This window comes from Sarcophilus harrisii, chromosome 6 (assembly GCF_902635505.1).
Source record: "Sarcophilus harrisii chromosome 6, mSarHar1.11, whole genome shotgun sequence".
Classification (NCBI taxonomy): Eukaryota; Metazoa; Chordata; class Mammalia; order Dasyuromorphia; family Dasyuridae; genus Sarcophilus; species Sarcophilus harrisii.
The window spans coordinates 22,617,947-22,762,125 of record NC_045431.1 but is presented as its reverse complement, the minus strand read 5'-3'; positions in this window follow the sequence as shown (position 1 = coordinate 22,762,125).

Below are 144,179 nucleotides of genomic sequence, written 5' to 3'. Positions count from 1 at the left end.
GATCAAATTTTAGTCCAACATACTTGGTGATATTTATATAACATTTGAAAGCTGGTAACGTCCTTTATTATCTCATTTGATATAAAAACAAACAAACAAATAGAAATTCTCTTGGAAAAAAATTCTTTCTCCCCCACAGACTGGTCCTATTAAATCTATTGAGTCTGGCAACAGGTTTAAGAACATAATTTAAAATATTGTAGTTCTTTTTGAACTTTTCCATAAAAGGATAACACTTCATTCTTCTACCAGTACTACTATCTGCAGTCATTTGTCAGAGGTCACAATGCCATGAAAGATCACTTGTATTTTATTCAGAAGCTTTCTTTTCATACTAAGTAGCTGAATGAGATTAGAGAAGTGACTTTAAGAGTACATTATGGTTTCAGAGCGAAATTGATACTCTTTGACTTATTGTAAATGTAAAAATATTGGCAATTGGAGAAGTCTATTTATTAGGTACACCCTATTTAAAAGCACAAAAGATTACTACATCATACATTATTATTAGTTTCTAAGGTACATTCTTATCTTGAGTATCAACCTTTTTAGAATCTATCCTTTCCATACCTGACAAGGTGATATTTGTAAAATAGAACTCTGACCTTGTCATTTTATTTTTCAGTTAAGAAAAACTACTATGCTTTTATATGGCCTCTTTGGCAAAAACAAAACAAAACAACAAAAAATGGTGTTCAGCATTAAAAATTCTTCCCAGGTTGCCTTCAGCCTTCCATTCTTGGCTTAAGACACATTAATTCCTTTCATACATTGTTAATTCCAGTTCAATTGGCTTACTTTCTATTCTTCAATATAGAACAATCCACCTGTCCTGTCTGGATCTTGACACATACTCCGCCAAATGATTGAAATGCATTACTTTATCACTAGAATTACCAACTCCCTTCAAATCACAGTTTGAGCACTATAGCTGATCTGAGACCTTTCCTGCCTATTTTCAAGCCTTAAAATGTACTTCAATGTCTTTGAATTTATTATATATATATATATATATATATATATATATATATATATATATATAATTTTATATGTGTGTATATATATACACATATAAAATTTTACAATTGTTAAGTGTATAATATGAGAGCACTGGAACTAGTCAGGAATGACATTAATGAAAGTCAGTTTGAATCCTAACTCAAACATTTATTTACTAGCTATATGACCCTAGGGAACTCAATTAATTGCTTTGCTTCAAGTTCTTCATTATTAATGTGTGTGTGTGTGTGTGTGTGTGTGTGTGTGTGTAAAGATGATATGAAGTAATTGTGTGTGTATGTATAAAAGTGTTTTGAAAAATAAAGAGCTGACATTGTAATTATCAACATTATGTATATTTGTCCATAGAATTTCTCTTGCTCCATGAAAGCAGTGATTATTATTATTTTTTTTTTGCCTTTGTATCCTGGTGTTTAAAAGGTGTTTAATAAATGTCATACTGACTGATTAAACTGAAGATTATATACTTATCAAATATAAGCATGACCATTGCTACCATCCTGATGAGTTTTTAGATATTGAAAATCTGGCCGAATCATTCAACCTTCTCTATGGTCCAGAATAGGAAGATAGAATTTCTAGTTGTACATTCTGTATTTCCTCTATCTTCAAAAACCTCTCATTGCCTCTTCCCTTTTACCTTTCTTCAGAGGGAAAAAAGGGTAACATACAATAGAAGCAAAAGTCAGAGGTAGATACAGACTAGCACAGAGTGCAAAAGAGCAGTTTATATGTAATATATGTAAACTCCAGCTTCTCTAAAGATGAAAAGAAAGGTGATTTTTATGGTTTATGTATAGTGTTCCAATTTAAAAATATTTATTTTACAAACAAATACAAAATGAAAAATGAAAAAGAAGAAAAAAGTCACATGCACAGCAAAAGAGCAGGATTCAAAATATAAAATAATAAATTACTATTTCAAGTAAGCCTATATAATAAATATTACATATCATGTTGAAAACTATCCATTTTTTTCTTGGCTTCTTTGTAAGTTTTCTTTTGTTCTCTGCTGTGCAATGTTTAGTTCAATCTTTTCCCCCCTTCCTTCTCCTCTGCTTCCATCAAGAAGACTACAGTTGTGTGGATACACAAACATACATGCACACACACACACACACTCATAATTATACAGTTATTTACACATATACATAAGCGCGCACTATACTTTTTTGTCCTCTGTTTGTCTGAAGGTGAATAATACCATTCTTCATGTCTTTTCCTATTTTTCTAAATGTATCAAATCAACATTTCCTATACCTCAGCAAGCAGCTCCACTATCTTTAGATAATCCGCCAGGTGATGTGGAGAGACCCAGAAAGTGGTGAATGGAAAGGACCAGATAGGCTAACCGCTTTGGGGAGAGGGTTTGCTTGTATCTCTACAGGTGGAGAAGGAATCAGATGGGTGCCAATGAGCCATATCGCTTTGTCCATCGCAGAGAGATGGAGCAGACCCTTGAAACAAGGAGAAGACCCAAGAAATATCGGGTGGTTCTGTTGCTGATTGTGCTCACCGTTGAAAGAGCAGGGCAATTATGGCGTTTGACTCATGGACATCAAAGATTGTTGGACTTCAAAACCCTCAGGAATCATTGGATTCCCTAACACATAAAAAGACTTTTGCAGGACTTCAAAAACCCAGGGGGATCATTGGATTCCCTGACATGTGAAGCAATGGATAATAGATTGCTTTTGGACTATCTCTTGGCTGCTGAAGAAGGTGTATGTGTGACTGTTGTTTACATACCCTCCTTCTAGGACTTCTGGTGATCTTTTCCAACACCATGTTGATTTATATTGTTTGCTATTCTGCTACTCGCGTGTACAATTCATGTTTGTTTCACCACATCGAGCCTGCACTGACTGTGGGAAGAGTCATCCCTAATAGCCTCTGCGTTATTGGTATGTGCTTGTGTAATACCTCCTATGCTGATGGGTTTGTGCATAATAAGACCCTTCAGCCCAGAAACCCGCTAGCAGCCCCCACTTCCCTTTGGTGCTTTTCATCTCCCTTCCTGAGATGTCAGGTAGGGCGTGATCATCTTCTTTTTAGTGCTTTCACCGCCTTTCCTGAGAAGTCAGGGAGGCTGTGATCACCTCATTTTCGGTGCTGTCACCTCCTTCCCTGAGAAGTTAGGGAGGCTGTGATCACCTCCCCTTGGGGGCCCTGACCTCCCTGAGGAGTCAGGGATGGCATGACCACCTGTGTTCTAAAATAAAAGAAAGCAGGAGATGTAATGGGCTGAGGTTTGAGTTGATGCACTGAGGTCCCAAGTACGTGAGGCCAAATAGTAATTGGGCTATACTCTATTAATATACATGATTGAATAAAGAATGGTCCCTGCCCACTCTCTGTGCAAGTCCTGATATGGTGTATAGGAAATGACGATTTTGGTGGGTAGAGGCAGAGAGAGAGACAGGAAGAGAAGCAGGGGCAGATTGGGCCTGGGTTCCATACTCCTAGCTGCTGGTCGTGTGGCTGCTGGTCTAGCTAGCTTCTTGACTCAGCTACACACATTGCTATTGCCCATTCTCTTCCACCTCTGATCCTTCTTCACTGAGGATAAAGACTGACAATTTTCCCCTAACCTGAATTCCTGACTCCGACTGATTTTAAAATACGCGATCTTCACACTCAGCAATATTTTAATTTAATTATTTTAAATAGCCTAAAACAATATTGATAACTACAACTGATATACAGTATAATTTCCCTATTTTTTTCTTTTATTAAATATATTTCAACTTTAACTTTATGTGAGATCAATAATTACTGGTCCTGTTTTCATTTTTTTCCTATTTAAATCTACTCCTGATCATTGGTTATACATATGTATATTTCTTGCTTCCTATAATGGTGGTTCCTCTACTTTACTTTTTTCTTTGCTATTGCTTAATCTACAATTCCCACCTCAACATCCCTCCCTTAACCTTTCCTGCTCAACTTTCCCTTCCCTCTTTATTCCATTCCTGTTAGTCTGCAAACCCTTCTCTACTTCCCTAATTCTATTCTCTTTATTTAGAAAATTTTTATACTTTTCTTTATATAGATATGTATGTATGTATGTATGTATGTATGTCTCTACCTACTTACCTATGTATTGTTCCCTCTATTATCCATTCCTGCTAGGAGTAGGATTCTAGAATTACCAGCCCTCCTCCCTATTCTACTTCCTCTTGTGTGCTTTTTTTCCTCTGGACCCACATTCATATAACATAATTATACTTTTAATTTTTCCTACAGTATGGACATTCACTATTTTTTTGTTTGTTTTCCTCGGCATTATGCTTAACTGTGTTGGATATGGTATTTTGGATTGTAATCCTAGTTCTTTTGCACTTCAGTATATGATGATGTAAAATCTGTGGTCTTTTAATGTGGACACTGCTAGGTTTTGTATGTTTCTAATTGTAACTCCACTGTATTTAAATTAATTTTTTTTTTTAATTTCCTTGTTGCTCCTAATATTTTCCTCTTAATCTGAGGTTTTGAAAGTTGACCACGGTTTTTCCATAGATTATTCTTCTTTAATCTCTTTCAGGTGGTGATCAGTGGATTTCTTCTATTTCTACTTCCCCCTCTTTTCCTAACACTTTAGGACAATTTTCTTCAACTATTTCTTATATTATTGCATCAAAATTCTTATTTTTTTTCTGATAATGGTTTTCAGGTAGTCTGATTATTCTAATGATTTCTCTTTTTGATGAACTCTCCAGAAATTTTTTTTCTAATGAGGTTTCAATTTTTTCATTCATTATATTTTATTGTTTCTTTTTCTGTTATAAAGAGGTCATTTTATTTTTGTTAGATTCTGGATTTTCTTCTCTAGTTTATGTTCATCTGTTTATTTTGTTTTTCTTCAGTATCCTCCTCTGAATGTCATCCTGGATCTTCCCTATTTCCATAGTAACTTCTATGATTGTGTTCATTCTCCTTTCCCTGCTCATATTTTTTCCTCATTCTTGGGGTGGGGACAGACCTTTCTTTAATTCTTTCTAGTTTTGGAATATGGAAAATATAATGGAGGTCATTCTTCAGTTCTCCCTTCTGGTCTGGAACCCCAAACCAAGAATTCTAGCTTCTTGTAAGTGCCTTTAAGCAGCAGTATCTCTCCCACCTACTTCTACACCCCCTATCCTGTGTTGTTCCTTCTTGTCCAGAGCAGTGTCTTGATATCAAAGCAGTGCAACTGGACCTGAAGTTTCTTATCCACAGAAGTTCCCTCAATCTTTCCTTTTGTCTTTCTATAGGGGAAATCTGGAGAGCTCAAAATATTCTGACTTATTATGTCATTTTCCTAAAATTCTGTCCCAGTGTCCTACTTCTAAAGTACAGCTCTGATGAAAAAGGGACATGAACTTTTTCAGCAAAGTCTACACATGGCTTCAACCAAAAGGTGGGACTCTGAACCTTAGACTGTTAGGATTGTGTGAAAGAAAAAAAAAAATAAGATGAAAACAATGATCCCAAGATCAATAATTTGATAAAGGTAAACTTCATAAATCCTTAGGCTTCTGTTCCTGTGATTTCTTAGGCTTTTTCCATGACTATGAAAAAAGCCTACTCATATGTAGTATACTCAATATGTAGTATACACAAACACTGAATGTTTGTGTAGAAGAGGGAAACATTGTTAGATTGAGGGAAATCTTGATATAAAATATAATTGGGATTTATTGTAAAGATTTCTCTGAAATAAAACTTAAAGAAAGTGGAATCAAGTCAAGGATAGATGATGAAACTCTTTGAGCTAGGCTTCTAATATTGTACGTGGTGGAAATAAGCCAAGAAACTTTGATATAGGTAACATCTTGTATTTGCTTTTGTGAGAGACTTCATCATACATTATCAACATGAGTTTTACTCTCCCTTATTGATATGAAGGATCAAAAATGACAATTTTTAAATGATCAAATCTCTGTAAAATGGGAGCTAGAATATGACAATCACAAATATTTTGTGTGTCATAGGACCCAAAATATGACTTGTAAATACTTAGTTCTATAGATGACTATTGGATCAATGATGGATCTATATATCAGAAGAAACCTATACTAATTATGTAACATCTTTTCAATCTTCTTAAAAATACACACTAATTAACTTTTTTTTTTTTTTGATAAAAAAATGTTGGTCAATGTTTTAAAGAGAAGACTATCTACAGATGGATTAGAATAAGCAGTAACAAGAAAAAATAGATCTGTATATTACTTGTTATAAAAATTTATTGCAAAATTTTATACCTTAGTATTTTCCATCAAGTAGTAATTATATATTGATATAAATTACAGATGAATTCAGTGTACAAAGACTATCACCAGTACTATATCTGTTTTGACTGTGGTAGCAGATGTTATATGAAGACAGGTTATTATAAAGCAGTCTATTTTTGAATGCAAATAATTCTAGGGCTCTTATATTCTAATGCTTTATATTCTTCCATAGCTACTTCTATAGAGCTATTCATTTGGATGAATTAAAACATACACACATACACACACATATATATGTGTGTATATACACACATATATATGTGTGTGTGTGTATGTATCTATCTATATGTATGTATGATGGATCATTCTCCATGATACAACCTTAATATTCTTTTTGACCTCAGTAATTCTAAATCTTGTAACTACCAAGAAGTCACTAATTCTATTATATTCAAAAGCTTTATGTGGTTTTTGACATTGTTCTTTTCCCATCCAATATATGCCCAGTGTTGTCTGGCATGCCTCCATATCTGTAAAAATAAAGCAGGATGATGTTATGAAAATATTGCTTGATTTGGAAACAGGAAGATCGAGGTTCAAGACCCAATTCTGACACTTGATAGATGTGTGACCATGGGAAAGCCTTTTAAGCTTTCAGGGTTTCAATCAATTGTCTAAAATGAAAAACTATAAGTTCAACAAAAGTTTTGATTGTCATTTGGTAAGAGAGAGCACTCTTGGCCATGGGGGTGTTTATACTATCAAAACATATGCCAATTGTGTTGTAGCCATCTTTCACATCTATTACTCTTATTACTCCTATATAGTTCAAGTCCTAGGTATCTTCCAGACTAATATAATACCATTGTAATTGATTATTCTCTTTCTAATCTTTACTCCACCCACAGAAAGAGTGAATTAATATTCCTTACATGAAGGTGTGATTACAAAAATCCTTTAGTTGTTTCTTATTTGTAATCAGACAAAATTTAAACTCCTTATTATGGAAGAGATCTCTCCCATTCTGGTGCCACATAACAATCTATGTCATCCATCCCTGGAATGCATTTTCTCCTAATCCCTACCTCTTATTCTTCTTTGTTTCTTTTATGTCTCAGCTAAAGTCTCATGCTATACAGTAAGCTTTTGTTGTTTTGTTTTGTTTTGTTTTGTTTTCTTCCCTGAGGCAACTAGGGTTAAATAACTTGCTGGGGGGTCACACATCTAGGAAGTAAGTGTCTGAGGCCAGATTTGAACCCCAGGTCCTTCTAACCTCAGGGCTGATGCTCTAATCCACTGTGTAATCCACTGCCTCTTACACAACAAGGTTATGAAGAGGGGACCCCGGCCCCCCCGAACTTGGAAAATCCTTGAAGGAGAAAAATCTTCAATTCTGCCTCAATAAGAGACTTTGCCCCATGCCTTTTTTAAAAATGAATTTAAGTTTCAACTGATTGAGAGGGGCAATGATGTGGGTGTGGTCCTTTTAAGAATTGACTTGTTCCTTTCTTTCTGATTCCCAACCCCTCCTAGTTAATGTAATCAAGGACCTTTTGATTCACAAATCCTGGTCCCTTTGAATTCCAATAGAAGTTCTGGACCTTCTGAGCCTCACCTGGAAATGAGCCAACTTGGGGCTACACCCATAGGCCTCTCTAGCAAAATCTCCCATTATAAAAGGGCCAAGCTGGGATCCCCTCTTTGCCAAGGTTCCAAACATGCCAGCCTTATGCCTGGCATGCCAAGACCTTTTGTCCACTGGAACTCTGTGTTCAGTGCCCTTCTTATCTCTATCTTTACCTATTTCCTTAACTATACTTTAACCTTACTTCCAAACCCCATAATAAACCTCTTTTATCAATCTAGCTTTTTAAGCCTATAAATTTATTTATTGGGGACTCTCACGCTGCTATTAGACCTCATATAACTCAGTATCCTTGCCCCAAACCCAAGGGAGTTGAGGGGAGCTCTATTTGACTCCCTGTCCCCCGAACCTGCCATTAGACCTCAATTAAACCCTAATTTCATTTAGGTATCCCATATCTAGACCTCATCAGTTATAGCAGTGTTCTTCAATTTTAATATCTGCCCTTTCAAATTGTCCTCAACATATCATGTATGTATGTATGTATGTATATATATATACACATATACATATGTGTGTAGATACATTAATACTATATGTATATCTATAATATATTTATAAAAACAAATTTTTAATTTCCTTTAAGATTTTGAGGCATAATTCTTTATTTCCTTAACTTTTTTGAGATTACTAATTTAACAAACTATTGGAAGTATTTAAATACTCAAAAATATTTTACAATGATAGTGTTTTAAGGAATAAAATACTGACACTTTCAAAAAAGATTTTCCTGTAAAACACATAGAATTTTTTTTTAATGTACTTTACTTATTTATCTATTTATTTTGCTGAGGCAAATGGGGTTAAGTGACTTGCCCAGGATGACACAGCTAGGAAGTGTTAAGTGTCTGAGGCCAGATTTGAAGCAGGGTCTTCCTGATTTCAAGGCTGGTGCTCTATCCACTGTGCCACCTTAAAAACATATAGAATTATGCAAGACAAAAAGGAGGTAGAAAATTCAAACTTTTTTTTTTTTTTTTTTTTTTTGGAATTTATCTCATGTATTATACTAGTTTTCATAAAATTGTTAGTTATATCTTCCAAGTGTATAATAAGAGGTGACTAAAAACTGTCTTTCTATGCATACTATATAATAGACATAAGAGAAGCAATAACTTAATTCTTCATAAAGTTCTTTGCTTCTCATCAATGATAACAAATCTACCCATGTTTGAAAATGAGGTCCTCATATGTTAAGGACCATGCCTAAGTGTGAAGGGGCAGGTCAGTTCTCCTAAACCCCCCCCACAGTTGTGAATCATAACACATTTGAAGGAACTGTAAATTAGTCTTTATTGATCCAAGTGTTGCTTGTAGATTGGAAATGAAATAAATCAGAGGCAAGAGGAAGAGGAGGGAGGTCAGAGAATGCAACTGCCCCTAGGTGTTGTTGTATTGTTATCATTCTCTCATTCTCTGGCCATGAAAGAGATCAAAAGGAATTTTGAAAACCATGTGAGACAATTGAAGGGAAATTGGAAAAAGAAATGAAAGTTTTCATTTTGGTAGTTTTTTGAAGGAGTAATTGGTAGATTCTTTCAATTTCCTTTTTACACTCCTTAAAATTCTTTAAAAATTTCCTGAAAGATGATGTCTAGGCTCTTTTTTTTTTTTTGATCCTGGCTTTCAGTCAGGCCAATAATTTTAAAAAGATCTCTCCAGATTTTCAATGAGTTGATTTTCTAATCAGATAAATCACATTGCTTTTTTTTATTTTAATTTTAATTAATTAATTTTTAATTAAATTTTAATTTAAATTTTTAATTTAAAAACCAAAAGATTTTGCTGATTGTTTTGACTTTTCCTAAAGATGTTGGCTTCCTTTTCCATTTTCTTTAGTGAGATCTTATACCTTGTTTCCCATTTCAGCCAACTCTATCTTTTAAGGAATGTTTGTGTCTTTACATTTGGCTAATTCTGCTTTATAAAGCATTCTTCTCAAACTTTTATTTATCTTTTATTTATCATTTGGCCTAGTCTATTCTTTAATGTATTATTTTCTTTACTATTTTTGATGTTGCTTTATCAAGATTTTAATTCTTTATCCTGATTTTCTCACATGAAGGGATCCAATGTGCTGGTCAGAAATAGATCCCCAGCAGCCAATAGCAGGTTTCTCCCAGAACATACACATAGCTTCTTTCTCTAAAAACACACAAATTTCAGCAGTCAATAATATAAAGGCAAAAAAGCAATGGAATACTAGACAATTGCATCTTGTCACAAGAGTCAGTGTATTTTAATATATTTAAAAAATTGAGATTATTGTATATTAGAATAAATTATGGGGAAATAGACCTTTCACTGTTAGCATAAGAAATTTGAAATAAAAGGCATGTTATTCTTTACTACCAGTGAAATCATCCATACATTTGTGTTTGAAATTATAACCCAAAGCAAACCATGTTTTGGGCAATTATCCAAGCTATTTGAAAAAAAAAAAAAAAAAAGATACAGCCATTCTAAATAATTCACATTTGTGAACTATCTACTTTTTATATAGCCAAATCTTTACTAACTAGATACCTGAAAAATCTTTTCTACTCTTCAAGCTTTAGAAAAACAATACACCCTGTGTGCTATATATTATGTGCTAGCCAGTGGTTCTCAAAGTCTGGTCCAGAGGATGCTGGGAATCTCTGAAATCCTTTCAGAGAGTCTCCAAATTCATAATTAGTTTTTATTTTTAATGTGATCAATATCTATAACTATAAACCACATAAACAAAAATTCTTTGGACAGATCCTCAATCATTTTTAATAGGATAAAGATATTGAGAACAAAAGTTTGAGGACCACTGTGCTAGGCACTATACTTAAAAGTGTTCTGAAATTTATTTGATTTTTATCCTCACAACAAGAGAGAAATACTGTTATCATTCCCATTTTACACTTGAAGTAATTAAGAAAAACAAAACTTAAGTGACTTGCTCAGAGTCATATAGCTAGTAAATGTCTTAGGCCAGATTTAAACACAATTATTTCTGACTCAGGCCCAGTGTTCTACCAAACTGGGTTTATAAGAAGTTGTTGAAATTACCTGACTAGCTTAATTCCACAGAATATTTATAGTTAGTTTCTCATCAAGAAAAACAACCAATTCATTAAGATAATTTCTTCACATATCACTGGACAATTAGAGATTCATCTTTAATGCCTAAAGTAAATACTGAAGATCTCTGATAGATGAAATCCCTTTAACATGATCTATTTTCATGATGATAGCAAATATTTCTATTGATAAAAAATAAAGATTCCTTGTTGATCTCATAATATTGAAATTTTGTTTTAAATTGATACTAACCTCTAATTTTGAATGAATAATATATGGTGGTTAAAAATAAATACACATGTATGTATGGGTGTGAATATACCTACATACATACAAACATAAAGGAAGGGAGAGACTTTGTATGAAAGAAAGTCTGTGTAAAAAATAAGAATTATCATTTCTCTTCACAATCTGACTGGTTTATATAAAGGATGACTAAGTAGGTAGTCACAAAATGTAGACATTTTTGAGGAAATAGAAATATTCAGTCACATTATATAGCATATATACCGAACCCATCAAGGAAATTCACTTGGGAAGTTAGAAACTTGTCATGTTGCTATCTTCATTCAAAGTTTTCTAGAACTTCTTTGCATAAAATTGCCTCCTCTGACAGTAGATACACTTTTTCAAGAAAATAAAACTATTATTCTCAATTTGATTACTTATCAAATCAGAATTAACTTCTGGTTTTCTATTAAAATCAGCTAAATAAAAATAGAATTTAGATTATTCCTAAAAAAAAAAAAAAAAAAAAAAAAAAAGTTCACGTCCTCTTAAAATCTTAATGATAGATAGAATAAATATAGGTGAAGTTCAGTTCCTTAGCTTCAAATTATAAAGGCAGGATTACATGATTCTGGGGAAAATTGATTGTGACTGGAAGTGGCAGTTGGCATAGCGAAGAGAAGATCCCTGAATGACTAGAGGGGCCTTTTATCCACAGGTTAGTATTTAATGCCACATTTCACTAGAGTTGCTTCCAAAGCTTGCTCTTACCTGATAAGAATAATTATGACTTCTATTATTGAGAAATAAAAAGGAAAAATGCAAGTGTCTATTTAAATGTGAATGAGTAAATGAAGGTATCAGAGGGAGAAAAAGGACTTCTTAAACATTTTTCAATATTTTTTTGCCTGTGGGAAAAAATTAATAATCAGCAACTCATGGAGAAGAGGCATCAAGACAGTGGACAGAGACAGCTTCACTGCTTAAGTCCTACCTGTAACATATGCTACATATAGAGTCCTAGACATTTCTATTATTGAGATTTTTCATTTCTTTGTGCTTTATGTAATTTATACACTAATTTTTAGAATATTTGTTCATCTATACTAGTAGGAGTATCCCATAGGAATTAATTCATTAGAATATGGATCTGAAAAAATGTTTCTTATTTAAAAGAAATTTAGGAGACTAAACCAAACATTATATTAAGATTTACTCCAGAATAAATGAAGAGCCAGAAGGAAAGGAAGACATAGAAAAGAAAATTTGGTAGGGAGAGTGGTGATAGAAACCTAAGAAATAATATCAAGGAAATACAGCAAAGTCCCTTCTAGAAAATAGTTTCAGAAATTAAATCTTAACCTTTTCACAGAAACATGATTTATATACATACATACATATATTATATATATATATATGTGTGTTTATTTTTCCATATATACATATGGAAAAATTATATACATATATATATGAATTTGCTTTCCCCAGTTACATATAGAAACAATTTTCAAAACAAATTTTTTTAAAAATTCTGAATACCAAATTCTCTTCCTTCCTCTCTTCTTACTCTACTCCTTCACAGAGAAATTTCTTTTAGGATACAGATACACCAATGATATTGCTAGGTCAAATGATTAGCATGGTTTTATAGCCTTAAAAGCACAATTCAAAAATGTTCTACAGAATGGTTTATTCAATTTACAACTTCACCAACAGTGCATTAATGTCTCATTTCCCCCCCATCCCCCCAATATCTGAAATTTTCTGTATAAGGTAGTACCTGGGACTTGTTTTAATTTGTATTTCTTTAATCAATACTGAGGGCATTTTTTATATAGCTTTATCTGAATACTGTTCATGTCATTGAATGATTTCTCAACTATTCCGTAGCTCTTATTTATGAATTTGATTCCATTCTATGAGAAATAAGCCCTTTATCAGAAAAAAATGGTGTCATTTTTCACATTTACTATTGCTAACTGTATCCCCACACCACTTACTCTATTCTCTCCTTTCATAGTCTTTCCTCAAAAGTGTTTTGCTTTTGACTACTTGTCCCTTAGTGTATCTTCCCTTCTGTCAGGCCCCTTTCTTTTATTCTCTCAGCCTTCCCCTTTGTTGTAAAATAAGATAAATTTTTATACACAATTGAATATATATGTTAGACAGTCTTTTAACAAATTCTGAAAGTCAGTATTACTCACTTCCTGTTACCTACTTTTTACTTCCTCTCTATTGTAAAACGTTTTTCTTGCCGCTTACATTAGATACTTTATCTCATTCTTCCTCTCTAGTTCCCTTTCTCTAACCACGTTTCTCTTTCACCCCTTATTTATTAATTTATTTGTATCCATCCTTTACATTTACTCATGTCTATGACTTGTCTTTACACTCTTTCTATTTTCCTTGATAATGAGAAAGTTCTTATGAGTTGCAAATATTATCTTCCTAAGTAGGATTCTAAACAGTTTAACTTATTAAATCTCTTATAATTTCCCTTTCCGATTTACCTTTTTATACTTCTCTTGTGTCCTGTCTTTGAAGCAATTTTTTTTATTCATGCATTCATTAAGAATACATGAACATCCTGTTTTTCACTGAATATCCATTTTTTTTTCCTTGAAAATTTCCTGAAAGATAATGCCTAGGCTTTTTTTTTTTTTTTTTTTTTTTTGATCATGGCTTTCAGTCAGGCCCATAATTTTAAAATGATCTCTCCAGATTTTCAATGAGTTGATTTTCTAATCAGATACATCACATTGCTTTTTTTTTTTTTAAATTCTTTTGGTTTTGCTGATTATTTTGACTTTTCCTAAAGATGTTGGCTTCCTTTTCCATTTTCTTTAGTGAGTTCTTATACCTTGTTTCCCATTTCAGCCAACTCTATCTTTTAAGGAATGTTTGTGTCTCTACATTTGGCTAATTCTGCTTTATAAAGCATTCTTCTCAAACTTTTATTTATCTTTTATTTATCATTTGGCCTAGTCTATTCTTTAATGTATTATTTTCTTTACTATTTTTGATGCTGCTTTATCAAGATTTTAATTCTTTATTCTGATTTTCTTGCATCACTCTCATTTCTTTTCCCAATTTCCCTTCAATTGTCTCACGTGGTTTTCAAAATTCTTTTTGATCTCTTTCATGGCCAGAAAACTTTTTTTTTTCTTGGTGGCTTTGGATAAAGGGGTTTTGACTTTGTTATTTGCTTTTGAGGGTATGTTTTGCTTTAACCTGTGACTAGTAAGTTTCTATGGTCAGAATTTATTTTTTCCTACTATCTGCTCATTGTTTCCAGCCTATTACTTGGTTTTTAATTCTTTGTTAAAGTGAAGTTCTTTTTTTCTGAGGTGATTGTGCACTGTCTCAAATTTTGTATTGATTTTTTCAGAGATACTTCTAAGGACCTGTAAGTTTTCATTTCTTCCAAGGTGCTAATATCGAAAGCTAGATTGTTTCCTGTGCTCTTGACTTTCTCGAAGTTGGGGTACTGAATTTGGCTGTAATATTCCTGTGAGTTTTCATTTGAAATTCCTCCTATGAACCAATTTTGATGAAAGTTAGGTTCAACCATTGCCTGATACCCACTTCTTTTTTTCTCTCCATTGTAAATTAAGCACTTTTTTGTGTGCTTCTTTTAAATGAGATAACTTTTTCTATTCTATCATATATTTTTCTCTTCTCTCAGTTGATACCTCATTCTTATTCCTTCAGCCTTTTTTGTTTTTTTATTTTAGTTAATCCCAACATAATAAACTCATACCCATCAACATTTTCTATATAGACTCCTTTAAACATCTTAATAATTAAACATTTCTTAGGGGTTTTATATATATCATCTTGCATATAAGGATGTAAAAGTTTAATTTTATGAGGTCAATATTACTTTTTCCTGTTTACTTGACCATGATTTAAATAAGTCTTGTGTTTAAATGTCAAATATTCTATTCAGTTCTAGTTTCTTAATTAAAAGTGTTTAAAAATCCTTAATTTCATTAAATATTCATTTTTTCTTCATGGATTATAATCAAGATTGGAGTTTATATTGGATGTTAATCCTAGCTTTTTAGTCTTCTGAAATATCATATTCCAAGCCCTTTATTCTTTTGTTGTGGAAGCCCCTAAATCTTATGCAATCCTCTTTGGCATCTATTGTACTTGAATGGTTTTTTCTGGCTGTTTGAAGTGTTTTCCTTTTAATATGGGAGCTCTGCAATTTGGGTATAATATCCCTGGAAGTTGGCATTTTGGAATCAGTTTTGTGAGGTAATTGGTTGTTTCTTAAAATTTCTATTTTACCCTCTGGATTTAGGATATTGGGACAGTTTTGCTTTCATATTTCTTGAATTTTGATAACATGTTTTTTTTTTTAATCATGGCTTTCAAGTAAATATATAATTTTCCTTGAACTGCTATACAAATCAGTTGTTATCTCTAAAAGAAATTATATATATATATATATATATATATTTACTTTTTTTTGAATATTTCTTTTTGATGTCTATTTGAATCATTATCTTCAACTTGCTCAATTCTAATTTTGAAGGAATTATATCCCTCAATGAACTTTTGTCCCATCTTTTTTTCCATTTGGCAAACTATTTTCTAAAGAGATATTTTATATTGGGGCAATTATGTTTTTTGAAGTTTTATTTTCTTCAGCCTTTGTCATACCTCCTTTAAGAAACTATTAACTTTCTTCTCATAATTGTCTTCAATTGCTGTTATTGTTTTTTTTTTTTTAATTTCTCTTTATTGGTCTTAGCTCTTTATTTAAATTATCCAATATTTCTTATTGGGCTTATGTGTGATTTCATCTTTGAGGTTTTGCTATAGTTTTCCTTTTATTCTCTTTTTTTGAGATTGTGTCTTTGTCTTCCCTACATCTTAATAGTTTTTATGACTATTATTTTCCCCCTCTTTTCTCATTTTTTCCTCTATTTCTGATCAATTATTTGGCACCCTTACAGTACATGGGTGGAAAGTTTTTTAAGTTTTTACTACTATTATACAGCTACCTCCAAAACTTATCTTTGTTTCTTTCAGCTGATCTGATCAGAGTGAAAAGAAAGAACAAAGAAAGAAAGAAAAAGGAGGGAGAGAGGGACAGGGAAAGAAGAACCATTCCTTCTCAGGGATTGGGTTCTCCCTTAACTACTGTACCTTAACTGCCGTTTCCTATCTCATTTGAACTGCAGAACACAGGAGGTTGGCCTTCTAAAAGATATGAAAAACATTGCTAATTCTCACCAAAGAAATGCCCAGCCTGCCCTTTAAAGTCAATAAAAATAAACAAAATGTCTGTTATATGCTTCATAACTAGATTATAAGATATGATCAGATTTCTCACTTTAATACCGTATTATTTGCTTAATTATCTATAATTATATTTTGAATTCCCTGGGTTGTTAAAAGGTGAGATGGTTCTTTCTCCTTATAATCAAATAGATCAATAATCTTTGTATAACAGAGACCTCAAGAATCTCACATGGCTTTAATACACATTAGTCTTTCTAGTACAATGTGGCCACTTTAAGGTTATTGATTATGGAACACATGGCTGTGATCTTTGCCCCAGACTATTACATAGCCATTGTCATACCACAGTCTAAAGATAATTCAGTAGTTAAAAAATAATTAGGAAGTGAATTAAAGGAAATAAAAAGGAAGCGAATAAAAAAATGTGTCCAACTCAAATGATTAGTATGTTTTTATTAAATGCTTGTTGCTTGTCAGGCTCTATATTAGACACTGGATATATAAATAAATACAAGGAATAGGAATTATTTCTATTGGGGGACAACATATGTATAAACTTGTACATGGTGCTTTCAAATATGCAAGGCATTTTTTTTTGGAGTGGAGACTATAGTAGAAGGAGAGATTTAAAAAAGGCTTCATGTGGAAAGTAGTATTTAAGTTCAACCTTGAAAGAACCTAGGCATTCTAAGTAAGGGAGGTGACAAAGGTATCTATCCAAGCACAATGAATTAGTGCACATACTGATGGGAGAAGGAACATTACAGGTGAAGAGCAGCAAATGAGTCAGATGATTTGGGCAGTAATTTACAGAAAGGAGATTAATGTATCATAAGAATCAGTTTTCAAAGGACATTATATGTCAAACTGTGGTTGACAAAGTACAGTCCATAAGCTAAATTTGTCCCTCAGCTTGTTTTATATAGCTCTTCATTAAAGATAGTTTTGCATTTATAAATAAAATTGCATCATAATTTAAAATCTAAAGACAAATCATTTCTTAGTTTGAGGGGGCTTGAGTGCTATTTAAAAGTATAGTGCTGATTCCTGCTATAGGTTATAAAGAACTACTTATGTTGATTGAGCAGGGAAATGACATGGTCAGATAAGTGCTTTAGCAAGAGCACTTTGGCATTTAGGAGGAAGATGGATTGAAGAGGAAAGAAACTTCAGCAATGAAAAGAATTAGGATGTTATTGCAACAATCCAGGTTATAGATGCTAACAGTCATGTGAATGGAAAACAAAGGACATAGGAAAGGTTCTGTGAAGCTAGCATGCACAAGACTATGTATTGATTGAATATGTGAGATGAATAAGTGAGGATTTTTTGATTGAAAATTTGTGTTACCCAGCAGAGGATGGAGTTATTTGTAAAAAGTCAGAGGTAGGGAAAAAGGTGACTTCTGAGAAAAAAAATAATGAGTTTTGTTTTGTATGTATTGGGTTTGACATGTCTATGTGATATACAGGTAGAGATGTCCTATAGGCAGTTTGATCATTCAGGTTTATTACTCAGAAGAGAGAATGGGGTTAGTTCCAAGGTAATTGATTCCTGAAGGACTGATGTTATAATCATTTTCATGAACTTCAATTTGATCAATGTGAATGTGTAAAATATCCAAAGGAAGGTGTATTGACAGAGAAAAACATAGAACGATGGGTTGAATATTATAATATGGTCACAAGGAAGGGTTAAGAAGATGCAATCCAACAGTTCCATTCAAGCATTTAGTGATGATTATCAAAAAGACTCTACTATGTGCTATGGCTACAGAGGCAAAAACAAAGAAATAAAATTAAAGAAAACAAATAAAAGGAACAAAAGCACACAAAAACATGTGTCCCTGCTTCGAAGGAAATTACAAACTATTGAGAAAGACAAGTTATTTTTATGATGTTATTGCATTTTTCTTAATCTGTATAAATTATTTGACCTACTGAGATAAAATGATGACAACCATGTAAAACAGTATTCTAACAATTCACTGTTGTTAATAAAATATTCATATTGAACTAAAGTTTTTTTTAACTTAATGCATGATCACAGAAAAAAAAAGAAATTAAAAAAAAGATTTCAAAGTCTTCAAATCTCATATAAAATGGAAATAGAAAATAAGAGTTGAAAGCTGCTCCTATGTCTATAGCACAAATGACATATTAAGAACAAAACAGAGGTGGTTCAAGATACAGTTAAAAAATAAAAGGAAAAGAAAAGAAAAAGAAACCAGCAGACCAGTTGAGAAACATGGTAAATTATAACCAAAATGAGGAAGTGGTGCCAGTTTTATGATTTTGCAGCTAGACTGCCTTTACCTGAAATTGGATTTAGACTATGAAGTTAACTAGAAAATTACAAAAAAATAAAAAGTAAATGGGAGTAGCCATTGACAAAATGAGATAAAATGTCAAACCCTAGAGAAATATGAAACCAAGGAGATCAAACCAGGCTGGCACAAAACGTGACTAGGTGACTTGCTGATGAGTCTAGGGGGTAGCTCTATGGAGATTCTCCAAATACTGACTAAACAAAAGGATATCACATTTGAGAAGCATAAGCCATAGTATGGAATCATAGCTATAATGATTAGGAAGAGACCCATAAGACATCTAGTCCAAGCTTGAAGAATACACTTTCTGATATATCTGACCTTAAGTAATTCAAGATTTCACATGAAGAACTCTAAAGAAGAAATAATGAGTCTCCTCCCCTCCATTTCTGGAGTTATATAGTTATTAGAATTTCTCCTCCTGCCTTTTACTTTAAATCATTCTCTCTCTATGACTCCCCTGCCCCCTTAATGCTTTCAATTCTGTATTCTGGGTCCAAGCAACAGGTTTAATTCTTTAAAACCTTAAAGATTACATTCCATTTTTGTATTTAAAAAGTTCTTCTCTTCTTCAGTATAAATATCCCCAGATTTTATTCAATTGTTATAGGGCCTCTCTCAGCATCTGAGATGCATTTTTATGGATGTTCTCCAGTTCCCTAATTTCTCTCCTAACATATGGTCCTCAGTTAACAAAGTACTCCAGCTGTGATCTGATCAGAATGAAGTAACGTCAAAGATGAAAAGGATCTTGTAGAGAGCATCTATTTCAACCCTTTCACTTTAAAGGTGATGAAGCTGTGGAGGAGACTTTAGGATATTGGCACATAGTCACAGCTAGAAGGTAATAAAGTTGAGATTCAAAACCAGGTTTGTTACTTTCTCAATAAAACCAGATTAGAAACAGTGATTATTGTTGGAGAATAACAGGAGTAGAATATATAAAAGATATGCTTTGTTAAAATGTATGTAGTAAAGAATTTCAGAACTATGAGTTTTTCAGATATCAAAAATTCAAACTGTATTTGCTTCTTAATGAAAATTGTTTTGATAATACAATTGCTTATACATGGCAAACAGTTAATAAGCATAGTTAATGAGAATATCATATCAATGAATATAACCAAGAAAAAATGAAATTATTAAAATCTAGTTTCTTTTTAAGGGGTAGTCAAGGTTAAAATTTTATGTGTGTATACACAACATGCACATGTATATAGATGTGTATATAGGGATGTACATATACATATGTACACATGTATGCATATATACATGCTAATATGAAATTTCAATCAAGTGGAAGAAAATGTTTTTTATGTTTTTATTTCCATGCCAAAATCTGTTTTGGACCAAATAGGAAAGTGACTGAGAGCAACACAGTTAAACCGATGACTTCCAGTGTTGTTTCTAATTGGCTAATTTCATATGTGCAGTTTTACAGCTTTTCTTCTAATTTGAATCATCATGAAGGAAGAAAACAAGACAATTTTTTTCTTGACTGAGAAAAATATCTCTGCCAAATTCTATTATTTTAATTTGGTGAAAGTTCCCATTCTTTATATAAAAATGAGATCATATAACATGTAGTTTTTAAAACTATTACTAGATATAAATTAACTTCTATATGAAAATATATATGGTTAATGTAACAGTAGTGTTTAAGGAACACATTTAACTGATTGAAGCTTAAAAGATTATAGATTACTAATAAGAAGAATGGAGAAAAGGACTACAGTAGAATTATAACAATTCTTGTTTTTTTTTTTTTTTCTTTTTGGTGCTGCAATTGTTCCCATGAGAATTAAATAGTTAGGATAGGGCATATTTGGCGGCATATGACTGAGATGTAAAATCCTATAATAGATTTGGCTAAAACAGTATCATTCATTGGGAGAAATACCTTGAATCAGATTTCTGTGAAAGTTAAAATGATTGACTAAGAACATGGTGACATCATCAAGCAAAGACTTTGATTGGTGAGAAATACTTTAAACAGTTTTAATAAGCAAGGGATGTGAACAGTGAAGAGAAAGGCAATCTAGAAAAGCGAAATATAAAAATCAAAGTTTTAAGTTAACTGTTTTTCCTACCAGTAGACTTCTGAAAAGTTAACCAAAACTTATGTTGATAATAATAATGCAACAAGCTAGATTTTATAGCACTTTTTAGTTTTTCAGAGAGCTTTATAAATTTTTCACTTCCTCTTCATAGCAACCTTGGAGATAGGTACTATTGTTATCACCATCTTACATATGAGGAAAAGAAAGAAAGCAGGAATTATGTGATTTGCAGTGAATCACACAACTAGTAAGAGTCAGAGGAGAGCTTTGAATTCAGTTCTTTCTGAGTGCAGATTCCTCATTTTATCCACTGTGCCACATAGAAAGAATAGAAATGCAGAGCCTTTTACCCTGTGACACCTTCCCAGTATAAGTATTTATGATCAGAGTGAATGGCTCTAAATTATCTTATCTCTTGAGTATGCTGAGAATAAGACAGATTAAAGGTGAATTAGATTACAAATCTTTGTAAATTATAAATCCATATTGATTAGTTTTTTTTTTTTTTTTTAATTCTCAACTTGAGCTATATGTTGCATTTGAAACTATGGTCCATACTTTTCTACTGGATATATATTCTTTCCTCTGTGTTTTCATTCTGAATTAGTGCTCCTTCTACACACCTGAAACACTCATCCTGTTTCTTTTGATGAGTTACATACTATGGTTGATGATGTAACATCAGATCTATTATTTATCTTTTGCTGTGACTTTCTTTCCTGACACTTTTTTCCCCACTTTGTCATCCAATCATCTCCCATGATTTTACTTATCTTCTCTAGGCAGCTTTAACTGTGAAGCTGACTTTTCCTTATCTTAAGCCCCAGTTATAATTTTTCATTTGCTTTTTGGGCGTTTTCATTTGGCCAAACCATTGACACAGATGTATATATCATCTGGCAGGATAGAACCATATAATTTCCAAATATTTGAAATATTTTTAATTAAACATAAAAAATATTACATTCCTTTTTTAAAATTTTGAATTAAAGATTCTCTTCCTCCTTCTGTACCCACATCTAGAGAAGGCAAGCAATTTGACATAGGTTATTCACATGTAATCATGTAAAACATTTCAATAGTCATGTGAAAGAAAACACAAATCCAGCCCCATTACCACCACCTCCAAAAAAAAAAAAAAGAAAGAAAAAGAAATAGTTTGTTTCAATTTTTATCTAGAATTGACCAGTTTTTTTTTTTTTTTTTCTTTGAAGGTAACTAGCATCTTTTCATCACGAGTTCTTTGGAATTGTCTTAGATCATTGTATTGCTGAGAATAGCCAAATCATTCACAGTTGTTCATCATATAATATAGCTGCTATCATGTACAATGTTGTCCTGGGTTCTGCTCAAATAAGAATTTTTTTTTTCCTGAAAACCTTTTGTTGTTTCTTATATCACAATTATACTCCATCATTATCATATACAACATCTTGTTTGACAATTTCCCAATTGATGGGCATCCCCTCAATCCTCAATTATTTACCACAAAAAAAGAATCAGCTATAAATATTTCTTTTTATTTATAGGTCTTTTCTCCCACCCATCTTTTTATATTATCTATTTGGGAAATAAACATAGGAGTAGTATAGGTGGATCACAAGGTATGCACTTTTATAGCCTTCAGAGCTGTTCCAAATAGCTTTACAGAAAGCTTATCACAATTATACTACAAATGCACTAAAGTCTATTTTTAAACATCCCCTATAAGAATTGCCATTTTTTTCTTTTTTTGTCATAGTAGTCAATATGATAGGTATGAAGTAGTAACTCAGAGTTGTTTTAATTTGTCTTACTCTAATTAATAGTCATTTAGAATATTTTCCCTATGATTATAGATCACTTTGATTTTTTCTTCCCAAAACTGCCTGTTCATATCTTTTAAAAATTATCAATTTACATGTCTTGTATTCTTACAAATATGATTTCATTTTCTCTATATTTGAAAAATGTTAATTCTATTAGAGAAAATTGCTTTTAATTGTTCCAGCTTTTCTTCTGATTTTGACTACATTGATTTTATTTGAGCAAAATCATTTTTTAAAGTATCCAAAATTATCCACTTTAAATCTCATAATTCTCTCTATCTCTTGCTTTTCATAAATTATTTTCTTTTCTATAAATTTGACAGGTAAGTTATTTCATACCCTACTAATTTACTTATGATTACTCTTTCTTCACTTTGCTTATTCACCCTGTTTTGGCTTCAATTTTATGGTTGAATTCATCTCACTTCCATTCAAATTATGACTATTAACTCATATATATTCCATCCATTCTCTTTCCCCTCCTTTTGTCCATCTGCCTCTTATCTTAGTGCTTTCTAAAAATGGCTTGCTTTTGACCATTGCCTCTCCAAATCTGCCCTCCTTTCTTTCACCCTCCCTTTCTCTTACTACTCTTCTGTCCTGTGACAGTGAGATTTCTATACACAACTTTATATATATGTTATTCTTTCATTTTCTAAGGACAGTAACTTTAAAGCATTACCCACTGCCCCCCATCTTCTCAATATTAGCAGCTCTTTAATGCCTCTTTTAAGACAAGCTACCTGTTCTACATGTCCCTTTCCCATTATTCCAGTGCATTGCTCTCTCAAACCTTATTTGTACTTTTTAGATATATTCATTACATAGTCATACCCTGTGTCTATGTATATCTCTTCTAACTCACTAATAATGATGAAGTCCTGAGAAGTTACAAGTATCATCCATATAGGAATATTAACTATTTAACCTTATCAGATATATTATGATTTCTCTTTCTTCTTTATCTTTTTTATGTTTCCCTTGGGTCTTATATAAGAAAAACTTTTTTTTTTTTTTTTTGTTTAACACTGCTTTGATATTTTCATTAGGAATACTTTTTTAAATTTCATTATGTATTTGTTTTCCTTTGAAGGGTTATACTCAGTTTATTTGGATAGAAGATTCTTGTTTGCAATTTTACCTCTTGATACCGACCCCCCCCCAAATATTATATTCCAAGTCTGCCAATCCCTTAACATATGAGCTAGTAAAACTTGTATCATACTGATTGTAGCCCCACATTATCTGAATGGTGCCTGCAGTTTTGTCTCTTTTGTCTGGAAATTCTGGAATCTGTATGGATTATTCCTGAGATTTTTTTTTGTTTGTTTCAGTAAGTGATTGGTAGATTCTTTTCATTTCTACTTTTCTCTCTGGTTGTAGGATATCAGGATGATTTTCTTTGATGGTTTCTTAAAATATGCTATGTCTAACTGCCTTCCTGTCTCTGTCTTAGTCTGTCTCTCTATTGCTTTCCCTGTCTCTCTGATTTTTCCAGCCTATTTCTTAACTTTTAACTTTACAGTAAAGTTGGACTCTGCTCCCAGGGTGCAACCACAACTGTCCCAAGCTTTATTTATTTATTCTCTCTTTTTTTTTTTTTTTTTTTTTTTTTTTTTTGTTAAACATGCTCATGCTTTCAGGCCTATTTCTGGGATTTTAAGTTTTCAGTTCTTCCAAGGGAGTATGATCTAAAGAGACACGTGGTTACTGATATGGTGCTTTGCTTTGCTTTGTGAGCCGTTATAAACATTCTATTCCAACCTAGAACTCTGACAAATGTCCTTGGAATGTAAGGGCTATTATCACTTCCATATTATGGACAAATGAGCAAATTGAGGCAAACAGTATCATTACAAGAAAAAAAATAATAAACTTATTAATTTTCCCAAAAGTAGTTTAAATTTCAGATGATTTAAAGATCTAATAAGATTTATGTAGCTGATAGGTGCAGAGCTGGAATTTATATCTAAAATTTACTACTACCAAGATCCTTTTGCTATATTTTTTCTATACCGATACGAATTGTTCCTCATTTTGATTTTGGTAGATGATTTTTTAAATATTCACATGTTTCTGTATTTACTTTTATTTTTAACTTTCCTCCTTATTAAATTTCCTCAATATATCAATGATTACTGCAAAGACCTTTTATCTCAGAAAAGTTATAAGGATAATGGGTTCTGTATACCTTGAGATGAGCTGGATTGAAAATCTCCATAAACACTGCAAATGTGTCTCAGGAAAGAAAAATCTCTCAAAGAATAAATAACTAGTGCTTTCCTACCCCCAGAGAACCTCACCCTAAGGAAAAAAAAAAAGGAATAATATAAAGAAATAAAATACTATGCATTAAACAAATGCTCATTAAGGGCTACAATGTTTCAAGGCATTGTGCTACACTACTGGGGACATAAAGACAAAAATGTAACTATCCCTTCCTTTAAAGATATTACATGCTACTGCTAACTTGATAATGTGTGCTCATTTGAGGGAGGAACACAACTGCAAAATGAAGTGGGTGAAAGCAAGCATTCCAGGGAGTTTTAGTATCTTTCTCTGAAAGAGTTTCACAGATTTCAGTTTCCATCTTTGTGATGCCTGGTGATCATAACCAGTAACAATCCCCAATAATATTAGAAGGCTTTTGTGATGCTGCAAAATTTAAACTAGAAACACTTGCCAGCAAACACCAGATGTACTGTAATCTTTTACTGCTGTCTCATTGCAGTGTTCAAACAGCTTTCCCTCCCCTTCTCTTCTGGCTTGGTGAATCCAATTTCAGATTCTCAGTACATATTTTAGTGTCTTAAAAATCACACAATTACCATGATAAGGATATTTTAGCCAAGCAACAACAAAGAAAGGGGAAAAACAACAACAACTTCATGGCATCAGTTTAATTGCTTCCAAATTCAAAGCACAGTCAGAAATCCTATTTGCATTAAATCTGTTCAACACAATGCTCATGTCTGCCAGCTATCATTAGTTAGTTTTATAAATCAACCAACTCCATAAGGTGTCAGTGTAGAACTAAGACCTCAAAATACTCAGAAAGGAAAAGAAACAATTTTGGAGGAAGGTAGGAGGCAGTATAAATTAAAAATGTCAAATATTCTTAGGATTTCAGGAAATTATTTGTTTAATATCCCTATTTTGAAATCACTATAATTCACCCTATTCTAACTAGTTCTTGATTCAGTTACTACATATGTTAAAACATTTCTTTTATGTTGGATAGTTTTAAAAGATTATATAGATTGAATTATAGAATGAAGTATATTTGCTCATTTATTATCACATTTGTCATCCTTAAAATTCTGAATGAAATATTCCACCAGCAACTTCTGAAAGAGTGTCGAGTCTGAAAGATTTCACTGACATGTAGGGGAAAATGGTCTATATTGATTGAAATGACTATAGCCAAAAAGCAATCTGCCAAAGATACACCATTATCAAAAGGAGACTCCTGCACTTAGTTTAGGATGGTACTGCTAGGCTAGTAGTGAAGTATAATTCTCTCATTTTATTTCATAGCAAAAGATGGCTGCTATCCATGGTACTTTTTTGTCTAATTGAAATCATCCTTTAACTGTCCCTTTCCACACTGGTTGTGAGAGTGATCTATAATGATTTCTATTTTTTACTTTTCTCCACTGATTGTAACACCACTACATTTATCAATGGATTCAATTATCTCCAATGGATTGGAATATAGCTATTTCTTTTCAACCATAAATATTGACAGTGATTAGATAGAGACACTAGCTTCTTCTATGAATTCTCACAGTTTTTCTTTTTTCCCCACAGCCTTTGCAATGACGGTGCCTGAAGGTGGCCCAAATGAACTCACTATACAAATGCTATTCTAAGAATCATGCTGGATTCAAACCTTTGAATTATTTAAGATCAGAGTTAAATTATATTCCGTGTCATTAATATTTATGAATTGTCTGACATATAGAACTTTGTTGTTGAAATTAAATAAGGTATTTATTTATGTACTCTTAAAGAAGCTAACTTAGGTGATAAATCTTACATTTGTAACTGGTCCAATTTAAATAGCTAGCTATTTCAAATAAAAAGCAGCCACAATCTCTAGTTGCCATGCATGATAGATCTGAAATCTGATTCTGTTCTGTGGCCTAGTTTCCAAATATACAAGTTGGTCTTCCTCTGTGTGTGTGTGTGTATGTGTGTGTGTGTGCTTGCGTGTGTATTCTGTGTGCTTATCATATTCTGGCCACCATCCCTAACAAATCCCTAAGAAATGAGAATAATTACTTGAAAAAATGGTTATTTAAAGTAGGACAGAAACTAGCCCATGCTATGACAGAAGTGTGGATTATGCGAGCCTGGGGTATATGGAATGAGAGCATAGCAGTGATACACATAGGACAATTTTGTCTATTGGTGCATTGAAGGAAGGAACAAGTTTGTAAAGTACATTTATACTTCAGGTATATTGATTAGGAAAAGAAAGATAATCCTTATGAAACTCCCATTCCTTGCTTCTTTAGGAGATACAGAAGCTAACAAGGAACAGATCACCATTCCTATGGAAACCTAGAGATGGTGGCTGCAGATGGTCATGATATATTTATTGCCAGGGAAACTTACAAGCCCACAAACAATTATCTTCTTGGGAAGTACACTCCATTCTAATGTTGATGATTGGATACATATCTTTATTTAACTCCCAAGAACTATTTCTCTGATATTTCCAACTGATGTTCACTATTAAAGAATCATTTAAATTGGAAATATTAAAAATAAAAGAGATTATGATAGAGAGTATAGGGAGCCAGACTCAAAAACATGAAAAAATCTGGTAGTTCCTTGATTTAAGTTTTAATTTTGTTATATATTGGTTGGGTTTATGATTTTCAGCAGGTTACAAAATCTCGCTGTTCTAGATATCTGTCTATGATTGTAAATTGCGTGGAGACAAAGATGATTTGCCTTATAAGTGTGAATTTCCTCATATAAGACCTCTTTGTACAAAACAAACTACTGAAATAATCCCAATCTTATTTAAGACAGCTATTATTTTTTACCAAATAAATTTTCTTTCCTCCAAAATTTTCACTTTATAGATACACTTGAGGAAAAAGAATGATAGTTTCCTTTAATAATAATTAAATATTGATAATCAACACTCCTGACATTGTTGGTTGCTTTGAATTTTTCATTATTATTATATTTTTATTAGCTCAATAAAAACAACACAATTTTGTAGAGAGATCTGAAGTTTACATGCTTTCACTGAAAGTTATCTAACTAAGGCTTTCCTATATACAGCTATATAACTAAAATGGAAGTACTACACTTCTGGATGAAGGCAGCCAACATTTCCTCATGGCATGAAAGGCTTCTTTTGATTAATTGCATGGTTGGAATAAGCTAAGAATATCTAAATTGGTATAAATTTTTCCCCTCTATTATAACCTTCCAAAGGGTGAAGGTCATATGCACTTACAATATATGCAATGAATTAACTGAATATCCTTTTAGTTTGGGGATTAGAGATTTTGTTTTGATTTCTTCCATTTTATATATTCTATTGAATTCTAGGTGATGGTGGTGGGATATTTACTGGACTTGGGAGCTTAATCCAAGAAGATGTTAGAGGCAAAATCCCAGGCTGAATGCAGAGCCAATCAGCATAGTGAGGGAGCCCTGAGAATCCAAAGTATTTCAGACAATCAAGGGACCACCTTTGGATGTGGAGATGGTAGGACAGTATTTTATAGGAACTGAGCTATAACTACATTATAAAGTGAAACCACCCTCTTTTACTACAGTATAAAGTAGTAGGTGGTGGGGATTATTTCTCCAGATAGTTGAAGATTTTTTTTTCTTATTAAAGCTTTTGTTATTTTCAAAACACATATATAGATAATTTTCAACAAATCACCCTTGCAAAACCTTGTGTTCCAAATTTTTTCTCTCCCTCCCCCCAGATGGCAAGTCATCCAATATATGTTAAACATGTGCAATTCTTCTATACATCTATCCACAATTGTCATCTTGCACAAGAAAAATCATATCAAAAAGGAAAGAAAATAAGAAAGCAAACAAAATGCAACCAAACTACTACAAAAAAAGTAAAAATACTATGTTGTGATCCATAATTAGTTCCCATAGTCCTCTCTCTGGGAGTAGTTGTGAAAAAATATTCCATGTTCTTACTATATTATGGAAGGATTTATTTTTTTTAATAAAAGCTAATCTGACTGGTAATTGTTTACATGGAACTGGGATGAAAGGGACCCACTACAATTGGAGAACTATCAATAAAGAAGATTAGAGTCAATGTCAGAGGCTAAACATATTCTAAAGCTTAAAATAATAGACACCTCTGAGAAAGAAGTGAATACAGCAATTAACTTTCCGGAAATGGGAGCCAGAATAGTCACTGTTGGGGATAGATACATATGGCATGATGCAGAGTGCCATTTTTGGAGTCAAGAGGACCTGAGCTCAAAGTCAGGCTGAGACACTAGTTATGTGAATCTGGGCAGGATAATCAACCTTGCTTGCCTCTATCTGTAAAATGAACTGGGAGTAGTAACTATCAAACCATTCCAGTATCTTTGCCAAGAAAATTCCAAAGACAATCAAGAAGAGTCATGTGAATAAATGAAAGAGAAAAGAATACCAAAAATAGTCACCATTACACATAAAATGAAAGATTTCAAAAAAGACTTAGTATATCATGTAATTTTTATTGGTTAAAAATTTTGCTTGACTTTAGGATTATAATTCTGTTTCTTAAAGATCCCGATCTCTTGTGAGCAAAAGAGATATTGTCGCTTAGGGTTCCTATTTCCTTTTGACTCAAGGTATTTCACTCTGTCCTTGAAGTATGACTTAAATTTGAATCAGAAATGAATTTGCCAAAGAACTTCTAGTTCTTTATCCAGTGCAAGCACATGGTTTCTTTGTAATATTTTCTTCAAAGTCATCCAAATGATAAATGGTAGAACTGGAATGTACATGGCATCTACTATCTCTTTGTTCTTTTTATCACATTCTATTCATGGGGCAAAAAGGCAAATAGTGAGAACAGAATTCAATCCTAATTCCCACTTTTTAAATACTTTATCATTCTTATTGATTGCATAAGGAATAATAGCAATTCTTGATATGTATGTAGTGCTTTGAAGTTTGCAAAGTACTTCATAAATTATATCCCATTTGATATCCATACTAATCCTGGAAGGTAGGTACTTTTATTATCCCCATTTTACAGATTTGGAAATTAGGAAACAGAGAAATAACAGGCCCAATATTATGTAATCAGGTGTCTGAGACTAGATTTCAATTCAAGTTTCCTATCTCTGGTACTCTATGCACTGTGCCACCTTGCTGCCTCTGTAAATCATATAAACATATTTGCTTTCCTGCTTTTGCTTCAGAATTCCTTTGAAGGACAGGAAGATTCAGATTTTTTTAAAATTCTTTTTGAATTCAATTTTATTTCCCTGAATAAAATATGAGCTTTAGGTTTACAATCTTTATAATCTTCCTATTATTTATATCACAATTAAAATTAAATACTACATAAAGTTGCAGCACAATTTATAGAATGTATTTTACTTTTAATTGTAGAAATAGTTGATAGTCCTTCTAGTGAATGAAGTAGAGTTAATGTTGTTAAAAGGCTGGAAATTGAATTTTATTTTAACCTAATCTATTCTTTGGTAAATTTTGCAGAGGAAAGAGAGAGGCAATCCAAAATAACTTGATAGTGCATCCAATTTTATTATTTTGTGGTTTCTTTGGTTTTCCCCTTGCTTGCTTAAAAGAAACCAGTTCCTCGGGAAAAATTTATTCATTGGTCACATGGTCCATTTTTGCAGAGTCAGGAATGAACATGATTATCTTCCTGTGGGTCACCACATGTTGTATTTGCAGTGATCATTGTTTCCTGTCTAAATGAAATGCCTCAAGGTTACCACAAACTGATCGACATGGCATGCGCCAAATTACCCACTGCAGCCCACCATCTGCCAAACCACAGCTTCGAAGCACTTATGTCACTGCAGAAGATGAGTCCCAAAATTACAACTGCATTAGATAAGACAGACTTAAAAAATCTACTATTCAGGGTTGTTCTTGCTTAATGGAAATGGGAAGTAAATACACATGAAAACAGGTGTGGAAGCTAATGAAATCCTAATAAAAGAAAAGAAGAAATTTAAAGTAAACCTAAATCATTTACTAGATCATGCCATTTCTCTGCTTAAAGATATTCATCGATTTCCTGTTATTTCCTAAATAAAGTATAAATACATTTGCCTAATTTCCAGGTCTTTTCCCAATTTGATATTACCCTTAACAACCTTCTATAGCTTATTTAATGTAATTGATGTGCTAATCAAACTCATCTAACCCCCCCCCCCCGCTCCCATCCTCCCAAATACAGTAAGGCATTCTTCTCCCTTATGCTTTTGCTCACACTGCTTCCTTTGCCTTAAATGCCATCTTTACTTCCCATGTCAAGTGCTTATTTGCTATTTAGCTCCCTAGGAAAACTCACTTAGATGCTACTGTTTACACAGAATCTCTTCTGATCTAACAAGCATGAAATAAAAGCCATCGGAGATCTTAAAGGATTGTATATCTTAGATTGTGAATATAATAATAATTAAATAATGGATATTATCAGTACTTGTACTGGTGTCTTATTCCACTATTAGAGAGGAAGCTTTATGTAGGGAAAGTGTTTCATGTAAACTTTGTATTTTTCTCATTATCTAAGGAAAATTGTTCTTCATTTGGTTGAACAAATGGAGAGGAAAAGGAGAAGAGAAAAAACACTATATAATCCTAATAAAGATCCTTAATTTATCTGTGCCTCAGTTTCTTCATCTATAAGTCCAGAGTATTTGGCTTGGTAATTTTAAAAATTCTTTCAAATTTCAATCTTTTATAATTGCACGCTTGTGCAAGGGTTGAAGTTTAAAATAATTAGGTCATCACAAATTTCAAGGGGAGCAGAAGGGGACACTGAGATAAGGACCACTGAAATGTGTTATTCGTACTTATAGTTATAATTGGACTTCTTAACTAGCTCCTTTGCCCCTCTCCTTTGTCCTCCCTCAGGGGTTATGCTGATTGTGTGCAGAAGAATATTTTGGGTTAATTTTCAGAGCATTGGAATTCGTCTTGTTAAATCCAATAACTCCTTGGATGAGATGGTGCCTAATATAGTTGATTGGATATAAGCTTTCGAAATGAAAAATGAAATGGGCTTGTCAGGAGGGCTTTAAACTTGGTAGGAGAAAAACACTAAAGCAATCCATCACAGATTTTTAAGTCAGAAAATAAACTGAGGAAGAAAATTTTCTGATGTTAAAGATTTATCTAAGTTCAGCAGGTATTCATTAAGCACCTACTGTGTTCCCAGCATTCTGCTAAAGATTGTAATAGAAACAAAAGGAATAAGAAATGTATTTCTTGACCTCAATGGGCTTGCAAACCAGTATGACAAAGCAGGAGATAAATATGAGAGGATCAAATAAAAATATTAGATTACATGTGTCCAAAGCACATAAAACTAATTCAAAGGAAATGAAGATCAATGGGATGTCAGAGGTCTCTTCCAATTTTAAAAGCTTATTCAATCAATTCCATAAATTTTTAACAAGTATGGAGAATAATTAGGGTCTAGGGATCCAAATATCAAGTATACCATGGTTACTTATTTCAAAAAGCTTACAATCCCACGAATGAAGGGGGAAGAGAGAGAACATTAATATAGTACTTGTGTATGTTTTATACCAGTTGTGTATTGGTAGCTGTTGAAATTGTTTCTTCATAATTTTCAGCATAAACATTTAAACATTAGATATAAGCAAACTACAAATCAGGGCTTCATTTATTGCTATGCTGATTGTTATATCTTAAAGTAAGAGAGAAATGTGAATTGTGGACTAAACTTAAACATGTCTCAAGGATATTTTGCTGGTTTTCAGGAGATTATAATCAAAACGATCTATCTTGTGTTTAATAATGTACTGCAGTTTTTCTTTGGCCACAAATTCCTTTCTTCTTCACATATCTGAGAGGTAAACTATCCTTTATTCTTTTAGTTTCCTAACTTTATCTTGGTATAAGGTGTTAGGTGTGGACGAATGCCTCATTTCTGAAATACTAATTTCCAATTTTCCCAGTAGGTTTTGTCAAGTAGTGAGTTCTTATCCCAAAAACTAGGGTATTTGGGTTTGTCAAACACTAGATTACAATATTCATTGACTATTTTGTCCTGTGAACCTAACCTATTATTAACACATCCCTCATTGTTTTCCCTCAGAAGTTGTATATGGGACAGGAAGGATATCAGGACTTTTTAATCTGAAATAGGACTGAAAAAATGGTAGAGAATTCAAGGATGAGGGTGAAAATGAGCATTTAAGTGTCTATCATTTCTCCTTTTTTTAAAATGTGGAGATTTGTTTTTTAACCACACAATACACATATACAGATACAGATAATGCACCAGCCCTGGATTAAGGAGAACCTGTGTTCAAATTTGGTCTCATACCCTTAACACATCCTTAATACTTGCCTCTTGTCAAGTCACTTAATCCCAATTACCTCTCAAAAAATAAAAAAAATAAAAATAAAAATCTTGCAGTTCCTCATGTTCCAAGTTTTTATCCCCTTTCACTCATCCCCTCACCTACATGGCCAATATATGTTAAACATGTTAAAATATATGTTAAATCCAAAATATTTAAACATATTTTCACAATTATCTTGCTGCACAAGAAAAATCAGCTCAAAAAGGAAAAATAAGAAAACAAAATGCAAGCAAACAACAATAAAAAGAATGAAAATACTATGTTGCGATTGACAACCAATTCCCAAAGTCCTCTCTCTGGGTGTAGATGACTCTCTTCATCACAAGATTATCAGAACTGGCATCATTCACCTCCTTTTTGGAAAGAGTCATGTTCATCATAATTGATCATTGTATAATCTTATTGTTGCCATGTACAATGATCTCCTGTTTCTGGTTCTGCTCATTTCACTTAGCATCAGTTCATGTAACTCTCTCCATGGTTTTCTAAAATAATTCTCCTGACCATTTCTTATATAACAATAATATTCCATAGCATTCATATATCATAACATTCAGCTATGTGCCAATTGATAGGCATCCAATCAGTTCCAGTCCCTTGCTACTACAAAAAGGACTGCCACAAACATTTTGGCACATGTGGGTCCTTTTCCTTTGTTTAAAATTTCTTTGGGATACAGGTCCACTGGAAACAATGCTGGATTAAAGGGTATGTACAGGTTCACAGTCCTTTGAGCATAGTCCCAAATTGTTCTCCAGAATGGTTGGATCAGTTCACACCACCACCAACAATGCATTAGTATCTCAGTTTTTTCCATATCCCCTCCAGTACTTGTCATTACCATTTCCTATTATCTTAGCCAATCTGAGAGGTGTGTAGTAGTACCTCAGAATTCTCTTTATTTGCATTTCTCTGATCAATAGTGATGCAGAGCATCTTTTCATATGAACATAAATGGTTTCAATTTCTTCATCTGAAAATTGTCTACTCATGTCCTTCGACCATTGATCTACTGGATAATGCTTTGAATTCTTATAAATATGAGTCAATTCTCTATGTATTTTACAAACGAATCCTTTATCACAACGCTTAAATGTAAAACTTTCCCCCCAGCTTATTGATTTCATTCTAATCTTGTCTGAATCAGTTTTGTTTGTACAAAAAGTTTTTAACTTAACACAATCAAAATTATCTATTTTGTGTTTAATAATATACTGCAATTTTCTTTGGCCACAAATTCCTTCCTTCTTCACTGATCTGAGAGGTAAACTATCCTTTCTTCTTCTAGTTTGCTTATAATATCACTCTTCAGGTCTAAATCATAATCCATTTTAATTTTATCTTGGGATGTTAGGTGTGGACGAATGTCTCATTTCTGAAATATGAATTTCCAATTTTCCCAGTAGTTTTTGTCAAGTAGTGAGTTCTTATCCCCAAACCTGGGTTATTTGGGTTTGTTAAACACTAGATTATAATATTCTGACTATTTTGGCCTGTGAACCTAACCTACTTCACTGGCAGAGTAGACAGTCTTCATCTGAATTCTTCCTTAAGTCCTTCAGGTCAACACCAGATTAAGCCTCTGAGCTAGTTTTGGAGTGACAGAACCCATGAATATTTGGAGTGTAACAAATCACTAGCAGAAAATACTTTGGAAGAACTTAAGAAAACATCTATGTCAGTCAGGCAGAGTGGAAGGCTTACCAAGTGCAGATTCAGCACAAGTAGCTGGAGGCAGGGAGCTAGGGTATTGCTGCATCCCTCCCCAGGGAATTTATTGGGAGGCCCTTAGGCTACTCTGTCCTAGTTACAAGCCAATGGATAAGTAAATTAACTATGAGACATCCAAAGCAAATATAAATGGCAAATAGTTAGTTTCTGACCCCCAAAATGTGGTACCTGATCCACCTACCCAGCACCTTAATCAGCAGCATCTGTTTCAGGGCAATCTAAAGTAGCTGTCACCTCTTTGCTCTAAGAACAGACCTCAATGTATAAAAATGAGCAAAAAAGAAAAAATAACTCTAACATAGAAAGCTTTTATGGAGAAAGAGAAGAACAGACCTCAAACCCTGAGAGTCCTAAAGGCAAATCATCTCCAGATGAAGTCCCAAAGGATGATATGAGTTGTTCCCCATTTCCCAAGGCCTCTTGGAAAATTCAAAAAAGGATTTTAAAAGATAGAAGAAAAAAGGGAAAAGGAAATGATAACTTTGCAACTGGTTTTGGAAAAAGAAAAACAGAAATTATCTGAAGAAAACTCTTTAAAATAGATTGATGAAATAGGAAGAGCATATAACTCCTTACAAAATGTATCTGATGACATTGAAAAAAGCATATAACTCCTTAAAATAAATATGAAAAATAAACCAATTCATTGAAAAACAAACTCTATGAGATGGAAAAAATGCAATGAACAAAACATCTCATTTAAATATTCAATTGGTCAAATACAAAAGGAGATAAAAAGCTAACTGAATAAAATAATTCACTGAAATTAGAATTTAACAAATGGAAATCAATAACTCAATGAGATTTCCAGAATCAAATAAAACAAGAAATGAAAAAAATAGAAGAAAATGTAAAATACCTCATTGGAAAAACAACTGACCTGGAAAAAATCTAGAAGAGACAATCTAAGAATTATTGGATTTCCTAAAAACTATGATGAAGAAAAGAGTCTAGATATCATCTTTCAGCAAATCATCAAGGAAAATTGCCTTGGTAATAGCCGTTGAAAAAATTCACCAATCACCTCCTGAAAGAAACCCCAAAATGAAAACTCAAAGGAACTTTATAGCTAAATTTGTATTTATGAGAATATATAGAGAGTGCTTTTCTTCTAATAGCTTATTGACTTTCTTTATTGCTTTTTTTGGGTTGTGATCATTTCTTTGCTGGGTCTTTGTTCCTTTGCTACAGAACTTTCCAAAATTTCAAAAGATGCCTTGTACTGTACTCTTCTTAGGTACACAGGAAGAGATCAGGGAGAGGGGGAAGGAGCAAATATAAAGAACAAATTAGAAAGAAAATAAACCTCATATATTTAACAAAATCTGTACTTTTAACATTTTAGGATAGACATTCCTGATTCTTAACTGATTACAAGTTTCCTGCTCCTGATCTTAGCGGAAGAAGCAAATCAACCCCCTTTCTAAAAATAATGTTCCCATCAGTCATAAAATATTTAAGTTGTTTGTATTATGAAGTTGAGTGGCTCCTGAATATACCATGTTGCCTTGATCTTGGGACAGCTTGGAAGTTCCTAAAACATGGAATATAGAAGTCCTAAGACTATTCTACCCAAAGCCTCCTAGTGATATTCCCATTTATATCCTTTTTCTTCCTTTCTTTATAGGGGTCAAGTCCAGATATGAAAATGAAAGATGTCCATGAATTTTACTAGTTTGAAAATAACAGTCCCAGCTTCAACATGATAGAATGATGGGTTAACCTTGTTTGTAGGTATCTATCCTAATTCCACTTCCAGTGATGATATCAGCTAATCTAATTTTTTTTTTCCTTTATTCCCCTCTCAACTTCTTTTCCCATTTTCATTAGCAGGTAAATCCTATTATCTGCCCTTTGGGACTTGTCATTACAGGCAGAAGAAAAAAATGAAAGAACAAAAGAAGGAATAAAGGAAGGAAGACAAGAAGAAAGGAAGGAAAAAAGAAAAGAAAGAAAGAAAGAGAAAAAGAAGAAAGAAGGAAAGAAAGAAAGGGGGAATCATTGGTGGAGTCATTGCTTTCAGAGAGAAAATATGATATAATAGAAAATGATACCTCAAAACAGAAAGGAAGACCTGGATTCAACTATTGTTTTCAGCTACAACATAGCAATCTAAAACTATATGAGTTATTGAATAATTTTTAGTCCTTAATACTATAAATGGCAGTTTATTGGTCTACTTCCATCAGTCAAGAGAGATTCTTCATTTGGGTGGTCTCTATATTAATAAAATAATTTGTCCAATCCTTATCTCTATCAATCATAATATTTAATGGTTTTCCCAAATCCTCCAGCAAGTTCCTTTCTTTCCAGTAACAGACCTCATCATTTTTAATTTCTATTTCTGTGTTGTAAATAAGTCCCATATCATGCCTTCTTTAGCCACTAAAACCAGCTGAATAATATCTTAAAAGTGACTCATCTTAAACTGAGACAGTAATATAAAGGTGAAATTGCACTTAATTTGGTTCCAGAAGATCTGAATTCTGATTTTAGCTTTGACATTTACTGTATTTAAAATTTGGACAAATCCCTTAAGCTCACCAGAGTTTCTGATTAATATGAAGTAGCTTCTTTTGAACAAGATAACAAAAAAAAAAAAAACAAACAAGACTAGGGAATAAACAAATTACCAGAGAAAGGCCAATCTTGAAAACCTGGAGGATTTGTGTGTACATATGAGTGGGAGGTATGAGTGGTTTTGCTTTTTTCTGGACTATGAGAAGAGACAAGATGGTATTAAATAACTTCTTAAGGAAGATGTTGTTCTGAGCCTTACACAAAAGGGAAAAGCCAAGGGGAAAATAATCATAGCATTTTTGAGTCAGAAGGAGCCTCTGATAATCAAGTTCAATTTGTGTCTGGACAGCAGTCTCTAATATGTCTCACAAGTAATCACATAACCTCTATTTAGAGATTTACAGTGATAAAGAGCTCACAATCTACTGAGTCAACTCATTCTATTTTTGAACAGTTCTAAATGATAGGAATATTTTTTCTCCTATATCAAATCAAAAATCTTCCACTCAGTAACCTCCACCCTTTTCTCCTTGATATGTTATCTGCAGTCAAGAAGAATGTCTAATCCTTCTATAAGAAAAGACTTCAAATATTTGAAGAAAACTATCATGTAAAAAAAAATAATGGGGTCTCAGACTTAAATGGGACCTCAAAGGCTATCTAGGACAATGGGTATTTTGATTGTTCATCATTTAATCTAATTTAGCTCCCAAGAAGCCATTTTTGTATAATATCCCCAATATGGTCTTGGTTAGGAGTTTGCCGAGTTTGAAACTCAGAGAACATTAAAAGTATAATCTACTGATCAACTATTTTGCTTGGAGATGTAGAGGCAGTATTTAGTATTGTCCTTAGTTCTTATGAAATAATGGGATTATTTACCTTCTTTTTCAGTTTATTTCAAGAGAAAATAGTTAATTATAATGTGATAATTATGATCTCTGTATTTTTAGAAATAACACAGAATGTATTTTTGCCCCTCAAAATTTCATACGTTGGAAATGCATCTAATAAAAGTATATTTATAACTTTGTTCATTTAGATATCATTGTTCCTTATGGTATCTTTTCACCTAGAACTATGTTTTCTCAGAACCTGATAACTATCTTTGACTTGGTGGTAATCTTGGGAACATTACAAATAAAATACCATTTCACAAACACAATTCAGCCTGCTCTTTTCTACTGACTCATTTTTGGAGCTAATTTGAGCTCCATATGCAATATCTGTTCCAGGAAAGTATATTCCCTGCCCCCCGAATCAAAGATTTGGCCTTGCAACTATCTACCTTGGTCTGAACAAAACAAGAGATTTTGATGGTGAGGTTGGAAGGCCAAGAAAATGGAAAAGATAACATGAGAGAATGTTTCCAGTTAACAGTAATTAAAAAACAAAAACAAAAACAAAAACAGAAAAAGCCCCATGATGTGAGTTCTTCACCAGTAGAAGCCAAGAACTTCATTAACCTCTAGACATTACCTGAGAATTGGAGGCTAGAGTCTCTATAATCTGGAGAATCTGTGTTATCAGAAAGCATTCTCTTGTCCAAATTTTCTTTAGATGCCCTCATCCTCTCAGACTTTATGGCATCAAAACCAAATATAGATGATTTTACCTCGCTGCCAAAAACAGCTCCTGTAATTTTTAATAAAATGGTCTTCTTGAACTAATTCCTTCTATCCTTACTAGCACTTTACAGAATATGAAAAGCTGGACAAGTCAGGTAGGTAGTAAATCCACTTGTATTTAGCACCCTTAACATGATTCAACACCATAAAAATGATTTTGCTCCAATCATATGATGGTGTCAGAGCCCTTACCAATCTACTATGCCCATGAGGGGAACAGAGAATATTCGAATGAAACTGCTTGCTGCCCTCAATAGAAAGGGCAGTTAAATGGTGTGAGAATGAGAAATAAATTTCTAAAACAGCATTGCTATGAGCAGTTTAATTTTTTTTCATATAAATGGTTCCTCTTTACTCATATGGAGGGCTCTACCCCAGACACAGATCAGCACTATTAACACCTTGTCCAACATAGTTGCTTTCATGAAAGTCAATCTGAGTCTCAAAAAAACATATTTAGATAGATGTGAACTTGTGTTTTTTTTTCTTTTTTTTTTTTCTGGTTTAAAGAGATCAATTAATGTGGAAGTGCTAAGAAAAATTCTCAGATCTTATTTCAGTTATGCCAAAAAGCTGAAAAGAGCAAAATTTCCCCCTCTTATCTAAGAAGATAAGAATCCTACGAAACAGACAACAATTAAGAGATGAAAGATTGATAATCTAATCATTATACACTGAGAGTAAAGATTGTTTTTGGCACTTAGGATGGCACAGTAGTCCTATCTTGTATCTTTCAGGAATGACATAATATTTTGAGGGAGGAGGTGAGGATGGTGTGTGTGTGTGTGTGTGTGTTTGCATGCTTTTTTGCTCTTTATGTATGTGGTGATGGAAAAGGAGCAATTAGGAAAGGAAACAAAGGAAAGACATTAAGGCAATCTGATTAATTTGATGCTAATGAAGCTAAGGGAGAAAAGAGCATTCAGAAGAGAGTATGGTTAATATTGTCAAACTCATACCATTTAAAAGAAAGTAGACATTGCAGTTCTTGAATTTGTTCCTTGAATTTGTCAGCTTTAAAGATTTTGATGCTTTAGAAAGTTAGGGAGAAGTTAGATTGCAAGAGTTTACAGAAAATGGAAAGTAGAGGCAAGAGGAGAGGAAATGAAACTTATTCCACAGATATCTGGTTCAATGAAAAGTAAGTTTAGATTATAGAGAATTGATTTCACTTTTGGCAGAGGGACAGAGATAACGGTATAAAAGTTTAAAGATTCATAAAAAGGAGAGAATAAATGTAAATTAAATGCCGTGGAGTTCAGAAGTGGGGGATGGCTTCAAGAATACACTTTGAACAATTAGCAATGGAATGGAAGATAGAATGAAGAGAGACATTTTAAAGATGCTATAGTTTAATTGGAAGACAATAAAAAATGCTGAGTCAATCTGCTAGTGGAAGATGTAGTCGATTGAGAGTTTAAGCTAAATGGCAAAATTTTGCTTAGTTTCTGTGGTAACTCATTAAATTTATTTTATTTTTAATGCTTTTTTATATATAAAACATATGCATGGGTAACTTTTCAACACTGACCCTTGCAAAAACCTCTGTTTCAACTGCTCCCCTCCTTCCCTCCACCTTCTCCCCTAGATGTCAGGTAGTCCCATACATGTTAAATATGTTAAAGTATATGGGTAACTCATTTATTGAAGGACGAAATGATAAGATAATTACTAAGTATCTCTAAAGCCACGTTAAAATCTATCGGTATTGTTGTCCAGCAATGTTCAGCACCCCATTGAATGGGTTTAAAGAAAAATAAATAAAATGGAAAAAATCCTCAGGCATGAGACCATAATGAGTACTGTGAAAGATAAAGGAAGTAAGAGACTACTGACAACTAATGAAGACAACACATAACGGTCTGACTGTGGGAACTAGCCTAGAGAGAGAAATAACAGAAATTAAAAGGGCCCATATGGATTAAAATAATAGGGAAAGATACATAAACCAAAAATTACTCATGGACAAAGAACAAGTTATATATATATATATATATATATATATATATATATATATATATATATAATAGAACAGTAAAGCAAAATATAAAGAGAATATAGTAAGAGATAGGAAGTTGGGTTTGTGATCTAGAGTTTCAGTATATTATAACGTAAGTGAATGCTTGAAAATAAGGGAAGAAAATGATAAGAATTGAAGTATAAGTTCATATGTCATATGTAAAACTCCCCAGCAAGAACAGCATTAACAATTTCCATTGATATTTACTGAATTTACATTCAGAAAGACTTAGCTTCCTCAGTCACTTAATACTTATGCTATCTCAATCATATTTACTTGCTCTGTCAATCTCAACCTTCTCATCTGTAATAGGAAACTGATGTCTACCTACTTAGGTTATTTAAGGAGCAAGAGAAATAATATAAATGAAACATTTTCTAAAACGTAAAAAAACATACTATTCTTATAATTATTATTTAATATGGATGTTAGTATTTAAAAAGATATTTTTTTCACACCATAATCCCTTGGAAGTTAAACATAAATGTTAAAGTTATTGAAGATTATTTAAAGAGCACAAAACTAGGAGAGATGACCTAAAGTAAGAAACAAGTTGAGAATGTCTTGAAGGTCAATAGTTTTATTGACAGCAATAAGAAAATCAAGGATGGCATAGAATTATTGCTGAGGGAGGAGGGAACACAGAATCAAGAAAATTTTCTGAATTATTCTCTGTAATCATAGTCCTTCTTTGCTTTTTCCAGTTTTCTCTATGTAGCAGAGTTTCTATCAGAAGGGTTTCAGAATTAAAGACCAAAATAAAGGGGCGGAATTTGATACAGTAAAGATAATACTATTTTAAGGACTTCTTAAATTGGGAGACTACAGTGTCTCTGCAGTAAGCTGCTAAAATGCTCTTAACTATATATTAGAACTACTAATTAATCCTGAAAAAAAAAAGTGTTAGCATGTAATTGCAAAGTTTTAACAACTTAAATGAGATTCTCAGGGAATTTGTGTTAATGGTGAAAATCCCAGGAGATATTTAAAGATATTAACTAATATAGGATATACACAATATAATGTATTTAAGAAATAGCTAATATAGCATATTTAGATATACATCTGTTTCTCCTTTAAAATGGTTTATTTTTGAAAATCTGTATTCTTCAAGGGATGTTAAATGACTGAGTCATAAATAATCACACTTTCCAAAGAATATATTTGAGCTTCATCCAAAGGGTAATCTAGGATTATATTCTATTTGCAAGTAGATTATATTCCATTTAAAAAAAGTAATTATAAATAAATCACATAAGAGATTACCCCCAATATTGTACATTAAAAGAAAAGATGGTTTGATCACATAAAAAATAAGAGAATGCCAGCACATAATAGTTAGGCCATTTGTTGATATTAGGAGAAGCCCTAAAATGGTAAAATTTTGAAAGGATATGAGCAAAAATTTTATAGAAAAGTCAATTATTGATGTGTCAGTTATGATCTACAAAGCTTTGACAGGAATAACCATATACATATATACATGCATGTACTATCTATGGAAAATATATAAATCTATGTTTCAATCATCAATACTATTAAATGGGTTTATTTATAGATTAGGTATTTGAGTATGAGATTCTAGAATATATCTGCTTAAACCATCAATAACACATCTTCATCATCAGAAGATATTTTATTACATAATATTTCAGAATAGAAATCAATGTATTCCTCTTCTGACATTCTTCCCTTCCCTCCATCTTGTCTCATTAATATTCCTCATTAATACCTCCAGATCGATGTTATAAACTGGCTTGGATTTTGGCAGTGTATTCCAGGCTTTAAAAATTATTTCTCAGTTCCTTCAATAAATTTTATTTTTACTTGTGTGTGCTCAAGAATACCAAGAAGGATTTTTATGGGTGTTACTGTCAATAATTTGATGAAAAAAAAATAAAACTAGCAGATAAGAGGAAATTATTCCCAGCATCTGCACATATAGCAGAGGAATATGTTATAAGGTTCTTAATACTATTATGTTTTTCAGTGATAGGAGTGAATGAAAGAATGGACTGAATTTAGAAGCCAGAATATCACAGTGGGAATACATGGAGACCTATGAAATTGGGAAAAGAAAAGTAGATTTGGAAGAACAGACTGAATTCTCAAACCAGGATCTCACACTGGGAAATATATGTTAATAATATAATAAAGTCAATCTTTTACTGACCTCATTAAGCATTTTTTTTTGTGCCTGCAGTGAAAATAACCATAGAGATCACTCTTTTTTGTAAGGTGGTATTATAAAAGAAAAAAATATATATATTTGCAATAGGCCTGAATAATCTTTATAAATAGATGCTGATTAGCTTCTGAATAAAACCATACTATGTCATAGATATCAAAATATATTAGAAGAGATGTTGGGTTTCCCTCATATAAGGTGTTATTTGAAAGCACCTTATCCCAAGTTACCGCAACTTCTGTTCTATAACTTATAGTTTTAGAGATTTGTTAAGAGCACAGCAAGATTTAATGAGGTGCCCAAGGTCACAGAGTTGCTGTGGATCTGAGATACCACTTACATCTAAACTTTTCTTACTCTATGGTTGATCCCTTCATTTCTATGCCCCCCAAAATCCCCTTCTAACTTCTAAAAATTTATTTAAAGAACAGAACAGTCTTAGGAATAATAATTAAAAGAATTAAACTTCTCATTTTTCAGCCACCTAGATCATCACAACCTGAGAGTGATGCCCAATCTGGGAGATTTGGACACATCACTATTTATTCAGCTTCTTGATCTATTTTAGAAATGTTGCTTATAAATAATGAAGGTGAATGTAACACATAATAAAATGTCAATACTAGATTATCAACAGTTTTCTTTTGGAATATTTCTACCTAAACCAGTTTAGTGTAAGACAATTATTACAATGTCATTTAATTATTAAAATTTAAATAAGACTTTAAATAGACCATTTCTCATTAGCTTTATTTTATAAAGAAACTAAGATCATAAGAAGAGAACTAAATTGTTAGAGGCACCTTTATTATTTCATAGGAGAGTTAAGATTAGAATATAGATGTCCTGATTCTCAAATTAGCGGGTTTTCTACTTAGTTTTTGCTTCTTACAAGATACTAGATGTACAATGAGAACAAGTAAGTTCCTCCTTCTTCAATTCAATACATTATTTTTGCAACCTTTTCTATTTGTAAGATACATTGGAAGAGAGCTAGAATGTGAATGTTATAAATACAATTGCCACCATTAAGGACTGACAAAATTTCTGGGAACACATAATATATACAAAACAAAATAAATTAAGAGTATTCCTTTAACTATCAGTTTGGATGAGTGTTAAATGTAAGAGATAAAATACAAAAGGGCACTAATATATGCCCTCAAGGTGCTTACATTTAAGAATTTGAACTAAGATATTATAAATAATAAGATGTTATTTAAAAATCATGTAGGAGTATATTTCAGGCCGAAGAAATAAAAGCTAATGAACAGAACTGGGTACAAATTTTAAAAGTTCAGATCATAGGGAAGAAATGAGAATGGTGTTTTCTTAGAATTTGTAAAGAGAAAACTTATGAAAAGATTAAGTTGGTTTCAGATAATACAATCCAATAATATAATTTAAAAATTAACAGTTTGTTTCTCTAAAATTAACTTTAAAATTAATATTTTAAAAAGATCATCAGATATTATTGCTATTACTGGGTACAACATTCTCCTGGATGTAGTAATATCATTTCATTTTTTTTACACAATAAATGTTATTTGAAGATTTTTGTTGAGGAGAGCAAATTGAATTATGCACAAAATATTATTGTGGTACTATCATAAATAAATACATTCGCCTCCTTCTCCTCTTCTTCTTCCTACTGATCCTTCTACTTCTTTTTTTATTAGTAAAACTATTATTATTACTAAAATAATGATGATGATATTAATAACTAACAATTATATAATGCTTACTATTTGCTAGTATAGCACAGGCATAGAACTAAGTGCTTTACAATTATGATCTTGTTTCAAGAGATCCTCATAACAACCCTGGGAGAGAGCTGTTATTTGAAGTAAGTGGAGATGAGGGGCAGTGAGAACTGCTAGAAGGTCATTTATGTAATCTAGAAGAAATATCTTGTGTACCTGAAATCAGGTACTTGGTTTGAAAATAGAAAGAAAGCAATAGAGGTGTGGGATATTGTGGACACACAATTGTTGGGATTTGGAAACTGATTGGTTATAGGAACTCAAAGAAAGAAACAGAGAAAAATGGAAAGAAAGTAGGAAGTATGGGAAAGAAGACAATTTTTCTTCACAAATTCAATATTTCCTTCTATTTAGTTATGGATAATTTCCTTTTCTCTCTAATACTAATCTCCTTTACAATCCAAAAGAGAGAGAGAGAGAGAGAGAGAGAGAGACAGACAGACAGACAGACAGACACAGAGAGAACAAACTGCATGGGGTGAGAATTAGGGCTACAAACAAGCGCCTTGACTCCACTACAATTCTTTGGAAACTCAAGTAAAAAATCAAATAAAATTCTTTTGAAATTGTGATATTCTTGAAGGGATAATTTCTAAAACCTTAAAACCAAGGAGTGAGGGAATAAAGTACTGGGAAAATGGGAAAGGCAGAGGTGGATTGGTATAAATTATCTGCCACAAAAGAGGCAAGAAAAAAGTTTTTTACAATGTAGGGGAAGAGGAAGAGGGAAGGAGTAGTGAGTGAAACTTATTCTCAATAGAATTGACCCAAAGAGGAAATAACATAGACACTCAATATGATATAGAAATCTATCTTACTCTGCAGGAGAGAAAGGGGGAGAAAGGATAAATGAAGGGAGGAAGAAGATGAAAGAAAGGGGTGGGTGATACAACAGGGCATATTGGGGGAGCATATGGTCAAGCAAAACATTTGAGGAAAGGTAGAATAAAAGGAAAGAGAAAATAGAACAAATAAGAGGAAAATATGGCTAGAAACAGTTATTAAGAAAAGACTTTTTGAACAGTTTTCTCTGATGAAGGCCTTGTTTTTCAAATAGTTAGGGAACTGAGTCAAATTTATTTTATTTATTTTTAAAAAAAGAAGCCATTCCCCAATTAAAAAAAAACATCAAATGATCTATGTGAAAAGAGTTATAAGATCATGCATATCCTTTGACCTATGATACCAGTACTAGGTATGTATCCCAAAAGAGATTATGAAAAGAAAAAAAAAACTGATATATATTAAATGTTTATATTAGTTCTTTTCTCAGGGAAAAGAATTAGAAATTGAGAGGACAGTCATCAATTAGGGAACAGCTGAAGAAATTGTGGTATAGGATTATAAAGGAATATTATTGTTCTATAAGAAATGACAAGCAGGATGCTATCAGAAAAACTTGGGAAGTTTGGCATGTGCTCAAGGAAAGTGAAATGTTTTATGTATATAGTAATGACAAAGTTGTGGGATGATAAGCTGTGTATGACTTTGCTGTCCTCAGCAATACAATGATCCAAGACTACTCTGAAGAACGTATGGTAGAAAATACTATCCATATGCCCATCCATTAATAGTGAATTAATATCGTTAGTAATTTTCTATAGTTTGAGGTTATACAGAAGTCAAGAAAGCAGCTCCTTTATCCTGCAAATATGCATTTTGAAATTTAATGGCTTAGGACAAGAGGAAAACATCTGGTCATGTAGTGAAACAGATTTACATGTGTATCTTCTTGATTTTCTCACAGTTGGGGAATGGCTAAATAATTGTGGAATATGAATCTTATGGAATATTATTGTTCTATAAGAAATAATTAGCACATGGACCTGGCCATCCTCAGCAACGAGATCAACCAAATCATTTTCAATGAAGCAGTAATGAACTGAACCAGCTACACCCAGAGAAAGAACTCTGCGAGATGACTAAAAACCATTACATTGAATTCCCAATCCCTATATTTATGCCCACCTGCATTTTTGATTTCCTTCACAAGCTAATTGTACAATATTTCAGAGTCTGATTCTTTTTGTACAGCAAAATAACGTTTTGGTCCTGTATACTTATTGTGTATCTAATTTATATTTTAATATATTTAACATCTACTGGTCATCCTGCCATCTGGGGGAGGGGGTGGGGGGTAAGAGGTGAAAAATTGGAACAAGAGGTTTGGCAATTGTTAATGCTGTAAAGTTACCCATGCATAACCTGTAAATAAAAGGCTATTAAATAAAAAAAATTAAAATTAAAAAAAAGAAATAATCAGCAGGATGATTTCAGAAAAGTCTGGAGAGACTTATGTGAAATGATGCTAAATGAAGTGAAGAGAACTTTATACACATCAACAAGATATATGATGATGAACTCAGAGAGACTTAGCTCTTTTCAATAGTGAGGTGATTCAGGTCAGTTCCAATAGATTTGTGATGGAGAGATCCATATGCATTCAGAAAGAGGAGTGTTTGGACTGGATATGGATCACAGCACAGAATTATCATCTTTTTTGTTGTTGTTGTTTGCTTTTTTTTTTTCTTTTCTCATTTTTCCCCTTTTTGATCTGATGTTTCCTTTACAGAATGATAAATGTGGAAATATGTATAGATGAATTGTACATGTTTAACAATATTTGATCACTTGCTATCTGGAGAAAGGGCTAGGGGAAGGAAGGGAGAAAAATGGAACACAAAGATTTGCAAGGATAAATGTTGAAAACTATCTTTGCACGTATTTTGAAAATAAAACACTATTATTAAAAATGCTATCCATCCAGAGAAAGAAATGATTGTGACTGAATACAGATTGTAGATTACTTTTAAATTTTTTCCTTTTTTTCTTGAATTTTTTAAATTGTTTTTTTTTTTGGAGGAAGAGGAAGGAGAACTATGTTTTCTTATGCAACTTCAATGGAAATGTTTTACAGAGCTTCACACAGACCTTCTTAATGGGATGTAGGGTAAGGAGGAAGAATCAGAATTTTTAAAACAAATGTAAACAAAGTTATATGTAACTGGGGAAAATAAAAAGATTTAAATCTCTAAGGAAGAAAGGGGAAAGAAGACCTTTTGAAGTCAATGATTCTCCCAGCCCTGGTCTCTAATAGGGGTGGGGGAGGATTTAGAGGCATGAACTACTACAGCCCACAATAAATGTCTTTTCATGTTTCTCTCTGTCTTGTCTCATTACCATCTCCTAGAATGATTTAATATTCTATTGTATTTTTTTCTGTTAGCTAATTAGAGACATGATGACTGCCTTTGGGATAATCAATACTTTCTCTACATAAACCTTGATTCTTTCATTACCTAGTTCAACATCTTGTTGCTCTTTAATTTGACCTAAAACTTAACAAATGATGCTTATTCCAGATCTAATGGCTCTCCTTGAAATTGAACTAATTACTAATAACCCTAAAGTTTCTGTATAATAAATCAGAAAGGTCTTTGTCTGCTCCTTAAGCATCCTCCCACAACCTAGAAAACAAGATTGAGTTTTTTTCCTTCTAGCCAACAGAATGTTTTTCCCCTTTCTAGAATAGTCTTACTAGCTTGTTTGATGACTAAAAGGATACTTTGTTCATTCTACCCTTGCTTTTTCATTAGTTCAGTTGTTCTTTTTACTTAGTTATGAATAGATTTTTTTCCCTCTTCAATGATTATCTCTTCTACAATGATGCCCCCTGACTCTTCTCAGCATCTGAAGCCCACTCTTGCAAATAGGATTTGCTCATTAATATATATTCTACCATACCAGAGATCAAGAAATATCAAACTCAGTGTAAATTGTTTTAGCAATTTGTCATTATCTCAGTGATACAGTTATTATTCAGTGAACCATGGAAATATAGTTCCTTTTTTTTTAAAGTCTTTTAGGTCTTTCCTATTGAGATATATTAGAGTTTTCAAAAAAAGTGCCTATTCATGTTGAATTATAAATCACCATAGATACAAATTACACCACTCTAGTATGTAAAGGAATGTTTTTTTTCCCCTCCATATCAGTAGTAATTTTCTGTAGTTTGAGGTTACACAGAAAGATTGGAAGTCAAGGAAGCAGCTGCTTTCTCCTGCAAATATACATTTTGAAATTTAATGACTTAGGACAAGAGGAAAACATCTGGTCATGTACTGAAATAGATTCACATGTGCATTTTTTTGATTTCCTCAAAGCAGGTGTATAATCTTGAAAATAAAAACAAATATTCTGTAAAACAATAGATCTTGTAGATCTGGACATTTAAAATTAGAAGATCATTCTATTTGAAATTCACTTGGTCCCACAATCAGATAAGTGACAATTTTAATTTGTCCCAAAATTTTAACAAAATTACCATTAAAAGACACTGCCTTTAGGCAGATGTTTTCTTGTCATCTGATGTGTCTGGACCAAGAAACACTAGGAACTCTGGAGACATTAGGGTTAGAATCTTCTACGTACTTATATCTTTTTCTATATGATATGAACTAAAAAAGCACTGGGAAATATTATGGATTTATTATACAATTTATATGTGGATCTGAAGGAATGTTCATTCTGACTTTGGAATTATTATTATTCATATTAATTTGTGGCTTTAGTCAAGAAAAATATTCTCAATGTTAACTAAGGCTATGTTCTAGAAACTAGAGATACAAAAACAAGAATAGAACCTTTCCTCAAAGTACTTAGAATCTACTGCCAAGATATGGCATTTATATGTATAAGTAAATATAAAAATTTGATTAAGAAGAGGATAATAAGAACTAGAGGAATCCAGAAAGTTTCCTTTGGGAAGGTGGAATTTTATTTGAATAATAAAATCAAGGAGTCAATGAGCTTTTAATATTTCTTGACTACATTTGTGGCAGGTAACATCGTAAGAACTGGGGATTCAAAGAAAGGCAAGAACAAAACAAAACAAAAGCAAAACAAACAAATAAAAATCCACTGTTCTCAGAAGTCACAGTCTTAAGAATTTGTTTACCTAAAATAGATTGAGCCAATGACAATATTAGATTTTTCTACCACTAAATAATAAATTTGGTTAGATTTTCTGCTATTGTTTTCCCAAATGAACTCGATTTTTGCTTTCACTTAACTATAAATGATATTTTTACTCATCTGATAATGTCTATAGCTCACTAACTACCACTTAGATGATGGAGATAATGTCCAGTTGATTATATGTTGATCTTTTCTATACAGAAATATGCATTTTAAAGATGACTTCTAGATCCCTAAATTAGTATTGACCCCATATGACAAGTTCTTAGAAATATTTATCCTGTATTTTGTATTATCTTTCAAAATCATTTTTAATCCAGTGTAGTTTTTTCTTATTTTTCTTTATGTCCTAATTGCTCCACACATAGTTAATAAATATATGCCTTTTGAATTATTTTTAATAAAAAATATTATTAATATTATAGTTGTTATTACGCTCAACATTTTGAACCACCTATTTTGTGAAATAACTAAAGCAGATACTGTTCATATAAAGAAGAAATAAGATGTTTTTGTTTACAATAGGCTTAATAAATGATATAAAAGTAAAAGTTAAAGAAGTGTGAACAGAAATCTGTTCAAATGTAGTTGGAGGGATGAGAGAGGAAAGAGGTAATAATTCATAAAGGAATTGGGACATTATGTGTATATTGAAAGCAGTTGGAAATGAGTCAGTGTACATTCCCACTATGGTGAATAATGTGAACAAAGGAATAGAAAAAGAAAGCAATACATTTTTTTCTGGAAATCCATATGAAACATGTTTTGGGTGGTAATTAGTACCAAGATGGTGGTGGAGTTGAATGCTGGCATCAGTAACATGTCATACTGAAGGAAATGAGAGCCCCTGAAGATTTTTGAAAAGAGGAATGGCATGACAGACTGCTGAGTTTGGAACATGATTCTGTAGTAAGGTGAGTGGACTCGGTGAATCTATGTCAGTATGTGAGATCAAAGATTCATGTTTAAGGACAGAATTGAGAAAATCTTTATATGGAAAGGATAACTATTCTATGGCATAAATAACAATAGGGAAACAACAAATTGACTGCAGGGTGAGGTTAGGAATAATGATTTATGAAGAAAGGTGGGTGAGACAGAATATCACAATGATCATCCTGTCTATCCTGCAGGTGGAAAAAAAAAGAAATTGCTCCATTATTCGAATTTGGGAGGAAATATTCCTTTCTATTGGGAGGCGGTGGATCACTTGCAAAATTTCTAAAGCTAATTCACATTGCTGAGGTAGAAAAAAAAAATTGGACACAGTGTATGACCGACTCAAGTCCAAAACTCCTTTTCAACTTGGCACCATTAGAAAGTTAAACAACAATGCAAAATACAAGAATCCTAATACACCCACTCCAGGTACAACAGCCTTCATATGGCAGAGATGCACATCACTGGTTGTTCCTTCTCAGTTGACAGTCTATTGACTACCAGAGAAGCTGCTGGACTGGCTAAGTTTTGAATTAATTTTAAACTCCCTAGAGAGAGAATTTTATGATGTCGATTTAGGTCCATAGAGACCCGATTTTTCCTCATTATCCAAAACAATACTCTTGAGAAACCTTAGGCAGAAAGCACAGAGGGGAAAAGGATATTTGCAACAAATGTGTGAGAATTACCTAGCTTGAGAATGTAGATGTTGGTGATTAGGGCACTTTGGGGCAGCCTAATCTTCCATGAGGGTCAAATGGTGGTATTTTTTCCCCCTCAGGCATAGCACTTGAGCAGCAGAGGAAGACTTTCCATTTTATCCTGCTCATAGTCCATAGAGAACTAAGGTTTTCATTATTCATACTTTAGATCTCTGCAGTCACATAGCTATCACAAGTACCTACTGACAGCTTATCAACTGTTTTCTGTATCCTTCTGCCACTGTAACCAGGATTGTTAAATAGATTACAGAATGATAAGAGACAACCACCTACCAATAATGAATAATGACATAATATTCAAGAAAGTATGGATGTACTTGGCCCTGAACTTTTCTCTCCTACATATTGTTTGCCCTTATGGGGTCAATTTTGAATATATAAAGAGATGCAGATTTAAGTGGAAAAGTTTAAAATGTGAACTATCTACCAGACACAGGATATTGAAGAGAAGCAGCCTAGCCATGTTCCTAAGGAAACTGAAATGGTATTTTTATTCTCTCTCTCTCTCTCTCTCTCTCTCTTTTTTTTTTTTTTTTTCTAATATATACACTTGGTCCAATTTTGAGGCTTGAGACTTTACAGATTTTCCACTTAAGGCAATAAAATACTAGAAAAAATTCATTCTAAAGCAATAACCTTTTATCCATAACAAAAATATCCTCATTATATTATTAGGACTGCCATATGTGTACATATGCCTACTTTAATACAGAAACACATATATAGGTACATACAAACATGTACATAAAACATGACAATTTATGCATCTCTATGTACATGTATATGTGTTCCCTTGTTAGAACTTTCACATGCATATTTATGTGCATATTACCATATATATGTATGTATATAAGTACGTGTAAATACACACATAAACATGAATGAATACATACTTATATATTTGGAAGGAATTTTAGAGGGAATCTCAGTCATTTTGTACCAGTCTCAGAAATTCCTCTATAATCTTTCTCCAAAGTGCACATTCACAATTGCTTTGGAAAGCTCTAAGAAAGGAAAAATTATTAACTTTCTGGGAAACTTATTCTGCTTCTTCAGAGTTCTTTTAGGAAGGCATTATTATATTATTCTTATCCCCTCTCCCCATACTGAAATGTAATTTGCATTTACACAATTTGTAATAATAAAATTACTGATAAAGAATATAAAAGAATCTTAGATACCATCTAGTCCAAATTCATCATTATGCAGATAAGGAAATGGGAAGGGAGGTTAAATGTTTTATCTTATTTATAGCTAGTGTTAGGGGCAGATTTTCTCAGATCTTCTTTCTGTAGAACCACTTCTAATATGTCACTCTAATTATCCCTGATTTTGTCTTCTAGGGCCAAGCATACTTTCTCTTCCATAAAACAAACCTGTTTCTGTAGAGGGATTGATTCTTCATAATAACACACTAAAACAATCATCTCCAAAATGGGAAGCACACATCAGAGCCCTAAATCACAATGGAATCAACTATTCAGAATGGGAAGATTGCTTGCATGATTCTTTCCCTATGAAAGTCAATAATCATATATTGTTTATAATAACTAACCCCTATCCTTCACCCACTTACCCCAATATTCCCCTACTTTCCTTTTTCTACAGCAACATCCGCCATATTTCTGAAGTAGTTGTACAAATTTATGGCCAATTATAACTGAACTGAGACATAGTCATCAATGTAGTAAATATGTAGATACCACTGGAAATATTCACACAGACACACACACACACACACACATACACACACACACACACACACATGCACACACCCTCCTGAGCATTTTCACATTTTGCCCAAACAAATTATCCTCTGAGTGAGGTTTGGAAATATGAATCACTAACAATAACTCCCTCTCTTGCATGAATCATATGCTCCCTCTCTTTTTTTTTTTGGGGGGGGAGATTTAATTCATAGAAAGAAAAGAATGACTTTTAAGGTGTAGGGGAAAAAAAGAGGCATTATAATGTCCCATCCTCAAATTCACCCCTCACTCATAGTTTCCTATTATCATGGAGGGCAATCTTTCCAAACATATACATTTACAACTTAAGCCTCACACTCAAATCCTTACTCTCATTCACATCACAAATCTAAATAGATTATTTTTTTGTTCCTGTATTTTATCTACAATCTGTTTTTTTTTCCTCTTTTTTTTCCCTGTCTTATCTCTGCAATCCTCTCATCTTCCTACTCACTGCATTACTGCTTTAAGATTTCATTAAATCTCACCAGGATTACTACAATGACCTCTCCTTGTAGTGGGGAAATATGTTCTTACTTTAAAACAGCCTGGTTACATAAGGCAAATTAGTTTTCCTACAGGTCTGATTTTACCATGTAAATTCCCCATACCTTAATAAATTGCATGGCTCCATGTCACCTCTAGGAACAAATAGAAACTATTCTGCTTAGTAAACAAAGACCTTTACAGCTTTCCTTCAATTTATCTTTCTATCACTATCATATATTATGCCGTTTCCTGTATTCTACCAAATTGATTTCTTACTTTTCTTCATGCTCATGCCAAAACAGAATATGAAAACTTTAACATGAAATTAAAATATAAAAAGCAGCCATTAAAAAAACCAAGTAAAGAAAAGGGGATAGATTAATTTTTCACATATTCCGCTTAGGTAAAATAAAACAACAATACAATTTTACTTTGGGTGTGGTGAATAATCTCCATGAAGAGACAGATGAATACTGCTGAAGATGTTATTTTCCTTGTCATGTCAGGATTTGTTGTCTGATTGCTTTACTGTGAATCTTTCATTAAAAGGAATCAAAATAAAATCATATGGCTAATGACATTGATTAAACTGATGAAATAATTAACTACTTCAAAACAATTATTATATACAAGTACATCCTATACTGAAGGATCTACAGAATTTCCTAAAAAATTATTAAGGTAATTAATTTGCATTGTTGTAATGAAATATACAGTTTTGTACTTTTAATTTTAAAATGTCGTTTGTCTTATCTTTTATAAGTGTCTATCTTTTTTCATAAGCTGATGGATCTTATCCCTATGAGTTGTTTGACATAGAAATTTATTGTTAAAAATAAACAAAACTTCTTTGACTAATGCATGTTAGAACCTTCTCAGTATTTTTTTTTTCTTATTTTTTTAGATTTAGAGATATGTCAAGACCCTAGGAATTTCAATGATTAGCACAAGGTAACACAGTTAGGGGGTTTTATTTGTTTTGGCTTAACTTGAAACTTAGGTTTCTTGAAATTAAGCTCAATAATTTATTCACAATACTACAATGGCTATATATTTTATAATGTGCATATTATCAGTATAACAATTTATGTACTTATAACCTGTAAATGATTTATATAATAATGTTGAGAATGTGTTTTTTTTGTTTAAAAAAAGTGTTGTTTAGTTCTAACTTTACAAACATGAAACAGATTGCTTGTACTTTCTGATGGGTCTCTTAAGTAAAACTAAAAATTCAGTGATCTTATTTGAAAATGAATGCAATATGTTTTTTTATCTTTAGCACACTCACCTTTTTTTCTTAAAACAGAAATTTATTTTCACTCTTTCAAATCCCTTAAATGAATTAAAAAAATTCAGGATTAAAATTGTTTAGAGACTCTATAGTATATAAAGGGAGGTGGGGAATGAAAGTCTGTACCTCTCCCAACTTACACAGCAAAAACAACAAAAAGAAAACCCAAAGTGTCCCTGTCTCAACAATCCTTTCTTTTTTTGCTTTCCTATTGATACTAGCAATTCTCTCTTTTCCCATCACAAGATTGCAAGGTCTGAACATAAATATAAAATTTATTAGCAAATCTTATATCCACGTTGTTTTCACATAAAAGAAGTAACTTATTTTTTAGGACTCCAAGAAAATTCAGTAAGTTTTAAATCACTGGAACACTGCTAACTTTTTATGCACTTAACCAATAATGATTTACTAAGTAGGTATTATTATACTAGACATTATGGAGTTTGTAAACAAAACAAAAGAAAAAATAAAGAAAACATGTTATTATTTTTGCCCTCAAAAAGGGAGTTGAGATCTATGCATGTATATGTATACATATGTGATAAATGACTTGTAGCTTAACGTTATCAAAAGAATCTATGATCCCATTTATAAGCATAATCCCCGCCCCCCTGTTGCCAAGTACAACTTATGTTATTTGTGTGTATGTGTGTGTGTGTGTGTGTGTGTGTAACATCATTCTGTATATACTTCTATATATAATTTTTCTCTCTAGATGCAGATAGCATTTTCTTTCATAAGTCCTTTGTAATTAATTCTGGTATTTGTAATTTTTGATGTGGCAGCCACTGAAAATTATTCTTAAAACAATATTGCTGTTACGTATGCAGCACTGTTGTTTTAGTTCTGCTCATTTTACCCTTCATTATTCTGAATAAGTCTAAATCTATCCAGAATTTTCTAAGATCATAAAGTTCATCATTTCTTATAGCACAATAGCATTCCATCAGAATTATAAACCACAATTTGTTTAGCAATTACCCAATTGGCCTCCCTCACCACACAGAAAGTTGTTGTAAATATTTCAAAACTCATAGATTCTTTTTCCTTTTTTCATAATTATCTTAGGAAACTGACCTGTATTTCTGCCTCAAAGGGCAGCCTTTAAAAAACTCTTTTAGTATAATTTCATATTGTTCTCCAAAGTGGTTAAATCAGTTCATATTTCCACCAACAGTGACTTAGTGCCTCAATTTTCCAATATTCCTGCCAACATTTATTGCTTTTCCTTTCAGTCATTCCAGCCAATTTGAAAAGTGTAGAAGGATATCTTAAGACTATTTTAATTTGCTTTTCTCTAGTTAATAATTTATAGCATTTTTCATATGACTAGATAGATAGAAATTTAAGTTCTTTATCAGAAAACTCTTTATATCCTTTGACCATTTATTGAGGAATGACTCATATTCTTATAGATATGACAACATTCTTTATATATTTGAGATATGAACTTATACTACTGCTACTTTGATTGGATATTATGCAATCTTATTTCTGTTGATGTTTAGTTTAGTTTTATTTTTTTTTTTTCATCGTGTCTGACTCTACTTGCTTTCTTTGGGGATTTTCTTGACAAAAGTACTAGAGCAGTTTGTCATTTTTTTTTCCCCCAGCCCATTTTACAGATAAGGAAGAAATCTGAGACAAAACATTGTTAAGTGACTTTCCCAAGGTCCTGCAGCTAGTAAATATCTAAGACTAGATTTGAACGCAGTTCTTCCTGCCGTTAGATCCAGTCATCTATCCACTTCATTGCCTAGATGTAACAATCTTTAGCTTACCTCATATATATTTCAGTTAAACCTGTGATTGGTTTCTATTTTGCAAATAACTGGGTAACATCATTTACTTCTGTGCAGTGCTAGTCATCACCATCTTTATAAGGGATAAATACTTGACTATGGCTATTGATAAGGTTACAAGTACTTGTATGTTTCAAAAAAGAAGCTGAAGAAAGAGTTAAATAAGTCTTAAAAATAACTTTGAATAAGGAAAAGAACTCAAAAAAGGCTATGGTCTTCTAAAAGTAGCAAGTATCTGCAAGTTATGCAATTCCATGAGAATAAATAAAAAAGACTGAATTTGTGAAAGATAATACAGATATAAAGATAATTATAAAATTGATAGATAGATAGATAGATAGATAGACAGATTTGCTTTTATTTATACATCTTTCATTAAATAATGACTTTCACAAAAAAGGCATTTTGATATCACATTAAGAGTGCCAGACAGAGTTAGAAGTTCTAGATTTCAATTCCAGCTATCATGGCTTCCCTTTTCTTATCTTTGGGAGGAGAACAATAATGTTTATTCTATGTTACTTGACAGCCTCTTCATTTTACAATTAAAAAACACAAATACCACCATCACCACCACCACCACCACAAAACAAAGCGCAAAACAAAGAAATAAGCAAACTGCTTTAGGTTTTTTTTTGTTTATTTGACTTTTCCAATGTCTCACAGCCAGGTGTAATATAGTGCCTATTTAATAAAACCTGTTATATGATGAGTACTCTTCTGCATTAGATAAAATTGGAGTGAGTTGCATGACTCATTTTATTTTACGAATCAATAATTTCAGTGATAGAAGAATTGAGAGAGGAATGTAGCTTTTTTACTAGAACATCTAATAACATATTAGATCCAGGCTCCCTCCAAATTAGCAGTCTACTCATAAGGTCTTTTGTGTAAATATATCATTTCCTGGCAGGTCAGAACTAACAACTGGTGAAAAAGAACGGATGCCATCAAACCAGATGAGCATAGCTTTAGCCAGCCAAGTGATTAATATATTTGCAGAGGGCAGGATATCCAGAAATGAATAGTGCAATGGCTCACAGGCTTCTTGTCCATATTTCAAGTAACCAACTTTGGCTGACACAAAGCCTCTAAGAAAGGCCTTAGCTCCAGAGATAGTCTCATCTTAAAATATAATCCAAATAAAATATATTTCAAATATGTTGATTCTTTTCATGCTTCCATTCATAATCCACTGGTGTAAATCAAAGGAAACATCTACAGATCAGCAAGTTTAGGATACAAAAAATAAAAAAAAATAACTATTCAGGGTAAACACTACTCCACTGAACCCTGATATTTACATGCTTTTGTTTCTCTGTGTCTGTGCATCTCTCTCTTTCCATGTCTCTTTGTGTTTCTCCATCTCTCTGTCTCCATCTCTCTATATCATTGTCTGTCTTTCATATGAGAATATCAATAAATCAACTAAGCATAGATAATGAAATATTTTTGAGCAGAATGACTTTTCTAGTGAAGACTCAAGACTCAAGAGTAACCCTCAAGAAATAGAATATAGAATAGAAACCTCAAGAACCCCCCCAAAAACCTTAGAGTCCATAAAAGGTCATCAATTGGATAAAAACCAACCATTTCAAACATATTAAATCATCAGTGGTTAGCTTTAAAGAACTGATTCTCACATTTTTTATATTTCAAACGTGAATTACACAGAGGAACTAGACACTGTGTGTAAAACAAGAAAGTCTACTGGGCTTAATCACCAAAAGCAATAAGTCACTTTAAATCTGCTACTAGCAGCACTTTGGCATCTTTTATTAGTGGATGTATAAAGGCTCCTTTGAATTTTTAAAATACAGTACAGCCAGTTTTCTTACACGTGTCGGTACAGCAATATTCTAACTGACCTACATTCTCAGATTATTTTATGTTGTGCAGTTTCCTTTCTAACAGCTAAAAGAATTCACTCAGGCAATGAACTTGAAAGATTTGTCACTGGCCTTTCCTTTCTGGAGCCACTGCCAAATACCTTCTTTCCATTGCAGTCGATTCTGGACAAATACCTTTAGGCCTTAGGTGAAATTGGCCTGGTGGTCTGAAGTCCTCTTTGATTCACATCCATATTATAAAAGGGAGTTCTCAATTTTCTGCTTTATTAAGATGGAGACTTCTTTATCCTCTGCTGCCTTTACCAGAGTGTGGGATGCTCTGTCAGAAGTAAAGTGCTTGGGAGAAGTCCAGCTTAGGGAGCAGGGAGAAAGAGAAAGAAAAGGCCACAGCTGACTTTACATAACTTCATTTACAGATAAACTAGTTTGTACAAAATGTACAAAACACCAATTCGACTTCTCCGCCTATCAAATCTGACTTTCTTTGATTCTATGTTCTTTCATCTTAAAGAATAGATCGTTTTCTTTCCTGGTTAAAGCTGATGTTTAGTTGAGAGTGATTGCTCTGTGTATATGTATGCACATGTTCAAGCCGGAATGTATTTGTGTGCAGGTGGAGATGAAAGGACCATGTGTGACCTAGTCTTTTCCAAATCATGCACTCATAAAGAGTGACCTTTGGTTTGCAGCTGCAGCTGCTATTTGTGGAGTTTGGCTCTGTTTGCAGTTGCCTGGTAGGTCCAGGGCTCTGCCCAGTATCTTTGTTAAAAGGAGACCACCCTGTTTTTCTTTGCCATATCCTGGGTTGGGATATCTGTGGCTTTTCTCCATATTTGAGGCACACTGATTCTATGAAGTTCTCCCTCAGGGAATTCCCAAAGGAACATCTTTTTATTTGTCTTGTCTGATTGTCTCATTGAAACATATGGCTGGTGCTTGGGAATGTCATTATTTTCATCATTAGGCAGAGTAGACAAAGGAAGCGATACAAAAGAACTCATTCAAGAAACATGATTGCAAACCTCAATGGTCTAGCCAAGTAGTAAAAGAGAAAGACTTATACTGTAGACCAAGTTGTGCTATAAAGTACCCATGTGACCTTATTCAATAAAGCATCCTTTCTGTAATGTAGTTGCCTTATTACTGCTGTTCCAGGGTTGTTTTGAGCATTTTTTGATATAATGTATTAAAAATGCAAAACATAAAGAGCTATATACAAATGCAACAATTTGTGGCCTGAAGAGTTTGGAATTATACATTTTTAAGCATGCAGGATAGAGTGACAATGAAAGAAACAATTATTCTGGTTGAACTTCACTACTGGAGAAGTCATCCTAATTAAACCATTTTAAAAATGAAAAGTTTCAAAATAGATGACCATTATGACAGCTTTTATCTCCAGAATGATATCATTCTATTTATGCAAATGAATAAAATTACTCTATGTGGCTTGATTTGAGGGAATCAATATAGAAGGAAACAAATTGGAAGGCTTATGAAAGACAGCTATTTAGCTCTCCCTGCTTAAACTGTGTTGAGACAACATGAGGTTTAGCATTTCATGTGCTTACGATGTCTTCACAGAACAGATCCTTCTTTGTTTATTGGCATGTGTTCACAGCACAGTCATGAAGCACAACCAATGAGTAGTGGAGACAACATGATGGGGAAAAGACATGTCTGAGCTCTTCCTGGCATCTCTTAGCTTACTACCAGATCAAGCCTCTGAACTGGTATTGGAGTGACAGAAGCCATACATATTTGGAGTGTGACAAATTTACAGCAGAAGATTTTGTAGAACTTCAGAAAAGGTCTGGTTCAATCAGGCACATGAGAGGTGGTTGAATTCAGGCTCAGCAACAGGGACCCAGGAGAGTGTGGCATTTGTGCACCCAAAAATAAAAATCTACCAGGAAGCTCTTAGGATAAATGATCATTTTGATTTTGCTTGAAGTCCTCTCATTGGAGTACCTGAGAGGCTACATTTCCAAGCCAGCAAAGGTTTTTTGTTTGTTTGCTTAAAACAAACCTAAATCTGCTCATTGGTGCTATTTTTCCTTTTTATATGTGTTGGCCAACAAAATTAAACTACTTCTTTCCAGACATTCTCCAAATATCTAAAGACTGCCTCACCTGCCCTTTTAATGATTGCTTACAGACCTTTGGTATATACATATCACTCAACTGTCACTTGTGATTCAAATTAGCTACTGCAGGTGTGCATCAAGCTATACCTTGGTCAAACTATCTGGGCAAACAGGGTAAACCAGATTGAGGGTAACCAACAGATTTCAAACTGATCATGAGTTAAAGGGATGTGATCTCCAAGCATATATAATGGATGATTGAAAATGATTTCTTCCAATGACCATGAATGTTCAATGGCCAGGTCTGAAAAACTTTGACTCCAACTCGGACATTAGTTTAGTAACAGAGTATAAGTTGGTAGCCTGACAAAGCTGTCCATCCCTGCCCCAAGAATCTCCCCTTGAATCACAGCTGGGATGAGTCTTCTCCTGGAGGTTCTGTCTACTCTATGATTCATGTGGTAAGCTGTGAGGAAGCATTCCCACACAGAATGTAGATCTGCTTGGAGGATAGTGGATGCCAATGTCTATTCCACACAGAAAAGAACCTTGTCTGGGGAAGTAATGATAGTTCTTTCTTACCTCACTGAATGATTACTAGTTCTATAAGCACTAGGAAACCTTAGTATATGAGGTCTCAGTGCTAAAGTGGGAAGGTGACATTGTTTAGGGTAATGCTTCATCAGTATGGAAGTCAAAGTCCTTTAGAACTTCTTTCCTTATCTCTGGGGATTGTGACTTTTTGGCTAGTAGAGAATGAAAGATGAAACTCAGAATAAAATAATTGGGTTTCCCAGTTTGGCTGGTCAGGTTTGTATCTTGTTTTCTCTGCTATGTCTGGGATGGAATTCTACTTACTTCATGAAGAAGAATGGTTTCTCCTGTTCAAAGGAATCAACTGCTTTCCCGAGATACTCAGTCGATCAGCACAGGTTCAAATTTCTAGTCCAAGAATCATCACAGCCATCATTGACGCAACCTTGAAGTTTCTGAGCATGGACTTGAGCTCCTACTAAAACAAAGTACAAATCCTTGGGGAACCACAATCTCATCTGTCTGCCTACATTTTTGCTCATTTACTGCTAACTACAAATTGTTCCTGAAGTTTTCTGTAGCACCCTGGGCAACTTGCAGCACCTTCTACAGAGTCATATATAAGGACACCATTCTGTCTTCCTCCATGGTATGGTATTCACTTTGTGCCTCCAAGGGAACTCATTCTACTGAATTTCCATGGTCTCAGGACTTTATTAGAAAGGCTGGCTTGTTTGTGTACTTGGCTACAGTGACTCGTTGACCTTACTGTTTACTTGGCTGAAATGGTATATTTTGGACACAAATATTCTAACATAACCTTCAGAACTCTCCAGATGCCTGATTTGATCTGTTGGATCCAACTCTGAACAGTATCTGCCTTTTCCTCAAATGAGTTTATTTTGTTGATTACTAACAAAGAAAAGGAAACCCTTCCAGTACTCTTAGGGTTTATGAAGCCCTTACATTGCTGTCAAAGCCTGGCACCCAATTACTATTTCAATCCAAAATAAAATGGCTAGTTATCAAGAATACAAAATAATTAATAATGCTGATAATAATAACAATAACAATAACTGTGCCATTTATTCCTTTTTTGAGCCCACAAACCGAAAACTAACACTGGGAGTTCTTCACTAAAGGACTCCTTTCAAGTTTATGTCAAATCATTAAAAAATGAATAATTTTTTGGGGGGTCTGAACATTGAACCAATTGAGAATTACTTAACTATATTGGGATTCTGCTATGACTCAACATTGTTACGAAAAGACTAAAAAAGATTTTTGTCATTATTGAGTTGTTCATATATAGTTATTAAAATCAGTGAGTATTGTATTCCAGTGCTTCAACTGGCAGAATGGTGAGCCTGAGTTTTCAAAGGTTATTGCCAATGAAGGATAGGTTCTGTAATATCTTGTAAACCTCGAAAGTCTTTGAGGTAAGGCCAGTGGTAAATTATTACCTAAAGATAGATTTAATGTAGTTTTAGATGTGAAATAATTGTCAGAAAATGGAGGATCAGATGGTAAATTATGTTTGACTACAGATATTTACATATAAAAGAGATAGAAGGCTTGAAATCTACATCTATGGAAAGTACATATACTCTAAAGAAATTGATTCTTGAAATATGGAAAGAAATGAATGAAAATAAGGGGAAATGATCCTCTCATATAAATTTTTACAAACCTTAGTTGCTACAAAATATCATTTTTTTTTATTGGACTATGATTATTATTATGAGACCATTAGTATGAGTCCTTAATTTCAATGAAATAATACTTCCTTAAATGGTATAAAGATTATGAAATACCAAGCAAATGTGAGATTTTGTTGGAATGTAAAATTATTGAATCTGTAATCTTTGGCAAGCCACTTTTCTGGACCTCAATTTTCTTCTCTGAAAAATTACGAGGTTAGACTAAATTAGTCATTCTTAAGCTTAGATTCTCATCTTCTAAGGGGCCTAAGGAGAGATTTCAGGGAATTTTGAGCATTGGATTACACATGTGTGTATGTGTGTGTGTGTGGGTGAATATATATATATATATATATATATATATATATATACATTTATATGGCATATTTATATAGACATATATTCAATGTAATTAATTTCCTCAGTATTCCTCTGTATTTTATTTTTATTCATTTAAATATTTTTGAGAAGGCATAAGTAGGCTTTACTAAACCACTAAATGGTTTCATGAAAGAAAAAGTTAAGAATCTCTAGAATGAATTAAATACCTTCCAAGTTTAATATAATGCACTTTTTTAAACAATCATATATTTTTGTATCAACATTATTTTTATCTTGATAGATTTGTGTTAAATCTTCACCAGTGAATATCTGCATGCAATGTATATCTTTAAAAGTGTTAACGAAACATCCATATCACACCAGATGATTTCTTTCTCATGTGAATATATTATTTATTAAATCTATTAAGGTATACTCCATTGTGAATATATAAAGCTCAAACTAAAATTAAATTGAGCAGCTTCAAACCAGGGGACAACTACCAGATGCTTTTCTTTCCCTCTAATTGTCAACAAGGCATGTTTATAGAAGCAATCTCCAAGGCAACAATCATATAAAACCACACAATAAAATGATTTAAGATTGGAGTCATCACCTTGGAGGAAAGAGAAGGAGGAGTTGGAGTCCCAAAACCAAAGATACTTTAATATACAGTAAAAGTGCTAGATGGCAGTGACTTTTGGTAGAATTTATCCTGAAGGCCAGCTCATAATGGAGAAACTCTTTCCTACCTAACCTGACTATGAGAGTCTCTAAGTTCTACCACTGACCAGGAGATAAAATAGATTCAAAAAAGCCTGAGTTGTTGGTCCACTTCTGGGCCAAATTTGGGAGAGGTGCTATTTGGTTACTTGTGCCTAATTTGGGACTTTAAGTGATTTGTAAATATTCATTATCCCCTTTCTTTTGAGAACCAGCCACTGAGGAATAGGGAGTGGGCACAGGGTATTTGTAAATCTCTGTTCCCAATTTTGTGGCTCAATATTTTTTTCTCTGCCATAGATCAGATCTACTGACTCATGGCTTGAATTTCATCAGGTCTTACATAATTTGCATCAAAAACAAAAACCTCTCAAACTGTATTTCATATATTTCAGCTAGCAGACCTTAATATATGGGAGAACATATCTCATTTAATATCCACATTACAACTAACATGTAGGTTGAAATTAAATGGAATTTTTCCTACATCCTAAATAGAGGAGACAAAGTGTATACTATATATTGTCTTATTCAGTTTAAGTAGTCACATATTTTAAGCTATCCTTTCTAAATCTCACTCATTTCTTTTAGGCTGGTTCTCTTGAATCACTTCTAACTCTTTTCAAGAAAGAGGATTTTTAAACTGAAAGATCCCAAATGAATGATATTTCAAAATGAAACACAGGAAGAGAAACAAACCAAAAAACCAAGAATGAGTTACCTTCATGAAAATAGGAATAGAAATATCTTTTACCTGCCCTCCATAGCTACTATTTCTTAAAGTAAAACTGCACAGGATGGTTTGTTGCAGAGAAGAAGTACCAAAGAAGGAAAGCCAACCAGATTTCTGGAAATTGCCTCTATTGACTGGGAAAAGGAAAGTGCCTGACACCTAGTAATAGCCTGAAATAACAGAGCAAGTTCAATAGGTATAATCTAATTATCCTTGAGAAGGTGCTACTGTTTCCTAATCTAACTTTCTTAGGTGTTTTCACTCCTATTCTCTACCTGGATTAAATTGAACCCATTTTTTGTTTCCTAGCCTTACATCACATAATCATATGCAGCCAAGCACTAATAAGAAAATTTGCAATAGCATTGGCTTTCAGGAAATCCTCTGAATCTGCTTCTTATTGAGGCAAATTTCTTCCTTTTCTTTTCTCAGTAAAGGACAACATCTGGTGGTCATTCTTCAAGATAGGAATAAGATTGCCTTCTCTGCTCTAAGAAAGCCCAAATTCAGTTTTTATAGGTTTAGATGGAGAGAAAAGAAACTTCAACCTTAGTTTTAGGTCAGAAATTGGCATATGTCATGTCACTTTCCAGTTTTAATTGGAACTACATAACTATTTAGGTTATATAGGCTGGCAGGTACTGGAAGACAGGATCTGTTAAATGAAGGAGCATCAATTATTTTTCCTTGACTTCAGTTTCCCCTTAGTTAAATAAAGTGTTTATTAATATGATTTGGTTATTACTATTATTTTGGGTCCTCTAATTCCAAATGAGATCAGATTGCAAATGCAATTATTTTAAAATTGCACTGTGAGAACTTGTCATTATTTTTCAGTCAGTCACCCAACTTCTGGGAATGTCAATTTCCTCATCTGTAGAATAAAAGGTTTGTATTAGATAACTATAAAGGGATAAAGTTTCCAAGAATAAAAAACGAGATCACCAATGGTCTTAATTAAAGGAAAATATCAGAAAGCATCAGTAATTACTGACATATACATCTACTTTCTCATTTCTATGAAATATTTAGGCGAATACTCTATGCAGAAATCTTGAGGTGTTTTCTTCAGAATTGAAGTTCTTACTAGAATGAAGTGACAGAAACTTTGCAGGGAAGTGATTATCTCAACTTAGAATTTATGGCAAAGAATGAAGTAAAATAAACAAATAAGGGTAGCTAGGTGGTATGGTGGATTCAGTGCTGGCCTGGGCAGCTAGAAGACCTGAATTTGAATTATTACTCACATAATGCCAGACAACTTATTAACCTTTTCTAAATTTCAGTTTCCTCATCTTAAATTATCTTAAACATCCTCATTAAAACTATACTGTGTTTCCAATGACATTTACCTATAATAGGAATGTTGGGGGGGGGAAAGATACGTACTAGGTCCTATGAAAAGCACACTGGCTTTGAGATTATATCCCTCTTCTAATATTTATTACTAGTGTCACTTTAGGAGGAATACTTAACCTTGTTATCCTAAAATTCTTCATTTGTAAATTGACGTTATTTTATTGATGGGCCCCTGATATCCTTTGTAACTCTAGATATATTTTAGATTTCTTACTCTATGATCATCATGTAGGATTATCAATATGTCTCTATGTTTATGTATGTCTATCATGCACCTTTGTGTCTTTTATGAATGGATGTGCACTCCAAATAGGGAAGCCAGGGACTCAAAATTGAGATAGAAGTATTTTTTTCCTTTATTTTCCTTGTGTGTTACTCCCCATCCCCCAACATGGCTAATTTGGAAATGGTTGCATGATATCATTTATATAACACATATAATATTTCTTACTATCTCAGTAGATGATGGGTATAGTGACAGTAAGAATCTGTGGCAAAGTAAAAATAAAATTTAGAACTTAAAAAATTGAATTTATGTGGGTATCAAAATTTTGACTTGAATTAGCTAGACGTGTTTTTAGGAGTGTCCCAATGCTTAATATGAAATATACAAATGCAAAAGGTTTCATAAAGTATATTGGTGGTAAAGTGGATAGAATACTGGAGTTGGAGTGAGGGATAACAGAGGTCATTATTTTTGCCTCAGATACATTCTAGCTACCTCTCTGTGTGTGTATGTTTGTGTGTGTGTGTGTGTAAGTATGTGTTTAAGTGTGTGTGTAAGTCACACCTCTCACTTTGTCTGATTTTCCTTACCTGTCAAATGGGAAAATGATATCAGCATTTGCCTTTCTGGATTGTTGTAAGATTCAAATGATATAATCTTTAAATACTAAAATACTATCTTAAAATACTAAATACATGTTATTTTTGTTAAGAGGTTAGCAAAACTTACATGGATGTATCTTCTACTTTAATCTTATTCATGAGGTAATGCTCCATTCTTCTATGCCAGAGAAATGCAAGTTATGATGGATGGAAATTATCAAGTTGAAATGATTTTCACTTTTGGTCTGTTATTTAGGAACTAGCAGACCTAACTTTAGTGAGATTCATCTTCAGGTTGACCTCTAAATGGCAACTCTCTGGGACAAAGTGACTTTTTTAAGATTATCCAATAAATTAGAGAGAGATTATACAATCTGTGTCAGTAAACTATCTTCATATTGATGAGAGTATATAACAAGGATATATGAAGATATTTTGTGTATATGGGAAGGAGAAAGAAAAGGTTCAGCATCTAACATTCAGCTATCTTCCCTGGTTTAGCTGTGACTTTAAATACATACACACTTACACATTGTGTATCTGTGTGTGTGTGTGTATACACACTTTCAGTTCCCTCTTCCCCATCAACCATCAAGGCAGCGATTCTCTCTGGAAGGGCATAGAGCTAGAGAGAGGGGAGAGGGAGGGAAAGATAGGAAGGAAAGGAAGGGAGTGAGTAAAAGAAACACAGAGAGATAAAGGGACAAAAAGAGGAAGAGACAGAAACAGACACATACACATACACAGAGTAAGAGAGAGAGAGAGACACAGACGGACAGATAAGAAAACAAACATGAGGAAATATGCAAAGGTTCAATATTCCATATGAATGTAACCTAATAGATATAATCATATAATAATACAAAAATAGAAATAACCATGACCAATGTGAAATAATAAAGCAGAAATTATGAAAATGACAGATTAAAAATCCAAGTACTATTGAACACTTCTTTCTGAATTATGGGAAATTTTGTAGATTGACTTTCTTCGTCTCATATTGTTATAAAAACTGATACAGAAAACAAAGCAAAATAAAACAAAATGCAGCAAAACTTTGGACCATGACTGATTACTTATTTTAATTCCTTTAGTTCAGTGTTTCATACACTGAACTGAAAAGATCACCTTATAAGTATTTAATTGTATTCTTCTCACTGACCATCTGTTTTCAGTACTCTGGAATTGTTCTGAAAGTCATAGAAAAATAGTTTATGTCCTGAGAAGTTTGAGATTGATCCTGTAACATTTATTCATTGATCCTGTTTACAATTAACTGAGTTTCTCCTGTAACTGTTTTTGTCTTGTAATTGCTTAAACCATAGATCTTTGTCTCAGAACTTAGTTCAAAATTCAGCAGACTTATAATGCATTAATTTCAGAAATACAGCTCTCCTGCTAATCACTGAACAACTTTTTTGCCTCAAGGGGTTTTGATAATCTTGGGAATTTATAGGAATTAATAGGGATTGGCCTGATATTCGTTCCCATCAAACTATCTTTCAAGGATTTCTTCCAATATAGAATATATTCCAACATAGAATAATATGTTCCAAGATAGAAATCTTACACCTGGATTCTGACAACAAGTCCTTCTTACTCTTTATGAGAGAAGTAATAGCTTCAATTATAAAAATTTAAATAACTCATGTTATTCTGTGCATCTCACCTTTGTAGCCATTCATGTTGCCATGGTATCTTCTGTTCTGTTCTGTTCTTTTTTTCTGTTTTCCCCAAAACCTATATGGAAAATTTTCCTTTTTCCTTGGAGTTTTTGACATTAATGGTCCCATATATTGAAAGGTAGCATATCGCTGCTAATAAGTGTTGCCTTGCTTGGAGATTTGTCCCAGTTTATCATGTTGTTAAATTCCAAATGTGGAAGTCTGAAGATTCCCCCCTCTTCTTTATTGGAGAGGTTAGCTTTTTATGGTTTAGTTTCATGTTTCTTCCTTCAGTTTAAGTATATATAAAGTGCCTATTACATGCATGACACTGTGGTAGATTCGGTGGGTATAGAAAAACAAAAAATATGGCTGCTCTTTTGAAAGAAGTTATTTTCACCTGATGGTTAAAACATTTATACCAATAAATAAATACAAGGTAATGGAAAGAGAAAGAGAAATAAAAATAGCAAGGATTTTCAAAGCAGAATTCCTGAGGAAAATGGTTATGTGAATTGACTTTTAATGTATTCAGATGTACCTAAAAAGAGTAGAAAACAGATGTAGGATTACTTATTGGAACAATTCTACACCTTCCTTTTTCCCTCTTCCTTTCATATTCATATATATATATATATATATATATATATATATATATATACATACATACCTTCAGGGTGATAGGCAATTATATAACCATAATTACTTAATCAATAGAATATCAGCTTAATGTTTACTCTTTGAATGGAATTTGTCAAACATATTCATGTTCACTTCATATTGATTATTCTGTCTGATTTATTGACTACTCAGACCTGTGCCAGACTTTATATTTAAAACATCAACATCTATGTCATAGAAGGACCACCTATCATGTTAAGCAAACAGATAAATATTTAATGTTCATTTTGGTGGGGAGAAGCTAGAGTATAAATTTATATTTTAATGCATTAGTAACCTAAAATACCATAGAGACACATGATTATCAATTCAAAACTGTCACTGATGATCAAAACTAAAAGCTTTAAATTCATATTTCTTTATATTTTTTGTATTATTTTAATTGTTTCTTTACTTAGATGTACTTTTATTTGCCTAGTATCAGTTATAAAGCCATTTATTCAACTAGAGAAGAAGTTATTTCACACATAAAACAATGTGACCTAAAATTTCAGGAATTGTTTACCTTACATTCTCTTTGTATTATATCTATGGACATTCTCTTCTAATGATTTGCTAATCTTTAGCCTAATAAGCAAAATTGCCAATGTTGATAGAGAAATAAACAATGGAATAAAATCATGAAAGCTCCAAAATTCACATCACGAAGGTATTGCTTTATAGCCAAGGATATATAAATAGTTCTCTGAATAACCAAAAACAAGTAGAAAAATAAAAGCAATGTGACATATTTCTGTTATCAGCAGAGAGTGTGCTGGTAAAAAAATTAAAAATAGTTCTCTAAAAAGCACAATATATTTTTGAGTTTAATCTATATAATTAACAACATCTCCATCACTTCTTAAATCTAGACAATTAACAAAACCGTGAATGAAGCCTTAATTTGCAAACTTTGCAAATTTTTGAAATATCCTTACACTGCAAACTGAATAATAAATTTCAACTTGGCTACAGTGTCATAGTGGTATCAGGTAAGTAATACATTTCTGCCTGAGCTTTTCCTTTTATAATTACTATGAAATTTGCTGCCAATGGTTATATTTTCAAAATACTATATCTTGCCAAAGACATCAGTATACTCGAATGTGTTTAATTGAATATATTTTAAAAGAAGTGTTTCTAGATTAGTAATTGGAAACTATGATTAAAGGGAGAATAAGTGAAAAGGTGATAACCTCTAAAAGTGAAAATTTAATGATATCTATATCATTTCTTGATATATATTTATATATATTTCAAGAAATAGAGATAAATATATCTATGTATATCTATATAGCTCAAGAGAGAGAACGAGAGAGAAAGAGAATGAGAGAGAGAGAGACAGAGAGAGAGAGGAAGAGGGAGGGAGAGGGAGAGAGAGCACATGAAAGAAGAATTAGACTTTCTTGGGTGGACAAGGCTAGGTCATAGCACAGAAGTTAAAAGGAGGCCCATTTTGATGCTATTCATAAAAAGAATTTCCTAATAAGCTGAAAGGATTTTAAATGGCATAGATTGTATCTGGACATAGTCAAGAAAAGTCTGTAAGATTATTTGTTGAAGATGCTGGAAAATGCATAAAAAATTCATGTTTGAGCTGCTCAGCTCTGAGGTCACTAGCTAATCAAAATTATAAAAATACAGGATGCTAAGAAGTTGTAATTAATCTAAAATTATAAAATGATTGGGTAATAATTCTAAACATTAAAAGTAGGAAAATATATCATACAAAAAGATTGTAGGCAGCTCTGAGAGAAACATTTAAATTTGAAATTTGTATTAAATATCACAGTTATTCTAAAATTTAAATTTAATAAACTAATGTTTTTAATATGTATTGTTAGTAATTATAATTTTTCTTAATATGATACAGCAACGATGAATTAATTCATTCAGTATTGAAATAACAAACATGACTGATATTTATATAACATATTTTGTCAAAATAAAGGTACCACATATGATAAAAGATATATTCAAAATAAAGAGGATGAAGACCATCCGAAATAGGTCTCTTAAGGTGAAGGATGATATATTTTTCTTCAGATTTTATCTCAACAATTTTCCACATTTAGTAGCCAGTCTTCCTCTTAATGTTAGTAACATCTCTTCACTGAGAGCTACATATATCTTTTTTGATAGATTCCTCATAACTTTTTGAAGTTCAATTCTATGTATTCAATCATCATCTAAGCAAATTCTGGAAATATGATTGTTATAGACAGCTATGCCATCTTTCTTAAAAATATTTGGATTTTTCAGAAGATAAGGCCTTGACCCATCTTCCTCTTAACATGTGCCCTCTCTTTCAGGATATTGCAACATTTTTAATATCAAGGCCTGCAAACTTAGCTTTCATTGAGATGACATATGGCCCAATTTACAAATATGACATGACACTTGAAATGAAAATTTGCCCATTTGTAAATTCCATAAAGCTCTTGACACGCATATATCATCTGCTATGAAACTGTATTAAAAAGAAGATTCTCATCTCTCTGGCAACATTTAAATGTTGTCATGTCTTGACGATAAGTTTTTAAGCACCTTTCCAAACCATTAATTCAATGATTCCATTCTTAGTATTTCTGAAGTTGTAGTTACTTTCCCAATATGTTGAAAATTTAGAATAAATAAGTAAATAATATATAATTTAATTCACCATATTCTAAGTTTTGGACATGGTGTGTGACAGGGAAAAAACAAATAAATGCACAATAATTCTTTTTTTTTTTTTTTATACATGACCAAAACGTTATTTTGCTGTACAAAAAGAATCAGACTCTGAAATATTGTACAGTTAGCTTGTGAAGGAAATCAAAAATGCAGGTGTGCATAAATATAGGGATTGGGAATTCAATGTAATGGTTTTTAGTCATCTCCCAGAGTTCTTTTTCTGGGTATAGCTGGTTCAGTTCATTACTGCTCCATTAGAAATGATTTGGTTGATCTCGTTGCTGAGGATGGCCTGGTCCATCAGAACTGGTCACCATATAGTATTGTTGTTGAAGTATATAATGATCTCCTGGTCCTGCTCATTTCACTCAGCATCAGTTCGTGTAAGTCTCTCCAGGCCTTTCTGAAATTATCCTATTGGTCATTTCTTACAGAACAGTAATATTCCATAATATTCATTATACCACAATTTATTCAGCCATTCTCCAACTGATGGACATCCATTCAGTTTCCAGTTTTTAGCCACTACAAAAAGGGCTGCCACAAACATTCGAACGCACAATAATTCAAAACTAATGCTACCTAAAGATGATAAAGACAGGCTAATTAACAGCTTGCATTTATATAGTGATCTAAAGATTTGTAAAAAGGTTATCTAGGTTGTACAGTAGACAAAGCAGTACATCTGGAGTCAGGAAAATGATTTCAAATCTAGCCTCAGATCCCAGTTGTGTGACCCTGAGTAAGCACCATAATTCAGTATACCTGTTTCCTAATAAATAAAATGAACTGGAGAAGGAAATGCAAACCACTCTAGTATTTTTAGTGAGAAAACTCCAAACTCCAAGTAGATTTCCAAAGAATCAAACAAGACTGAAGAATTGCAACAAGGTTTGTTCCACAAATATTTTATCAATATCTCGTTAATCTTTGCAACAATTGTGAGAAATAGATGTTGTTTTTAAAGAAAAGGAAACTGAGGTGGACAGAGATGAATTGACTACACCCAAATCACATTGCTATTAAATATGAGAATCTTGCTTTGAACTCAAGCTGTCCTGTCTTTATATCTAGTTTTCTACCAAAACCACTGTCAAGCTACCCCATAAACTGGAGGATTGAAGGATCTGGATGACCTGCCTTGAATTTTGTGAATTGAATTTTCTATATGATTCTCAATGTTATTTTTGACATAACTCATTGCTTACTTTGCAAGGTACCAGCAGTTCTCCCAATTTTCCTTTACAGTTCTGCCTAAAGTCTCATCATCTTAACTGGATGGTGATCATCAATCCTCAAATCTTTGCTGATATTGACCTTTATCAATGTTAATAGAACTAAGAAATTAGATGATATATTAACAAAATAGCCTTACGATAGGAAATGCAAAACAAATGTAAAGAAACAAATCCATAACAGCACATACCTTAAATCTTGAATCTAGGATCTCGTACAAAGATACCAGGTTTCTAAAGTTTCCTCAACTTCTCACTATTTCTGTAATTTAAAATATTGTGTAATTGTCAATGCAATCTCCTCAAATTTGTGTTGATTCCTCTATACAGCAAAGACAATAAGGTAGTGAAATGTCTAGAGCAAATGAGTTCAAATTTTGCTTCAGAAACCTAGTAACTGTATGAATCTGATCAACTCATTGAAAATTTGAATGACTCAATTTCCTCCAATGTAAAATGGAGCCAGTAATAGTTGCTACCTCACAATGTCCTGTATCAAATGAGACAATGAGTAATGAGAGCACGAGGCATAGTGCCTGCTTAAAAATGTTGTTTTTTCTTTTTCCTTTCTTCTCTTTCCAGTGAGAACCTTGTCATATAAGTTGCCTAAGATATAAAATGATGCACTTTAATCAGTAATTCCTTTTATTGACCTTTTAAAGTACCTATGTTCCCTTTTAGTGCATTTTTTTTCCATTTATAAAATAGCAAAGGTAATCATCCAATTTTCCCATTGGAAAGCTAAATTGCAATTCCTATTTCTCTCTTTTTAGCACATTATATTTTTAGAACATATATGGTGCCATACAATTATGAAGTTTGATTTTTCCCTACACATTTTGCTGCATTATTTTAAATAAAGACTAAACTTTTTAAAAAAAGAATTTGGTAATTAGCATCCAAGAAGAGCTAATTTATTTCAAAAGGGCAAAAAAACCTCCATTATGCCTTAAGCTGTCTTTCAGAGATGTTATTATAACATCACATGAATGAAAATTAATTAGTACTTTGTTCCTACACTAGTCCTTCTTTTGTAAGCTCTAAGTAGAGATCATTTCTCCTACTAAACATATGATAAGAAAAATGAAACACAGTCTCATCCTCAGTTTGGGAACAATGGAATAATAGAATGGTACACTCCCCATCTCTCTTTACACCTGCATATATTTCATCTTTCTGAAAATTTCTCATTCATTTTCTAAAGTGTATGACCAACAGAATTGTAATACCACAATTTGAAAAAAGAGGAAGATTTCTGTACTCCTTTTTCCTCTTTCTGTGATTTATGAGTCTACTTTATAAAAATATCTATAGAGTCCTGTAATTCTTTGTTAGCATAGACTTCTGGACAGATACTTACCTGAAGTGACCTAAAGCTTAATTGAACCAGACAATGCAGAACAAAAATACAATCAACCCAAACAGACAATTGCACCCACAAAAAGCTTGCAAAGTCTGTGTTTGACAATATAGGGCCACAATTCCTATCACCTTATTTTGTGCCTTTCAATATCAAAATGAGGCCATTGGGAATAACTGAATGGTGAGGATCCTAGAATCTTAGAAAATAAATGTTTTTTGAAGGCAAACAAGTTCAAGCCATGTTAGAAGCATCAATTTATTCCACATCTGACACAAATAGGGATTCAGCTTCTCCTACAAGATAGCCAATGATTCATGCATCACAATTTCACAATGTAATTATTCCTTCTTTGAGAAGTTATTCCAAAATCTCCTACCATTCTGTCCCCTCTATTCTTCCACTTTCAGAGACCTACCACCCTCATAAGTGTATTTATCACCTCTTAATTAAATTAATACTGGACCCTCCTAATTGTTTCCCTTTTCTCTCATCTACAACTATTTTGAACAAATTGCTAAGTTGACAAAAAGCAGTATCAAAGTAGAAGCGTCATCATGCCCTTCCTCTGTTCAAGTGTCTCTAGTGGATCTCTATCAAATCTAAGATAAAATTCACAAGACAAAACAAGTCATTTGTTATAATAATCTAGTGTTTGAAAACCCAAAGACCCCATAAGTGATAAGCATTCACTACTTGACAAAAACAGCTGGGAAAATTGGAAATCAGCATGGCAGAAACTAAGCATTGACCCATACCTAACACCATATACTGAGATAAGTTTGAAAAGGGTTCCTGATTTAAACATAACAAGTGATATAAGCAAATTAGAATAATAAAGGATAGTTTATCTCGCAGATCTAAGGATAAGGAAGGAGATTGTGGACAAAGAACTGGAGTACATTATTGAATTCAAAATGCATAATTTTGATTATATTAAGTTAAAAAAAAGTTTTTTGTACAAACAAAATTAATGCTTTCAAGATGAGAAGGAAAGCAATAAAGTGAAAAAAATTACATTCAAGGGTTCTGATAAAGGCTTCATTTCTAAAATATATACATAATTAACTCAAATTTATAAGAATTTGGTCCATTCTCCAATTGATCGATGGTCAAAAGATAGGAACAGACAATTTTTAGATGAAGAAATTGAAACCATTTTTAGTCATATGAACAGGTGTTCTAAATGACTGTTGATCATAGAAATGCAAATAAAGACAATTCTGAGGTCTAACTACATAACTCTCAGATATGTTATGATCATAGAAAAACAATAATGAATGTTGGAAGGAATGTGGGAAAACTGATACACTGGGATACAAATTCATAGTTGGTGAAGTTGTTAAATGATCCAACCATTCTGAAAAGCATTTTGGAACTAGATGCACAGGGCTTTCAAACTGTACATACCCTTTGATCTAGCAACATCTCTACTGGGCTTATTTAATTTTCCCCCGTTGCATATAAAACAATTTTTATTATTTTTTTTTAATTTTTTTATTCTAGTTTCTCTATCTTTTCCCCCATTCCAACCCCACCATTAAAAAGGCACATTTGAAGTTATACAAAACATTGCCATAAAAGTCATGTTGAAAAAGAAAACATATATCCCCCTCCAAAAAAGATCTCAAGAAAATTAAAGTAAAAGATAAAAAAGTATGCTTAAATTTATATTCAACCACAGTTAGTTTTTTCCCTCTGGGAATAGATAACATTTTTTATCACATGTCTTTCAAAATAATCTTGGACCATTGTATTGTTGAGAATAGCAAAGTCATTCACAGTTGATCATCCCAAACATTGCGATTACTTTGTACACAATATATTTTACTTTGCATGAGCTCATGGGGGGAATTTCCCAATTTTTCTGAGAGTAACCCAATGATCATTTCTTATAGAAAAAATAATAGTATTTTATCTTAATAACACTCCAAAATATTTTCAGTCTTTCCCCAATGTGTAGTTCTTCAATTTCCAATTTTATTGCTCTGAGAAAAGAAATGCTACAAACATTTTTGAACATCTAGGCCCTTTTCCTGTTTAAAATTTTCTTTAAATATTTCTCTTGGGATACATTATTTGGCATTATTTTGACTATATCTACTAAACTGGTAATTTTCTCTGAATACACTCTATCTTGTCATTGTTCTTCCTAAATTGTGTCACTTGGAACTAAAAAGTACAACTACCCATATTCTGGATACTATGCTTCTGTTAAACAATCTTGAAATTAATTAGCTTTTCTCGCTGCCCCTTCACACCCCTGGTTTAGATTAATATTGATATTAAATAGAACACTAAAACATATACAATGAAACGTATTATTTTCAATAATTTGATCACTCTTTCATGCTGTACATTTACACATATACTTATACATGCATATTTACATATGTATATATCCTTATATGTATATACTTCAATTTAGACTACTGTTCAAATATTACATGATTTTTTTGTACTATAATTGTGTCATCTAATATATAAACTCTTTCTCAGTATAATATTTAAAGATGATTTGTAAAATATGTTTATGACTTCATTTTAGCTTTTTACAATCAGTGTTTGTGAAATTGAATTTTAAGTTAATTAGATTCTGGGCATAATAGTTTGCTGTTGTGCTTTTAGAATGTTTGCTTTATTACAGGAATCTATGGACAAATGCGATATTGCTTTCCTAAAGGAGGACAGAAAAAATACTTCTTCATAAGAAACCATGTTATTTTTTGGTTGTAATCAATTATATTTTAATATTTTACTTTTTATGATTATTACAAAGATCTGTATGCTATGAAGCTATATTGATTTTACTTTGTATTCCTCCTATAAAATATCAACTCTATATGCATCCATTAATATTTAGACTTGTTATACCTTAATTTGTTATATCTACTATTCTCACTTGGCTTTCTATTCCATATAAATAATATATGAAAATACTCATTTTTCTATAGTTTAATGTAATGGGCTGAGGTTTGAGTTGATGCACTGAGGTCCCAAGTACGTGAGGCTAAATAGTAATCGGGCTATACTCTATTAATATACATGATTGGATAAAGAATGATCCCTGCCCACTCTCAGTGCAAGTCCTGATGTATTGTAGAGGAAAGGACGATTTTGGTGGGTGGAGGCAGGGAGAGACAGGAAGAGAATCTGGGAGAGATTGGGCCTGGGTTCAATACTCCTGGCTGCTGGTCGTGTGGCTGCTGGTCTAGCTAGCTTCTTGACTCAGCTGAACACATTGCTATCAATTATCTTCCACCTGGGATCCTTCTTCACTGAGAATAAAGACTGACGATTTTCCCCTAACCTGAATTCCTGACTCCTGCTGATTTAAAAATACGCGATCTTCACAGTTTAAGAGTAGACTTCTTGATAGTAGTTAGAAATCTCAAGAAACAAAACTATTCCTTGATTAAGCAGAAAAGCAGTATCTTGGGTAAATTCTTCAAAGTATTTTAAAGAACATAATCAAGAATAGAATCCTATTTTATTCTACTACAAACTCCTTTCTGTTTAATATCTACACATCAATGTCTGTACTCTTTGCATAAAGTAATTTAGATAGTTCTGAATCTGCCTAATTGCCCGTGCTAAATTTCTCTATATTGTCCAGAGAATATTGCGAAACACCGTGCCAAATTCCTTGCTGAAATTTAAATGTATATTATGTATAAGACACTTTTCAATCTACCAGTTTAGCAGCTGTGTCAAAAATGGAATAACTTTAGTCTGCCTTGTTTCCTTCTTTCCTTTCTTATCTCATGCAAATTATTACCAAGATAATGGATTCCATGATAGTTACCAAGAATTGACATCAACCTCACAGGTCTGTCATATGAAGAATATTACAGTTTTCACTTAAGAAAAACAAATCAATATTTGCACATGACCAGGCCCCAAGCCTGCTTCAATTTTCAGTGGTATTTCAGATATCATGAATAGGAATTCATTATTTCAGTCTCTCATGCCTTTCAAAATCCCATTGCAGTAAGGGGATTTTTTTTTTTCACAATAATGGGACCACAAGTTTGAAGTTGAAAGAAATGTCACAATCTATCAAATACCCCAACTTGATTCTAAAATGAGGAAACTGAGGTGCAGGAAAGCTAAATATTTTATGCAGAATTCATGGGAATAGTGTCAGGAGTGATATTTGAACTCAAGACTTCTGATTGCAAAGCCTCTGCTGTTTCCACATTAAAAGGCTTTCTTTCTTACATGATACAGTAGTTTAAGCTTCCTAAGCCAAGTTAGTGTCACTCAGTAACACTATAAATTACAGATGGTGCAAATATGGCTGTTAAGAGTCAAAGAAGTGGAGTGAAGATGTATAAATGTGGAGAGGACATCACAGAATGCTATTAATGTTATGACATAAGCTCAACTGATAACAAATACAATTTGGGGTGAATTTAACATGCAGAAGGAAAAAAAAAGTAACAGTGTTGTTGAAGGGTGTCGGGTAAAGGAAAGGACTATGGGTAGAGAGCAATGGCAAAGAGAATTAGAGGAATGAAAGAAAAGTGACCTACAGAAGGAATTTGTAGTCGCAGGCAGAAAAGTGAAGTAGCCAAAGGAAAGATGTGGTATCTAATGTGCCAAAATTGTGGAATTGGGCTCAGAGAATAATAATCATTCAGAGGATTTTCAGTAGAGGTTCAGAATCTATCCAATTGTTTATTTAAATGAAGAGCAATTGAGGGTGCAGCTGTTTGTTGCAAGAGGCATTGTGGTCTACTGGATCAGGGTCTAGCCTGGGCTTTGCTCCCAGTTCAGCTGTTGAGTTTGAACTTAGCCAGAAGATGTATGACTAGAAATCAAAAGGGGCTGGCTGGCTCTTAACTCAGTGCTTTCTTCCAAAGACGTTAGCTTTCCACTTTTTGTTAAAGAGTTTGGACTTAGCTACAGTGAAAATATTTACTAATGAAATATTGTCTTCCATCAGGAACCTAGAATTATATCATGTTAGGCAAATAAAAGTACATAAAGCAGGGAGAGAGACATAGCAGTTAAGAGTTGTTAATCAATTTATAATTGTGGGCAGAAAACTGTCTAAGGAATTTGTTAAAATATGATATGTTGTATGAACAATGGTGTACTTTTTGCCTACTGTTTAGTTCATGGTTGCACAGCACAAATCCCTTATTTTCAGATGCACTGGGAAAATGATGATATTTCTTGCATGAGCAATTTTGTGCTTCATTGCTCCTAATTGCATGCTTAAACTACTTTCTCCAAAAACTGACAGTGTCTTAGAAATAAAAGAGGACAAGATGTGAGATCTTGCAGAAGTATATGCAATCTGGAGGAAAAAAATCTGCTGCTTGAAGGACTAACTCCTTTAAAAGCACAGGTTCATCTATTGATGTTAAGTACAAGACTAGCCTATAGGCAATTCAAACAATTTCATTACACAAAAGAGTAGTTGACATAAGTAACTAACTGCCAGAGTCAATAATAAAAGCAAAGTGGTGTAAATCTGCTCAAAAGGGAACAGAATCAATTTTTCAAAAAGAAAGAAAGCAAAGGTTACATATGCTGACTTGATTCTTAAGCTAGAAGGAAAAATCCAAATGAACTTGTCCTTTCTTGAGCTGTCAAAACTGGCTCTGAAAGATGATAGCATCTGTTGCAAGCCATTAAATTGTAAGCTCCTTGAGTACAAGGACTCTTTTTGCCTCATTGTTCTCTCAGAATTGAACACAATGTGTAGAACATAATAATTAATAAAGGTTGATTCCTTGATAAATTGAAGGCTCTCACTTGGATTGCAGAAACCATCTATTAATATTCTGATTGAACATTAATAACTATTATTCAAAATCAAAAAGCTGCATTGAATTTTGAGTTAGTGAAATAGCACACCTGGATACTAGACTTGGAATAATACATCTTAGTTTTCAATCTCATGTCAGTGATTTATTGATGATGAACATAGGTAAGTCAAAATATTGACTTCCTCTTCATAAAATAAAGATAATATCAGCTATCTCATGGGATCATTATGAAGAGAATGATTTACAGAAATAAATGGAGTTTCTAATAGATATTTGTGGTGGTGATGATGATGATAAAAATAACTATTATTATAAAAGAAAGCTAAAAACTGGGCCTGAAGAAAGGTAAAGATACTAGATTTGGGGCTCAGAATTTGGTAGAAGACATTCAGAGTACATCCTTGAGAAGAATGAGAGACAACTGACTTCAAAAGGCATGTTCCAGGAAAAGTTATCTAATCAGAGGGGAAGTCACAAGGACAAACACTTTCACACTTTCTAAGTGTGAGATTTAGCACTGGAGAGCAAAGCCATTTTAATGCTATATTGCACTTTGAAATAGTTATGATTTGTTTTAGTTTTTTTTTTAAACTGACATCCAAAATAGAGAAATGAAGTAAAACCTGACCTTATCGTGAAATTCTAAACTTGGTTATTCAGTAGCTGTAGAGGACTGAAACTCTTGAATTGTTGCAATGAGGTTGGTGCAAGAACTTAGAGCTAATTACTGATTAGACAATACTCTATGGGCATATGGTTGGAAAATGGTCCTTCCCACTATCCTGTGCTGGCTCAATGATTGGTATATACAGATGATTGTAGGAGGGACTAGGGGGTGGAGTAAGACGAGCCAGAGCCAGAGTCACACTTTGGCGATAGAGAGGGAAAAGGTGGTCGCAGAGATTCTGCTTCCATCCTGTTCAATCCTGCTTCTAAAGACCAAGAATAAATACTAAGAACTTTTGTTGATCCTGACTCCAGCTGATTCTGGGGTGTCCTGGGTGCTAGCATGGTTGTCACAAGTAGAGAGATCTATTTATATTTCAAAAGGGTACCATTAATGTAGTATTTTTTTTTTCAAAACTGAAGGGTAATGATGTTTCCATTGCTGATTGTAGGTTGGTTGCCCTTAATCCTTCTTTTTACACTATGCCATGAAATTTCAGATCAGACAATCAGATACCAGGGCATCCTTGTACCTTGAGGGACATTGCTAAGTAAATATCCTAAATGGTACCTTGGGCCTGATGGAGTTAATTCCTCTTCCTAAATTCCACATGTTTTATTAACTGAGTAGGCCCAGGAACAAAGTCAATTTCAACAAGTTCTTTTAAAAAATAAAGTAAGAACATAATAGAGATCTAAACATTTACAAGTTTATTGGCTTTTCTCTGAAGGTTTGATTGCAAAAGGAATCTTCAAAATAAGGCTACCTTTCTTTCCCACTAATTGATTTCCCAAGTCTCTTGCTTTTATTTTATTTATATGCAGTTGTATCTATTAAATGGTAAAGAACATCCTTGATTTGCTCTTCATAGTACTGTTACAAAATGTGCTGCTCCACTCCACAGTATGTGAAGCTTTCAAATATAGAGAATGGAAACGATTGCTGTTTATTTCTATTGATAGTAGTCTTCTGCTAGCCTGTTTTGTGCTTATGAATACCTTTGCAGGCTTATGAGTTTCAATGAGTCTTTAGCACAGGGCACTATTGCATATTGCTTTCCTTTTCTTATTAAGCAAGGCAATGAGTTGGACTGCTGTTTGTTTGTTTTCAAATGCTGGTTGTAATTGACCCATAGTAAAATAATATTGTGTGTATGAATCTCTTATTGTTAATATTTATAGGTGTGTGTGTGATATATGAATATATATATGTATATATATTTACGTACATACATGCACACACAAAGAACACCTTATTTACAAAAATAGGAAACAAAGTGGGTGATAAGTATTATAAAGGCAGCATGGCAAATGATTGATTATAGATAAATTTAAGATCAAATCACACTTCAGTTTTTTAGCCTAATAAAATGCTGGTATTCAGTAGAACTTGAGAAGCTTAGAGGAGAGAATGGGATTTTAGTTTATTGTATTCATTCATTTATTCAAGAGAGTGTGTGGTGGGATTAGGGATTAGGGATGATTACAGATAGTAAATTCAAAGTGCTTATAGAATATCCAGATAGAAATGTTTAGCAAGCAAATTGAAACAGATTCAGGAGAAAGGTTGATTCTGGACACAGATTTAGAATTCGTTTTCATAGAGATTATCTAATTCAATGAATAGGGAGAGAGAGATAAGGAGAAAAGGAGAAAGGATGAGAATGAGAGAGGGAATATACATATTTTTAGAGTAGAAGAAGTATTATAAATTATTAGAGAAGCAGGAATTGCCATACAAATATGAGGAGAACCTGGAATGATTAATATTATGGAAGTCAAAAGAAATCCAGAAGGAAGGAATAGTTCACACTATGGATATAACAAAATGATTAATGAGATTAAGAATTGTGAAAATAGAATTATCCTAATTTACAATTAACAGGTCATCAATGACCTTGGAGAATTTTTAAGAAGATTATGTTTACAGAAGTCAGATGCAGATGTGTTGAAAGGAATTGGGTTGAAATTCAATCTCCTTTTAAAGAAGGGAAAGGGACCTGTATGTGCAAGAATGTTTGTGGCAGCCCTCTTTGTAGTGGCCAGAAACTGGAAACTAAGTGGATGCCCATCAATTGGAGAATGGAAGTGACCAACAGGATGATTTCAGAAAGGCCTGGAGAGACTTATATGAACTGATGCTGAGTGAAATGAGCAGGACTAGAAGATCATTACATACTTCAACAACAATACTATATGGTGATTAATTCTGATGGACGTGGCCATCTTCAGCAATGAGATGAACCAAATCAATTCCAATAGAGCAGTAATGAACTGAACCAGCTATACCCAGGGAAACAATTCTGAAAGATGACTATGAACCACTAGATAGAATTTCCAATCCCTCTATTTTTGTCAACTTGCATTTTTGATTTCCTTCACAGGCTAATTGTACACTATTTCAAAGTCTGATTCTTTTTGTACAACAAAATAATGGTTTGGACATGTATTCTTGCATTGTATTTAACTTATACTTTAACATATTTAACATATATTGGTCAACCTGGCATCTGGAGGAAAGGGTGGAAGGAAGGAGGGGAAAAATTGGAACAAAAGGTTTTCCAATTGTCAATGCTGAAAAATTACCCATGCATATAGCTTATAAATAAAAAACTATTACAAAAAAATTCAATCTCCAATTCTTGCAGGGAAGGAACTTAAATAAATGTAAAATGAGGAAGTAAACGCATTGATTATGATGCATCCTTTGTAGAATTTCAATCAGAAAGGAAAGAAAAGATTTAGTGTGATGACTTTAGTTTGATGAATAGAAAAGAAATATAGGAATACTTCCTGGAATATCAGTTGGTAAAAGCTGTATCATAGAAATAATTATATGGTATTAGAAAAGCCTGGAAAATAGCAACAAGATTTTCTGATTATCAACTCTGATGGATGTGGCTCTTTTCAACAATGAGATAATTCAAAGAAATTTCAATAGATTTGTGATGGGAAGAGTCATCTTCATTCAGAAACAGGACTATGGGAACTCAATGTGGATCACAGCATAGTATTTTCACCTTTGTTGTTTTTGTTTGCTTGTTTTTTTTTCTTCTCATTTTTCTCTTTTGATTTGATTTTTCTTGCACAGCATGATAAATGTGTGTATATACACATTTGCATGGTAGGGCACTACACAGTGATTCTTGCTTCCCACTGCTACTTCCTGTTAGTGACTCATTGATGTTTTTTGTTAGCAACGAGGAGCAACAGGCAATTTTGATAGGTTGCCTTCCAATGTTGTCAGGTTGGGTCTATGACTTTATCTGATAACCCTTAGACAATGAATATGCAGTGTGCAATAGGGGTAATCTATACTTGTCATCATAAATGCAACATAATAAGCCTGATATAAAATATATGTAAAAATAGAGTATCTTAAAATCATATTTATTCATCTATGAATTATACGCCTTATAGGGGGAAAGGAATCAAATATTTTATCAGAAATGTTCTCAGTATCACATATTTATTTGCTGAAGTAATTTCACAAATAAAACTGACATAGAAGTCCAAGTTAATATATAACTCAGTCATTAGTCACATTATATAATGTTTCATTTTACATAAGTATCACTTATATGGCTCAAGTGAATTTTAAAATATGATTAAGATGATAAAATGTAATTTATATATACATATATAAAATGAAATATATTCAAAAATATATTTAATGTTATTGAGTATCTAAACAAAGGAAAATCAATAAATACTAAAATTCAGTTTAAAAAGTTCGTGCAAAGGCCAAAATAGTAAATATATCCTTTTCAGCTCACGATGCAATGAAAATTACATTCAATAAAAAGCCAGGGGAAAATAGGCCAAAAATAATTGGAAACTAAATAATCTTATATTAAAGAATTGATTGGGTGAAATAGCAAATCATAGACACAATTAGTAACTTCACCCAAGAAAATGACAACAATGAGACATCATACCAAAATGTGTGGGATGCAGCCAAAGTGGTAATAAGGGGGAAATTTCATATCTCTAGAGGCCTACTTGCATAAAATAGAGAAAGAGAAGGTCAATGAATTGGGCTTGCAACAAAAAAATGCTAGTAAAGGAACAAATTAACCCCACCCCCAGTCAAATACTAAACTTGAAATTCTAAAAATAAAAGGAGAGATTAATAAAACTGAAAGTAAAAAAAAAAAAACTATTGAATTAATTAACAAAACTAAGAGTTGGTTCTATGAATAAAACAACAAAATAGACAAACCCTTAGTAAATCTAATTTAAAAAAAGGAAAGAAGAAAATCAAATTTTTAGTCTTAAAAATAAAAAGGGAGAACTCACCACTAATGAAGAGGAAATTAGAGCAATAAATAGGAGTTGCCCAAGTTTATGTCAATAAATTTGATAACTTAAGTGAAATGGAAGAATGCTTTCAAAAATATAGCTTGCTCAGATTAACAGAGGAAGAAGTAAATAGACTAAACAGTCCTATTTTAGAAAAAGAAATAGAACCAGCTATTTACCAACTTCCTAAGAAAAAATCCCCAGGATCAGATGGATTTACATGTGAATTCTACCAAACATTTTAAGAACAATTAATGCCAATGCTATATAAACTATTTGAAAAAAAAAATAGGGATTGAAGAAGTCCTACCAAATTCCTTTTATGACACAGACATGGTACTGATACCTAAACCAGATAGCTTGAAAACAGAGCAAGAAAATTACAGATCAATCTCCCTAATGAATATTGATGCTAAAATCTTAAATAAAATATTAGCAAAAAGATTACAGGAAATCATCCTCAGAAAAATACACTATAACCAAGTAGGATTTATACCAGAAATGGAGGACTGGTTCAATATTAGGAAAACTATTAGCATAATTGACTATATCAATATCCAAATTAACAAAAACCACATGATCATCTCAATAGATGCAGAAAAAGCATTTGATAAAATCCAAAATCCATTCCTAATAAAAACACTTGAGAGGATAGGAATAAATGGACTTTTCCTTAAAATAGTCAGGAACATATGTTTAAAACCGTCAGTAAGGATTATATGCAATGGGGAAAAACTGGAACCTTTCCCAGTAAGATCAGGAGTGAAACAAGGTTGCCCACTATCACCATTATTATTCAATATTATATTAGAAATGCTAGCCTCGGCAATAAGAGTTGAGAAAGATATTAAAGGAATTAGAGTAGTAATGAGGAAACCAAACTATCACTCTTTGCAGATGATATGATGGTATACTTAGAGAACCCCAGAGAGTCTACTAAAAAGCTATTAGAAATAATTCATAACTTTAGCAAAGTTGCAGGATACAAAATAAATCCACATAAATCCTCAGCATTTTTATACATCACCAACAAAATCCAACAGCAAGACATACAAAGAGAAATTCCATTCAAAATAACCATCGATAGCATAAAATATTTGGGAAGCTATCTACCAAAAGAAGGTCAGGAATTATAGGAGCAAAATTACAAAACACTTTCCCCACAAATAAAGTCAGATTTAAATAATTGTGAAAATATTAAGTGCTCCTGGGTAGGCTATGCAAATATAATAAAGATGACAATACACTCTAAACTAATCTATTTATTTAGTACTATACCAATCAGACTCCCAAGAAACTATTTTAATGATCTAGAAAAATAACAACAAAATTCATATGGAAAAACAAAAGGTCGAGAATCTCAAGGGAATTAATGAAAAAAAAAATCAACTGAAAGTGGCCTAGATGTACCTGATCTAAAACTATATTATAAAGCAGGAGTCACAAAAACCATTTGGTATTGGCTAAGAAATAGATTACTTGATCAGTGGAATAGGGTAGGTTCACAAAGCAAAAGAGACAATAACTATAGCGATCTAGTGTTTGACAAACCCAAAGAACCCAACTTTTGGGATAAGAATTCATTATTTGACAAAAACTGCTGGGAAAACTGGCAATTAGTATAGCAGAAATTAGGCATGGATCCGCACTTAACACTGTACACCAAGATAAGATCAAAATGGGTCCATGATTTACTCATAAAGAACAAGATTATAAATAAATTAGAGGAACATAGGACAGTTTACCTCTCAGACTTGTGGAGGAGGAAGGAATTTGTGACCAAAGAAAAACTAGAGATAATTATTGAGCACAAAATAGAAAATACTGATCATATCAAAATTATATATTATATTAAAAAGTCTGTGCAAACAAAATTAATGCAGACAAGATTAGAAGAGAAGCAACAAACTGGGAAAACATTTTTATAGTTAATGGTTCTGATAAAGGCCTCATTTCCAAATTATATAGAGATTTGAATCTAATTTATAAGAAATCAAGCCATTCTCCAATTGATAAATGGTCAAAGCATATGAACAATTTTCAGATAATCAAATTGAAACTATTTCTACCCAACCTGTATTCCAAATCACTATTGATCAGAGAAATACAAATTAAAACAACTCTAAGATACCACTATACACCTGTCAGATTGGCTAAGATAACAGGAAAAAAAATAATGATGAATGTTGGAGGGGATGCGGGAAAACTGGGACACTGATGCATTGTTGGTGGAGTTGTGAACAAATCCCAACCATTCTGGAGAGCAATCTGGAATTATGCCCAAAAAGTTATCAAACTGTGCATACCCCTTTATCCAGCAGTGTTACTACTTGGCTTATATCCCAAAGAGATACTAAAGAAGGGAAAGGGCATATGCCAAAATGTTTCTGGCAGCCCTTTTTGTAGTGGCTGGAAACTGGAAAATTAATGGATGCCCATAAATTGGAGAATGGTTAGGTAAATTGTGGTATATGAATGTTATGGAATATTCTTGTTCTGTAAGAAATGACCAACAGGATGAATACAAAGAGGCTTGGAAAGATTTACATGAACTGATGCTGAGTGAAATGAACAGAACCAGGAGATCATTATATTCTTCAATAACAATACTGTATGAGGATTCTAATGGAAGTGGATAGCTTCGACAAAGAGAAGATCTAATTCAGTTTCAATTGATCAATGCTGGATAGATAGAATCAGCTACACTCAGACAAGGAACACTGGGAAATGAGTGTGAACTGTTTACATATTTTGTTCTTCTTCCCAGGTTATTTTTTACCTTCTGAATCCAATTCTTCTTGTGCAGCAAGAGAACTGTACGGTTCTGCATATATATACTGTATCTAGGATATACTATAACATATTTAACATGTATAGAACTGCCTGCCATCTAGGGAAGGGAATGGAGGGAGGGAAGGGAAAAGTCGGAACAGAAGTGAGTGCAAGGGATAATGTTGTAAAAAGTTACCCATGCATATGTTCTATCAATAAAAAGTTATAATAATAATACTAATAAAAACAGAAAGTTCATACATCTTTCCTCCCAATAAGGTAAGAATCTAAGCAAAACATATGGTTCAATTTTTAAGAAGATATAATTGGATTTTGATCCCAACAGTCCTTGAGAACTCTTTAATGTGGTTAATAAAGTGGAAACTAGTTTTTAAGAATTTATATACATAATTTCACTTGCCTATAATATCATAAAAATCACCTTTCAATAAAAAGTATCATTCAATAAGGAAGAGATCTGGCACCAAAGCAGTAGCTACAATTTTAGTCCCCTCCTCTGCCACCCAGAGAAAAATCTCATAACCCACCTTAAATTCCATTAATAGGGACAAAACTTTTAATTTTCAAATGAGAAAAATATTTTATCTATCTACATTAAATCATATTGACATATTAATACTGACGTATAAAAGATGCATTTTTGTCCTTTTCCTTAGAGATGGTTTGGAAATATTTGAAGGAAAATGGAATCATTATAGATAATAGAAGCACAATCACAAAAGTATACAACAGATCTGGTCTTGGAGGTTATTAAATTGACATAACTTAAATATGTCTACCAGAAAGAAATTTTAAAATATTTTCATTGAATCAGAGATGCCTCAAGGGATCTTGGAAACTCATGCAACAATGTATAAGCTATTCATTCAGCCAAGAAACATAGAATTTCATAAAGCATTAACAATCATCTGAAAGAGAGAAAGTTGCTACTTCATTAGCTATGGAATTTTAAAGATGCAAGTCAATCCCAGCAGAGTATTTCTTCCAACATATGCCAAAAATGTTCTGCTAATCCCTTTGTGATTGATTTAATGTCATTTATGAGAGCACTTGGATTAGATTCTGGCCAATTCCAAATCACATCGAGATGTTCCTTCATAAAACCAGATAGAGTAACTTTAGTAACTAATTGAATCCCAAATGCAATTAGCAATGATGCCTCTTCTTTATAAGAAGGATGATCAGACCAGTAGAGAGGTACAAGGCATGCATAGAGAAGTTATATTGCATTGCCAATGGCAGCATCATGCTAGCAGTGACATAAGATATATCTTATAAGAATAATAATCATTACAAAAGCAGGGAGACTAATAATATATACATGAAAAATCTAAGAGCTTTATTTGCATTGATAATAATTAGCTAAAGAAAAATCCTCTCCTATTTCATAAATCAATTAGGGTTTGTAGAAGGGGAAGAAAATCAACAATAACAAATCAACAAATTCCATGTGATGAAAATATGTGCATGGGCTGAACTATTCAGCATTGGAGGTAAAATGAAAGTACTAAATTGCTGATTCATATAAACAGAGGCCACGTGGATTTCAGTAAGGAAACCGACAATTCCTTTCATGATGACTGTGTGAACAAGATGGCAAAAAAGCTGATTATTTGTCTTTGGTATATGTTAGATGACCATGATACAAGGTTGTTGATATATGGATCAATACCAAGATCTTAATCATCAGTTGCTGATTCTATCATAATCAATCTAACTAAATTTAAAAATAATTATCCATCTAATATGTACTAGGCATTGACATTATTACAAAGATTTAAATGATACAGTATCTATCACATATCAAACTGGACAGGATGAATGTGTATGTATGTGTGTATATCTATATGCATACACATATACAGACATATGCTATAAATTATTATATGTTATAAAATATATAATCTGGCAGGGATGAGATGATGGGGTGATTACTTGAGAAGAAAAGATGAAATTTCACTAAGGGGAGGTGAAGAATTAGCATAGTAAAGAGGTTTCACCAAACCAAGTTGTAATTCACAACACCAAAGATCAATATTCAGTATATATTTTAAGTATGGAAGAGTTAATGTATGGATTAATTGAGGAAAGATTAATAATGTTATTAGTACAACTTGGCAGAATATGGAATATGTGAAGGGAAATGAATCATAAGAAAGCTAAAAATATAGAACCATATTGTTGAGGGCATTGGGAACTGGGCTAAGAAGAGGTTTTAATCTAGTAAAAGAATTCCCTCTTTATCAGACATTGGAAGAAAGGAAGAGAGAATGAGGGGTAGGAGGAAATAAAATCTGATTCAGGGAAGAGTTGGAAGAGTGAATATATAATGGACAATTTCAGTTTTCTTAGTAAAGTAGGATGTAAGGTCATTTGTTGAAAGGGATGCAGGATGTCTGACTTTTGGCAAAAAATTGAAAAGGTAATACAAGAAAAGTTTATATAATTTGATTAAAGGATGAAACTGGGAAGCACCAAAGACATCCTGATATAATGCGGTAAAATGTCAAACCAAATGAAATGAAAAGTAATAGAAATGAATTTAGATTTAAAAAATAAAACTGAAATAGACAGATATTGCTAGATAGCAGCTGAGGTGAAAAATAAACGATTGATTTGTTGTAAATTCAATAGTAAAAAGTGTGATATACTTATTTAAATAACAAAGAAAATCTTCAAATTTCAGTTATTTAAAATATCATAATTTTATTTCCATGCATACCCCTAACATTGACATAAATTCCAATCCTTGCTTTCTCAATGGGTAGTGTCAACAAGTTTCTGTGGGTCAAGAGAATGGAGCCTGGTAAGAGATAAACTATATAGTAGCCTAAATCCAGTGATTAACTTTTTTGAACTTAACCATAATGAAATATTCAATTGTCAAAGTCAATACTAACCTAAGGTCTTTTTGGCTTGATAGATACAGCCTAAGTCACATTCTACTGGGAAGGTCTCCAAAATTCCAAGATCAGATCTGCCACATAAGTAAGCACCAGAATAAGACTTTGTGGGTATAATGCAATGCTAGGTTGCAGTAATAAAAATGCACTTCCCTTAACAATGAAAGATATGATCCTGCTGTATTCTGCAGCGTTCATATTCCACCTGGCATATTTTATTATGATCTGGGTACCACAGAAAGGATATTTACAAGCTCTGGACTGCATCCAAAATATGACATCCACAATGATGAAAACACCCAATATCATGGCATATGAAAAAGGAATCTGAGATGTTTAGCCTAGGGAAGTAAACTCTAACATAAGCTGTGAATGTTTGTTGAATGTATTGAATTGAAGCCATAGGAAGTGATAGCCCCTTTCTTTGATCAATCAATTCCATTCCTCTCAATGGATGGTGGATTCTTTTTTCCCACTAATTTGTTTGTTGGATGGCAAGGGAATTATAAGCATCACACATTGGAATGCTTACACTATTAAAACAGGAGTCAGCTGCTTTCTCCGTATATAGCTTTCGCCAGCTGGCTAAAGAATGGCATTGGCTCCAGCTGTGTTTTGCAGCCACACATTTCATGTTTTACAATCCAATCAGATGTGATGGCACTGAGTGAAATGGGCCCGGAATGTTCAAGAGAGGATGGGATGAATAGGGGGAAAAGAATAATGCAATATAGTAACATAAATACTAGTCAGAATACATCTTAATAGATCACATTACAAAAATATATGCATGATTAATGATAATAGCATTATCATGAATTCTACAAAGTCTTTCATATGTAGATAGTGTTTTTTCTTCAATTCTATATACAACTAGTGCTAGCAGAGAGAAGAAATAAATAATCATTAAATGTTTTCATAGTAGACATTTTTGAATTCAAGCATATTTGCTCTGAACTTCTCTAGACCAATAAAAAGCATTTGAGGAAGTCGTGATTTCTATACAACCAAAGTGATTCATTTTCCCCCATGTTCGCATGATATAATATTAAGCAAAATGATAATTGGAGACATTAATTATATCTCACTTTACCCATTTTCAAATCTTTTCTCCAAGGAGAAAGAATTAAATAAAAGGAGAGAGATAGGAATAAGATGAAAGGATGATAAAGAAAAAAAAATTAGAATGAGAAAGAAACAGCAGAAAAGAATATAGAGTGAAGAGATTAAGTAGATTCAGAAGGATGAAGGGGAAAGAATTGAGTAGAGGTGGTATTACCTGCATAGTACATGTAATAAATGAAAAAAATTCCAAGGAATGTCAGATATTTGCATCAGAAAGATTGGATGGTCATTCAACAAATGTATATTAAACTCTCTGTCCCAGACTCTGAGAGAAGTAATGAGGATACAAAGAATGGCCAAAAAAAAAAAAAAAAAAAAAAAAAAAAAAAAAAGTCAAGCTCTTCAAAAGCTCCCATTTTAATGAAAAAGATAATAGTAATGGGGATTAATTTAAGAAGGGGAGGCATAAGGACTAATACAATTCAAACTGAATCTTTAAAGAGTTTTCTAGAAGAAAAATGAAAGGAGGAAAATATTCTAGGGTTAGATATTCATCAGTGATAGAGTTGGAAATGTCAGGAATGAGGGACAAGGATCCGTGTCACAGAATCATAGAATAATTGAAGGGTAGTGAGGTATAATAAGACTGGAAAGATAGAAGGTGCCCAATTTTTAAAACCTGAACAGAGGAATTTCTTTTTGATCTTCCAGATATTAGGAAGTCACAGGAGTTTATTGAATAGGGAGTGACATGGTTTTAGGAATAATATTCTAGCAGCAGATTGGAGGATGGACTAAAGTGAATAGATATCTGAAGCAGGGATACTAAGCAGCAAGCTATTGCCATGAATTCCCATGCCAAGAGATGACTGGAGTCTGCCCCACAGGCATAGATATATAAGTATAGAGAAGGAAACTAACTCTAGAAGCAAAATGGAGAAGGAAGAAACAAAAGGACTTAGCAACAGATTGCAAATGTGGAGTAAGTTCAAAAAGAAGTTGAAGATGACCCCTACATCCTGAACATGAAAGACTGGAAAGTTGATGATGCTACTCATGGAGAAATGGAAATATGAAAGAATGGAGAATTTCGGAGAAAGAGGGCATTCTGGTTGGAAATATTTTGTTTAGAATGTCTAGAGAATATTTATTCTAAGATGCCCAGTCACTAGCTGAAGATATGAGACTTGAAGACTTGAATGAGGTTAAGCTAGATAAAGAGCTAGCTAAATGTCTCAATGAATAGAGTACAGGTTCTGAAGTCAGGGAGACCTGAACTGAAATCTGTTCTGAGTCATTTACTAGCTTGACAAGTCATATAATCTGTTTACTCCACCAGAGAAGGAAATGACAAATTAGTCCAATATCAGCCAAGAAACACCTGGGACAGTATTGTCTCTGGGGTTACAAAGACTTCAACATAATTAAATAACAATAGATCTAGATTCATATGTAAGGAGGTGATAATATAATCCATGCAGTGAAAGGATCAATCAGGCAGCAAATTTAGGAGAAGTGAAGAGAGACAGACTACTATTGACTTTTGCATAGAATCTACCATCAATAGGGATGGTGTGGATAAAGTTTCCATAGGAGAAGACACAAGAGAGAGGAGTGTCTTTAAAAAAAAAAAAATGATGTGGAAAAGGATTACTGGAGTAATTTGCCATTTTTTGTCTCCAGGGGATTAAGGAAAACAGAGTTTATATAATGTGTCCAGCCAGTAAATGATTCAGATACTTACTCTCAATGAAAGTCTGAACAAATTACTTAACCCTGTTTTGTTTTGTTTTTTCATTTCAGTTTCTTCATTTCTAAAATGAATTACAGAAGGAATTGGTAAACTACTCCAATGTCAAGAAATTCTCAGTTATGAAGAATCAAAAATGACTGAACAAAAATAAATTAATTTTATCAACTTATAAAATAAACTTTGCATGATAGTAGTATTGTTTTTAAATATGTAAAGTTTCTTTTTTAGTGTAAATCATTTGTTCCATGATTTAGTCAAAAGTTCCCATGATTTTGGTATATATATTCTTTATCATGAGACTATACTTTCATCCCATTACATACTAATACTACTTTTGACAAACCATATATTAATTTAAGCTCAGCCTTGATCAGAGCCAATAAATTTGAAATAAATCTGCAATTAAGTAACCAGACTACTGAAGTATGCTTATTTTTTGGTCTTGGATAAACTTCTAAATCTTATATGATTTATGGAATATAGTGTTGCCTCATTAACAGGAAGAAATTATATATTTGTACATCTCCAAAATGGATATAAGTAAGCTCCTTGAGGGAAGGATTCTTCAGTTTTTGCTTGTATTGGCAGTTCTTAGTAACAATGGCTGGTGACACAAGATAGAAACTTAATAAATGTTTATTGATGATTCATTAATAAAAAGTGATTGGGGGGGTGGAAAGAAGGAGACAACCTTTGATTCCAAAATCTTGTGCCCAATCTATTTTGCTTCCTGCTAAACATTAAATAACTAATTTAGGGAAACTTAAAAGTCCCGGGCGATAAACAGAAAGAGGAAAACATCATAAAGTAATTTAATGTCTAATCCAAAATGTTTTTTTTTCTTATATCCAACATAATACAGTGCTTTTCTTTCTTTTACCCTAGGGATTTATGATTTATCTAAAATACTTGTATTCAGTCTTTTAAACTATATATTTAGACCTTCATGGATGATGCCAAAGCATATTGCCTTTCATTCTTGACTATTTTAGGATCTTTTCCAAGCCCCTTAATTGAATAAAACAATTGTCACTACATTTATCTGATTATAATAATAAGCACCCTTATCTTTCTGTTGCCAATTTGTGTCCATAATTTGCCCCAGGAGTGTAATGACAATGGAAACGCTACAAAGAGGTGGAAATAATTATTTTGACCTGTTTGCCACTAGCACAAATACTGCAATTTCTGTTTTTAATTAAAAGTACCACTATTCCATCAATATTTATCCCACATAGAGAATACAGTCCAATTATTCCATTCTCAGACTTTACCTTCTCCAAATTCCCACCAGTGCTATAATGGAGCTGCTGGCTGGTAGCATGATAGCATTCTGGCATCTGCCAAATGCTGGCCAGGAAGCCAGCAAGCAGGTTATTTTCTTTTTTGGAAGAGAAAATAAAATACGTAAACATTTAACTGAGAAAGAGTCAATTACCTTGGTCAATTGATTTACCATTTATCTTGGGAACAATTTTGATGGAAACATCAAGTGAGGAATAAAATGTTGAGCATTTATATAAAGCAAAAGAAAGTATAGAATCCACTGTTCTCAACAACCTACATCCATCCTCTTCCCAATTTCCAAAATCAGATAGTCAGCCTTCCAACATAACTTTCATATGTATTCCAGTACCAACTGTTTTATTTACATTTATACTTTAAATTCTTTTTCTGTTTAAAGATTCATCTCTGTCATTGAGTAGGGCTTTGGTCTGTAATAACAGGAAGTGTGCAGTCTCTTAGGTATATGATGAATTAGATTTCTCCACTTCCTGTCAATGATTCTATCTCTGATAAATAGGATATAACCTATATACTCAATCTTAACAATTGCCAAAGAAAGAGAAAGTATGCATTTAGAGACATCTGAACCATCTGCATAGATAAGGATTAGGACATGAAAAGAAGAGGATATGGTCTTTAAGGTTTTCAAACTATAATCCAACTCCATACATGCTCAAAACTCTATCAAATATATTTATTTCCAAACATTTTATTGATGTTTTCATATTTGTACTACTGCCTCAACTGCAAACCAATTCCCTCATGAAATCAAAAATATAGGCAGTTAGGCAAAGCAAACTAATACAATTATTTGAATCAGATAACATATGTGGTAATCCTTAGCTATAATCCCCTATTTCTCTCCCAAAAGGAGGGTAGAGTGTTTCTTAAGGAGTTAACTAGATCAAAGATTACACAAAGTGGGTAATGTGAATTCAGGCATTTTATTTTATTTCCATTCCTATTATCAGTTAAATATTATCTGAGTATTATATATATATGTTCATGATTCTGAATTTAAGCATGTGTGAATATCATGATTCTAAATCCAATGGCAGTCCCCCTTCACAGGGATTTTTCTGAAACTTTTAATTAATTATGGCAAATCGTAAACCCAAATTCCTGAACCAACACTCAATTCTGTGAAATGTTGCAGGCCTCTATGGTTAATACTTCCATTTGCTGCATACCCACTTCACTAAATCATCTAATTTTAATCTACATCCAAACTCTCCTCACCAGCTCAAGCAGGCTAGCCAATGTAGGTATTGAAAAGAGCATTAGCTTGGCCACCAAGCAAAGTGGATTTAGAGTACTACTTCTTCCACTAACTTGTGAAGTTTCTTTGAGAGTTTGATTCCTCTTTGGGTCTCCATTTTTCCCTTATGTGAAAAAAAGTGGGCTACCCTAGATTTTCTCTTTGGTTATTTCTAACTCAGACATTATATATTGTAACTTCCCTTGAAACTCTATTCTTCAGTCTTGGGGAATGCTATGGAAAGTGTCCTGAAGCAGATGAGTTATTTGTCATCTGAAACTCAGGTGATCTTAACACAATCGTTTTCCATTTAGTAGAAAAAAGAGCTGAGTAAGCATATGTCAAAAGAACCATCTGTATCCACTGAGTGCAATTAATTGCTTTTTTTCTGCAATGGCTCCAGGACTTGCTATTTATTTGCTTTGTGAAATGACTATAGACTCTTTAGTTTTGAATTCTTTTGAGGGGTACATCCTTAAGGTAGGCTAATTGCCTACCAAATTCTGCCTTGTGTAGATATTCTATTGTTTGGCACTTTTAATTGGTTGTCCTGTCGATTTTCTTTCTAAGGGTAAACTTCAGCTCTCTCCCCTCCCCTTACCTTGCCAAAGGTCAGCTACTCCAAATACAATGACACCAAACCAGTAGACACTTTTAACATTATCCAGAACTTCAATCACCACTTTTGTCCAATTTGGATTCCCTGGCTTATTTACCTTTTTATAGGCCTATGTATATATCTGTATCCAAACAGTGAACCGACATATTTTTCAGACTTCATGACATCAAGAAATAATCAAATAAAATCAAAAGAATTAAAAAATAAACAGAAAATAAGAACTATCTCATGGGGAAAACAATTGACTTGGAAAATAGATCCTGGAGAAATAATTACAAAATTATTGGACTATCTGAAAATCATGATTTAAACAAATATCATCTTTATTTAAATTTAAATTTTAAAAGTTATATGAGAAAATAATCCTGATATTTTAGAACAAGAGATTAAAATAGAAATCCAAAGAATCCATCTATCACCTTTTGCAAAAGATCCCCAAATGAAAACTTTCAGGAATATTAAGCCCAAATTCCAGAGCCCCCAGCCCCCAGTATTATCTGGCATAAAAGAAACCTGAAAGAGATTTTACAGTGGAGGGGGAAATGAGGACAGGAAAAAGGAGAGCACATGAACCTTACTCCCATCAGAATTGGCTCAAAGAGGGAATGATATACACATTCAGTTGCATAGAGAAATCTATTTTACTATATAATTAAGTAGAAAAAAGAGAGGAATAAAAGAAGAAGCAGGGGAGCTAAAAGAAGGAAGGGTAGTTACTGGGAAGTAAAAGAAGCAAAACTTTTTTTTTTTGGAGAAATGACAGGATAAAAGGAGAGAGGAGAGTAAATAAGGGGAAATAAGATGGAGGAAACTGCATATTTGGTGATTATTACTTGAAAAAAAGTTCTCTGATAAAGGTGATTTCTCAAACGTAGAAACCTGAATTAAATTTACAGAAATAAGAGTCATTTCTCAATTGATAAATGTCAAAGGATATGACCAAGCAATTTTCAGACAAAGTAATCAAAGCTATCTAGACGCAAATCAAAATGCTCTAAAAAGCTATCTATAGTTAAATAAAAGTGCTTTAAATTACCTTTGACAAGAGAAGTTCAAATCATAACAATTGAGCTACTATGTCACACCTATCAGATTAGGTAATATAACAGAAAGGGAAAATGACAAATATATGAGGGGATGTGGGAAAATTAAAATACTAATGTACCTTGGTGAAATTGTATATTGATCTAGCCATTCTGGAGTACAATTTGGAACTATTGGTCAAAGGTTATAAAAGTGTTCATAGCCTTTGATGGAGTACTATCACTACCAGATCTTTATCCTAAAGAGATTTTTTTAAAGAGTAAAAGACCTATGTATACAAAAAATATTATAACATCTCTTTTAGTCAGAGCAAAGAATTGGAAATTGAGGGGATGTCCATCAGTTGGGGAATGACTCAGAAGTTGTAGAAGATTATGATGGAATCCTATTGTGCTTTAAGAAACAATGAGCACATTTTCAGGAATACAATGAACCAAGACTATTCTAAAGGAGTTATGCTATTCATATTCAGAGGAAGTACTGATTTGGTGAATACAGTTTAAAGTGTACATATAATTTTAGTTGTTTTTTGGGACGGGGGGGGGGGGGGCATCTGTTTTCTTTTGTCACATGACTTTTATGCAAATGCTTTACAAAATTACACATGTGCCTCCTTGATAAGGGGGGGGGGGAGGGAGGTAAGAGAGAGAATCTAAAAGTCAAAGTTTTACAAACAAATACTAAAACTTGTTTTACATGTAACTGACTGGGGAAATAAAATATTAAATAAATGAAAAAAAAAAAAGAAATGATGAGCAGGATGCTCTCAAAAAAAAAAAAAAAAAAACAAAAATATGGAAAGACTTAACATGAACTGATACAAAGTAAAATGAGCAGAACCAGGATAACATTTTTACAGAGCAACAACAATATTGCATGATAAATAATTTAGCTATTCTCAGCAACGCAGTAATCCAAGAAAATTCTACAGGACTTGTGATGAAAGGTGATTTCCATCTCCAGAGAAAGAACTAATAATCCTAAAAGAAGATCAAGGATACTTTTTTCTTTACTTTGTTTAGTTTTTGTCTGCGTTTTCTTTCAGAAAATAGCATGTGTGTATGTGTATGTGTGTGTTTTGTTTTGTTTTGAGAAGGGATGGAGAGAATTTGCAATTCAAAGTTGAAAAAGAAAAGAAATACACTTTTTTTACCCTTAAGTGGGAAAATGAATTATTAAACAAGATTTAAAAAGAAAAATTTTAAAATTATATCTATGTGTAGCATATATAATTACAGTTGTAGTCTAGTAAATGTGAGTGATATCTCCATAGGGGTTCTGGAGTACTGAAAGCACAGTTTTTGTACAAGTCTGCTGATTGGATAGTATGGGATAATGTGTGTGTGTGTGTGTGTGTGTGTGTGTGTGTGTGTGTTGAGGAAGGTGGCAATTGGTCAAGCAATCCACTATCTCTATCACATTTTTTCAATTAACTAGTTAATTTTTGTTTAGTAAAATTATCTATGGGGTAGATTGGACCTGATGCTTTTTTCTCTATCTCCCCTTTATTCTCCAATAGCTAAATTATTCTATTACATACATTTGGTACAGCATAGGGAACACACCTTAGATGAAAATTCATACATAAACAGAACAACTATGTGAGTTAAATATTTAAATATCATTTTTTAAAAAGAAAAATAAATTATTTGCAAGAATTCACAGTTTTGTGAATAACATTAAATCATTCCATAATATCTTCTAAAATGTTCATTATTTTGGATGATATCAGAGTGAAGAATTTAAAATGCACATACACACTCATGTATATGCACATGTATGACTATATAACATATAAATATAAATGTGTTTATCATTAACAAATTACACATATCATGTATGCACATAGCTATATATTTCTGTAAGTTCATATATGTATAATTTCGATGGAAAGACAGATCATATGTGTATTCATGTGTTTATATGAATGCATAAAAATATGACCTAAGATTTTATAAATTTAAATCTTTGGGAATTAAATACTTTAAATGGAGCAAGCTCATCAATAGTTAATTCTCTTGAGGAAAAACTTAATTATGTAAAGAAGTCACATCATATAGGATAGAAAGAAAGGAATTGGGTGCCACATGATTGTGTATGTGTTGAGGACCTACTGTGAGCAGTCATTTCAGTAATAAGCCATATTTAATAGTAATTACAGTCACAAGAATATTTATAATATAAAGTGATTTTGAAGGAAGCATACAGAAAAAGGTTCCATGGAGGATACAAAAACTAACTGAAACCATATCGCGGCCTTCGTACATGTACAATGTTTGAGCAGTCTGTTTATACAGTGACAAAGTGCCAAGATTTTGTTGAGAAGTACAATGTTTATTTTTTAAATCACAATATTTGTACCTTTAATCTTTCTGATATTTAAATTTCTAACTCAAGCACTTCGTTCCTTGAGATTTTACATTTTAGAAATTCAATTTGTGATATTTGGCACTTTCCTTTTTCTATCTTTGAAAAAAGGCAACATTTAGATTTTATTGAGTCTATAAAATACTTCTGCATCTGTAATAAAGTCTCTTTGTACATACATACTTGGTCCAAATTTTCGATTTCATTGATGTCAGAAACTTCTGGTATTAAAAAAAATGTTTTTTATATGTTTCCTTTTTATGCTTCAGAGCTACCATTGTGTCATTTATATCTTTAGAGACTTACCTAGAAATACTGAAATGTTAAATGACCTGCTCAGAATCACATGGCTACTATCTGTCAGAAAGAGGATTTGAACTTAGATCATCCTGACTACAAAGTTTGTCCACTTTCATCTAGTTCACAATTTTTTATATGCAAAGTTTGAATTGGGATTGTCGATATCCATGTAGGTTTTGAATAACTCCATAGTTTTCTCTAATTGTGGCTAGTTCACAGGCATGATGATATCTGAAAACTTGATTATCATTCTCTAAGGGAGTCTTCCCAATTCATGCCTACAAGACAGCCAGAAATAACAGATACTAGAATTGAATTATCTTGATTTTCCTCTCACTCTGGTAAATATTGCTAATTTAAGGGAAATTATTTTCTTCTTAACTCTATGATTTCATAATTCATTAAAGAGGAAAGACATTTCATTTATATCTGAAGATTTGGTTCTTTTCCATAAAAAAAGAGTTATTCAAAAGGCCATAATGAATAATGAACAGTGGATAAATCTATTTATTTGAGGAGTTAATAAATAGATATTTGAGAAGTTATAGGGGTTAGAATATACTAAAAATATGAGGACTGAAAGAAATATCCCTTGGGGAGTTAAATATATCAGCTAAACCAAGAGAGTCTCTGATCACACTCAAAATAAAATTTACCAAGTCTCTGGGGAGAGAGGTGGTAAATCAAGGAATGTTGAGGTACTGATTTCCCATTTTTATTTATGCCTTCCAAAATCTGTTCTCTTTCTTCTGAAAAAACAAACAGGGGCTGTAATCACATGCATCCTTTCTTAAAATAGAAAGAAAGAAAATCTCTGTTCTCCCAACAACTTGAAACAACCCTCCCCCCCATATGTAATGTTATTTCATCAGTTTTTTTATGCAAATGATCTGGGATTGTCCTTTGTTTCCAAAGAGGTCTGATAACAACATGATGGGGAGAATGTGTTGTTTATGAATTGGATTTGTGAGGCAGAATTGCACAAATTCATCAACCTCACTCTCACTTCCAATCATTAAAGCCCAATGACAGCACAAAAGACAGGAATATCATGGCAATAACTAGGAATAAAGTAGATGAAATTGGCATCTTGATATCTGACCCAGCTCTAAAACCTTCATAGTACCTTCATCAAACATTTCCATGGATACTGAGTGAAAAAAAGCAACTGTTTTCATCTGCCCATTTAGTCAGAAGAAATCTTCACATATTTGAAATAGAAATCTCAATAACTCAATGATGAGTTGGAGGCCCTTTGGTTATCCTCAAACTGGTTTAACCTGTCTGCAGAGAGTTTACAGGATGTGCCTATTGCATATGCCATAACTTTTTGGAGCCGCAGGTGAGAGTTGAATTCTAGGTAGACAGGAAATGCAGAAGAACAGTCTTTAAAAAAAGGCTTAGCAAGTCCTTACACATCTGCTGCTAGTTCCCCTTCACGTTTATTATATGTAGATTTGAAGCAATATGGATTTTTGTTGTTCTTGTTGATGTTCTTGAGTCATTTTAGTTGGGTCCAATTGTCCATGATCCCATGTATAGTTTTCTTAGTAAAAACACTGGAGTAGTTTGCCACTTCCTTCTCTGGCTCATTTTGCTGATGGAGAATTGAGTCAAAGAAAGTTAATTGACCTTTTCAAGATCACACATCTAGGGTGTCTAAGACTGAAGCTAAACTCAGGTGCTCCTGACTCTAGGGCTCTATCCACTGTACCACCTAAGTGCCCAAGGAGGTATCACAAGTAACATTCTGATCTTCAAGGCAATAATAACTGGGTTCAAGTCACACCATTCATACATACATACATACATACATACAAACAAACACATATATAATGAGAAGTTTTCAGGGAGTAGACATTTACAAAGAAAAGAAAAAAAGAAGAAAAAGTGAAATTAATCTCATTTCTTTCATGCCTATTCATTTAAAGTATGGTTTAATTCTTAGTAAAAATTCGATTCTATAAGTCAAAATGAACAATGTTTATTTAAATTATGTTTATGTCTGTTGATATTATATTTTATGTTCCAATTCCAGAAATAGCAGGACAATCCTAATTTCAATAACTATATTTAAATATTAAAGAACAAAATAGAAAGTCTAAGAAATTTTTTAAAAAGGTATTTTGTAAGCACAGAGGTGTCAAATATTTATGCTTCAATTGCAAATAAATCACTAAAGAATTTTTCAAAGAGTTTTTATGGCAGGCTAACAGCAAAAATATGAAATTTTAGGAGCTTTAGAAGGAATAATGGAGCTAATAATATGTGTGATAGACAGTCCTTATTTCTAAAAAACATGATTAAAATAAATTATGAATATTTAAACCATGCAATGCAATGACGTTTCCATCTAAGAACATATGTAGAATGCCCAAGAAACTGCAGCATTAGATAAGACAAATATTTCCTAAGAGAAGATTTTCCCCCTTATACATTATTTATTATCACAAAAGTGAGATCAGCATGCTCTGAAGGCACTCATCATAAAGTGTCAGGGCACCAGGCAACAAATCAAAGGTTGCTTAAATGATTGTTTTTTCCCTGAGGGAAAATATATTTTTGCTTAGAGACCTAAATTCATTATGCTCCAGTGCATACCCAGTGAAAAATGCTATTTCTGTCATTAATGTGTTTATAAAAGTCTTTTGTTATCCGCACCAAAGAGTCAGCTGGCTCTTTTTTTCAAAAAAATTGCCTTTGATGTATGGTCTGACAGTAAAAGCTAATGTACTCTATAGAGCTTCAAAACTTTGAATTGGTTTCAAACTTTAAATCATAAAAGGGCAAAGCTTATGTATATTATAAATTACTTTCATATCAATTGATAGTTTGTATGATTTTAATGAAAAAGAAACTTTCTCTAATGTTTCCCAATCAGTAGTTAATTTTTATAAAACTAGCTTTTTTTTTATTAATACCCATTATTCTCATTTGAAATTGAAAAGTTTTAGCTTTATTGTAGTTGTGTGTGTGTGTGTGTGTGTGTGTGTGTGTGTATGAAAGACTTGGAGACAGACAGGACAGAGAGACAGAAAGAGAGACAGAGGGAGAGGAAGAGGGAGAAGGATAGGGAGAGGGAGAGAAAAAGCAAGAGGGAGAAGGAGAGGGAAAGGGAGAGGGAGTGCATTGTAGTAATCATCATCAAGTAGAAAGAATTGTCTTGAAAGGTCCTGTGTTTATACTGGAAGGAAATCTTCAAGTATATTATTATCGATGATGGATGCAATGAGACGATATAGTCTGGACTAAGTGGGCTTCATATGCTTTGTGATTTGCAGATACTTATCCCCCAAAGGACTTTTTAAACAGTTGACATAAGGTTAAGCTCCACACACCTGTGAGACCCAGAATGGACTCCAAGACATTCGAATCATTTTCCTGTTTAATTTGAATATCTCAATTTATTCCCAAGTTCATTCTAAAATGGAATTTGTTGATCACTTCCAGCGAACGTGGGCCTATGGCAGCACTTGTAGCTGTCAGGGAAATTTTCCTAACTGGCTAGTTTTTTATTCCCAAGGCATTCTCAAAATAAACAGAGATGTTTCTTTCTTCCTCAATCTTAGTTGTGACCTGGATTCCTAAATACTGTTTTAAAAAGTATTCTAATGAATGTTGGCAATCTGTGCTCCAGTTGACTTTCACACTGTTTGGTAACATCGAGGCCAGGAGAGTTATTACCACTTGCCTCCTCCCCTTTTATTATCAGTGACAAAGTGATCTTGACAGTTTAAGCTCTGGGCTTCCAAACACCACAGTAATCAGGACAGGCTAAAATAAACAATATTCCATTAGCCTAAGGGCACCGCAATATTTCCTGGATGCTTTAGTCTAGGGAGTGAAGCAGTGGGTTCATTTTTCATGAATTGCTACACATGACAGATCCACATCCTTCAGGCTTTCACAGTCAGGCATAAATCCTCAGTCGAGAGATGAATAGCTAAACATGGAGAGGTGACTAGGTTTGCCAATAGAGTGGAGGATATGGAGTCCAGAATTATTGGGTTCAAATCCTGCCTCAGGCAATTACTTTGTAACTCCCTGGACAAATTAGATCAAGGTTAGTGTTAGCACAGGTACAGTTAGATTAGTAGCCTGTAGTCTAGAACACCTGATTTCAAATCTAGCCTCTTTGATTTATGACTCTAGTAAATCACATGACTTGCTCCTTTTCCTCATCTGTAAAATGCAATTAACAAATAGCATCTACAACAATGGGGTACTGTAAAATCATACGCGATACACATTGTAAAGTGCTTAGCAAAATCCCTGGTAAATTGTAAGCATTATGTAAATATTAGTTATTATTTCTCTCAACTTCAGTTTCTTCATCTATAAAATGGAGACATCTTTCTTGTATTATTCACAGATGTGTGTCTCTGATGCATTTTGCATATGACTGAATGACTAAATGGATAAATGAATGGATGGAAAAAATGTAAAGTACTAGAAACACAAATACCAAAAAAAAAAAAAAAAAAAAAATGGAAATAGTTTCTACTCTCAACTATCTTTTACTCTGTTTGGGGGAGATGAAACATAAAATAAATTTCTCCTTTCAAACTAAAGTCTCCCAAATCCCAAGACTACAATGATGTGAGAGATGGAACAGTAGAAGGGTTCTTACATTAAGTCCATAGGTCAGATTATGGCTGTGCATCTCATTCTCAGTTATTTATTAGTGGCAAGTAGCTTCGGTGAAGAAGGCCACAAAGACAGCTATAAAATAAACCTCTTGACATTAAAATAGAAATAAATCCTGAGAAAGTTATTTTTTTAAAAAGTTAGCTATTCACATCCCTACTAATGGCTTGTTGTGTATATACCAATCCTAGCCCAGAATAATTCAAATAAGTAGAGGTTTAAGATTTATTATCTGTTGCTAGATCCTGAATCCCTACATTCTACACATACACACATACATGCACACACATGTGTATCTCTAATTTGATATTACTAAATATAAAAACTTCACTTAAAAAAGTCTAAGCAACTCACTTCTCGGTGGGAATTACATGCCTTTACAATTTGTTATAGTTTTGAAAGATTTGTCAAAATGACATATCGGTCAAGAAATAATCTAGAATAGGAAGTCAGATTAGTAGGAAGTCCCTTTCTATCTTAAAATTTGTTTTCAACATGTTTTCCTTTCATGGAGACAAATTCTCAAGTTAGTATTGACTTAGGAAATCAGGATAGAAATATTTTAATTGAGGTTCATTGTTAATATGCATATGTTTATGTGATTTCAAATTAGCAGATTATCCCAAAATAGAATATCAAATTAGCAAGATAAGAGTAAGGAATCTAAAGGAGCTAGTTATAGAAAACCAATACCATTGCTGAATAGGAAAGAAAGTGTTTGTGTAAAATGTAATCTCTCCATTAGCAGTCATGTACATTAAAATATCAGGTGAGAAAGAAGTGGTCTAACAGAAAGGGAGGAGTCAAAGAGAAATTCACTTGCCCATCACTTTAAATGTAACATATAGGATTGTGGATGAGTATCCATGTCAAGTGAATTGAAGATTTTATATATTTATATATATATATATATATATATATATATATATATATATATATACATATATATGTATGTATACACACATACATATATGTATATACATATACATATATACACACACATATTTATCTCTATATATCTATAGAGATAGATATAGATATATGTGATATCAACCTGAATCAGGGCATTTACAGACAGCTATTACTAGGATTTCAACAGTATATTTCCTGAGCAGCTTTTTAAAGGGGGCAAAAGCCCCTCTGTGAATAGCTGAAAAAGGCAATTAGCAGCTGGCAAAACTAGGGATGGGGGCACTAAAGAAACATTTTTCTTCCCTTTGTTACCAGGAAATTCTGTTGTTAGGGCCCTTCTGGATAAAAAGGTGTGCACAGAGACTACTGAAGAGATTGCTATCTACCCATCTGTCTCTTGCTATGAATTCAAATGTGTGATTATGCTTTTATGACTATCACTAAAGATTATAGCTTGGCTAGTCAACAAACAACATGGTGCAAATATTTAACATCCAGTCACTTGCTGGACAAAATGCAAATTTATGGAAATTGCAATGCTTTTACAAGGGAGCTTACTTCCTAGGCAAACTTATCCTTGGAGTATAAGAGGGGGAGAAAAAAATCCTAGGGGAAGGCAAAATTCACTGTTTAATAAATCTCAGTTCTACAGAAAGACTTTGCTTTCCCAACTATAAATTGGGGTATTGGGACTGGATCTATGATTTAATTAGTTAAGGATACACTCTCTAATAATGAAAGTGCACAACAATCTCTTCCTCATATCATCTAAGGGAGTTGTCTGGAGCATGAAGAAGTATAGAGAAGAGGATATATGTTAGAGATGGTGTGATGAGGGAAATGACATGTTTTGACTCCTAATTAGTGACATATGGTGAGTGAGAGGAATCATCAAATGATGATGTTAATGTTGAGAAACAAGGATAAATAGTGCCTTCAATAATAATATGGAAGTTCAGAAGAAGACAGCCTTTGAGCAAAAAGCTAGTGCATTCTATTTATCTTCTGGGAACTTTTCATTACTCTATTCTCAACAAGTCCACCCCATGGAAGGCATCTTTGATTTGTCTACTGATTTACTGAATCAACCCTCTCATGGTGAATGTTGGGCACAAAATTACTAATGTACATTATTATCCATACATCCTCAGATGAGTTACTTAAAACCTATGAGTGCTCCTCCTAGGTAAAATGAAGGTGTTGGCAAAATACCTGAGGTTGCTTCCAGTTTTAAGTCTATTATCTTTAACCCAGAGGTTCAAATCTAGTACTTTTCTCTCATGGCATATTACTTTTTCAAATAAAATGGTTCAAAACAGATGATTTGGAAGATCCTCTTCAAGTATGAAAATCTAATCCTAACAGATAGAGTTAGCACCTTTCTAGACACACATAAATGTAGTGACAGATCTGTGTTGCCCATTGAGTATTGTTTAGTTACTTCTCTGAGCAAAAGGGTTTTGCAAGTGTTGTTAAATTTTATTTTGGAGACACAAGTTTTACAGTGATACTGGATAAATTTTTCTACTATTAAAGTTTGTAGTGCTATTCTATTATTTCTATCTGATTGCTTCTTTTTATGGATCCTGAATTTCCCTTGAATTCTTTGGAAAACAGGATATTTTATAAGCTTTTTTCTTTTAGGTCCATAAAGCAAGATGAGTAGTTTAAACTAGCCCCAAGGCTCCTTTTTAAGGCTGAATAGGGAAAATCAATTAGGGACTCACTGCCCTCAGAATTTCCTACAATATTCATCTGGAATTTAATAGTTCAGATGAATCTTTCTTCATATGCTCCTCTTTCATAAATCATTATGACATTGCTTATAAAAATCTTTTGGAACTAACATTCTTCCTATGGCATATCTACTTAAGTGTCCTTTTAATCTCAATTAAAAATAAATTCCTACCTTTCCAGCCTAAAACTGCACAGTTTCTAGGTCTAATTAGAAAAGGATCTCAGCAGATCTCCAATTCAATAATTTCTTAATTTGATTTTTAGAAAGAAGGATGAAAAATGATCATATTGCTGACATATGGTAGGGATCTTGGAGCTTTTCTGAGTCATTTAATATACAGAGCTGTAAGAAGGAGAAGAAGAAAGTCTAATATGGCCATGATGAAAACATCCTAATTTATTCTGGACTATGCACTTCCATATTAGATATTTTGTGTACTGTTTAGATTGATAAACAAATAGTAGTGCTAGTAGTAGCAGGATGTTTAGTAGCAGGAGGAGGAGGAGAAAAGGGGAGGAAGAGTAATAGTATTAATAACATACAAAGAAAACAGTTAAATTAGCTACTTAAAAAATCTCCATATGTCTAATTTGTCAAATCAGTTTAAAGTATGTATATAGTTTAAGTTCATCTAGTTTTTCATTGTTATTGTATGTTTTTAATCATGGAGTCAGGATAGATTTTTGTCCTAGGAAAGAGAACCATGTGGTCATCTGGTCTAACTTACTTCTGAAAAATATTTTTTTTTCTGTTAAACATAATTAAAAGTTATTCAAACTGCTTGAAGTCCTCCCATTTAGCACTAATTGTAAATATGTGTGTGTGTGTGTGTATGTGTGTATGCAATTCTATATGTGTATATATATATATGTAGTTCTTTCCTTTTTCTTTCTGTTTATTTCTTTTTCTCTTTCTTTCTACTAAGTCTAAATATATCTCTTACAACTTTCATTATAACTGTTATATCAGCCTACTACTTTCTACTTGAACCTTTTCAATTCTATTTTCTTCTCCCAATTAATTATTTCTCCTTTATTCTGTACTTAGTTTGTCTGTACCTATGTTTTTGTTTATTGTCTCTCTCATCAGATTAAACTCCTTGAGGACACTGATTTGACTTTTTCCCTTTTTTGGTATTGCCGGTATTTAGCACAGTACCTGACACATAGTAATTACTTAGCAAATTGACTTATTGATTGAATGGAATATTAAAGAACAGGCTATTAGGCACCCTTAAACAATCTTCAAATGGCAGGAACGTGTAACCTTTCCCTTTGTTGGTCACCTTGTTCTATCATACCAATGACATACCTAAAATGTGGAATTTAGAATTAAACGTGAGATTGTAATTTTAACAGGACAGAATGAAACATCTCTCCCTGTCCCAGAAAGTAAACATCTCTTATTGAAGATTAGAATGACTCCTGATACAGAATAATAAGGAAAACTACGTTTTCTTGACTGCCATATCATTCAGTTGATTCACTGAAGTGAAATAACAGTGGTTCTCTTCTACAATTTATATATTGATATTTTTCCATCGTTTGTTAGAGTATTTTTTGCCCAATATAAGGCTCTATAAAATTATTTTAAAAATATATTTCAGGAACAATAATAATTTAATATATTTAATATATAATTATAAAATTTTGACTTTTAAATGCCTCTTCTTTGTATATACTAAAGCATTGGACAAAGAAGGGGAAAAATAATTTGGCTTGTGCAGTGGCGAGTTATGAAATAAATTATATTTCTAACTGTATTGGCTTAGTTTTGATTCAATTTTAAACCATAAATAATAAATTATCTGTCTCAGAAACATGTATCTTCAAACCATGCAAATAGGCTTTCCCCATTTGGCAGGATGAATCATGACTAAAGCCAAGTTGGTCATTCAAAAGGCTTTAATTGATTTTACCACCTGAGCATTAGAAGATGGAATAGTAAATATCATTGTAGCCGAGTAAATGTTTGATGCTCACTGGCAAGGCTATTTTAATACAAGTTTAACTTCTTTCCTTTGGTGGTAAAATGCTGTTTTTGTTATTCTAGGACTATTTACTGAACAATATTGTCAATAATGTATCCCCTGGATTATAACCTGACTTGACATTGATGCAGCAGATGCAAATTAATATGAACAATATCAACACATCTCCATGATTTTCATAAAATTATATTCTTCAATTCTATTAATTTTGTGAAATAAGAAAAAAAATAAACAGAAAAAGGCAAAACAAAATAAACAAAAAATCCAACATTTTCATGTGAGCAGCAGGAGGTCATGGAGGACTCAAAATACATAACAATAAATTTCTATTTTAATAAAGGATATATAATAATAGATAAAATATACTAACAAGTTTACCTCTCTTCTTTTCTTCCTTGTGGATTGTTCTCTTGTTCTCTGCTACTCATTTTTTTTTTACTTTATTGTTTTTTTTTCCTACTTTCATTCCCTCCACCTTTTAAAAGCAGACTAGAAAGCACACATATATTTATATATACATGCATAGATACACACACAAACATATCTATACACACATTCATATCTACCCAGAGACCCACACAAATATACAAATATTTATACACACATATATAGAACTACATGCATATGTATCTATATATACTTACACACTCATATATATGTATATATAGATATATATTTATATATAAAATATACATATATTTACCAATATCTAAACATTCACCTAAAACAATAATGTTATGGCTATAAATCTAAATTCTTAAAGTTAACAGATGAAATAAGTTAAAGATTGTTAAACCTAACAAAGTTCAAATTATTATAACCATTTAGATTAGATCTAATGGCATCATATTAGAAATATTTATGTGAATATCAGTGGATTAACTTTGGATGGAATTATAAACCATACTGATTTCGTTTATCTCCATACAACAATGCTTCAAATTAAAAGAAAAATCAGACACAGTTTATAGATTATACATTTGATTCTCTAAAAAAATATTCCAAAGCACATGGAAGGAGCATTTCCTGGAATGACATATAAATACCCAGAATCAGATTATGAAATATTTTTAAAATACCCAATACTTATTCAGTGACAGATTTCACATGTATTTAAAGTAGAAAGAAAGTTCACTAGATTCAAGAGTTAAAGCTATACAGGGATACAGAATTACTGTCATTAATTATATATCCACTTTTAAAATTCAAAATTCACAAACTATTTTAACTGAGTTTTCAAAACCAGACCTCTACTATATATCCAGTTCTATTCTTCATTCATGTTACTAGAGTAAATGAAAAGGAATATCATATAATAATCCTGGGTAAATACACTGGTGCCACATTTTGCAGATTTTAAATAAAAATAAAAACATGAACTTTATCACAAATACAACAGAAAACTACTAAAGCTTCATAAGAGTGAAGTTACGTGTTCAAGTATGTACTTTAGACATGTCAATTTGGTGACTGTACAGAGAATGGCTTGGAAAGATTAGAGAATGGATGCAAGGAGATCATTGAAATGATTACTATAGTAGCTTGAACAAAAATTGATGAAAACCTAAAAGGAGGTAGTTGCCTGGTGTGTAAAGAGGAAGAAGACCGATTTGGAAGATGAGAGGGATGGGGGATCAATCAGAACAGAGATTCGAAGGGTTAGGAACAGGATGAACTAAAGTGAAGATTTCAAGATTGACTTCAAACAAGTTTCTTTTCTATTTTTTTTATATTATCTTCCACCTCTGTGCCATTGTACACAGTCATTGTACATGCTTTTGCCAAGCATGGAATGCTCTCCCTCTCCCCTTGTGAAATCCTTTAAGCTCTTCTGAGAACAGTTCACTTGACACTTATGTCACACTGTCTTTCCTACTTCCTTCACTTGTTAGTCTCATGTCCAAAGATATTACTTTTGTGTGTGTGTGTGTGTGAGAATGTGTACATATATATATATATATATATATATATATATATGCATGAGAGAATGTATATATATATATATGTATATGTATATACATGTGAGAATGTATATATATATATATATATATATATATATATATATATATGTATGTATTTACATTGGAACTATGGGTCACAAAGGGGGAAAAAAGTTCTAAAAATATATACCTACCATTTAATTAATGAAAACAAATTTTAAAATTATATATGTTAAATCAAGATAGGATATTTTTCACATTTTTTGTTTTTATCCAGAAAGTCTAAAATCTCAAGAGTTATTTGAATAGTAGTCTGGGCTACTATTAGATCCGGGAGAAAACTAAGGTATGATATATGGACATCTAGCCCCTTTTCACTTTTCCCAATTAGAGTGTGTGACAATGTGATATTAGGCACAATGTTTAAATTAAAAATAGGAGATTAAGAAGGGATTGTATAGTAGACAGTAAAGGTAAAAGTAGCAAGGTATCCTACAACTCTAACAAGTGTGCTAAGGTGCCATAAAAGCCACTGGCAACCTTAGGCAAAGATCCAACTTTCCTAGATCATTAATCCTGGATCAATATGGATCCCAAATAAACAAAACCTCTACTTTCAGGGACATTTTAGAAATTCCTTCAACAAATAGATTATTTAAGCTAATTGATCTTCTATTCAGATAGTGAACAATTCTATGTCCATTGGATGGCAAGATCTCCAGATATCTGATACATTTTTTCCTAGAAAGGACCAACAATTGTTCATTACAACAACAATTGCATAATAAATTGCACTGAGTTTATTCCTTCTCTTTAGCATCTCACTAAAATCCACATTTCTGGAGCCATACTTAGGATGAAGTCCAAAGAGCTTTGTTAAAAGGTAAACAACTTATTTTTTTCCATGTTCAACAATGTGAAAAACTCATAGCACCTACCCGGGGTATACTTTCTTCCTTTGCCACTGGCCATACTAACAACTCCAAGTAGCAGACAGAAATGCAGTAGTTATTTTTCTTAGCACAGCCTTCCTCTCCCTTGACCATAGCATAAGTGAGCTTCCTTTCTCCATTAGCATAGGCATAAGTACTTAAAACTCTGTTCCAACACATACTTCTGGTTTAAAAGGTAATTTAGTCACCATGGATGAGATAGATTACTTTAACCCTTGGAGGCCATGTATTACCATAGGGAAACCTCCTTGTTACACTTGCCTGATTGATGTTCCTTACATGATTCCCTGACAAACAAGAAAAATAAAAATTAGTTCCCACCTCAGGACAAGAAGTTCACTCTGGAGGAGATTTAATACAGATAGGGTTGTGAGAGACCAGAGCTCCCTTGGATTCACAAACAAACTTTTAATCATTTTAGCCCTTCATAGGTAATAACATAATTGTGGGTGTACTTTCAATAAGTCTAATAGAAGATCCTAATGCCTCAGAGGCACAGATGCATCTAACTAAGTACTAATGTACCAATGCTACACCTTGGTCAAAATATACTTATTGGGAGAGAGTTGGAATGAATCTACTTTAGATCTATATGGTAGAAGAGCACTTATCTAGCTTAAGTCCCAGAACAGGAAAACTAATCTTAGGACAAAAGTGGCTAAATGACTGTTGATTTCTGATGGGTCCAAGAAGGAAAATGTGAGACTTGGCAGGGATAAAGAAATCATAGGATTTTTTAATGTTCCCCCCCCAAAAAAAAATTAAGCAAGCTGTCAGCATCCTCTATTTTTTCAACATATACTGGGAACTTTCTTTGTAAATTATCATTTATAATACTCTCATAACATTTTTAGTTATCTAAATGACAGCAAAGAAACACTAAGGTGCATAAAAAAGACTGGATTTGGCAAAAGTTTTGTACAAAGGATTTTTTTTTAACAAAATGAAACATGGATTTATTTTCCTACTAAATCTAACTCAAAGTATACTGCAAACCAAACAATGTTTCTGATATATTCCTTCCTAAATTGTATTATTATATTATTTTCAGGTTCAAAACAAAAATCCCCAAGGGAAATATAAAGATAGTTAATTAAAAGAATATATCTCTTTTATTTAATTTAATGACACTTCTTCTGTATTTCACATATTCCCTGTGCACTAGACAAATGTAAATCTCCATGGCTAGTTTACCTTTCATTTTTTAAATAAGAACCATGGAAAAAAGTAATCAAGTTCATTACATATTGTAGAAATATTCATCTTCAAATCTGGCATAATTCCCACTTTCTGTGAATTGAAAAATATTGTGGAAATTCCATTCTTTATATTCTCTTATGGTAAATTTCATTCAACCTTTAGATGTTGCTACTAGAGTTGTTAGTATGCTGTGGAAATAAAGAATAAGAAAGTGGGGGGAAAAAAAAAACCTCTTCCCAGGCTGCACGATAAACTGTACATAATACTACAGCTTTGCAAATTTGTCAAGTGTGTGTTGTATGAATTTTCCTTGACTTAAATATATGTGATAAAATAATAATAAAAAGAAACCCTCAGGAATTGGCTGAATGGACTACCAAGCTGTTAATGTTTTTATCTGTATCTATTTGTTATTTTATACTTTTATACATCTTTTAAAAGTTGAAACAAATGGAGTTGAAAAATTCAATATACACAATTCTCTTTTGTTCCACTTCATGGTTGGAAAACAAATTGTAAGGACTGCTCCATTTTCTAAAAGCCATTCAATCCTTGGACAAAATGAAAAATTAATGCTGATGGAATGATAAGAAGCTAAGTGGACCTTGCCTGTTGGTATAATCCTTTTAAGACTACTGGGAGAGATGAAATTTCTTAGACGTTCATTGATAGAAGCTGCTTTTTGCCCATCTCAAAGTTGTGCAATCAATTATTTATAACCTTTGTTCATAACTCCCATATGGACTTTCCCAATTCAGAAGTTGGTGTAGATTATTTAATAGAACCAAGTTTAAGAGTAATATATATATATATATATATATATATATATATATATATAGACTCAATATTTCTTTTTTTTTTAAATCTTATGTAATTCTAAACTTTTACAGTGACATTTTCATGATTCCATGTTTATATTACATAAGAATCAAAATTTTACATTTGGAAAGATTCTCTGAAGTCATCTCTTCCATATCTAACCACAAATCAGCTTTATCCCATCCCTTAGAACTGATCATTAGATTTTTGCATGATAATCTTCAGTAATAGTAAACACACCACTTCTTTCTTTTCTAGTGCTTGTTCTTATTTAAGAGAAATCTCCCCCCTTTTCACAAATTTTATATTAGTATTATTTATTAATAGTTTTGCCCTCTTTCAAGACAGAATATATATAACCTAAATGTTTTTTCTGCATGAGACTCATGAATTCATGATAGACTCTTTCATTATTCTACATCTTCTCTTCAGCTTACTAAACACTTAAAATTTCAACAGATGTCCATATCCTTAATACATAATTTTTCCAAGATAACATTTCTCTACACAATTATTTGATATATAGGTGTATTAAACTCTTTGAGATATTCATATGAAAATGATAGACTCATTGGAAATATATGAGAAATTAAATTCAAATTTTGTCCCATTCCTGCTTTATTTCATTACTGACAGGTTATATTTGAAAAATGATATGTACTTCTTATGTGAAACTCAATTTTTTCTCTACAGTTCTATTGTTATTTTTTCCTCAATTTTCTCTTATTTTTTTTTCTTCCTTGTTATTTATTTTATAGTTTTATCAATTTAATTTTGAGAGGGAGAAGTTGAAGTCTCCTATGAAATAGTCAATTGACTTTAAAATCCAGTGGTATTTCATACAAATCTCATGATTCTATTTAGGAGATCATGAGCTTGAGCAGAGTCCAAACATCACAATCCTTACCTAAATCCCATTAAAATTTAATTGAGACATGTTTAGCAAAATAAATGCAATGCAATACAGAGAGTTAGTTTGCGGTCTTCTACTTTGATATCCTGCTTCTAGGATGTGTTTCTCTTTGAATTTAACTTTATTTGTATAGGAAATAAACAGACTTGGTTTATAGTCAGAAATGCCTATGGTCAAACCTTATCTCTGACATATGTTTTTATACTTCATTTGGTACTACTGGTACTCACACGTGTTTCCAGTATTAACCCCAGCAAAGTGAATTGGTGAATTTAAGTGATTCTCTAGGACTACAAGTTCTAGAACATGTGCTGATCTGTATTGATGCTCCAATAAAATCACAAGCCTAGTTCCTGGTACTATTTTAAATTTTATATATATCTATAAAAAAAAGAATGGGCTGTTAAATGGAGAAAGGATTTTGCTGGAAATGTGACAGTAGTTTCTACAAAAACTACAAAAAATATTAGTTTTTGAAAAGCCAGTCAATATATCTGCCCCGGAGTTTCAAAATGTGCTTTTACTAACAGCAATACTAGACATATGTCTTTGTTCCAATATGGATTTTAATAAAAAAAAAAAGTTTGTCATTCAAGGACATGACTTTAGGAGAAAGGAAGCTTTAGGGAAGAGAAAGGAGCAGAAGGTTCTACATAAGGTCTTGAAAACATCTAGCTCAAGTTTCATTTTAAGAAAAAAAAAAACACATTGTAAGGGGGAGAATGGTTTGCCTACGATAATCCTGTCAATTACTGCATGTCTGATTTGAACCTAGTGCTTTTAAATTACCACCACCCAAAATATCCAATTGTTTTTTTTTTCCCCAACATGTTTTGATGCTTTTTAAAAAATTTTTTTCTACATCTCCCTTTCCACAACTCTAACATGAGAAGTTTGGATGAGATAGTCACTATAGATAATCCTTTCCAATTCTCTAAGTGCATTGTTAGAAAAGAGTATAAAAATCATCAGATTTTTTCTCCTGAATCATCAGTCTCTTTCTTGAGTTAACTATATTTCTGGCTTTATGCATCCCACATGGAAATACAGTATGGTAAATAACTAGGGAACAGTTTACTAACTTGCCTTGATAATAGAATTTCTTGTTCTTATAGCACTTATAATTCTCTTAAAAGCATGGTATAAATATAAAAAACAGAAAAAAAATGTGGTAGAATACCTTTCATGACTTAAAAAAAATCTATTGGCTACATAAAAATGTTTTTGTGAAGAAATAATATGAATGTGACATTATTTATATATAATTTAGTAACTATAAGTATGTAAAGAATCATACCTTTGACTGTGTGATTACTGTAGCTAAATAAATTTGATCATGAGTAAGCTAAATTTTGTTGGCTACAGTGGTAAATCCTATTTCCCTAAATAAAGGTTATAACTCATAGAAAGTATAAACTGATATGAACAAAGAAATGCAACTACACTATTCATGAGCAACATAGCAGGAAATGAATTATATTTATACCATGCTTTTAAGAGAATTATAAGTGCTATAAGAACAAGAAATTCTATTATCAAGGCAAGTTAGTAAACAGAAATATTATTCCTCTACAGGGATTAGCAGAATATACATAATTCATTTTTGTCATAGAGGAAATCATAATAAAACCACAGAATAAATAATGAGATTATGTTTCATATATAGAATATACTTCTCAACATCTGACACATAGTAACATTTAATAAATACTTATTGACCCATTAGAGGAAATATAGGATTTCCTTTCATTATTATTTCATAATTTAATGAATATATTTCTGTTACACATATGAGATTTACCTGACTATATAATGATTATGTTTTATATATCATGTGTATTTATATTAAAAGTATACAATTTTATTATTTTTTCTCATTCTTTAAAACCATTTTTTCTTTATATATTCTATGTAATCTTCCCCGAGAATTTCAGTCCTTGTGATATTGCGCTTCTCTGACTTCTGTACCATCCAATTCACTACTCAATTATCTTCTTCCTGAATTGTTTTATATCTGGATACATTTTTTTTCTTTACAAGAATATAATTTTCTTAAAGATAGGAAAAAGATGTAGATACATAGGTAGATATCTATATGCATAGATAGTTATACTTATATGTCTCTATCTACATGCATACATATACACATATACATACCATAAGATTTAGCATAGATGCAAATGTGTGTGTATATACATTCAATTAAATATATTTAAATTTTGTATATGCACAAATGTATATTTGGATGCACATATATAAAGACTTAACTTTTGAAAGGCTAAGACAGAGAGCTATCAGAAGTTCTGTAGTAAAATTCCTTTTAGGATTTGCCAGAAGCCAGATGCTAAAAATCAAAGTACCTAGGAATACGCCTGATCCAAATAAACAGTATTACATATGAAATGCATCCTCCCATTGGCAATACAGAATCTGGAAGCAAATTTCTTGGGAGCAAATGCTATGTAATGGAATATAAATTCTGTTAAGAATAAACTAATTATCCTTTATGGAGAAATGTGAAAAAGGAGAACCCAGATATTAGAGAGAAATGTTTGTATTTTCATTCTTGCTACTTCTATAGTAAATATCACATTGCAAAAGTTCAGTTGACATTAACAAGACTAGAATGAAGACTTGAGAAGAAAAGAGAAGTTCACCTGTTACTCCTTGGGAATACCTCTAGATATCTGATAAAGAGAATATCTGACTTGTTCTTGGAAAGTGAGTCAAGAGTGTTGATAAATGGATATATAATTTTTTTTAGATATGAAATTTATTTTTCCTGATAAATTTATTTATTTTAGTATAATTTAAATCATTTTCAAATCATGTGGGGAAGAGAAAATCAGAGCAAAAGGAAAAAAAATGAGAGAAATAAAATTAACAGAAAAAAGAAGTAAACGTATCATATGTTGATTTACATTCAGTCTCCTTAGTTCTTTTTCTGGATGCAAAAGGCATTTTCTGTCTAAAGTGTATTGGGATTGCCTTGGATCACTGAACCACTGAGAAGAACCACGTCTTTCATATGTGATCATCACACATTGTGGCTATTGTTGTGTACAAAGTATTCCTGGTTCTGCATGTTTTACTCAACAAATCATGTCTTTTCAGGCCTTTCTAAATCAGCTTGTTCATCATTTTTATAGAACTATAATATTCCTCATCTTCATAATACCACAGCTTGTTTAGCCATTCCCCAATTTGGGGGCATCTACTCATTTTCTATTTCTTTGTTACCACAAAGAGCTTCTACAAGCATTTTTGCACATATGGGTCCTTTCCATCTTTAATGATTTCCTTGGGAAACAGACCCAGTGATGGCATTGGTAGGTCAAAAGGTATGCACAATTTTATAACCCTTTAAGCATAATTCCAAGTTGCTCTTCAGAATGGTTGGATTCGTTCACAATTCCACCAACTTTGCATTAGTATCCCAGTTTCCCTACATCCCCCGAACCATTTGTCATTATCTTTTCTTATTATCTTAACCAATTATGAGAAGTGTGAAGAGGTACTTCATAGTTGTTTTAATTTCCATTTCTCTAATTAATAGGGATTCAGAGCATTTTTATATGAGGATAGATGGTTTTAATTTTGTCATCTGAAAATGAAAATGTCATATCATTTGACCCTTATTCAATTGGGAAATTATTTCTATTCTTTTAAATTTGACACAGTTCTTCATTTTAGAAATGAGAACTTCAAAAGAAATACTGGCTGTAAAGATTTTTTTCCCTGGTTTGTATTTCCCTTTTAATCTTTTTTTCATGTGGTTTTGATTTTGCAAAATTTTTTCAATGTAATCAAAGTTGTACATTTTGCCTTATATAATATTCTGTAGTTTTTCTTTGGTTATCAATTTCTCTCTTCTCCAAAGATCTGATAGGTAAATAATCCCTTGCTCTCTCCTAATTTGCTTATGGCATCATCCTTTATACCTGAAAGGATGATGACCTTATTTTGAAAGGGGGTGTGAGATATGAGTCTATGCCCACTTGCTGACATATTATTTTCCATTTCCCCCAGCAATTTTTTTTTTTTATCAAATAATGAGTTCTTATTCCAGAAGCTGAGTTTTGAGGATTTATCAAATACTAGATTACTATAGGTCTTGATTATTGTATAATATTTATCTAATCGTTTCTACTGATCCACCACTCCATTTCTTAATCAGTTCCAAATAGTTTTGATAACTGCTTTTTTATAATACATTTTTGGCCTGGTTCTGCTAAGCCAAAATTCTTTGTATTTTTTTTCATTAATTCTCTTGATATTTTTGACATTTATTCTTCCATGTTATGTAATTCATCTCATTACACCTCCTCTTTCCTCTTTTGCCAGTACAGTTCTTCTTCTACCCTATAATGTATTTTTTTTTGATTTCATTATATCAGAGTCCATTCACAATCTCAGTTCTCTTAGTTCTGTTTTATTCAATAGAAATGATTCAGAGTCTCTCACTTCATTAAAGTTCAGTCAGTTCCCTAAAGACGATGCTCAAGCTTGCTTGATAATTACTTTTGGGTTATAACCCTAGGTTCTTTGTCTTCTGGAAATATGCTATTCCAGGCCTTCTGATCCTTTATTACAGAAGTTTCCAGATCCTGGGTAATCTTGATTGTTTCTCCTTGATATTTGAATTGTTTATCTTTGGCAACTTGAAGTACTTTTTTTCCTTTGAGATTGTAGTTCTGGACTTTTGCAACAATGTTCTTTTGGGTTTTCCTTGATCTTTTTCTGAAGGTGATCACTGGATTCTTTCAATGAGAAGTTGCTCCGCTGTTTCTAGAATACCTTGGCAGTAATGATTTTTTTAAACAATGCTATCCAAGCTATTTTTTATTCATGACCTTCAGATAGATCAGTAATTGTCTCTTATGGATCTATTTTCCATATTGGCTGTTTTTCCAATGAAGTATTTCACATTTTCTTCCCTTTTTTCATTCTTTTTAGTTTGACTGATTCCTTCCGTCTCAGGGTCATTAACTTCCCTTTGCCCTGTTCTACTGTTTAATCTGTGGTTTTCCTCCATTACTTTTCATGTCTCTTTTTCCATTTGGTTAAGTTTACTTTTTAAGGAGTTATTTTCTTCAATTTTTTTCCCACCTGTAATATTCTTCTCTAAAATAGAATGTTCTCTGGGAGCAGGTTTCTTGGGGGGCTTCTGGAGGCAGCCTTCATTTCAGTTCAGTATAATCACCCTAACTGTAGCCAGGAGTTAAAGTCCAAATCCTTTATTGTCTCCTTCAAAGTCTTATCTCCTTCACTTGGAGCTCAGCTAGTTTTTTTTTTTTTTTGTTTGTTTTGTTTTGTTTTGTTTTTTTATTTTTTGTTTTTTGTTTTTTGTTTTTTTTCTGGAGGCCTTCTGTAGTCTTGGTTCCCTGAGCTTAACCTGCCTTCTCTGGCTTGTGAATCTCCCAGAGTGAATCCTGGTTGAGGCTCCTAGCTTATATATGCTCTCTTAAAGGTGTGAATCTTGTAGAACTCTAAGTACTAAGTACATAATCATTTTCTCTATCAATTCCAGTGACTTAGCACTTTGTTTTAAGTTCTGGCCCATAACATCTCCTTGTAAGATCAGATCAATCATACTGAACCATGCTAAATTAGATAATTATTGTCTCTATCAATTCCACTGACTTAGTACCTTGTAAGAATCTCAACACCCTCTCTTTTAGAAACTGTTGACTTTCTCATGAATAACTCATTTCATTTCTCAATTTTTCTTCTGCCTCTCTTATTTGAATTTTGAAGTCTTCTATCAGCACTTTTTGGAGGCATCTTTGAGCTTGAGACCAATTCATGAAGCTTGAAGAGTGATTTTTTTTTTCTTCTTTTGTGGATATTTTTTCCTTATCTGAGTTTGTGTTTTTTGTTCTTCCTTGTCACCATAGTAGCTTTCTATGGTCAAGGTTCTTTTATGTTTTTTGTTCATTTTCTTTCATTTTTTTTAAATTTTATGATTGAGCTCTGCTCCTGGAGTAAAGAGGGTGCTGTCCCAGACTTCCTAGGCAGCTCTGAGCTTTGGCTTTAAGCACAGAGTCCCTTTGTGTTGCTAGGAATATCTTTGCTTGCTCTTTTCAGGAAACAGACTGGTTTCCCTGAATTTACCTTCTGAGCTTGGACCGAAGGCTGCCCCACTGATTTCCTCTTCTACTGAGTCAGGGATGAGTGTCTTAAGATGCTGATTTGTTGTGATTAAGACCCTCTCACAGTCTTTCCCAGCGTCTATCTGAACAGTTCTGAACACCCTTTTCACCCCAGTGAGACTGACCTTTCTTGAATTTTTTTCAGTCTGTCTTGAGCTGAAAAGAGGTTTCATTTTCTCAGATTTTGTTCAGAGACTTGGTTTTATGTGGTTTTCAAGTGGAACTGTGATAGCTAAAGAAGCGTCTTGACTTTACTCTGTCATCTTGGCTCCACATACTAGAAGTTGCTATATAATTTTTTAAATTTATGCATTCATATTGTTTCATTTTGCTTCCACAATAAAGCTATGAAGAAAAAATATTCAATATGACCTCCATTTTATATATAAGAAAACTGTTTCAAAAATGTTTTAATGGTATCTATGAAATCACAAACTAAATAATAATGAGTGGAGTATGATGAAGAATTAGAAACCATGTAAAGGATAGGAAATAAAAATGGACTTCCTAGGCTGGAGGATGTGTGATGAAAAGATATTAAATAATCTTTTAATGATGTGCCAAGGGACAGACTACAAGGGCTAATAATCTGTGGCAAAGATCTTGTAGAATAAATGGAAAATATTTTGGATTGTTGAGATATGGCCTATGGATATAAAAGCAAGGTCAGAGAAAAATATTATTTTGAAGCTGAAAATTACCCTAGTGAGCCACTAATCTCTTTTCTACATTTCCAGAAAACTAATCTCAGTCAGGAAGGAAACTCAGTTCTTTGAACTCCACATCCAACACCATTCTATACACCATCTAGAGATTGCAAAGGTTAGTTAAGTAAATATATATGTAGTTATAGATGAGTATTTATTAAAGTCTAAATATGTAATTTACATATGAATATATACAAATTTATATAAACACTTAATAATATAAAATGTTTATTTCAATATAAAATTAATAAATTAATGAGGATTATATTATCTTTATTTGACAAAAGATAAACTTTTTTTTGTGTTTCTTTGACAACATGGGACAAAAATCAGTTCCCAAGAAAACAAAATAGAATAACAAGAGATTTATCACAGAGAGATCCAAGAAAACAAATCTCATAAAGCCTAGGGTTTTGCAAACAATGAAACTTGAGACTTTGGGGAGAAAGCAGCATGCTTTTCTGAGATTTGTATAAGCTGACTGCTCATCCAAATGAAATATAACCACAGCTCATACATTATGTGACCATGATAAAAAAAAAAAATAAGATAATGTTCTTGTCAAATTTGCCTATGAAAGCAATAACTGTAAATTCATGGATCAATTTGTCTACTTGGGTTAGAGAACATTTAACAAGAGCCATAATTACTTTTTCTGTTCCTACATATAAACAAAGAAAATCAAAATTTATATTTTATTAAACTCATTGAGAGGAAATTTGATTAAGTGGACATTTTGATGATGTATGACTTGACAGGGTACCTCAAGGGAATCTTAATATCCTTCTAATTATGAAAAAGTATTAGCCTTCTTAGCAGATTGTCTGATTCAGCTTTTGTACAGGTATCCTTTGAATATATCTGTATTTATGCACAAATTGACATATATATGTACACACATAATCTTATACCGCATAACCAAAAGAAAAGAAAACTCAGTAGAGGAATCCTCACCTTCAAGTCTGTCAATGACCTCTTGTACATATGTCAAGAGTATGGTTAGATGTGGGTTATTACCTTAATTGGACCATCAGAAACAGAAGAGGTTATAAAGTAAACAAAGGGAACAAAGTTGACTTCCAAAAATGCACTGAATCTAAAAAAAAAAAAAAAATGAACCTTCAAGTTCAAAAATCAAGATGAAAGGATTAATAAAAATCTGCCCAATTGCTTTCTGAGGGATATGAAAACATTACCAAATTTTCCTGAAGTAGACCCATTTTTGTTTTAGATTTCCCTCCCTGGATATGCCCTCACAAAGGCTTGAAAATTCTTGGTGAGTCTGTTATTGCCTAATCTTAACAAAGTTGTCTAAGATTGTTAAAGGAGGTCAAAATGACTTTACCAGTCATGTAGCCAGTATGGTTCATAAGCAAGATTTGGATCCAAGCCTTCCTCATTCTGATATACAAATATACCACAATGCCTTTCAACCTATGCTATAACTGGAAAATAACTGGAAAATAAGAAAGGTTAGGAACAAGAATCTCAGATTAAGAAGTATAAACCAAATGGGTAATTTTAAACATGGTGATTTCCAAATTAAAGAAGGGACATAGGACTTAGTCACTGTGCCTGACTGGGATTTTTTAGGTGTCCAGCTGCTCTCAGGGTTTAGAGAAGTGCCCGATATGAATCGGAGGAGGCAGGACTGTAAATTGGCTTCTTTTGGGGAGCTCCTGCACCCATTTTGTGTTCACAAATTGGCTTCCTGTCTAATTCCTTAGGATTGTTGAATCAGTCTTCTGCTGGCCTTTTTGCCTGGACCTCCCTGGTAATTGTGAACAGTTCATTCTCCTACCAAACATCAGGTTCCCAGGCCTCTCTTTCCTGGGAGCTAAGAATAAATATACAGACCCTCCCTTCCAGGGCTTGATACAGGACCCTAACTACCCCTACCAGGTCTTGTAAAATAAGCATGGCACTCTTAGATCCCCCCAAAGCTGGTATCCATGGAACACAGCAATGCTCAAATATTCATTGTTTGGAATTAATGTATCATATTGAAGGGCAGGCAGAGAATTGCTGCCCTTCAAGAACAAATATACTTCTTCTAGGGGAGGGACTTTCTAATGTGTGGAGTCTAAAGGGCAAGAATTATTTTTCTAATTCTGTTTATTGCTTAGCAATCTTGGGAGATATAAACTCTTCCAAGGTGATAGACAAGGATAAGATGGCTTGAGAAAATACTTTTAGTGAAACGTGTTTTGGGAGAAGGTATTATATAAAACAACAGAAATCAACTAGCTTGTGGTGTTCTACATTTTTAGATAAGGATGAAGGAAACATATACAAAAACTACACCTTTAAACTGTTTAGCAAGCTAAGCATATTCACTTGAGAGTTATAACTCAAACAGTGTTAAGGGAAAAAAATCATGTAAAGAAACTAAGAATGCTGAAGAAAGACTAAGAAGAGGGAGCAACCATGTAGTAAAACTCATGTTGTGTAAGGCCAATTTGAGCCAACAAAGAGCTACCCATCTAAAACCGATCAATACTGGAGCCCCACATGCCAGAGTTTAAAAGAAAAGTAAGATGATTCTGGTATCAAGTGAGTCAAATTTAGATGTATAAGTTTAAACCTATTGGGTATCTCGTTCCCTAAAGCCTTTCTAAATTCAAATCAAGAAACTTTATAAGTGCTTTAGGTCAAATATATAAATAAATCAAAGTCAAATAAATAAATAAAATAAATAATAAATAAAACAACTCAACGAGTTGATATGTTATAGCTTATATACAAAATATACAGATATTTTGTGCATAAATGGAAAACATAAAGATGTATAGAAAGCTATTTAGAAAGACAAGAGCACAAGTGGGTGGTGGGCAGTGCAAGTCCAGAGGAGGTTAAAAAAAATCCTGTAGTAGGATATGGAATTTGGATTGCTCTTTGAAGCTAAGGTTTTGAAGAGGAATAACTAGAGATGAAGGGAATTCTTCAGGGAGTACTACCTATGCAAATACCTGAAAGTAATGAGAAAGATGAATGTGTGAGGAAAACTATCAAACCATTCTTGACAAGTGAAAGCTCCACTCAGGGATCCCGTAAGATACTGGATAATTTCTCACTACAGACCCATATTTCTATCCCATGTTTGCTGCCAGCTTCTGCTTTTCTTTCATCTGATTGATACAACAACTCATCTAATGCTTGTGGTCTCTCCCCAGCAGACTCACAATTTTCACCTACAATTTTAATGGTAGAGCCAATTAGTTGCCTGGGCACAGTATAGAAAGGCTGTGTCCTGTAGTAGTTATGCAATTCCACTATTTGCTGTTTACACAATTAGGAATCACAAGCATATAGTGTCTTGTGGGACATTAATGAATAGACTAACTTTGGTCTGCCTCAGTTTCCCCATTTATTAAGTGAGTAAAACAAGATCTAGATTTATCATATGGATAAAATTAGATCTTTGTTAACATGCTTTGCAAACCTTTTATTACCATATAAATGCTTCCTTTTACTATCATTGTTTTCCATTATATATGTGTATACATATATATGTATATACATACACACACACACATATATATACATACAAAGATTTCATTTGTATGTGTATATATATATATACACTATATATATATATATATATATTCATACATACATATATGTATACACACTCACACACACACACACACCCCTACACACACACTATGTACCTATCTTTTATTTTTTATCTTTCCCTAGAGTACATAGAAGTAAGGTCTCAATATGCTAAAGAAAAACATATCATATTCAGTAAGTGGAGAGCAGGAAATAAAGGAACATAACTACTATTGTTTATAGCTGGAGGTGAAGATTAGAAAAATTAATTCACAGAAAAGACATACATATATATATATACATACATATATATATTTAATAAATAATAAATAGTGATTAATATGATGGCAGATGGCATAGTTGATAAAGTCCTATACCTGGAATAAGGAAGTCTCCTCTAGCTGAGTCCAAATCTGGTATCTGACACTACCGTGTGACCTTACAAAAATCACTCTATTTGTCTCAGCTTCCTGATCTGTAAAATGAACTGGAGGAGGAAATGGCAAAACCAGTCCAACATCTGCCAAGAAAATCCCCAGGGAAGTAAGAGTCAGTCATGTCTGAACAATATTAATATACAAACAATATTAATTTATAAAGAATCTCATATACTAACCATATTATAAACATATATGTGTGGGAAGAGATAGATCTTAATATATTTTATAAATGAATTACACACACACACACAACTCAGAATTTCAGAATTTTTTTTTAAACTCAATGCCTATAATTCTAAATCCAATGCTCTTATTCACTTTTTTGAGGGGGTAGAGTGGTTGTGGCAATGGGGTTAAATGACTTGGCCAGAGTCACACAGGAAGAGTTAAGTGTCTGTGACCAAATTTGAACTCAGGTTCTTCTAACATCAGGGCTAGTGCTCTATCCACTGTGCCATCTAGTTGCTCCCTCTACTAACTTTTGAAGCATAATATTTAACGAAGCATTTTGTTTTGTTTTGAGCTATTTGTTTGCTTTGTTTTAACCAATGTTCTTATATTTATTTCATATGCAAAGGACAAGTAAGAGTGTAGTGACTGGTGGATAAAAGAAAGAGGATCTTTAGAATATATAGAATGTGGAATATATATATATATATAGAGAGAGAGAGAGAGAGAGAGAGAATGTGGAAGCCAAGTAGCACAAAAGGAGTTTGGAAACCAAGTAGGAAAAACATTCGTGTTTCTGTGTATATATCTGAGGTGTTTGAAAGTACAAAAGAAAATAAACAATGAAGTCAACCTAGGACGATAATTAGTTCCTTTTTTCCCCAAAATCTTGGCAACACTAATATAATTTTAAACACCTTATAAAAGCCAAGGTAGTATCCAATTTTTAGAAAATCAAAAGTAAAAAAATCACCTATATTTTAATATTCTTTTCTTGGGGCTTATCTCTATATAATTCAATTTTCTAAACTTTACATATACTTTTCATGACCTGAAAATATTATTTTGCTATTTGTCAAATTCAATTGTCATTGTAAAAATATATTGAATTCTGATTCTTTATATTCTTTCTCTTCTCCCAGAGTAAAGTGGGATCTATAAAGTAAATCAAAATAAAGGAGGAGCCCCTAAATAATATAATAAGGAGGAAGAAACAAAAACAAAAGCATGAAGTTGCTTTCATTTTTCCTCCCCCCTCCATTCTAGGCAGGGAAGAGGCTGTCACCTGAATAAAGTCAGAAAGAAGGAAAGTAATTATATTATTAATTTGCCAAAAATCTATTTTCTCTGTCAGTTTTTGCCTGTATAGAAGGGTACTTGTGTTTTTGAGGCCTGAATTGCATTTTGGCAGATAAGGATGCCAGGAAATGGAATTTTCTATTGTTCTTTATGCTGCCTTCTATAAATGACATGGATTCTTCATGGTTGGTGGCAAGATATCATGGTCACTGAAAAAATTGAAGAAAATTGATAAGTATATGTTACAATGAAATGTAAGGTCCTTAAGTGCTGGGGGAAATTCTTTTTGGATATGATGTTTAATGTCTGTCATGATGCTAGACATATAGTAGAGACTTAACTGTATATTGAATTAAATTGGAGTGTTTCATAGGGGACAATAATTTTTCTCTTATTTGTTTTAGAGGAAAGAGTATGGCCACCATAAAATATAGTAGGAAAAAAATAGGTTCCAGTTCAGTAGAAAGGAACAACATAAAAGGAACACAAGAAATGAGCTATTTGCCATCACATGATGTTTTCTTATTTGATGCAAGCATTCAGTAAAGTATTGACCAACATTATCTCTGTATATATTGTAGAATCTCATATAATTATAACATATTTATAGCAAGTACATAATTTACATAGAGCTTTTAAGAAACCGTCTTATTTTGCTAGATTATAGTGATCATAGATCAGTCTAACTCTGAAAGACACTTGAGAGGATATTTAGGTTAGGCCCCAATTTTTCCAGATGAGAAAAATGAGGATGAAAGAGACAAATATACACAGTCAAGGTCTTACAAGTAGCAATAGATAAAACATTCTGGCCTTATAGTTATTACTCTTTTCAATATATGATCCATGAAAAATAGACAGACCTATAGATGGATATGTAGATAGGTAGGTAGATAAGTAGATAGATAGAGAGATAGAGAGATAAATAGATGGATAGATGGAGGGATGAAAGGAAGGATAGATGGATGGGGAACAATAGATCATTATATTCCATTTCAACTGTGAACTGTAACATTTTAGTTTGAAGTCCTAAGGTTTTCTTCTCAGGCCTACAAATTTTGTATTTTAAAAACATTTGGATGTTTGACATTATATTAATAAAGTTTAAAGAGGTTTGAAGACATTTAAATAAACATTTCCCACTTTATCACATTGAAAAAATCATAAAATTACACCATTAGAGATGAAAATTATTACAGAAATAATAATAAAGAAATTAATTTATCACTAATGGTCTGTAAGAAATCAAACTTCTTCATTTTACAAATAGAAAAAGAGAGACAGAGTCAGAAACAGAAACAAGACACAGAGAGATACAGAGACAAAACAAAGACAGAGACTGGGTAGAAAGGTATGCAAAAAGACAATTTCACAGAGAAAACTACTCCCTGGCAAGTTTTCATTATCTTTCTGGGCAATGTTCCCTGAACATATCTTGTCTAGCACAGGTACAGTGTCACAACCCCTCTAGATTGGCAGATACTTACTCCTTTCCAAATTCTTGATAGTGATGATACCATCTTCTTTCTTTTCAATGTTAAATATGTCTTGTAAATGACGATGAAAATGGCGAAGAAGATAGATGTGACTGAAGTGGCAAATCAAACAGTATCTTCCTTAAATGATGGAAGAAATAATAGTTTAGTACTATTACTCCTTCACACACACACACACACACACACACACACACACACACTAAATAGTGTGTGTGTATATACATTAAATTTACTCATAGAGTCTTTTTTCTTTTTCTTTCTTTGTGTTCCTTTTTGTTTTTTTCCTTCTTCACTTTTCATTCTTTATCATTCAGAACATCCTTTTATCATTAAAATTGTCCGATGAATATGTTCTTTACCCAAAGAAACCATATTTCTGGAGAAGACATGAGGAAAGAAATCATTCTGGTTCTGTAAAGTGAAATATCAGGTGGCCAAAGTATTCAGTTACTCATATATATCATTCAGTTGTCCTGTCTTTCAAACGATCATAAATCAGATATACCAAATATTTTGAACATGATGTTAGAGTTATGAGATGGCTATAAATTCCAGAAAAAGTTGAATGGAGAGCAAATGTCTTTTGATATAAATTATAAGTGAAACAATAACAAAAAAAATATATGGTTAAATGTATATATGATTATAAAACAAGCAATACATGTAATTAACTGAGCAGCAAGAAAACTTTTGGAAGAGAAAATGGACTTTAATTTAAATGGTTGCAGGTTAAGTAGAAAGAATGTCAACCAAGAAAATAAGCATATTAATCATGATTCCATTTGTTAGAGAAGGGAAGATTAAAAAACACAAATAAAGTTTTATCAATTGGTTCATAAGAATCTGAAAAGCAAAAAAGGAACATGGAAATTGCTCCAGAAAGGAGTTTTTGTTGCTAGGATTCCTGAATCAATGAAAGACCTGGAGAACTGAAACCAAGTAAAGCAATCCCAAATTGATGGAAATAGTTCACCACAGTATATTATTTTTTCCTTCATATCTATAAGTTTTTGTTTCATGTTTTACACTCTTAAAAGAAATCACATTTATGCATAAAAATGTGTGATCACCAGAAGGAACTGTGATTTCCTAAGTATAGAAAACTTGCTTATAACTCAAGAATTACTATAAATAAGTATTAGAGCTTTTACTCAGGTACATAGAAATCAAATGAATAAAACAGGCCCACTAATTAGTAAGTGTTAGAGGTATTACTTGAACTTATATCTTCTTAATTCAAAGATCATTACTCTATCCATCATATCAAACTGTCATTCTCATGCATTAAACATGAGATATGATATTAGTAAGGTTTCTTGTGACTTCAGAGTATATAATACTCATACAAGTTAACATGTGATGAGGTATGTTTACTGATTATTTTATCTTCATGGAGTCCAAATTAAAATAATAGAAATTTATATGTAGCTTGTACTTACCTTCTTTATATGTGAAGTTAATTTGATAGTTTTTTTTATTTTATAATATGGGCTACCCTAAAGATTGCTAATTACTTACTTGTTCTATGACTTTAAATTTTTCCTGATTTTAGAGATATATATGGTTATTCCATAATTAAGAAAATAAAAATTATTATTAATGATATACCATGTCATCATCCTGTGTAATTTAGCTGCAGCAGTTTAGAAGTAATTGAATGTTGTTGGAAAGAAATTGTGTGAGAAAATACACAAATTGTATTTTTAATTTAATTGTATATTTATATATAATACATACAATATTGTATACAAATGTATAAAAACATACAAATGATGTGTAGTTGTGTGTGTGTGTGTGTGTGTGTGTGTGTGTGAAAGAGAAAGAGACAGAGGAACAGAGAAAGAGAGAGGGAGAGAAACAGAAGAAGGAAGGGAGGAAAGAAGGAAGGAAAGAGGAGAGGGAAACTGAGAGGGAGAACAGAATCAAATATAATTGTATAAGGAAGTGAACATATCAAAAAATTAATCATACAGAAAAAAAGATATCCTAAGACTACTGTGCTAGAGCTACTTTGGACTACTGTAGCTAGAGCTACAGAAATATGCAAATATTGCCTTTATTTCTTTGTTTTCCTGATTATTTTTAAAAGTGATGGAGAAAATATTAATACATATTAAATATAAAAGAATGCTGTTGCCAGCATACACTGGTCAGATTATGGGACATAAGGAGATAGAAGAGCTTGGAAGCAAGGTTATTTTGAGAAGAAATCAACATATAAATTGAATTCCTTACATATAAAGACAAGGATTGAGGTGGGAAACAAACTGACAGCTACTGAACTCCTTTCTCAAGAAAGAAAATGATTGGTTATATTTGAAATGTCTATGAGAGCAATATTTCTGGATGAAATTTGCATCAGAGAAAGTTTCCTAAGTGACGGTGGTAGGAAAAATGCTTCCAGTTTCAGGAAGAGCAACATATATTTGTCAAAATTCAATGTTTTCTGGAGAGGGACTTGTTGACATGATACAAGATAATGGAAAAATATGACAGTATGAAATCTAATGCAAATAGCATTTTATTAATAGTAAAACAAAGGACAGTAGTTATAGAACTGACATGGTTAAGGATGGTAGCAGGAGGAAGGAAGCTTGTGCTTGGGCATCAATCCTAAATCAAAGGATAGTAACCATAGGGAAAGAAAGATCATTATATCATCTCAAGCCCATATAAACAGTAGCAGCCTCCCAACCTCAAACTCAATAGACTTATTAGCCCCTGAACCAAAGGTGAATAATGTATGTGGATAAAAGGGGATAGAGCTGCACATTTAAGCCACTTAATAATCTGTCTAATTAGTAGGGGCAAGGTTGGGAGGACAGATGGCAAGGGACTTGACGACTGGGACCTGTTCCTGCTTTGGATCTGGTGGACATAGGCTGGGATGGTAGAACAAATGACTTGATTTATCCTTTATCATCAATCTTTGGCTTATGTTCCTGGAATTAATTTAGGGAAATGCCCATCCTTGACCATTCTACTCCGCTTGCAGAGGAATATGTCAATCATAGTATCACAGGATGATTTGATAATAAGTTTAAAGATGAAAAGAATCTTACAGAAAATTTAGTAAAATACTTATTTGACACATGTATAAATTGAGGTCAAGTCAGATTGAATTACTTGCAGATGGTCACACAGAAAGGACAAGGAAGACCTGGAACTCAGATTCACATCCACTAGTTTCAAAGGTTCTCAATTCAGAATCTTTCTACTGTTGGAAACTGCTTCAATCTCTCTTCCATACACAGTAGGTCTTCAAGCAACTCTTCTAAATTCAGTAATTCCAAAGCAACATCAAATTCCTTACCTACAGGTAGCTGCTGAGTACTTGAACCATCAGGTAGATTTCAAACCAATGGCCAAATCAGTACTGCCCAATACAGTTTTGCTACATACAGCTGTGATAGAAAGCACAATACTCGCTTCTGAAAAGGCAACAGATTTCTTACCTGACAATATGTTTTGAAAGGGTTAAAAGAAGAAGTTCACAATCTATCTCCTCATTGTGATATTATAAAAAAATGTTCAAAGATACTTCTATAGTGATACCTGTGCCAAGCTCTTGAAGGAAAGCTCCCATTTCAGAAGTCAGGGGTTATCCCTCCCTGCGGTTGGTAGCATAACTTCAGGCATTCACTTAAAGTTCTAGTTGCCATCATTTGTGGCCCGGAATATTGAACATATTGTTAGAACCCCAGGAGAATAGCTGGGTCAGGGCATAAACAGATTTTTTCAGGTTATTCTAAATTGGGACATGTTAACAACCTGGAAAGGACAGAAAATAATACAATGGCAACAAAGTGGGTTAGAAATATGGATAGGGAAATACAAACTCAGAGTCAGCTTGTAAAAATGCAAACTGCATAAGGCATCGAGGGAAAAATAATCAGATACATTCTAGGGGCAGGTAAAACCTGCATGTAGTGCCAAAAGAGACCCAAGGGTGATAATAGAAAGCAAATTATATATGAGTTTGCAATACGATGTGCCAGCAGAAATGACCAGTGCTATTTTGGGCTCCCTAGAAGTAGACATCAGGTTCAGGAGCAGGAAGTGATCTTTTTTTTTTTTTTTATCTCTATTCACAATTCTAGTAAAAGTACTCCAGGACATTGGATTGAGCTTCATAAGCCAAGTACTAGACAGCTATAGGTAACTAGTAGAGATTCTAAGAGGAACAGAAGTAATTAGGAGAATGAAAGAATAAATGATTTATGAGGATAAATAAGAGAAAGAGCTAAATATGTTTAGCTTGGGCACATTATAATTATCTTTTGATCTTTTGAACACTAACTATAATGGTAATAGGGAAAAGAAATATTGAGCATGGTATAATAAAAGAAACTTTACTAGGAGTCTATGGGTGATATTTTGAAAAAGAGACTATATTTATAGGTAAGTAAATGAATATATGAAAGGAAATTATATCATAGTTTCTCAAGGGAAGAACTAGAACTTTCTTAAATTTTGCAACATACAATTTCAATGTTATGTTGAAGTGGATTTGTTTAATAATTGTACATTTTTGTTAACCCATTGGGTAACCCTAAAATGAAATCTCATGGATTCTTACGTTATAATCTGTAAAATAGCTTAGTAGCATGAAACAGTCATTGCCCCATGAACTTCTTCATTTCGAAAAAAGAAACAATGTACTCTTTGACCATTATTATATTTAATTTTTCTTTCTACTGATATGTGAGATTCCTAGACAGAATGACTTTTTTATATTCTGCTGAATAATCAATTACCAGCATGCTCCAGGGATTTGGAATTGCCACATAATATTTTATAATTCAAGCAAAGGACAAAAAAATTATTCAATATTTGCAAATGGGCTGGTCACCAAAAATCAGAATTAATAGAGAAATATATGGCAATAATGAATATCAGCAAACAAAAACTGATAGAAAATTTGAGGAAGATGATATCTTAATTAAGAAATTTAGCAAGGGAATAATTAATGTTTTCTGGCACATTCTCAAGCTGGAAAACACTGTGGTCCCAGACTAAGAAGTCAAAATGTTTCAATGCACCAAAGATATGTGCTGTCTGCAGTATGTAAACTCCTTCTTACAGATTGTAACCCATTTATAAATTACTTATAGTCTTACAAGTTGCCTGAGACTCAAAAGGTCATATGACTTGCCCATGGTCACACAGTTAATGTCAGAGGCAAAATGGGAAGCTAGGAAATCCTGACTACAAATTCATCACTTCAATCATTATATTGTATTGATCCACTGGAATTAGAATAGCTTGATTCTAAAAAGAACTTTGACACAAACCTATAGTATGATCTCCAATCAGTAGTGTGCTGGAACAGCTTGAATTGGCTCCCAAGAGCTGATGATAAAGGTCCCAGTATCACCATCTACTTTTAATCCTCCTATTTTCATACTTCTCCCCTTTATTCCAGAGAGAAAAGAAATTATAGACAGACAGACAGACAGACAGACTTTACCCAGGTAACATTTAAAGTATTGAAGTTCCAATATTGTTTTTAACTCTGATTAATTTAGACCAAAATCTCACTATTAGAGTTTATTTATATTTTGAGGGGTTTTTAGACTCATAAAAACAAGATATCCCTGTATGCGGTTAACACTTTAAGTTATAAAAATACTTGATGTCATCAAAATACAATGCTTTGTTGAATAACTGGTAATAACATTAAAAATGTAAACAAAGAGGTAAGTCAGAGGATGGTGGAAAAGAATGGGGTCAGGTTTCTCTTGTATTTTTCATGGCAATTTGATATAAAGCTGAGGTTGTTCATGATAATTTGCAAACTAATTAGAAAATCAGTTATATGTAAACTCCAGAAAAAGGAATTAAGTTATAAATAATCACTTTTGCTCCTTGGAAACCATTTCGAATACCTTTTTGACATGTTGGATTATAGGAGAATACATATCCTTTTAGAGTTCATTTTCCTATTTGATGAATCCCCAACTCATCAATAGAGATAATTTTCCCATTGATATTGCCCCACAAATAAAACTCTCATCATGTAATAGTTATGCGTACATTTTGCTGTATATCTTTTAAAATTTAAAATAAATTAATCCTTAAAGTCAAAGACCTTACTCTGTGTCTCTTGAAATCATTTAGAGTGTCCCTTTATTTTCTTTCACTGTTGTCATATGTCTGGCTAATGTTCTCTTGCTTGAAAGAACTTTTAGAACTTAATCATATTCTACAAACTCTTATTGTCCACTTTTGCATCTTTCCATTACCTGGAACAAAGGCTCATATTTTTAACACCATTTTCCCCCTTGGCATACTGCTTGACTGAGAATCTGTAGCATTATTTAAAAGAAAAAAAAAAGTCTTCAAATATTTATGAACATATTATTCTTTTCAAAAATTCTTTTGAGCTATTTTATCTCAAAACTTGCAGTCTGTGAGATAAAATGACTATAGTTCTTGTTAAATTATATGAATATCATTTGTAATGTGATTTAGTAACTTGCTCAAAAATATTTATCAAAGCTTTGGTTCAGGATTTTTGTTCAGTTGATTATATGACTTCTATTCCTATCAGCGAGTAATCTGAATTGTTTTGAATTTTGAACATAGAAAAAGTAGGTTTACAACTCCATTTTTATGATCTCTTGAGACTAATACATTCATAGTCATGAATTTGAGTTTGACTAGCCAGAGTTATTAATAGTGGCAAGAAGACCCATTTAGATTATAATCTTAGAATGAAAATCAGGGATGCTGAGGGAGAAAACAAATCTAGGATCATACTGAAATTTTAAAATATGTCTATAGATTTATGTAATTTGGATATAGGAGGAATATAATAAAATTTTGCCTGAAATCATAGTAGATAGAAAGCTATATGATAGCCTCTCTGTTGGTGGGCTACAATGGAATTTTGATTTTTCCTTTTCTTTAATTGTGTAGACTGTGGTTAGGCTGTAGTTTTCTTTTCTTTTTTTTTAAATTACTGTTTTATTTAAGAAAAATAAGAAAAACAGTGATGAGTTAGGGAATGAAGAAAATTGCAAAATTCTTGTGGACAAGCAGTTTTAATTTTTTTTTAATGTGCAAGTTTGATCATTTCTTCTGAACTAGTTGATATTTAGTTTCTAACATACTTCATTAATAATCATCTCAATACATTTCAATCATCTCCTGTTTTTTTTTTCAAATAGTCAAATTAATATAAGATTGAACACTAGTTTCTTCTCCATCTTCTCTAAACCATCCATTCTCCCTGGGTTTTCTAGTTCAGAACTGTTTCAAGAACAATTTAAAAGACACTAAAATGGTCTGCCAACACCATAGGATACAATATTGAAAACATTAAGAACATTTTGGTTAGTTTGGTTAGCTTCTCCAAAGTGCTATTATTCTAGGATTTGCTATGACCAATTCATTAAACACTAGGTCTATACATCTACTCAAAAGCAGATTTTTCTAGCTCTTTGAAAACTATAAACAGCTCATTGGTCTTTTTTTTTTTTTTTTTTTTTTTTGGTGGCCATACAAAAGGCAAGATAGGATTAAGAAAAATCTCTAATTTTTACCATGTTTAGCATATATTAGATTGCTTGCCATTTGGAGGAGGAGGGAGAAATTGAAACACAAGGTTTTACAAGGGTTAATGTTGAAAAATTGTCCATGCATATGTTTTAAAAATAAAAAGCTTTAATAAAAGAAAGAAAAAATAAAGAAAACTCTAAATGGAACTATTCACCTATAAATAATTCCTTCAACATCTAAAAAATAACAACAGAGAGCCAAGTGGTTTTTGACACTTTAAAATCACTCCCATAAACATAAGGTTCACTGGGTCTAAATACTTAGAACAGAAATGTTTCAACATTATTATTTAAATGGTGATTTGATGGTCCTTTGGGAATAATCTCTGTATTGATTAAAAGTTTGTTAAAATGAATAATTGCAATAAAATGCTCATGACATATCCAGATGATATGTTTACACAGTACTATTTTTTTAAGGATTTGTCATCACTCCCTATGTAAAAGGATCCCCAGGCATGAGAAATTGGTTTTTGCCTGTCCTAGAAATCAGCTGGACTATCTTTTAGTAAGCTGATAATAGGTACATTATCTATACAGAGGGGAAAATACTAAGTAATATGAGAAAAGTAAACTAGATTAAAGTGGAAGACATGTGAAGGACTCCTACTATACTTTTAGAATTATATACATATATATATTATAAAATATTTATATTTCTTTTCTTTTACAATGACTAGAAATTCAATTCCAAAAGTGCTTACCCAATTCAAAGAAACCAAAAAAAAAAAAAAAAAGTGAATCTTCATCTAATCTTCCTCAAAATGGATAAGTGCCTTTGTACGATTTCCTTTCCACAATTCTTATTCTAGTGCTCTACCTTCCTTGTCAGCCTCACTCAAGATATGTTAAATATCCAGTGTTTATACCTTCCAACATTGTTATTTCCATGGGACCTTTAAGCATCATCATAGACATTGGAGAGTTTATATACTTGAATGAGTTTCACACAAGTAAAAACATGCCTACTCCTACATTCAAAGTCACTAATGAAAGTGTAGGACAAAAAAAAAAGTAGCTAGAAAATGGTTGTCAAGTAGAATGCCATACGCTTTCTATTATTTCAAACTTTGTCCAGATATGGCAGAAGTGGTCTAGATGTCTTGAATAGTTTCCCAGTTACATGGAATCTTTCTCTATAAGTTATTAGCAGGGGAACAATTACATTTTAAGTGCTCTTCCCTAAGGCTTTTTCTTTAAGACCTCTGAATCACAGGGCCCTTAGTATAGCTTATTCAATAGCTCATAAGACAACATTCATTTTAAGGCAATGCTTATAATATCATACAAAAGATTCAAATATCATTTTCAATACATTCTACTCCAAGTTGTAGTTTTCATATTCCAAGATGGACAATATTATAAGTTGAAGAACTGTAATTGCAGAAGCATCATTGTGTTTAAATAACATTGGCTAACTTGTTGAAGTATGTGAAATTCCTCCTTATTGAAGTATCAGAGCATACCTTGTTGAATTGAAGCATCACTACATGATTCTGAAGTGTTGTTATATTTAGGTGATTTGTTTGTCATTGAAGTGTAAGGATATGTCTTGCTAAAATGCCATTATAAAAGTTACTTTCTTGAAAAAAAGTACAATGAGGTTGAAATGTACAGCATGATTGAATGCAGTAGATAAGTGGTGAGATTTAGTTGCTGCTACACTATGTATCTTTGCATAATAAGGCACTGGAATGATTGGGGAAAATATTAAGTTATTAGAAAAGCAAGGCACATTGACAAGTCTCAGACAATTAGAGTTTACATTCAGAAGCCATCAGGCTTCTGATTTCATGCTTGTTATGAAAGCATATATATATAATTATTATAAATATAATAATAATATTTATATTTCTGAGAAAAAAAAACTATATAGGTTTAAGCCAGTGGTCAAAGGAGACCATATTACAAAGTTTTGCAAAAAACGTTTTTCCTGTAGAAGACTGTGTACAACAGAAGACAGCATAAAGAACTGACTAAAATATACAGGAAGACTACAATGCACTCTTTGCTCTTCTGGCTGCATTCAATTATTGGTTATTTCAAGATATCTAAAGAAATAAATACAGGGTTAGTTGGAAAATTATTTATAAAGTTATTCTCTGCAAGATTAATTTTATGGTAAAATAAGATCATCTAAAGATTCTGCAAAAAAACATCTCAAGTGGTAATTATATTTAGGTAATTTTAAAGTATATTTGTAGCATATTAGTTAAGGATTAAAAATCTATGTATTGTGTTTAGAACAATTACTTAGATTTGAGTTAAAAGATATATTGGAGGAAATTGGGGCACTGGCATAAAGGTAGATATGACATGATAATATGGATGTCCCAAAAAGATTAAGCCAGTTAAATATTAAAACATCACTAAGTGTTTTGAGACACTGTATATCAAAACCTGAGGGAAACTATCTTGTTTGCAGCATTGATTCTTATTTAATTGAAGCACTCACAACAGAATATTGTAGATACCAAGTTGGTATTTAATATTTCAAAATCTCTATGGATTAGACGTTAAAAAATTGTTTGGAGGAGTTTAATCTTAACAATTTCTCCCCTCAGAGATAGAGGACTTTAAAATAAAGGACGAAGTATATTAACCAATAGCATTCAAAATGGAGTTTCTCATCTATAGTGATGATATAGAAAATCAAGATTAAAATCATAATTCAATTAAACTATAATTAAAATCATAGATTTCTAAACTTTTTGAAAGAACAACTAGTTTCCTCTCCCTTTTGTTGGTTCAGTTATAGTCAGAAATCAAAGGTTTTCAATGTACTTTAAACTAGCAACATTTTGGAGATAGTATGCAAAAATTCATGTCAAAAAGGAGATCTAAAATGCCAAAATAATCTTATAATATTGGCAGATCATTTTACCCAGTATACACTGACCTATCCAACCAGGAATCAGAAAGCCATCATAGCATGGAAGATGCTATATTAGAAATAAATTTTGTGTTACAATTTATGTGGCATGGTTTACTCTGACCAGTGTTGAAATTTGAGAGCAAGCTACTAGACGAAAAAAATTAGCCTTGCAAAGAGTCAACAAGTCTAGAATATTACTTTATCATTTCAAAAGACAAACCAAGTGTTTTAATTATAATCTGTTGAATATGTTGAAGTTCTTGATGACTGGACAGAAAGTTAAATGGAGTCAAACTATGCGATTCTCCTGACTTTATATAAAATAGTTTTTTATCTATCTATCTAGTGTGTGATAATACAAATATTTATGATATCATTGAGAGAGGAAGATTTCCACTGAGAGAAACAGACTTTTACACTGTGCCTATTTCTTTTTTTTTAAATAGCTCTTCATTTTTCAAAACACATTCAAAGATAGCTTTCAACATTCACTCCATACAAAACCTGGTGTTCCATAATCTTCTCCCTTTTCTCTTTCCATCTCCTCCCCCAGACAGCAAGAAATCCAATACAGACCAAACATGTGCAACTCCTCCCAACATTCCTCCACATTCATCATGCTGAACAAGATAAACCAGAAGTGGAAAAAATGAGAAGGAAATAAAAAATGAAGGAAGCAAACAACAATAGTAATAAAGGTAAAAATTCTGTTATTATCCACACTCAGTCTCCCTGCAGATGGGTCCCTCCACCACAAGTCCACTGGAATCAACCTGAACCACCTCAGTATTGAAAACTGTCAGATATTTATTTTCTAGGAAGAACCCATGTTTGGCTTTTAATGGAAATTCTGGAGACTCAGGCAATAGTTGAAGATATGAAAAATCATGACAAAAATATGGTTTACTGAAATTTTTGATGGTGGAAATCTGATATCTGGTTAAAGTGCCTATTCAAAGGACCCCAAAAGAAAAAAAAAAGTCTATTTTAGCAATTAGAAAAACCCTGTTACAAAACCTTGATTTTTAAGGAAACTTCAATATACTGTATAATATAGGATGGCTTCTACATAGATAATATTTCAGAGATTGAGTAAGCTGCTATTCAACTACATAGCCTTGGAGAATGAACAGAAACTAGAAAAACTGACCCATGACAACCAGCTTTTCCTCATTAGGGAGTTAGTTGAATTCTCTTGTGGATAGGAGGACAAGAGTAATAAAGACAAGGCCTATCAGTGGCAGATGAGTGAATGGTAACAGAGGACCAGATTCAGATCAGTTTGTGGAAGATAATAAGAGTGCATAATTGTTTTAATTTGAGAGCTAGGGAAACCTGCCAAAAATGGTCCATTTGGAGTGGGTCCTTTATATGAAAATAGACAAAGGTTGTATCCAGAAGCTTCTCTTTTTTTGTTCGATATCATGGTAGCAAGTAAATAAAAGGAAGTCACATGTACACTTTAATTCAGCAGAGGCATGAATAGCAATAATAAGGCTAAACTAACCAAGCATTGGTACTGAAAGTTATTGTGTCTGAAAATCTCAAGGAGAAGAACTGCTAACAGGTCACAGAGAGATTTCCAGACTATTGAGATGATGGGATGGCATTTAATTCTCCAGAAGTAAAGGGAGCAGAGATTATACATATAATAATAACAGCTGACATTTACATAATGTCTTAAGGCTAATAAAGGGCTTTACATACATTCTCTCATTTGATCCTAACACCAATTCTTTGAGGTTAATCTTATTCATATCCACATTTTAAGATAAGAAAACAATGCTGATAGAGGTTATGATTTTCCCATGGGCATATAGCTAAATAGCAAAAGCAAAATTTGAACCCTGATCTTCTCTTCTTCCAAATTTAGCACCATTCTTTTAAGGGCAAGAATACTTAACCAGGATTCCACAAACCCATCAAATGATATTTTTACTTAATACTAATTTAAATATAGGATTTCCTCCAATTATGATTGTAAAGAACACTTATTATTTTGAGAAGAGATCTATAGATATCCCAATACAGTCAATGGCTTCATGACCCCCCAAAAAGTTGAGAACCTCTACACTAGAGTATATTCCTTCTAGGTAATCAGGTAAACCCTATTAATGGAGATTATATCATGTGTAATTTTTATGGAAACATCTTGTAACATGATGTATTCAAAATCTCAGCATTTTGGATACTGAATGAAACTTAGAATATACAATTCTAATTTATGCCTTATTGTTGTTAGTTTTTTTCCTTTGTTCTCAAAGAGATCATGGTATCAGGGAGTTTATTCATGATAAGCAAGGGAATTGGCTTTAAGGGAAGGAGAACTGCTCAAGGTAACCCACCTTACTTTCTCCTCCAGAGCCACCTGCATCCAATGACCAGATATAGATCAAGATGACTGGAGATGACCCTGAATGCAATGGGAAAGCTTGGCCTTTTTAAGCTAAGGTCTTCAACAGGTTTGAGGTTTGTTGGCCTTGGACATTCTCACAAAATTATTTTCACTTTTCCTTAGAAACAAGATAAATCAGATAACTCCAAAAGATGATAGCACCATACCAGTGATAAAAAGTGAAAATGAAGAGTTTGGAGGGTAAAACAAAAGCTGAAGGCAAAGGTTAAGAGGATGGTGGCCAAAGAGCCACAGTGAACCAGTTAAATCAGGGGAAATTGACGACCTACATCAGGAAGCTAGGAGTCAAGAAATAACAATAAGATATAGTTAGGGATAGATAGAAACAAGGAAAGTGTGCTACCTATGGTATAACTTTCCTTTACCGATGACAAATGTTCTGACCAATTACTCAGGTATGGGCATTTGTAAAAATTATACTCTTCATGTATGCAAAGGTAGTGACTAAGAGTAATTCTACTACTTCACTTTCTTTAGTTATTTATTTTGCTATTCTCTAAAAACTGCAATTTCATAGTAAATAGAGCATTGAGTTCAATAATAGAGAAGCCGTGAGTTGAAATTCTGCCTTAGATATGTTCTAGGATGCTGAATAGGAATTCAATCTCTATATAATACAAGCAAACATATTTACCAATACCTACTTCATTCCAGACTGTAAGTTAAATTTTTGGGACAAAAGATCGAAATGAGTCTTTAGACATAATATGTATGTATACGTTCATGCAAAATGAACATGCTATTTTGGGGAGGTAGGAAAATAGAGATTGGCAGGGAGAAAAGGGTTGGTAAAGCTTTGACTGAGTTCTGAATAAAACCAGGGCATCTAGTATGTGAAACTGAGGGGAAAGAGAGAGAGAGAGAGAGCAAAAGAGGGAGGGAGGGAAAGAAAGAAAACAAGAGACCAAGCAAAAAAGATAAAGGAGATGTATACTATGTGTATTGACAGAATAATATGTCTATAGACCATAGAATATGAACATACAAGTAAAATTTGAAAAAACTAAAATAGTAAGAACAAACCAGAATGTAAAGAACTATATAAAAATAGAACATTAGAAAATTTTATTTTATTTTAGAGGTAATTCCACTACAGTTTGTTGAGTAAAGGTGGGGAGAGAAGGATGATCATATTTACACTTATAATAGTTTGGGTCCCACTGTGAAGAACTGATAAAGGTTTGGAGAAACTGGGTTAAGAAAATTTAATAGGAGCCCCTTTACAATTATATAGGTGAAAGATGATGAGAAATTGAACCCAAGTAATCGCACAGGATCTGCCACATGGTAGGCACTTAATAAATATGGATTTGTTGTTTGAATTGAATACATTGGAGATGATAAGATTATCAAATAAGAGAATATAAAAAGAAAATGGAGAAGAAAATCTAAGACATATGGATGTACACATTAAGTAATTGATGAAGGAAAAGAAATGGGGAGAAGAATTTCAATAGGGAGATATAGTGGATTATAGAACAGCAACAGTCATCAAGTCAAATCAATAGGCATTTCATAGGAACTTCCTATTGGCCAGGCACAGTGCTAAGCTTTAGGGCTACAAATAAAAAGCCAATATGACTTTCCCTTAATGAGTTCTATATTAGAATTGATACTGGCATTTCCCTGAAATCTGTTAGCCTGCCCCTACTGCTTCCCATCTGAAAGCATGCTGTGGGACTCCACTCTGCTGACTCAGACATTTATGGAGATGCATAGA